Below are 141,277 nucleotides of genomic sequence, written 5' to 3'. Positions count from 1 at the left end.
GAGGATGTTAGGAGGACCCATTCAGGTTGGAAGATGCGAACTGAAAGTAGACTATAGACCAAACATGAAGGCCACTCAATACCTCTATTGCTAACTACAACACCCAAAAGGAGACAAAAAGAAAGGGAATGCCCTGCTGCAGAGGAAGGGTGTGGTGGTGGGGGATGTGGTGGAGGTAGTGAGAGGGATACTGGGATCATTGTTGGAGGTGAATGGGCACTGGTGGAGGGATGGGTAAACGATCACTGTATGAGTGAAATGCAAACACGAAAGCTCTTAAGTTTGTAACTGTACATCACAGTGATTCTCTAATAAAAAATCTAAAAATTACTGCTAATAGATTCTAGGGAGGACATTGGTAGCAACACAATAGTAGTTGGAGATTTCAACACCACCTTATCACCTCTGAATAGATCAACAAGATTAAAACTCAGTAAGAAAACACTGGTTTTGAAGGAAGAAGTTTCTTGTGATGCCAGTATAATGGAATATTATAGAAAGAGGGCTAATAGATCTATACAGGGTTTTACATGCTCCTACACCCCCCCAAAAAAGAACACACATTATTTTCCTGTGCACACATACATTTTTCAAAATAGACCACGTAGGAGGTCACAAAACATACCTCAACAGAATCAGGAAGTTAGAAATTGTATCAGCTGTCTTTTCAGACCACGATGCACTGAGCATAGAAGTTAATCACACACAGACACAGAGAACCAAATCAAACACCTGGAAATTAAACAACTCAATGTTGAAAAACGAGTGGGTCAGGGAAGAAATCAAGGAAGAAATCAAAAGATACCTGGAAACAAATGAGAATGAAAACACGCGCTACCAGAACCCGTGGGATGCAGCTAAAGCTATGTTAAGGGGAAAATTTATAGCTCTGTAAACATTTCTCAAGAAGGAAGAAAGGGCCCACATTCACAGCTCAAGATCTTAGAGCAGAAATTAAAAAAAAAAACTACAAAAGTAAGTGTCACAAATAAAGGATTCTTAAGATGAAATTAAAAACTCAGTGGGTGCCCTCAATAGTAGAATGGCTACAGCCGAAAAAGAATCAGTGAGCTTAAAGATGAGCTTCAGGAAGCTTACAGGTGACAATAAGCAATGAGAGAAGACCTCAAAATATTTCTTAGGTGAATCAGAGACCTAGGAGATGATTTCAAGAGGAACAATATTAGAATCATCTCAGTACCAGAAGGACAGGGAGATAACCCCAATGAAAGAGCCTCAGTTAAAAATATCATTGCTGAAAAGTTCCCAGAGCTGGAAAACTCAGGCATCCAGATTCAAGGAGCCCAAAGAGTCCCAGCTAAAAGAGACCCGAATAAAAAGACTCCAAGACATACCATAATCCTAATGATGGATGCCAAGGATAGAGACACAACACTGCAAGCAGCAAGATCAAAGAAGGAAATAACATACAAAGGAGCACCTCTTAGATTTACAGCAGATCTATCAGAGGAAACCCTCTAAGCCCGAAGACAATGGTGGGATATGCTGAAAAACTCAATGAAATTAATATCTCACCAAGAATACTTTATCTGGCTAAACTCTCACTCAAACACGAAGGAATGATACTCTATTTCATGGAGAGAGAGAGCCCTAATATACCAAATAAGAAATGAAAGGGGAACATCACAAAAGAAACTAAAGAAATTCAAAAGATCATCAGATGAACACCGATGCGAAGATCCTCAACAAAATACTAGCAAATAGGATCCAACAACTCATCAAAAAGATCACACATCACGACCAAGTGGGATTCATCCCAGGGATGCAAGGATGGGTTAACATTCGGAAATCAATCAACATAATCCAGCATATCAACAAAAGTAAAGATAAAAACCATATGATCATATCAATAGATGCAGAGAAAGCATTTGACAAGATCCAACATCCTTTCATGATGAAAACCCTCGCCAAAATGGGGTTTGGAGGAACTTTCCTCAAGATAGTCGAAGCCATCTATCACAAGCCTACGGCAAGCATTATCCTCAACGGGGAAAAACTAAGGGCCTTTCCTCTGAGATCAGGCACAAGACAAGGATGCCCACTCTCACCACTCCTCTTCAATATAGTACTGGAAGTACTTGCGATAGCTATTAGACAAGAAAAAGAGATTAAGGGCATCCAGATAGGAAGGGAAGAAATCAAACTCTCACTATTTGCAGACGACATGATACTATATCTAGAGAAGCCTAAAACCTCTACTAAGAAACTCTTAGAAACAATAGACTTATACAGTAAAGTTGCAGGCTACAAAATCAATACCCAAAAATCCATGGCCTTCATATATGCAAACAATGAGGCAGAGGAAAGGGACATGAAAAAAGCAATCCCATTCACAATCGTGCCCCAGAAAATCAGGTACCTCGGAATCAGCTTAACCAAGGAAGTAAAAGACCTTTACAAAGAAAACTACATAACGCTACTCCATGAAATCAAAGAGGACATGAGGAAATGGAAACATATACCCTGCTCGTGGATAGGGAGAATCAATGTTGTCAAAATGGCAATACTCCCTAAAGCATTATACAGATTCAATGCGATCCCTATAAATATACCCATGACATTCTTCAAAGAAATGGATCAAGCAATCCTAAAATTCATATGGAATAACAAACGTCCAAGGATAGCTAAAACAATTCTTGGGAAAAAGATGATGGGAGGCATCACCATCCCCAACTTCAAACTTTACTACAAAGCAGTAACAAATAAAACAGCATGGTACTGGAACAAAGGCAGAGCCGTAGACCAATGGAACAGGGTGGAATATCCCTACACACAACCCCAAATGTATGACCATCTAATCTTTGATAAGGGAGCAAGAGATGTGAAGTGGAGCAAGGAAAGCCTCTTTAACAAATGGTGCTGGCACAACTGGACAACCACATGCAAAAAAATGGGTTTAGACCTTGACCTGACACCATGCACAAAAGTCAGATCAAAATGGATTAAAGACCTCAACATTAGACCACAAACCATAAGGTACATTGAAGACAAGGTCGGCGAAACCCTCTACGATATTGAAGATAAAGGTATCTTCAAAGGTGACACGGAACTAAGCAATCTAGTAAAAACAGAGATCAACAAATGGGACTACATTAAACTAAAAAGCTTCTGCACCGCAAGAGATACAGTGACCAGAATACAAAGACTATCCACAGAATGGGAAAGGATATTTACACAATACCCATCAGATAAGGGGTTGATATCAATGGTATATAAAGCACTGGTTGAACTCTACAAGAAGAAAACATCCAACCCCATCAAAAAATGGGGCGAAGAAATGAACAGAAACTTTACCAAGGAAGAAATACGAATGGCCAAAAGGCACATGAAAAAGTGCTCTACATCACTAATCATCAGAGAGATGCAGATCAAAACAACCATGAGATACCACCTCACACCACAGAGACTAGCACACATCCAAAAGAACAAAATCAACCGCTGTTGGAGAGGATGTGGGGAGAAAGGGACCCTTCTTCACTGCTGGTGGGAATGCCGACTGGTTCAGCCCTTCTGGAAAACAATTTGGACGACTCTCAAAAAATTAGATATTGAATTCCCATTTGACCCAGCAATACCACTGCTGGGAATATATCCCAGAGAGGCAAAAAAGTACAATCGAAACAACATCTGCACATGTATGTTCATTGCAGCACTGTTTACAATAGCCAGAATCTGGAAAAAACCCGAATGCCCCAGAACGGATGACTGGTTGAGGAAACTTTGGTACATCTATACAATGGAATACTATGCAGCTGTTAGAAAAAAGGAGGTCAAGAATTTTGTAGTTAAGTGGATGGGCATGAAAAGTTTCATGCTGAGTGAAATGAGTCAGAAAGAGAGAGACAGACATAGAAAGATTGCACTCATCTATGGTATATAGAATAACAGAGTGGGAGACTAACACCCAAGAACTGTAGAAATAAGTACCAGGAGGTTGACTCCATGGCTTCGAGGCTGGCCTCACGTTCCGGGGAAAGGTCAACTCAGAGAAGCGATCACCAACTACATTGTAGTCGAAGGCCATGTGGGGGAAGGGAGTTGCGGGCTGAATGAGGGCTAGAGATTGAGCACAGCGGCCACTCAACACCTTTATTGCAAACCACAACAGCTAATTAGAGAGAGAAAACAGAAGGGAATGCCTTGCCACAGTGGCAGGGTGGGGTGGGAGGGAGATGGGATTGGGGAGGGTGGGAGGGACACTGGGTTTACGGGTGGTGGAGAATGGGCACTGGTGAAGGGATGGGTTCCCAAACTTTGTATGAGGGAAGTATAAGCACAAAAGTGTATAAATCTGTAACTGTACCCTCACGGTGATTCTCTAATTAAAAATAAATAAATTTAAAAAAAAAAAGAAAAAAGGGGGAAATGTTGGTATACAACATCCCATAATCTAGATGTAGATAATCTAGATAGGCTTGGATGTAAACGTCGTTTTCTGTTACTGTTACTGTTAAAAAAAAAACAAAAGATCATCAGAGACTACTTTGAAAGTCTGTATGACACAAAACAAGAGAACCTAGAAGAAATGAATAAATTCCGGTGTTCTTATAATCTCCAAGGCTGAATCAAGAAGACTTGAAACACCTGAATAGACCTATTAGTACCAAGAAAATTGAAATTGTTAACAAAAGTTTTCTCCCAAAAAAAGCCCAGGTCCATATGGAATCATGAGCGAATTCTTCCACTTACAGAGTACCTATTTCCAGTTTTTCTCAAGCTTTTTCCAAGAAATTGAAGAAACAGAAACTCTCCCAAACAGTTTCTATGAGGCACATATCTCCCTAATACCAAAAGTAAACAGAGACACCACTCTTTGTAAAAAAAGAAAATTACAAACCGATATCTCTGATGAACATGGATGCGAAGATCCTCAACAAAATAATAGCGAATAGAATCAACAACTCAACAAAAAGATCATATACCATAACCAAGTGGGATTCATCCTAGGGATGCAAGGATGTTTAACATTTGAATATCAATCAACATAATCCATCATATCAACATAACAAGGAATAAAATCGACTGGTTCAGCACATGCATGACTGCACGAGGAATGCTGAGAGTGGGAAAGCCACAAACAGACGCCTGTCTTCAGAAACTGTCGAGCACATTTGCCAACATGGTTGGGCACAAGCCTCAGGAAATCATAAGCTAGTATCCGAACTCACAAAGCTGTGCAGAGAAACAATAAAGGAAGACCTCAAAGAGAGAAGAGCAGCAGTGTTGGCCAGTGTGGCAGAAGCTGGGAAAAGTATTCACAATGCTCGCCTGTCCTTCGCCAACTACAAGACCAAGATGACTGCCCTCCTACATCCTGATGGATCTATCACATCTTCCAGAAGGGCAATGGAGAGGATTATTCTCAAAAACTACTCGGATCTCTTCGACAGCCACCTGCCCACATATCAAATTCTGCAGGATGGATATGTCGTTCCCAACGTTCACCCTTCGAAATCCAACATGCCATTTCATCAATAAAGACGCATACAGTACCTGGTCCAGACAAGGTCAGATCCGAAGACCTGAATAATCTGCCACCAGTAATCATCAATACACTGGCTTGGCTCTTCACATGCTACCTGTCTGTACGTAAGGTTCTGTACCAGTGGAAAAACAGCAGGACCATTCTGTTGTACAAGAAGGGAGACATCCAAGACATCGGCAACTATTGCCCAATCTGCCTGTTATCAAACATCTACAAGTTGTTCACTGGAATCACCCTGAATAAAATAGGCAGAACACTAAATGAAGGAAAACCATGTGAGGAAGCTGGATTCCGAAAAGGATTCAGCACCATCGACCATATCCACACGGTGACCAAGCTCATTGAAGTTTCACAAGAGTTCAAGATGCCACTCTGTGTAACATTCATCGAGTTAAAGAAGGCCTTTATTTTTTTTTCTTTAAAGAAATATTTTATTGAACCACCGTGAAAACAAGAAAAAAAATCCAAAGCTTTCAGGTTTAAGTCACAGTCAAATACTGATTAAACCACCATCCCTTCACCAGTGCACCCGTTCCACCACCAAGAACCCCAATACACCCCCCTCCCACCCCACCCCCCATCTAAGTAGCTAATGATATTCCCATTATTCTCTCTATATATTGAGTACATTCCATATTTCCATACAGAACTCACTATTATTGATTGGAAATTTTCCCCAACAATCAGGCCTGCTGAATAGGCATCATGTAATAATTTCTCTTCATTGCTAAGAGTGAAGACTTTGAGTTTCTAATATTTTAGCTCAGTTCACAGTCAAAATGGATGGCTGCAAGAATCCGCTCTGGTGCCAAAATGGGTTAGGAGACCTCAGGATCACAGTCAATAGGCGCGGAGGGTTTGCTTCTCGTGCCGCGGCTCCCAGTTCATCTCTGGGCGGAAGGCTCGCCGGGAACGCCCCCCCCCTCCCAGGACCACCTACAGGCTACATCACTAAAGAAAGTCCTACCTCCTGGTGGAGGGGTCTTAGAGGGTGGCTCTCACCGCGTGGTTGCTGCCGCTGCCACCATTTTGGCTCAGAAAAATGGGGTGGAGAGGGGAAAAAATCCCTCCCCGGGCTACAGGAGGTTGTAACTCAGTTCACAGTCAAAATGCATGGCTCAAGCATCCGCTCTGGTGCCAAAATGGGTTAGGAGACCTCAGGATCACAGTCAATAGGCGCGGAGGGTTTGCTTCTCGTGCCGCGGCTCCCGGTTCATCTCTGGGCAGAAGGCTAAAAGAAGGCCTTTAATTCTGTTAAGATTGAAGTGTCATCGAAGCCCTAGACAAACAGGGCATTAAAACTCAGTACATCAAGATCCTCCGGGAATTGTATTACAAATTTATCACCAGGATCTCACCATTGTACAAAGAAGTAACAATTGGCATAAAAAGCAGAGTTTAGCAGTGATACCATTTCACTGAAAGTCTTCAGTGCTTCCCTTGAGAAGGTCATGCGATGACTGGAATGGGAAGGAATGGGAGTGAAGATAGACGGTCGGCAACTACACCACCTCTGTTTCGCTGATGACACCATTGTAATAACACCACACATTAGCCAAGCAGCAGAAATGCTGGCCGACTTCGACCATGAGTGTGGAAAGGTCGGATTGTAGCTGAATCTCACCAAGACAATGTTCATGAAAAACGAACTAGTCCCTGACGTTCCATTTGCTCTCAACGGAACTAATATATCTGAATGCAGCAGCTATGTGTACCTAGGTCGAGAATTCAACATGAGGAACGTCTTGGTACCAGAATTGCGCAGGAGGAAGAGAGCAGCATGGAATGCCTCAAGAGAGTCGAATGACTCAAGAGAGTCGAAAAAGTTGTTAATGTGACGAAGAACCCCCAGCTCCAGGCACATCTTTTCGACTCCACCATTCTTCCTCCACTAACGTACGCCTCAGAGACCTGGGCACTATGAAAACAAGATGAGAATGCTGTTCAGGTATCCCAAAGAGGAATCAAAAGAGCTATGCTTGGAATATCACATTTCACAAGTGAGAAAAGGAATCCGGAGTTCTAACCTCCATCGATGATCAAGAATTAGGAACGCTGTCTCATTGGCCAATGTGTCGAAAATCAGATGGACTGGACACGTAATGCGATTTAGAAATGACCACTGGATGAGAGCTGTTACCGACTGGATTCCACAGGATGTCAAAGACCACGAGGCCGTCCAACTACGAGATGGACAGACTTCTTAGTTAATACCCTGAATGAATTATTTGAGGCTCTTCGTGTTCCTGGAGCAAGAAGATACCATTGAGCTACACTAGCACGTGACAGGGACGGATGGAGACGTTACTGGCGCCCGCTCGAGCAAATCAAAGATCAACAGGATGACAAGTGATACAAGTGACAAGTGATCAACAAAAAAGATAAAAACCATACGATCATGTCAATAGATACAGAGAAAGCATTTGACAAGATCCAGCACCCGTTTGTGATGAAAACTCTCACCAAAATGGGTATTGAAGGAACTTCTATCAGTATAGTCAAAGCCATTTACCACATGCCTATGGCAAGTATTATCCTCAATGGGGAAAAACTAAGACCCTTCCTTGTAGGATCAAGGACAAGACAAGGATGCCCACTCTCACCACTTCTGTTCAATATAGTACTGTAAGTACTTGTAATAGCAGTTAGGCAAGAAAAAGATTTTAGGGCATCCAGATAGGAAAGCAAGATATCAATCTCTCACCGTTTGAAGATGATATGATACTATATTTTGAGAACCCTAAAGCCTCTACCAAGAAGCTCCTAGAAACCATAGACTTGTATAGTAAAGTCGCAGGCTATAAAATAATGCCTAAAACTCCATGGCTTTCCTATATGCAAATAATGAGAGAGAAGAAATTAACATAAAAAAGCAATCCTGCTCACAATCTGCCTCTGAAAATCAAATACCTCAGAATCAGCATAATTAAGGAGGTAAAGGAACTAACATTTGGAATTAACATTGTCAAAATGGCAATACTCCCCAAAGCATCATACAGATTCAATGCGATTCCTATAAAGATACCCATGACATTCTTCAAAGAAATGAATTAAACACTCATGAAATTCATGTGGAACAACAAACCCCTACGAACAGCTAAAGGAATTCTTGGGAAAAAGAATATGAGAGGCATAAACTTCCTCAACCTCAAATTCTACTACAAAGCAGTAATAATTAAAACAGAATGGTATTGGAACAAAGGCAGAGCCACAGACCAATGGAACAGGGTGGAATATCCTTATACACACCCTCAAATATATGATCATCTAATCTTTGATAAGGGAGCAAGAAATGTGAAGTGGAGTAAGGAATGCCTCTTTAACAAATGGTGCTGACAAAACTGGACATCTACATGCAAAAATATGGGCTCAGACCTCGACCTAACACCACGCACAAAGTCAGATCAAAATGGATTAAAGACCTCAACATCAAACCAGAATCCATAAGGCACATTGAAGAAAAGGTCGGCAAAACCCTCCACGACATTGAAGCTAAAGGTATCTTTTTTTTTCTTTTTGGGTCACACCCCGCAATGCACAGGGGTCACTCCTGGCTCATTCACTCAGGAATCACCCCTGGCGGTGCTCAGGGGACTATATGGGATGCTGGGATTTGAACCCGGGTCGGCCGTGTGCAAGGCAAACGCCCTACCGCTGTGCTATCACTCCAAACCCGAAGCTAAAGGTATCTTCAAAGATAATACACCACTGACCAACCAAGTGGAAACAGAGATAAACAAATGGGACTATTTTAAATTAAGAAGCTTCTGCACCTCAAAAAATAGTGACCAGAATACAGTCTACAGAATGGGGAATTATATTCACTCAATACCCATCTGATAAGGGATTGATATCAAGGATATACAAGGCACTTGTTGAACTCTACAAGAAGAAAACATCCAATCCCATCAGAAAATAGGGCAATGAAATGAACAGAAATTTTCTCAAAGAAGAAATCGGAATGGCCAAAAGGCACATGAAAAAATGCTGCTCTTCATCACTTATCATCTGGGAGATTCAGATTAAAACAACAATGAGATACCATCTCACATCACAGAGACTGGCACAGATCCAGAAGAACAAAAGCAACCGGTGTTGGCATGGATGTGGGGAGAAAGGGACTCTCCTTCATTGCTAGTGGAAATGCCGACTGGTTCAGCACTTTCAGAAAACAGTATGGACACTTCTCAAAAAATTAGAAACTGAGCTCCCATTTGACCACCAATACTACTTCTGGGAATTTAGAACCGAGATGCAAAAAAGTATAGTAGAAATGACATTTGCACTTGTATATTCATTGCAGCATTGTTTACAATAGCCAGAATCTTGAAAAAACCCAAGTGCCTGAGGACAGATGACTTGTTAAAGAAACTTTGGTAGATCTACATAATGGAATACTAAGCAGCTGTTAGAAAAGATGAAGTCATGAAATTTGCATATAAGTGGATCAACAAGGAGAGTATCAGGATAAGTGGAATGAGTCAGAAAGAGAGGGACAGACATAGAAGAACTGCACTCATTTATGGAATATGAAGTAACAGATCGGGAGACTAACACCCAAGGATTTTCTGGAGCGATAGCACAGCGGGTAGGGTGTTTGCCTTGCATGTGGCCAACCTGGGTTCGATTCCTCTGGCCCTCTCAGAGAGTCCGGTAAGCTATCAAGAGTATGTCGCCCGCATGGCAAAGCCTGGCAAGCTTTCTGTGGGGTATTCGATATGCCAAAAACAGTAATAAGTCTCACAATGTAGACGTTACTGGTACCTGCTCAAGCAAAGAGATGAACAATGGGATGACAGTGATATAGTGATACAGAACACCCAAGGATAGTAGAGATAAGGACCAGGAGAATTGTTCCATTGATGGACGCCAGCCTCACATGCTGGAGGAAATGGAAGCTCAGATTGAGAAGGGACTACCAAGTAAAGGATGCTTGGAGGGCCCACTCAGGATGGGAGATGTTTGCTGAAAGTAGACTATAGACCAAACATGATGGCCACTTAATACATGTATTACAAACCACAACACCCAAAAGAAGAGTTAGTGAAAGGGAATGCACCTGCCACAGAAGTGGGGGGAGCATGGGGGTGGTGGTGGGAGGGATACTGGGAATATTGGTGGTGGAGAATGGGCACTGTTTGAGGGATGGGTACTCAATCATTGTATGACTGAAATGTAAGCACGAAAGTTTGTAAGTCTGTAACTGTACCTCATTGTGATTCATTTAGAAAATCATGACATTCCTATATGTGAAAAATAAAGGAAGAATGAAGGAGCAAGAAGAGCAGGAGGAAGTAAAAGATGAAGGAGGAGGAGGAAGAGTAGGAGGAGGAATAAGAAGAGGAAGAGGAAGAAGAAAGAAGGAGGAGGAGGAGAATGAAGAGGAAGATGAAGAGGAGGAGGAGGAAATGGAGGCGAGGGAGGGGAGGGAGAAGAGAGGAGAAGGAGGACAAGGAGGACAAGGAGGAGGAGGAGAAGGAGAAGGAGAAGGAGAAGAAGAAGAAGAAGAAGAAGAAGAAGAAGAAGAAGAAGAAGAAGAGAAAGAGGAGGAGGAGCAGCAGCAAGAGGAGATGGAGGAAGAGGAGGAGGAGGGGCAAGAGGAGGAGGGACAGGAGGAGGAGGAGAAGAAGGAGAAAAAGGAGAAGGAGAAGAAGGAGACAAAGAAAGAGGAGAATAAGAAGAAGAAGATGAAGAAGAAGAAGAGAAAAGAAGAAGGAGAAGGAAGAGGAAGAAAGAAGAAGGAAGAAGAGGAGGAGGAAGAAGAAGAAAAAGAGAAGAAGAGGAGGAGGATGAAGAAGAGTAGGAGGAGCAAGAGGAGGAGGAGGAAGTGGAGGAGGAGGAGAATGAGAAGAAGGAGAAGAAGCAGGAGGAGAAAAGAAGGAGAATTAGAGGAAGAAGAGGATTAGAGAAGAAGAGGAGGAGCAGGAGGATGAGAAGGAGAAGGAGAAGAAGAAGAAGAAGAAGAAGAAGAGAAGAAGCAGCAGAAGCAGAAGCAGCAGCAGCAGCAGCAGCAGCAGCAGCAGAAGAAGAAGAAGAAGAAGAAGAAGAAGAAGAGAAGCAGCAGAAGCAGAAGCAGAAGCAGCAGCAGCAGCAGCAGCAGCAGCAGAAGAAGAAGAAGAAGAAGAAGAAGAAGAAGAGAAGAAGCAGCAGAAGCAGAAGCAGCAGCAGCAGTAGAAGAAGAAGAAGAAGAAGAAGAAGAAGAAGAAGAAGAAGAAGAAGAAGAAGAAGAAGAGAAGCAGCAGAAGCAGAAGCAGAAGCAGCAGCAGCAGAAGAAGAAGAATAAGGAGAAGAACAATTAGAAGAAAAAAGAAGAAAAAGTAGAAAGAAGAGGAGGAGGAGGAAGAGAAGAAGGAAGAAGAAGACGAATTAGAAGAAAAAAGAAGAAAAAGTTGAAAGAAGAGGAGGAGGAAGAAGAGAAGGAAGAAGAAGAAGAAAGAAGAGGAGGAGGAAGAGAAGAAGGAAGAAGAAGGAGAAGGAAGAAGGAAGAAGAGGAAGAAAGAAGAAGGAAGAGGAAGAGTAAGAAGAAAAGTAGAAGAGAAGAGGAGGAGAAGAGGAGGAGGAGGAGAAAGAGGAGGAGGAGGAGAAGAAGGAGAAGGAGGAGGAGAAGAAGGAGAAGAAGGAGCAGGAGGAGAAAAAGAAGAAGAAGAAGAAGAAGAAGGAGAATTTGAAAAAGAAGAAAAAGGAGAAGAGAAGAAGAAGGAAAAGAGAAGAAGAGGAGCAGGAGGACGAGAAGGAGAAGGAGAAGAAGAAAAAGAAGAAGAGAAGAAGAAGCAGCAGAAGCAGAATCAGAAGAAGAAGAATTAGGAGAAATAGAAGAAGAAAAGTAGAAAGAAGAGGAGGAGGAAGAGAAGAAGGAAGAAGAAGAAGGAAGAAGAGAAGGAGGAGAAGACGAAGTAGAAGACGACGACGACGACGACGAAGAAGAAGAAGAAGAAGAAGAAGAAGAAGAAGAAGAAGAAGAAGAAGAAGAAGAAGAAGAAGAAGAAGAAGAAGAAGAAGAAAAGGAAGAAGAAGAAGGAAGAAGAAGGAAGAAGAGGAAGAAGAGGGAGAAGATGAACAGAAGAAGGAAGAAGAAGAGGAAGAAGTAGAAGAAGAGGAGGAGGAGGAGAAGGAGAAGGAGAAGAAGTAGAAGATGAAGAAGAAGATGGAGAAGGAGAAGAAGAAGAAGAAGAAGAAGAAGAAGAAGAAGAAGAAGAAGAAGAAGAAGAAGATAAGAAGAAAGAGGAAGAAGAAGAAAGAGGAAGAAGAAGAGGAATAAGAAAGAGGAAGAAGAAGAGGAATAAGAAAGAGGAAGAAGAAGAGGAATAAGAAGAAGAAGTACAACAGGTAAGGTGCTTGCCTTGCACTTGGCCAACCCATGTGCAATCTCTGGCACCACAAATGGTTCCCTGATCCTCATTAGGAATGATTCCTGAGTGTATAGTTAACAGCAACCTCTGAGTACTTTCAGGTGTGGCCATCAAAAGAAGCATTAGCCTGGTCCAAATGATCATCCTTCTGAAAGTATTATACATATTAAATGCAATGCCTATCAAATATCCAAAGACCCAATTCAAAGACATTGTATAACTTCTCAAAAATATTTATGAAATTATAAACTGTTCTTTTTTTATAAGAATTTTATTTTATTGAATCACCATGTGGAAAGTTACAATGCTTTCAGGCTTAAGTATCACTTATACAATGCTGAAACAACCATCCCTTCACCAGTGCCCATATCCCACCACCAAAAAAAAAACCAACACAGTACACTTCCCATCCCGCCCCACCCACCACCCCGCATCCCTCCTCCCCCGCCTTGTAACTGATAAGCATAAACTGTTCTTAAGGACCATAATATAATATTCATGATGGTAGAACCACACAAACTGGTGAGAAAAACACAGGAATAGCTGAGAGCTTTCAGATGATGGAGCAGCAGAAAAATATTTAAAAGAAGGAACTCAGTCCAGTCAACAGATGATGACAGAAACATCAGAAATTCATGAACTACTGTTAGGGTCTGGGATCGATCATTTCCCCCTCCAAACCCCACAAAAGAGTCCAGCCAGTAATGCAACACACTAACGGAGTTTACTGAGCCAGCTAACTTGGGCCAAGCTTTTAGACACGCAGGCCAAAGCAAGACCCCAAACAAGGGAGAAGCGCAAGTTTTATAGTCAATGCTTACATCATTGCCAATGCTTATTAATTCAAACAAAAACATAAGTGAAGAATGCAAGTTCCATTTATCATTTCAAACAGTACAAACAAACAATTACAGATGGGTCATTCTGACATACTCCAGGACTTTCTGGCGGTTGCCCACCCTGCCCACGTCCCTTCTGTAGATAGTGAATAGTGGTTATGAATTTATTTGCCAAGGCTGAGTTTTCAGCCCATCTATCCTTCCCTCACAGATGGCCAAAGGGGGGGAGAAGTGGGGTTTAAAAAAATGTTTAAGAAGAAACAAGGAGCAGGAACAGGCAAGAAGGAGTTGCTCCTGCCCTGCTCCAGTCCAATGCTACATGAGACATTTTAAGTCTATCTGAAGAAAACTTTAGAAGAACGATCATATTCATATTAAACTATCTGAAAAATACATTTGAGAATCACTAGAATAGGAAAAATGCAAGAACTTATTCAAATCTAAATTGTATAATGCCAATTGGATTGGCTCTTCAATATCTGTCCAGCGAGGGTTGGTCGCAGAGAATGAGATAAACAAAAATAAAGAGATAAACAGACAAAGAATTTCCAAGCTTTAGGGTCACCTGGGAAGTCATGAGTGGTCTCACAGGAAGGCAATGCAATATCATTCCCCAACCCTGGCTCCCAACATCTGAACTATTGTCTAAGTTTACAGAGACATTAAGGATAGTTAGTAAAGCACATCAAATTTCAACAAGTATAAGAAGAACAGAGGTTGGTGTATTTCACATAGCCAATAAACAGGAATCTAAATTTTTTACACTATAGTGTTTATGCTACTGTTTTTACTATGCTCTTTATACTCTTTTTTTATTATTGAATCACCATGTGGAAAGTTACAAAGCTTTCAGGCTCAAGTCTCAGTTACACAATGCTTAAACACCCATCCCTTCACCAGTGCACATATTCCACCACTAAGAACCACAGTTAACCTCCCCCCCCACCTCCCCACCCCCGTAGCCCCCAACCTGTCTGTGTAGCTGATAAATTTCACTTTACTTTCTCTTTACTTTGATTACATTCAATATTTCAACAAAAAACTCACTATTATTGTTTGGAGTCCCCCCCCCAAATCAGACCTGTTGGAAAGGAAGAATTTGATAATTTGTTTTCCATTGCTAAGAATGAAGAGATATGAGGTCGTGTGGCCACAATAGCGGCCGCGAGGTTATACTGCTTATACTACTTTTTATACTGTAGTGGTCATACTGTTTACACTATACCCTAAACTGTTTATGCTATTCTTTCGTAGGCACATTTTTCTTTTTTTTTAATTATTTTATTGAATCACCAAGTGGAAAGTTACAAAGTTCTCAGGCTTATATCTCAGTTACACAATGCTCAAACACCCATTCCTTCACCAGTGCCCATACTCCACCACCAATAAAAAAAAACAAAAGCAAAAACAAAACAAACAAACAAAAAAAACAGTATACATCCCACCCCTCACCCCCCAACCCACCCCGTACGTGAGTGACACTTTCACTTCCTTTTCTCTTTACCTTGATTACATTCCAGATTTCAACACATAACTCACTATTGTTGTTAGAGTTTCAAAACAGACTCACTATTTTTGTTGGAATTTATCCCCTAAGAATACAGCTCTATTAACAGGGAAATATTTGATAATAAGTTTTCCACTGATGAGAATGAAGAGATAAAATGTCGCGCGGCCGCTACAATTTCTGTATTATAGTAATTAAGTCCGCGAAGATTGAAGTTTGAAAATGAATCATTTCTCTTCCTGGAACAGCATGTAGCCAAAGTTAGTTCACATTCTCCATACATGGGTGCAAGCACTTGCTGGAACCCCAATTCCTAAAGCTGTCTCTGGTTCCCGCTCGTTCCACATCCACCGGCTCTGCAGAGGCATGGGCACCCGGGCCGAAAACCCGGCCGGCCGGAGCCGAGCACCTGCCCCGGCTGGGGCTGGCCCTGTATCCCGCGGCTGTTTCAAGGTCAAAGCACACATTTTTTTTCTCGCGCCAAAAGTTCATACCTTCTCAACGGACCCACAAAATGTCGGACACCACGCCTTCTCCCGGAGGGGAGAGAGACCAAGAAGGAAGGTTATTTCCTCCGTTAGCCAGCGTGGGGCAAAAGCTTAGTTCACAGTCTCCATACATGGGAGGCACATTTTTCTTGTCCTGTTATCTGTTCTATTCTTTCCTAGTTGCACGTTTGCAAACCCTTTGCGTTATTACACTTAAACCTTTCTGTTTTGCTCAAAGGAACATCCCAACCTTGGGGGGGTTGTTGTTGTTAGAGAGACAAAACATAAAGAAGCTAAATAATATAGTTGCAAGTCTCAGCAGCAGAATTGATGAAGAAGCCAAAAATTAAAAGAAGGACCTATAAACTGTAATACATGGATTCATCAATAGAGAAGATAAAGTAGAAAATATAATGAAGAAAATAAAGAGAACAAAGGCAATATTGCGGACAATTCTGGGAGGAACAACCTCAGTGTCATAGGAATCCTAGAGAATAGAGGAAGAGGGGGAGAAGACTAGTTGAATAAATAATAGGTGAAAAATTCCCACTATTAAAAGGGATACTGGAGTCCTGAAATGTAGGGGCAAGTGCCAATAAAAGTAAACTCACACAGAACACCAGACACATTATGATTAAAATGGCAGAAAGTAAAACAATGATAGTCCGTAAGCAACCAGAATGAAACAAATCAGTACATCAAGGGGAAAACATGAGATTTGTAGTAGAATCCTCCAAGGAAATCTTAAAAGCAAAAGGAGAATGGAATGATATATATATATGTATATATATAAAATGAAAAATAATCCAAGCAGAAATTTTCTACCCCTAAATCATCGCTCAGAATTAAAGGAGAAATAAAAACATTTTCAAATAAACCATAGATGTGGACATTTGTAACAACTAACCCAGTTTTGGGGGATACTTAATGCCCTTACACAAAATCCAAGTATCAAATGACATAAACATAAGCAACAATGCTTCTCATAAATACTTGTCCACAATTCCCTTCTTGTCAGTAATCTCTCTGTCAGTGGAATGATTTCACCCATAAAAAGCAGCTAGTTGCTGGATAGATCAGTAATCAAAATTCAACCCTCTATTTCTTACAAGAGACACATTTGAACTCTCGTGATGAGCACAGAATCAGAGTGAAAAGTTTTTAAGCAATAATTTAGGTTATTATTGGTAAAAAATGTTATCGATGGTTAAAAAAAGCAGGAATAGGCACACCTTTATCATATCAAATATAATAAATATAAAGAAAAATCAGAGACAAGAATATAGGGATGGACATATTAATACAAATAAACTGTTAAGGGAACAATAAATCGTGATGAATTACCTCATCAACATATATGAACTTAATAAAGATTCTGCAAAATTTATAAAGAAACTTATGAGGAACCCAAGGAAGTATATTGATACTAACACATTAGTAACTGGAGAATATAATGCCCAATGGTCATTGGGCATATCATCCAGATAGACAATCGCCATGATAATTAGTTCTAGATAAGGAACTGGAAGGACTTGAAATAACAGACATAATAAGTAACTACGATCCACTCCCCAAATCTAAATACACATCATTCTCCGGTGCTCAACGAACATTCTCCACAAGGAGAGATCACATGCTACATATCCATAAACTAATTAAAATATAATTCATACCAAGTATATTCTCAGACCTTAAAGCCATGAAGGTACAAATAAGCTGTAGAAAGGTATATCGAAAAAATATGGGCCTGAGAGATAGTACAGCAGGTAAGGTGCTTGCCTTTCATGGCACTGACCCAGGTTTGAACCCTGGTGCTGCAAATGTTCCCAGAATGATCACCAGGAGGATTCCTGAGCACAGAGACAGAAGTTAGTCCTGAACACAGCTGGTGTATCCCATAAAACCAAATCATAAAAAATTTAAAAAGAAAGTTGGGAAAACTCCAAGATTTGGAAAGAGAGCCACATATTGTTAAAATCAATTTGATTAAAAAAGAAATCAAAAAATGAAAATATTCCTAAATGGATAAGAATGAAGACACGAAGCATCAGGGCCAATAATTAGACAAGGCAAAAGCTGTTGGCCACAAGACTGAGGTCTGAGGAAAGTTCCCAAGACATAGCCTTGCAAACAAGGCTGTGTCAGGCTGCACACATCCCAGGAAATATGTGACTGGTCGGTGGTCAGCAGGGAGGATTGCAGCTGCTTTGTCCTTGGTGCTTTACTTAGATAATGATTCAGTGCCCTGTTGAATGTATGAGAACATCCTGCTTGCACAAGAACGCAGATGATTAAATGTATAATGTTAATGTTTTGATCATATGCTCTTTGATTGCATGAACCGAATGACATATGCCTTTATGTGTTATTTTACAATAAAAGGAGGCTGCATAATCTGAACAGTGCTGAACTGCCTGAGTGAGCTGCAGCCCTCCAAGTTTTACTCATTCCACTTGCTTGACTTTTCCTCTGTGCCTCCGACCATACTTGATCTAGAAACATCATCAACATCTGGCGCCCATATGTAGGACCCAAAGGTAAGTTCTAGGAATGGTAGAACCGGGAAGGTTTTGACTGCAAGGTAGACTGCAGAATTCCCAGCAGCTCAGAGTCATAAAAATAGAGATGGGAAATTCCCCATCAGATACAGACAGCTTTTGAGTTGAAACTGATGCCATGACAGACTGCAGCTAACAATAAGTCTCAGTCAGGCCTCAGTTTCTGTTTCCCCAAAGCAGGACTTGAAGTTTCTGATAGACTCCCAGTTGAGTAATTTGCCGAGATAAGGAATTAGGCAGTTGGGTCTGGCTGGTCATGAAGGGTCACTATACCCTTCTTAGAAACTGTTAACTAACCAATTGCTGACCACCATTGTAATATGGCGAATGCTAAAAATAGACAGGTATATAAATTGCTTTTTAACTATGAACCCTATATAAACTGCTTGTGATTTGGGGTCCTTGTAAAGACTCCATTGCGTTGGATGAGACTTAGACCCTAACTCGAGCTAGCGCTGGTTCGGGTTAATAATAAAGTCTCTTTGTTTTTGTATTATTGTGTGTGGACTTGGTCTCTCTGCAACTGGGGATCTGAAACTCGGGCACAACATCTGGTGCATGAGCCAGGACCCCTAGTGGTTGAGAGCCCTCCACATATGGATATAAGAACTTTATTAAGGTTTTTCCAGTTTAGAAAAACCAGAGCGAGCCAGTATTAAGCCTGGTTGAAACCTGTGAGATATGACTATAAGAAGGGAATAAAAGTGTGTATTTTAGGTAAAAGGGATAATGAATGGAGATATCATTAGTGAAAAAAGCGAAAGGAATCCTGTTAAAGTAAAACTTGTTTTGAGGTATAGGACAGAATGAACATAAAGGAATGTGTAAAAGGCTTGAGTATGTGAAGAAATGTGTGTGTAGGTTTGAGGCTGTGTCTTAAGAATGAAACTGTGATCAAACTATATTGTTATTGTAACATCACATGAGGCTGATACCCAAAGACAGTAGATACAAGGGCCAGGAGGATTATCCCATAGCTGGAAGCCTGCTTCATGAGTGGAGGGGAGAAGGCAGATGGAATAGTGAAGGGATCACTAAGAAAACAGTGGCTGGAAGAATCAGCCGGGATGGGAGATGTGTGCTAAAAGTAGATAATGGACCAAACATAATGACCTCTCAGTGTCTGTGTTGAAAGCCATAATGCCCAAAAGTAGAGAGAGAGTATGGGGAATATTATATGCCATGGAGGCAGGGGGAGGGTGGGAAAGGGGGGGTACAACGGGGATATTGGTGGTGGGGAATGTGCACTGGTGGAGGGATGGGTGTTTGATTATTGTGTGATTGTAACACAAACATGAAAGCTTGTAACTATCTCACGGTGATTCAATAAAAATTTTTTAAAAACTATATTGTTATTGTAAGGGCGAAACTGATGTCATGACAGGCGGCAGAAATGAGAAAATTCAGGTAGGCCTCAGGTTCAGTTCCTGGAATCGAAACACTGTTTCCCAGCAATAAAACATTGTGTAACTAGCCAAACTGAGCCCACCTGGGAAAGTTCCTAGGCTCAGCAATTGGGCTCAATTAATCGATTCTCACAATGCCCCAGAAGTTACTTTTTGCTAACCCTAAAAGAACGAGAAGTCTATGTAATTATAAAATAGGTACTACCTCTGAAAATTATTGTTTAATTGTTGCTTGACCACTGCTACCCTAGACACTTGCCAAAACACCTTTGTTTGGTAACTAAGATTTCTTTTTAAAACAATATGGCATGCACTACTTATGTAATCAATCCCTATATAAACTGCTTGCTACCTGAAGTCAGGGTCACTATCCAGAGACCCCTCTGTGGGTGAGATAGTTGACCCCAATGCACTGGAATAAAACTCCTTCTGCTTTTGCATTATCAAGTAGTATTTCTGTCCATCTTATAGGATATCATTGGTTTGTCCTTTCTCCCTTACCACAGGAGTTTATCTGGTAATAATCTCTAAATATTTTAAGACAACATTGGTATGTCCTGTTCCCCTTGGAACAAGGAGCTTAGGTTTATCGGGTCACACCCATCAAAGTGCTCCCGAGTCACTCCCATTCCTTCGTCTATCTGTAACCACTTCTCTATGCTCTCTTCCCCAACTAGTTAATCAGCTTTTACCCCTAATCAGACTGTTAATTTGTAAGGTCAGATCTTTCTAGGTCACTGAACTTGTATTGTAAGTTAATATTGCTTTTCTCCTCTCCTTGTGTCTTTTGAACAGTTTACTTTAAAGCAATGTCCTTTTTGTGTGGACAAAGAACGACAGTTGTTAATATGCTTTGTAACGTGGGATTTAATTGGCTTCGAATATTATTCACTCCTGGGCATCTGCTTTCTCGACTTAAGCCTCAGCTGCCCTTACTTCCTAGCACCCCCAAAAGCAGGGCCCTCGTGAGGGACGGGACGGACCCAGGGCAAGCAGTGAGTTATGTGATACCCTGGCATCGAGATGGGCCTGGCCAAAGTGCCTAATGCTTAATAAATTAAGAGCTTGGTCATGGACAAATGCTATCATGATCCAAAAGTAACGACGAGACTAGGACCTTGCTAGGGATAGGAAAGACTAATCTGGCCTGAGCACTGTAGTCTGAGATCACGATGACCCCAAGAGAGCAATTCTATAAGCTTATTGCATCTCTTGCTGTGTCCATATAAAATGATTGATATTATGAATACTTATATGTTAGTTGGACAAGGAGAGGAGAAATACACCCATGGGACTCTGCTCTTGGGCGGGTCGTCCTGCTGAAAAAGAATCTGTCCTAGAAGAAGCATCCCCTGAGGGAAAGAACTTTACCCCTATTGACTGTGACCACACCTATGTGTAAGCCCGGACCCCTCATGCTGGGGGATTTAACTATGCTGTAAGAGTGGGTGGGGGAGGGGGAGCGCAGGGGCCAGTGCCAGATCTGGAGAAGCCAGATCGAGATCTAGATCCCTAGCAAGAATGAGAATGAAGTAGCATGAGGGAGGAAGAAGCAGGAGGAGAATCAGAGGAGAATGGAGATGGGAATGGAAGGAACTGCAACTGAGACCAACCAGCCTGGCCCTTGTTCCTTCCATCGCCTGCCTCGTCATCGCCATCAACCTCCCGGGGGTGGGGGAAGTGGCTGGAAACTACCGAACGAACGCGGGCAGCGGGAGAGATAAAGTGCCGCTGCCCTGTGCCCGCTGTGCTGCCCTCTTTTTTTGTGTGTTTACACACATCTCACCGCTTAGGGACCCAGAATCCCGGGGTAATAGTTGGGGTCTCATTCCCCAGGATTCCCGAGTGAAAAGGCTGACTACTTCTCAGTATAGGGGTTTCTATTAAGAAAATCCGAGGTCGCTCAGGGGTGGTCTTGTTGAGACTGAGGGACTTGAACAAAGCGGATGCGTAGATGTGCAACTAAAGGGATGCATAGACGTCCAACAACCAGTAAAAAGGAGATGTGTTGACATCCAAAAGGGGAATAAGACCACCTTGCCAGGTGATCTGGGAGGTTGGCAGCCAAGTGTCATGGGAGACATCCCTGATGATTCTTTTTCATTTCAGTCTCCAGAAAGCAATGGCAGCGCATACAAAGACATTGGAAGAGGTCTCAGAGACATGTGCACACGGTCTGTGTCTGTCTTTGGTGTTTGTTTGTTTTGCTTGTGTCATATTCTTTGGATTGCTTTGTGTGTGTTGAGTCTGACTGTTGTTTTGGTATTCGATCCCTTTATCTGTGAATTTCTCATGAGTCAGAATCAGTTGACCCCACTTTCCCTTGTGACTGACCATTTCAGTGATCTCAGGTCCAGTCATAGCAACCTCTCAGTAGAGGTGAAGAAAGGTAAACTGATAACTCTTGGTTCTGCAGAATGGCCAGCTTTCAACGTTAGTTGAGTAGCAGAAGATACTTTTGATGCGGGGACCATTCTGAAAAGTTAAAGGTAAAATTTTCTTTCCATGACCGGGAAGACACCCAGAATAAACCCCTTACATCCTGGTCTGGCAGGAGCCGGTTAAGAGAACCCCTGCCTCATTAAAAACAAGAGCGTTGTGAAACAGTGCAGAGATAAAATTAGGCTATTTAGTTTAATAATGGAGATATAGAAGCCATCAAAACAAAATTTTCTCATGTTTTCATAAACATTAATGCTGCTTTTAAATCTTTGGTGAGGTACATATGCTGCCCAAGCCCGTGTGCTGCTTGCACCTACATGGCTGAGCACATGTGATGCCTGAGTACATGTGCCGCCCACATCTCCCCTCTTGAGATGTGTACTTTTATGCTTTTCTATCTAATGCTGGAATATGTGTAGGGGCTCTTCCCGCCCTTTGAGAAGCCCGTGTTCTCTCTTGAGCACATTACTCTGTCTCTTTTACTCTCAACTCTCTTCCGCTTTCTCTCTCGCCTTCCCTTCAAAAACCCTCCAAATAAAATCTGTTTTACTTCACTGCTTGTCTACTCCTGAAGTTCTTTTCTGAAAGTGAGACAAGAACCCAGTAACCCTGGGTCCCGGGTGGCAGAGGCGGATCAGGAGAAAGTGACCATCTTTCTCCTCCTGACTCATGGAGTCCACCAACATCAGTAGTTGGTGAGCCAACCAGGAGTTTGCAGTGAAGAAATACACAAGGAAGGAGGTAATAATTGGAAAATCTGCTGTGGAGTTATGTTCCCTTGAAGATCTCTAGAGGGGGAGGTGGAGGAATGTGATAACCTCTGTGTGAATGTGTTCATACATGAGCACCCTGTTAGGTCCTCCTATCAGGTGTGATTTTGAGACTCCACGACCTGGCACTCTTAAAGTCCTTCTAAGTCACGGAGCTCAAATGGGCTGCCTGCCATTCCACGGAGGACGTACAGTCAAGGGTGGCACTGGCATAGAGGCCAGTCGCAAGTCACAATGCTGAACCATTATGGCTGTCTTCCACCAGCCAGGCAAGTACCTGAGTGGTCTCTTCAAATAGGCATCCCTTCTTTGTCTCGCATCACCATTCATTATGGGAGGAAAGTCCACTAGTGAGAAGATTCTGAGGAACTAAGGCAGGTCAATTTCCAGGCAGAAAATCCTTTCCCCACTCAGTCTAATAAGAGGATAAGCTAGAGGTCAATTGGAATACCAATGAAGGCAACCAGCAGATTTAGCTCTAGGCCAAGTGAGGCCGAAAGAAAAAGTGTAAAAGGCAGGTAAGAGGGTTGAGGAAGACAGCCAAGCCAGCAAGAGGCAACAGAATATGTAGCAAGCTAAGAAAGGTAGAACCTTTCTCTTCTTCCCTCAATAGCAAGCAAGGTTTTGCTATTGAGCAAGGTTTCTTAGAAACCCATGGCACTCTAGGTCTGGCTCCACACGCAAGCCATGGCCATGGTGGATGCCCGGGAAGGCCCTGGGATACCTGGGGTAACTGAGAAATCACTGAAGGAGACGTTCTCATTTGTGATTTTCTGATGGGCCGGCATGCGATTATGGTCATGTCCGTGCTGGAACATTCTAGAACCATAAAAGTCTTGGTAGAAGGGGACAAACCCCCTTCTAAAGAGGCTAAGAGAAGAGCTTGCCAAGGGACCATCCTTTTTCATAGGTTATTGCTGACACTCAGGAAAGATGGGAAATTCTACATATATACGCAAAGATTCTTCTTCTCGGGTTGCTTATTGAAACATTGGAAGAGCCACCAGCTAGATAGTTTAAATAAGGAATGTCTCATTGACCTCTATAACACCATGTGACCTGGTATAAGCTAGTGCACAGGGAAAGATGGCCAGTGAATGGCAGTTTGCATTAACAGATCATTTTTGCAGTTAGATCTTTTTTGCAGGAAGCAAAAGAAATGGGATTATCAAAATAGAGAAATGGTAACATCTGACAACTGTAGGTTTCAACAACTTTGTCATAGTTCATTTTGCTGGCTTATATCAACAAAAGTGCTTTCTTGACCCATTTTTAACAAGCAGGAAACAAGCTGGTCAGGCTGGGAAACAGGGGACAATGTTCCCAATCGGTCGACAGGGTTTAACTTTGCCCTGGGGACTGCCCCTTCCTTCTCAATCCATCAGTTTTCTCCCTGCCATTTTTGAAGGGTCACATTGATCGATCAATTGCATATGTGTGCACATACATGTGATGCTTTTAGTCATTCGTTATCTGTCTGTGTGGAACACTCGAGTGTTACAGCCATGAAGATTTCTCATCAGAATATTGAGCCTACAGAGAAATTGAAATTCTCAATCTAAATTCCTCATTGGAAGAACATTAATGGTTTTTAACAGTTGAAATTCTTTTGAACTTCAGAATCTGTACCGAGGAAGAGCTGCAGAACTAGAGCCTGAAACTAAAGTGAAATAAAGTTCAAAGAATGCAAGGCTTTATCTTACAAGCCTCAGCCAATTTAATGAGGAATTTAGCTGTTTTACAAACAACAGAGGTACAGAAGCTATCAAAACAACAAAGTTTTCTTATGTTTCCATAAACATTGACAGTTCAAGTGTTTTCTTATGCTAATATCCAAAGTTTGGTAAAATCCAACAGAATTTTTCTGCATCTGAAAGCATAGTATTGTGGAAATAACTAAGGTGCAAGAACTATTGAAATTAAGTCAAAGAAGGTTTATTCGTGTTTCATAAAAATTGATGGCTTTCAGGGGGATTATCCCATAGCTGGAAGACTGCTTCATGAGCAGAGGGGAGAAGGCAAATGGAATAGAGAAGGGATCACTAAGAAAATGATGGCTGGAGGAACCAGTTGGGATGGGTGATGCATGCCGAAAGTAGATAATGGACCATCAGTCAGACATGATGACTTCTCAGTGTCTGTATTGCAAGCTATAATGCCCAAAAGTAGAGAAAGAACATGGGGAATATTGTCTGCTTTAGAGGCAGGGGGATGGTGGGAAAGGGGGTTATACCTGGGATATTGGTGGTGGGGAATGTGCACTGGTGGATGAATCATTGTGTGATTGTACCCAAACATAAAAGCTTGTAACTATCTCACGGTGATTCAATAAAATTTAAAAATTTTTAAAAAATTGATGGCTTAAAGGTTTTATGCTATTATGTCAATGTACATATGTATCTGCACTGGATTATTAGAATGGGGAGTTGAAATAATTGTGATACATTAAAAATAGGTTCAACGAGTAATGGTTTAGTTTAAAACATGAGTTTCTGGAGTTGGTTGCAAAACTTAGCCTACCAGTATTTTATTTGATCCCTGGTGACTAAAATTTCTAGAGCTACTTAGCAAAGAATTATAATAGGTTAATTTCAGATGTCAGCCTGATAGCCTGAAGCTACAGCATTGTGCCTTCTTAAAAGTTTTACTTAAAAGTTTTAAAGATACCAGGTTTTCCTGCTGGAATTTTGGACCAACTTCATTCAGGTCTTCTTGCTGAAGGAAAAAAGTGAGTCACTTTAAGACCAAGCATCTAAAACAGCCCTTTTGGTTTTAGTAACTAGTTTCTGAGAATGGAGAATTGCATGGAAAATGTGGGAACTTTTTCTGATTATATCGTTAATCAGTCTGTCCAGAATGTGAAAATCCATGTTATTATAACTTTATTTAGATAATGTAATCTATGAGTTTTCATCTTTTTATGTTTGTGTTTTCCTAGAAATCATAATTCTAAAGAATCCTGGTTAAGTACTAATGTGAAGTGAACTTTTGTCCAATGAATATATGTTGTAAGAATTTTAATTGTGAGCATCTTTAAAGCCTTTTGAATATCTATAGAACTGATGTAATGCTTTTGAAATGGTACTGCAAAGTAGTTTTGTCATGTTAAATGAGATGATTTGTAACTTGTGTCCAAACCTAAGATATCATGTTGTACAAAGTTCAGTAAAATAAGTGTTAAAACTTGGGGGATGAATATGAGGAATATAGATGTAAGTCTTAAGTCAGAAGATAATGGATGAAGATATCATCAGTGGGAAAAAGAAGGGAATCCTGTTAAAGTGAAGTTGATTTTGAAATGGGTTGAAGGAAAGTTACAGGACAGAATAAACATAAAGGAATGTGCAGAGGATTTGAGGTTGAGTTTTAAGTAAAGGAACTGATCAAACTGTTATAAGAAACTCTTTAAAATTACATCTGCATACTTGTTCTAAGTACCTTTTTGGAAAGATCTATGGAAAAGATATTGGATGGATATTAGGACTCCTGTCACAGTGCTCTCAGATTATTGAATTCTTTAAAAGTTGCAGGAAGTCAAGGTTTTCAATATGGGATTGAATGAATTAAATATGATGTTAAGTTTCATACTTTATCTCTACAGATTTTAGCCTCTTTTGACTACGATCCACAACAAACGGGTGTATTGAATCTCACTGTGATGAAAGTCAAATATTGTTTTTCTCTTCTTTGTACCTTCAGTATGTTTTTGATGCTTTATGGCAATATGGCTGTTTGCATAAATCCAGAAAAAAGTCTTTCCTCTCCTTTCCTCTCTGTAATAGGGTCTATCCCTCATGCAGACAGGAAAAATCAGCTATGGGACCCCAAAGCCCTCATCCAGGGAAACAGTCAAGGGATTGGTCTAAATGTCAGGAGCAAGTATTTGTTTCAAGCAGATACTGTTTCAACTACCCTACAAACCTCAGGGAGACCCGAGAGCCAGGGCGATTCAAGGAAAAACTGGAAATTATCTCTGCTATGAAAAAAAGAGCATATGTGCATTGAAAGTACAGACAGTCATTTTAGTCTTTCTTTGTTTGGGCAGTCTAGTTCGTCCCTGAGATTTTATCAGCCTCTCCTTGCTCATCCTCCTTAACACTACCATACTGAGGGCTCTTTCGGTATCAAGCAAATGAGGCCTATTGTTACTGTTTTTCACATATCGAATATGCCACGGGTAGCTTGCCAGGCTCTGCCATGTGGCAGGAAACTCTCGGGACCTTGCCAGGCACTCCTTTAGGGAAGCCTCCAATCATGCTTACAGGTGTTCCCATGGTTCACACCATATTTGAAGTCCATCAAATATGGTGCAAAAATTATGGGAAATGGGTGTTAAGTGTTTTATGCTGTGTCACACGGTCCGGAAAGCAGCCTGGAGCGTGGCGGTGGCTGTGTAGTGGAGGTAGTGGAGGTCTGCCGGTGAGGTATTTATCTGGCTCTGGTAGGGTGGGTCATCTGGGTTTGATCCCTGGGGCAGGGCACCTGAGATTGGAGGAGGCAGACAGAGGATCCTGTTTCCTTGTTTCCGGGTCTCCTTGAGCCTGGAGTCCAAGGTCGCAAGGTTCTGCTTTACCTGGTTCTGTTGTGCTTCACTCATGCATGAGGTTTTGCCCGAGTGTCCAGAAAGTGGCCTGGAGATTATTTGTGGCTGGGTAGCATCCATCGAGGACCTGATGGTGCAAGCGCAGAAGATCAAGTACGACATCATTGGTCTGATGGAAACAAGAAGGCATCAATCATGTCACACCATTTTTGACACTAGAGAAGAACTGTTCCTTGGAACACATGACAAAAGAAGCGTCGGTGGCGTCGGTGGCCTTGTCAACACAAACTTGGCCATGAGCATTGATTCATTTGAATGCCTAACAACCCGAATCAGATGATTACGCTTGAATAGATGTGGCTCACTGCCAGCAGTTGCTATCTTTGTCATCTATGCACTAACATCCAATTACCATGAGGAAGAAATTGAGAAGTCCTACATGGAGCTGGAGAAGTTCTATAAAGAAGACCACACCTTCTACAAGATCTTTGTTGGTGAATTTATTGCCAAGATAGGACCGAGAAGGTCACTGAAGAACTCCACATTGGGTCCCATGGCCTAGAATGGAACGAACAAATATATGATAACCTAATCTTTGATAAGGGAGAAAGAAATATGAAGTGGACCATTGAAAGCCTCCTTAACAAGTAGTGCTGGGAAAACTGGACAACTACCTATAAAAAATTGAACTTTGACCTCTACCTAACACCATGCACAAAAATCAGATCAAAATGGATTAAAGGCCTCAACATAAGACATGAATCTATAAGGTTCATGAAAGAAAATATGGGCAAAACTTTCCATGACATTGAAGCTAAAAGTGTCATCAAAGATGAAACACTGCTGAGCAGCCAGTGGAAACAAAGATTAACAAATGAGACTACATTCAACTAAGAAGCTTCTGCACCTCAAAAGAAACAGTGACCAAGATACAAAGACAGACCATGGAATGGGAAAAACACTATTCCCATCAGATAAGGGGTTAATATCAAAGATATACAAGGCACTGGTAGAACTTAACAAGAAAAAAACTCCAACCAATAAAAAAATGAGAAGAAAAAATGAACAGAAATTTTCTCAAAGAAGAAATTTGAATGGCCAAAAGACACATGAAAAAGTGCTCTACATCACTAACCTTGGGGAGATACAAATCAAAACAACAACGAAATATCATTTCATGCAACAGAGACTGGCACACATCCAAATGAACAAGATAAACCAATGCTGGTGTGAATGTGGGGAGAAAGGGACCCTCATTCATTGGTGGTGGGAATGCTGACTGGCCCAGCCTTTTTGGTAAACAATATGGCTATTCCTCAAAAAATAGAAATTGAACTCCCATTACACCCAGCAATATCAATTCTGGGAATAGACTTTGGGGTCCAAAGACACAGCAGAAACACCATCTGCCCTTCTAGTATGTTCATTGCAGCACTAGTCACAATAGCGAGAATCTTGAAACAACCTGGGTCCCTGAGAACAAATGAATTGCTAAAGGAACTCAATGGAATACTACTCAGCAGTTAGAAAAAATTAATTCATGAAATTTGCTTATAAATGGATGAATGAAGGAAAACATTGGTTTTTCCTTTCTCCCTTGCTACAGGGAGCTTAGGTTTATTGGGTTACACCTATGATAGTGCTCCCGAGTCACTCCCATTCCTTTGCTTATCTGTAAACACTTCTCTGTGCTCTCTTACTCAACCAGCCTATCACCTTTTTCCCCTAATTGGACTCTGTTAACTTGTAAGGTCAGATCCTTCTAAGGACACTGAACTTGTATTGTAAGTTAAATATTGCCTTTCTCCTCTCCTTATGTCTTTTGAATAGTTTACTTTAAAGCAATGTCCTTTTTGTATAGACACAGGAAGACAGTTACTATTATGCTTTTGTAACTTTGGAGTTAATTAATTCACTCCTGGACATCTGCTTTCTTTTTTTTATTATTAGTTTATTTTTAATTAGAGAGTCATCGTGAGGGTACAGTTACAGATCCATACATCTTTGTGCTCATGTTTCCCCCATACAAAGTTCCATAACCCATCCCTTCACCAGTGCCCATTCTCCACCACCAGTAAACCCAACATCCCTCCCCCCTCCCCAGTCCCGTCTCCCCCCACCCCACGCTGCCACTATGGCAGGGAATTCCCTTTTGTTCTCTCTCTCTGATTAGGTGTTGTGGTTTGCAATAACGGTGTTGAGTGGCCATTGTGTTCAGTCTCTAGTCTGTATTCGGCCCGCATCACCCTTCCCCCACATAACCTCCAACCACATTTTACTTGGTGGTCCCTTCCCTGAGTTACGCAGAATGAGAGACCAGCCTCCAAGCCATGGGAACAATCTCCTGGTACTTATTTCTACTATTCTTGGGCGTTAGTCTTACAGTCTATTATTCTATATTCCACAGATGAGTGCAATCTTTCTATGTCTGTCTCTCTCTTTCTGACTCATTTCACTTAGCATGATACTTTCCATGTTGATCCCCTTATATGCAAACGTCATGACCTCATTTTTTCTAACAGCTGCATAGTATTCCATTGTATAGATGTACCAGAGTTTCTTCAACCAGTCATCTGTTCTAGGGCACTCAGGATTTTTCCGATTCTGGCTATTGTAAACAGTGCTGCGGTGAACATATAAGTGCATATGTCACTTCGACTATACTTTTTTGCTTTTCTGGGATATATTCCCAGCAGTGGTATTGCTGGGTCAAATGGGAGCTCAACCTCTAGTTTTTTGAGAATCGTCCATACTGTTTTCCAAAAGGGCTGAACTAGCCGGCATTCCCACCAGCAGTGTAGAAGGGTCCCTTTCTCCCCACATCCTCTCCAACAGCGGTTGCTTTTGTTCTTTTGGATGTGTGCTAGTCTCTGTGGTGTGAGGTGGTATCTCATGGTTGTTTTGATCTGCATCTCTCTGATGATTAGTGATGTAGAGCACTTTTTCATGTGCCTTTTGGCCATTCGTATCTCTTCCTTGGTAAAGTTTCTGTTCATTTCTTCGCCCCATTTTTTGATGGGGTTGGATGTTTTCTTCTTGTAGAGTTCAACCAGTGCTTTATATACCATTGATATTAACCCCTTATCTGATGGGTATTGTGTAAATATCCTTTCCCATTCTGTAGATAGTCTTTGTATTCTGGTCACTGTATCTTTTGCGGTGCAGAAGCTTTTTAGTTTAATGTAGTCCCATTTGTTAATTTCTATTTTTACTAGATTGTTTAGTTCCTTGTCATCTTTGAAGATACCTTTATCTTCAATATCGTAGAGGGTTTTGCCAACCTTGTCTTCAATGTACCTTATGGTTTGTGGTCTGATGGACATCTGCTTTCTTGACTTAAGCCTCAGTTGTCCTTAGTTCCTAGCACTCCAAAAGCAGGGTCCTGATGAGAGACTGAATGGACCCAGGGCAAGCTGTGAGCTACCGTGGCATAAAAATGGGCCAGGCCAAAGTGCCACAATACTTAACTACAAGAGCATGATAATGTACAAATTCTGTCATGATCCAAAAAGTAACGATGAGATTAGGGACCTGCTAGGGTTAGGAACGACTAATCTGGCCTGAGCACTCTAGTCTGAGATCTATAGCGAAATGGCCCCAGTAGAGCAATCCTATAACCTTAATGTATCTCTTACTGTGTTCATACAAAATGATTAATATTGTGAACATATATTTATTGGACTAAGGAGAGGAGAAACACCCATAGACGGGATTTCAGTCTTGGGAGGGTCGTCTTACTGAATGAGAATTTATCCTAGAAAAAGGTTCCCCTAAGGGAAGGACTTTACCTCTGTTGATTGTATGACCACACCTACATGTAATTATTTCCCTAACCCCTCATGCTTTCGGATTTAACTAAGTCTTTAAGAGTGGGCTAGGAGAGGCAGAAGCAGGAGGCAGAAACAGGAAGGAGAAGTATGAAGGAGCAGAATCCTAGAGGAGGATGAGGGGATCAGAGAAGGGGGGTCGGGAGGAGAAAGAGAATGAGACCACTGAACGCTTGCAGTGAGAGAAACCACCAAGGCCCTTTGTATTTTATTTTTTGAATACACAGATGGACGTGGAGAGTATCTTGCTGAGTGAAATGAGTCAGAAAGAGAGGGGCAGATAAAAGTAGAGACAGAGTATGTGGAAAATTGTCTGCCATGGAGGCAGGGAGAGGGTGGGAAAGGGGGGTATACTGGGGAGATTGGTGGTAGGGAATGTACACTGGTGGAGGGATGGGTGTTTGAATATTGTATGATTGCAACTCATACAATGAAAGTGTGTAACTGTATCTCATGGTTATTCAATAAAATAAAATTTTTAAAAAGAGAGAGACAGATATATAATGACTGCATTTATTTGTGGGATATAAAAAAGAAGTATGAAACTAATATCTAAGACCAGGGAAAGGGGGCCAGAAGGACTGGTCAATGGTTGGAAATTACCAAAACGGTGTAGGGGATGTAGGGTAGTTTAGGTTGAGGAAGGTCCATTATGACAATACTAGTTGGAAGTGATCACTCTGGACAAGATCTGAGTGTTGAAAGTAGGTAAATGGATAGACATGATAACCTTTCAGCATCTGTATTGCAAACCATAATGCCTAAAATGAGAGAGAAAGAGAAACAGAGAGGGAAGAGAGGTCCCTGCTATAGGGGCAGCAGTTGTTGGGAGTAGCCTGAAGGATTGGGAGGAGAACTGGGGACACTTGGTGATGAGATATTACATGGGTTGAGGGATGGGTGTTGGAACATTGGATAACTGAAACGTAATCATGAACAGCTTTGTAATCCTGTATCTCATGGTAATTTAAAAAAAAATTTAAAAAGAACAAACACCGGAGGCCAGATGAGATCACAAGTCAGTACTTCCAAATCTTCAAGGAAGACTTACTACCCATACTCATCAAACTCTTTCAAAGTATCAAAGAAACAACAGTCCTATATTTTTTAAGTAAAACCAGATTTTATTTGGAGTTTTTTGGGGAAGGAGGGAGAGCAAAGTGCTTAAGGGATAACATGGCTTCTCCAAAGGCAGCGAACCCCAGTACAGCTCTCAAGCATGGAGATGGAATGCATGTGCTCAGCCGCGTGGGCACAAGCAGCACATGGGCTCAGGGAGCTTATGTGTCCACAGAAGTCCTTTCTAACAGCTTATATAAATTCAATATTAATCAGAAATAAGACATATCACTAAAAGGTAAATATCAGATAAATACCCCAGATCTACATCAAATAAAAAGTCAAGAACAAAATCCTAGTAATCCAAATTCAACCATATTTAAAAAAACGTACACAGTGATGAATTGGGATTAACCCCAGGGATGGTAGTGTGGTTCAATATATTGAACTAATTAATGTAGTGCAGCATATGAACAAAAGCAGATATAAAATCATATAATATCAATAGATGCAGAGAAAACATTTGACAATATTCATGATAAAAATTAAAATACTTTTTGAATATTTTAAAAATTATTTATTTATTTATTTGCTTTTTGGGTCACACCTGGCAATGCACAGAGGTTAGTCCTGGCTCTGCACTCAGGAATTACTCCTGGCAGTGCTCAGGGGACCATATGGAATGCTGGTAATGGAACCCAGCAAACACCCTACCCACTGTGCTATCGCTCCAGACCATTTTTTTGAATATTTTAAAATTAATTTTATCATAGTGTTGAAAACATAGTCTTAACCGTGTTAACATTATGGGCTTTATGCATAAAGTTATAGCACATTGCCCACCATCAAAGTTTGCAAGACCTTCTATCATTGTCCTTATGTCACATGCAGTCCATATTTTCCTTCCCTACTTACAAAGCACTTACTTCTCCACAATGCTTTATGACCTCAGTTTTATAGTCAAAGTCCAAGGGTTCTTCATCAGTAGACATTGACTTTTCCCTTCTTTGTTTTCTAATATATATGTCACATATGTGAAATTATCTTATTTTTTTCTCTCTGACATCTTTTATATAACTTTATTGTGATTCCTTGGGCTGGAGTGATAGCACAGCGGGTAGGGTGTTCGCCTTGCACACGGCCAACCCGGGTTCGATTTCTTTGCCCCTCTCAGAGAGCCCGGCAAGCTACCAAGAGTATCTCACCCGCATGACAGGGCCTGGCAAGCTACCCGTGGCATATTCAATATGCCCAAAACACAGTAACAAGTCTCACAATGGAGATGTTGCTGGTGCCCGCTCAAGCAAATTGATGAGCAATGGGATGACAGTAATTCCTCATTATCTCTTTGTTTTCACTGTTGTTATTATAGTGATCTGATATCACACACAAGTTTGGCTTACACATTTATTTGTGTTGTTTACCAGTGCTACATAAAGTTGTAGCACTAACACACATTGCCATGATGCTTGTCAGAGCTACACTTACTTAATACATTGTTAGCATACACTCTGATTATTGTACTTACCTGGGGGTCAACCTTCTCTTATATTACATGCTATAGAGGTTCTAGTAACATCTTTTTGGTGGTCTGTACTGGTGGGCCATACCCCTGTAACTGTTGTTCTCATTTTCACCTATTTGTGGTTTATATGAAAACTTATTGCAGATTCAAGGATCACAGAACTGTCAAAATCAAACGGTACTGCTTGCAGGATCATAATCAGTGCTTGCAGAGGCATCAGGGAGAAAACTTGTCTGTCACTAAACACTTGAAAGGGATTCATCTAAGTCACTGAACCCTAACAACAATTTTGTATTTTGTATCCTTTCAGACTTCATTCACTGCAAAGGTACAGTAGTACAAATCAATTTGATATTACAATAAAGAGAGATAAAATTATAGAATAATAGAATTAGCTCTGAAATATACCATTTGAAGCTATTTACAACAGTCTTTTAACTGTATACCTCACAGTGAATCAATTAAAAAACCTGTATATCACTTGCAAAATAATGAGATTCTTACTCATAATTTGAGTTGTAATCAGAAATTAATTCAAAGAACCTGAAAATAAGATTTAAATCCATTACATTCTTTTTTTTAAAATTTATTTATTTTTAATTAGTGAATCACCATGAGGGTACAGTTACAGATTTATACACTTTTGTGCTTATGCTTCCCTCATACAAAGTTCGGGAACCCATCCCTTCACCAGTGTCCATTCTCCACCACCAGTAAACCCAGCGTCCCTCCCACCCTCCCCAATCCCATCTCCCCCCACCCCACCCTGCCACTGTGGCAGGGCATTCCCTTCTGTTTTCTCTCTCTCTATTTAGCTTCTAAGGCCCGCAATAAAGGTGTTGAGTGGCCACTGTGCTCAGTCTCTAGCCCTCATTCAGCCCGCAACTCCCTTCCCCCACATGGCCTTCGACTACATTACAGTTGGTGATCCGTTCTCTGAGTTACCCTTTCCCCAGAATGTGAGGCCAGCCTCCAAGTCATGGAGTCAACATCCTGGTACTTATTTCTACAATTCTTGGGTGTTAGTCTCCCACTCTGTTATTCTATATACCATAGATGAGTGCAATCTTTCTATGTCTGTCTCTTTCTTTCTGACTCATTTCACTCAGCATGAAACTTTTCATGCCGATCCACTTAAATACAAAATTCATGACCTCCTTTTTTCTAACAGCTGCATAGTATTCCATTGTATAGATGTACCAAAGTTTCCTCAACCAGTCATCCGTTCTAGGGCATTCAGGTTTTTTCCAAATTCTGGCTATTGTAAACAGTGCTGCGATGAACATACATGTGCAGATGTTGTTTCGATGATACTTTTTTGCCTCTCTGGGATATATTCCCATCAGTGGTATTGCTGGGTCAAATGGGAGCTTAATATCTAATTTTTTGAGAATCGTCCATATTGTTTTCCAGAAGGGCTGAACCAGTCGGCATTCCCACCAGCAGTGTAGAAGGGTCCCTTTCTCCCCACATCCTCTCCAACAGTGGTTGCTTTTGTTCTTTTGGTTGTGTGCTAGTCTCTGTGGTGTGAGGTGGTATCTCGTGGTTGTTTTGATCTGCATCTCTATGATGATTAGTGATGTAGAGCACTTTTTCATGTGCCTTTTGGCCATTCATATCTCTTCCTTGGTAAAGTTTCTGTTCATTTCTTCACCCCATTTTTTGATGGGGTTGGATGTTTTCTTCTTGTAGAGTTCAACCAGTGCTTTATATACCATTGATATCAACCCCTTATCTGATGGGTATTGTGTAAATATCCTTTCCCATTCTGTGGATAGTCTTTGTATTCTGGTCATTGTATCTTTTGCGGTGCAGAAGCTTTTTAGTTTAATGTAGTCCCATTTGTTGATCTCTGTTTTTACTAGATTGCTTAGTTCCGTGTCACCTTTGAAGATACGTTTATCTTCAATATCGTGGAGGGTTTTGCCGACCTTGTCTTCAATGTACCTTATGGTTTGTGGTCTAATGTTGAGGTCTTTAATCCATTTTGATCTGACTTTTGTTCATGGTGTCAGGTCGAGGTCTAAGCCCATTCTTTTAAATGTGGTTGTCCAGTTGTGCCAGCACCATTTGTTAAGGAGGCTTTCCTTGCTCCCTTATCAAAGATTATCACATCTCTTGCTCCCTTATCAAATCTCTTGCTCCCTTATCACATCTCTTGCTCCCTTATCACATCTCTTGCTCCCTTATCAAAGATTAGATGATCATACATTTGGGGTTGTGTGTTGGGATATTCCACCCTGTTCTATTGGTCTACGGCTCTGCCTTTGTTCCAGTACCATGCTGTTTTAATTGTTACTGCTTTGTAGTAAAGTTTGAGGTTAGGGAGGGTGATGCCTCCCATCGTCTTTTTCCCAAGAATTGTTTTAGCTATCCTTGGACGTTTGTTGTTCCATATGAATTTTAGGATTGCTCGATCCATTTCTTTGAAGAATGTCATGGTATCCTTATAGGGATCGCGTTGAATCTGTATAATGCTTTGGGGAGTATTGCCATTTTGACAACATTGATTCTCCCTATCCATGAGCAGGGTATATGTTTCCATTTCCTCATGTCCTCTTTCAAATCCATTACATTCTTAAAAGAATATAGTTCAAAACATCGCAGACAACCAAGAGATGGAGACACTTGCAATAACTAAATTAACCTCTCAAGAATTACTTAAAGTCTGCTCATGAAAAGCAAATGAACAATTAAAAAAAACAAACAAACAAATTTCACACCAAAAAAATGGCAACAGAGATCTTTACATAGAGTGGCTGGATGATCACAAACAAAATCCATCTATTTTTTGTTTATAGAAAACACACCTAAATTCATAGGATAAATAAGTTCAAAGAGAAAGGATGAAATGCAATTATACTACTTAATTGTGTACAAAATTTTTAAAAAATCCATCTGGGATAGTCATACTTATATCAGACCAAATAATATTCAATCCAAATAAAGTAATTACAGGTAGGGATAGACAGTTAAGGCAACAGTAAATCAAGAAGTACTGGCTCTTAGGCTATCTTCACCAGGCAACTAAGGAGGGGGTGCAGATTGACTTTCCCTTCCCACCCCAACAGAGCACCAGCAGCCGTAAATCTCCAGAACCCACTCGCCGCCATGCTCACAGCCACTTTACACAGGCCTGAGTGAATGAACCTGAGTGAATCTACAGAAAAACCCAGGTATGTGGGACCCGTGACTGAAATCTCCAAATTCGCTCTGAGTGGGAATGGGCCTATTCCCCCCATCTTCCAAGTCAGAGCCACAAACTGCCTCTGCCACCATATAATCTCATCAATGACCATGATCCAGAGACTCAGAAAAACTTTAGAATTCTTGGAGCATGTGACTGCATTTGCAGCTATGTGACATCTCATACTCTACACCACTGATATACCAAAAGTAGCATGCAACATTTGATTTGGTTTACCAAATATGTTTGTAATATCTTATATAGGGCTTAATGGCTCCAGGATGAAATACAACAATCCTCACACACTTTCATCTAAGTAAACTTTATTGTACCATTTTTAGCAGATTATTCATAAGAGGCAATACAAAATTAATTATTTTGTTTCTGCTTTTGGGGCACAGTTTGGGATTTGGGGTGGAAACATTTAAAATATAGTGGTGGTGGGATGGTGCAATGGTGGCGGTATTGGTGTTTGAGTATTAAATGTAATGAATTATTGTGAGCGATTTATAAAAATTAAATTAAAATTTAAAAAAAGTACTGGCTCTTGTAAACATACATTCACCAGATGAAGTGGCAACAAAGTTGATAAAGCTCACAGATATAAAGAAGCACATTGACAGAAATATGATAGTAGTAGGATACTTCAATATTCCACTTTACCATCGTTAGATTAACCAGACAGAATATCAATAAAGAGCCCTAAATGAACAATTAGAAGGACAGGGATTAAATTACATAAGCATAGGCCTCCATTTTCAAAAGTCAAGCCCATATTCTTCTCTAATACACATGGAACATTTTACAGGATGGATCACATATTAAGGCATAACTTAACTATACATACATTTATTATAGATATTATATAAATCATTTTCTCATACCACAATGAACATAGAAATTAAACATAATAAGATGAGGGGAAATTTCAACATCTGGAAGCTGAAGAAAACACAGCTAAATAATAACTATCAAAACAAAATCAAAGAAGAAATAAAAAGAGTTCTTGAAACTAATGAGAATAAAATCCTATCAGAATCTATGGGAGGCAGAAAAAGCTGTACTATGTGTGAAATTCACAGCAATATAGGCCTACATTAGGACATAGAGAAACTTCAAATCAAAAACTTATGCAAATGTCTTAGAAGCCTGGAGAATTAGGAAAACATGAATCCAAAAACTAGCAAAAGGAAGAAAATTATACAAACTAGAGAAAGGGGGCTTATGTGATAGTATGAAAGGTAGAGCAATCGCTTCACACACATTCTATCCTTGTTTAATACCCAGAACTCCATATGGTACCCTGAATACTACCAGTAGTAATCCCTGAGATTACTCCTGCAGAACCAGGTCCAAACCCTGAGTACTACCATTTGTGACCACAAAAGAAAAAATACTGGAGAAGAAGTCAATTGAATACAAATCAAGAAAGCTATATACAGAGTCAGTGTAACCACGAGTTTGTTCTGCAAAAGAATAAATGGTATAGATGAACCTTTGGGTAAACTCAAAAGGAATCAAGAGAAACTGCCCAAACAAATTGTTTCAGAGATGAAAAGACAGAAATTACAACAAACCCTTCAGCATAATGTAGTTAATAACAACAAACTAAAAAAATTACTCAAAGTGAATGAGAATCAATATACAAACTACCTGACTCTATGGAACAAAATAAAGCACTAAGGAGGGGGCTCATAAAAATGCAGGCTTATATAGGAATATAAGAAATAGCTTAAATGAATAACCTAATCTCACAGCTTGAAAATTAGAGAAAGAATAGCAAAGGACCACCAAAATAAATACAAATAAGGAAATAATAAAAATCAAATTAAAAAGCAATGGCATGGAAATCAAAGAAAAATACAAAGCATCAGTAAAACTGGTAGTTGACATTTTTTAAAAAAAGAATGGAAAAGAATTATCAATCCTTTGCTAGACACATGAGGAACAAAAGATAGAAAAAGTAAATAGATCAAGTCAAAAATGAAAGGGAAAAATGCAACAGACACCTCAGAAATGCAAAATGATCATAAGAGACTACTATGAACAACTTTATGACTTAAGATGGAGAACTAGAGAAATGGAAGAATTCTTAAAATCATACAACTTCCTAAAGATTTAATCTGGAGTAAGCAGAAAACCTGAAAAGACCGATCATAAGTAAGAACATTGAAAGAGTAATTAATATTCTCCCCAAGAACAAAAGCCCTAGTTCAGATGGTTTCTCAAGTGAGTTTTAACAAATCTTCAAATAAAACTTACTATTCTTCTCATGCTCTTCCAAAATATTAAAGGAACAGAATCGCTTCCTAATAACTTCTACAAAGCAAGCATTACCTTATTGTCAAATTCTGACATAGATATTACTTAAAAAAAGAAAATTACAGACCGAAATCCCTGATCAACATCAAACTAAGATCATCATGAAAATGCCAATTAACCAAAACTATCAAAAAGATCATACTTTGTGACCAAATAGGATTTATACAAGGGGTGCATGGATAATTCAACATGTGAAAATCAATACATGTAATTCACCACTATAAACAAAAGGAAAGACAATAATTATACTGTCATATCAATTAATGAAGAGAAGGTTTGTGCCAGGACCCAACATCCATTCCTGATATAAATCCTGAAGAAAATAGGGATAGAGTAACATATCTTAAGATAGTAATGGCCATTTACAGAGAACCTACAGCCAACATCATACTGAATTATTTAAAAAAACCTGAAGGCTTTCTTTCTAAGACATATGGCAGAGAAGCATACAATCTCCACTGTCATTTAATAGAGTTTTGGAAGTCTTAACTACAGCAATTAGGCAAGAAAAATAAGTCAAAGAGACCTATGTTGTAAAGTAGTTAAAATATCATTACTTTCAGTTAACATGATTTTTTACCTAGAATAAGATAAGTAGATCAAAAGCCCAGGGTCATCTGGCCCATACTCCCCTATTAACGTCTAGAAATAATAACCAACTGAGCAAATTAACAAACTATAAAACAGTAAAAAAGAAGTTAGTTTTGTTTTGTTTTTTGGAACACAGTTTACGGCACTCAGGGCTTAATCCTGGCTCTGTGCTCAGGGATCACTCCTGGAGAGTCCAGGAGACCATGTTGAGTGCCAAAGATTGAACTTCGGTTGACTGTGTGCAAGAGAAGCTCCCTTTCCGCTGTATTATCACTCTGGCCCCATGCATTTCTATTTGTAAATGACACATCAGAAGATAATTTTTAAAGCAACTTCACTTAAAATAGTGTGCAAAAACATCATATACCTAGGAATAACTTAACAAAATATGTGCAAGACCTATACAGCAAAAACTATATGTCATCATTGAAATAAATACAAGAGGACAGAAAAACATTTTGTATTCATGGATTGGAAATAAGATTGTAAGGAACCATCCTCAAGAAATCAGTGGTCTCTCATTCAAGTACTAACCAGGCCCAACCCTGCTTAACTTCCGAGATCAGTCGAGATCGGGCGCACTCGGGGTGGAGCAATAGCGCAGCGGGTAGCCAGATAGCTGACCCAGGTTCGATTCCTCTGCCCCTCTCAGAGAGCCCGGCAAGCTACCTAGAGTATATCGCCCGCACGACAGAGCCTGGCAAGCTACCTGTGGCGTATTCGATATGCCAAAAACAGTAACAAGTCTCACAATGGAGACGTTACTGGTGCCCGCTCGAGCAAATCGATGAGCAACGGGATGAAGTGATATAGTGATGTGGATTGGAAATATCAATATAGTCAAAATGACACACCCATGCTCTCCTCAAGAAGTGTCTGTTTATTTTCTTTCCCCATTGTTTTGACAGCATTATTGGCTTCCTTATTGTATGTATCTTGAATGTTAGTCTTTTATCTGATAGATTGTGTTCAAATATTTTCCCCCCTTTCATAAGATATCCTTATTTAATATGAATTTCTTTTCCCATGTGAAAAATTCAACTTGATTAAGTCCCATATGTTTACTTTTATTTTGGGCAATGGAATCAAATCATTGAAAACACCTCTGAGGTCCATATGTTTTAATGGACTGTGACCTAATTTCAAAGTTTTAATCCACTCTGAATCAACGTTTGTGTGTGATGTGATATGGACCCAGTTTCATTTTTATTTTAATTTTTTTAATTGAGTCACCGTGAGTTACAGAGTTGCAAAGCTGTTCATGGTCAGGTTTCAGTCATACCCACCACTCCACCAGTGTCCGTTTTCCAGAACCAATGACCCCAGTTACCTTCCTGCCATCCCCCTCCCGCAGCCTGTTATGGGTCTTTATGGCAGGCACTATTCTTCTCTCTCTCCCTCTCTCCCTCTCTCCCTCCCCCCCTCTCTCTCCTCTCTCTGTCCCCTTCTGGGCACTATGGTCTGCAACACAGATACTGAGAAGTTATCATCATTGTTCCTTTATCTACTTTTGTCATACAATTCCTATCAAGATTGATCATTTCCAGCTGTGTTTGTCATAATGGTCCCTCTCTATCCCAATTGCTTTCTCCTCCAGAACATGAGGCAGACTACCAACCATAGACTACTTGGACTATTTCCAACTCCTTGCCCTTGTTTCTACTTTCCTTGGTATAAGTGTCAAATTATGTTTTTTAATATTCTACAAATGAGTGCAATCAATTCTGTACCTGTCCTTCTTCTTCTGACTCATTTAACTCAGCATGATACTCTCCATGTCCATCCATTTATAAGTGAATTTTATAACTTCATTTTTCCTAACTGCTGCATAATATTCCATTGTGTAGTTGTACCATAATCTCTTTAACCAGTATTGTGTTCCCGAGCACATGGGTTGTTTCCAGATTCTAGCTATTGTGAATAGTGATGCAATAAATATAAAAGAGAAGATGGCATTTCAGCTGTATGTTTTGGGGACCCAGCTTCTTTTTTCTTTGAGTGTGAGCACTCATGAGGCTTTAAATATGAGCTCTCAGTTCTTTTCAATTAGTATTTATTTGTTTGTTTGGGGTGATACCCAGTGATGCTCAGGAGTTAATCCTGCATTCTGTACACAGAAATTACTCCTCCCGGCAGTGTTTGGAGCACCATTTGGGATGCTGGGTATTGAACCCAAGCTGGGCACATATAAGGCAAGTGCTTTACCTGCCATGCTATCTCTTGAGCCCTGAGCTGGAGAGATAGTAGAGAAGGTAAGCAGCTGGGGCTGGATCAATATATTGCACAGCAAGTAGGGCGTTTGCCTTGCATTCAGTCTACCCGGGTTTGATTCCCAGCATTCCATATGGTCCCCTGAGCACCACCAGGAGTGATTCCTGAGGGCAGGGTCAGGAGTAACACCTGTGCATCGCTGGGTGTGACCCAAAAAAAAGCAAAAAAAAAAAACAGAGGTAAGCAGCTTTCCTTGCATGCAGTTCACCTGGGTTTGATCTCCAGCATCATATATGGTCCCCCAATCATGTCCAGGAGTGATCCCTAAAAAGAAGCCAGGATTAAACCCTGAGCACAACTAGGTGTGGCACATCCCTCTCACCCAAAGACTGGAAACAACCAGTGCTGGTGAAGATTTACTGAAAATGGAAAATTAACTGTGAGTGGGAGTGGCATCTGGTTCAGCTTGTTAGAAAACAATATAAAGGGTTCTTGAAACAAGAATAAAACTCCTATAAGACCCAATGAGCACATTTCTTGGAATTCACCCTAAGAACACAAAATCATCAATTTGAAAAGATATACACACCTATGTTCAATTCAGTGCTTATTTCAATAGCTAGGATATAGATGCAACCCAAATGTCCAAAGACAGAGAAATAAAGCAGTTGTAGCATATATATATGTATATATATATATATATATATATATATATATATATACAGTGGCATAGCATGCAGCTGTAAGAGAAGACGAAATCTTTCAGTTTGCTGGAATTAGGATGTAATTGGAGAACATTATATTAAGTAAAATATATCAGAGGATCTAGGACAAATACCAGGTAATCTCATTCATATGTGTTATATACAGAAAAAGAAAAACTGAGGGAATAGACAGTACTAAATAATGACAAACCCTTGGACTTGAATTTCAAATCTGATATTTGCAAGCCAGGGAAAGTATTGGGGAGGAGGTGTGAACTGGGAAGACCATGAAGAGGCAACTGAAATACATTGGTTGAGGACGTTGGGAACTTTTATGGTGTTGAGGTGGTTATTGTACATCAATATTATAAATGTTGGGGACAGAGCAATAGTACAGTGGGTAGGATGTTTGTCTTGCATGCGGCCGATCTGGCTTTGATCCTCAACATCCCATATGGTCTACTGAGCACCACCAGGAGTGCAGAACCAGGAGTAACTCCTGAGCATCGCCATGTGTGACTCAAAAAGCCAAAAATAAAAAATAGCCCAGAGGTTATGAATGTTGCAGGTGTGGAGCGATTGTAGGGCAAGTAGGGCATATTCCTTGCATGCAGCTTAACTGGTTTTTATACCCAGTATCCCATATGTCCTTCAGGCCCACCTGGAGTGATCCCCAAGCTCAAAGTCATGAATAAGCCCTGAGCAAGCCAAATGTGCCTCACAAAAGATTTAGAATGTTAATGTTATTACAAACACGTTACCTTAACTGCAACAATGATTTTTTAATTTTATTTTTGGTTTTGAGGGCTTACTTGGATTTTCTCAGGGTTTACTGCTAGCTTAATTCACTCCTGGTAGACTTGGGGAACCATATGTAGTGTTACGGATCAAAGCTGGGTTGGCTGTGTTCAAGGGAATCACTTTCTGCTTTACTAGCTCTCCTCACTCCTGCAACAAGTTTTAAGAAGGTGGGAATATTTTAATGGATGAAATAAACTTTCACATAAGGTCATTACTAATGTGGCGGTGATTAAAATAGGGAAAGGTACTGTTATGTTATGTTCTATAAATATTTTTCAGGTTTTCATAATCCTGTTCCCTTAGACTGTGAATTTTACCAGTGACTCTCACATTATTATCCTCACTTTAGGTCAGACAGGATCTCTAGAGTGTCTGAGTTTAAGTATATTTCTTTTCCTTTGTGGAAGGCTAAAACATTCCTACCAAGGGAAGTCCTTGTATCAACAAAATATTCTGCTGTTTTACACAGCAGTTACTTACTACCAACTACTAACTTACTACCCTGAGAGGGGGATTTCTTCTGTTATTAACTGTGTTAACTTGGTAGTGTTCTGGAGATGAAATCCCTCAAATATCTGAACAGTTTTTCTATAAACGGTATGCCCTAAAGTTTTCACTTTTATATTTATTGAATCGATGTAAATTACAAAGTTATTCATGATTGAATTTCTTGTGTACAATGTTCCAGCAAAAATCCCTTCAACAGTGTCCACTTCCCTCCAACAATGTTACTGAAGTCTTAATGCACAAACTTCTTCACAATAAGTCTCCAGTAAATTGTCAATTACTGTTGAGTGTTGCTGCACCGATAGCCATTCCTTGGAGAGGGTTCTGTGCACATGTTTTAATTTTGGAGAGATACTGTTATCTGTATCGGCCTATCTCTCCAATTTTAAGGGCAGCAAGCTATCATGGGATAGCAATTTGCTGATGAATATAAGATTTGGTGCTTTTCAGTTTTCTCCACTTTTCTGTTGTTAGTATGCCATGGTGATTGGTGCTTCTCTTCTCCTTACATGTTAGATAGGAAACTGGACTTTCACTAGAGTTTAAGTCTAATAAACTGTAAGGACATTTTCTTATATTCCTAGCACGGGCTTTGGAGTACGGAGAAAATAGCTGCCTTTGGGATGGCTTAGAGGAATTAAATTAGGGTATTTGGGGGCTTAAGAGTGAGCTATGGGAAGAAGCAAAGGCATAGGAGAATGAGGGCAGAGAATTTATGAATTTCATTTGATAATTATAAACCCATTGATATAATTGAGGATAAATGTGATTGATGTCACATTTAGAGAATAAAATGAAATATCCCTTTAATTAGATCTTTGGAGTTTATGTTAGATTTTCTATCTGGTTGAATGGTTGAAAATATATGCAGTGGCAAATGGAATAGAATGGATATATCAGAAATAAACCCTCAGGGGCTGGAGCAATAGTACATCGGGCAAGGCAAACAAAGTTTAGGTAAACCCCACGGTTAACCGAGGTTAGATCTCTGGCATTCCATATGGCCCCCTGAGCAGAGCAGGAGTAATCCCTGAGTATTACTGGGTGTGACACAAAAGCCAAACTGTAGCACTGCAGCACTGTTATCCTGTTGTTCACTGATTTACAGTTCTTGGCATACTGAATACGCCACGGGAAGCTTGCCAGGCTCTGTCATGTGGGCAAAATACTCTCGGTAGCTCGCCAGGCTCTCCGAGAAGGATGGAAGAATTGAACCCAGGTTGGCCACGTGCAAGGCAAATGCCCTACCAGCTGTGCTATCGCTCCAGTCTGAAGAAAAAAGCCAAACACACAAACAAAAAAGAAATAAATCCTCAGATATCTTGGAGAGTTTAATGATGATAAAACAGCCAAGCACATAAAGTAGAAGGATAAAGTTCTTCAACAAATGTTGGGGAAAATGTTTTTGAAAAAAAATTAATTGGACTTCTAACTCACACCATACATAAAAGCACTGTAACACTGTCATCCCGTTGTTCATCGATTTGCTCGAGCGGACACCAGTAATGTCTCCATTGTGAGACTTGTTGTTATTGTTTTGGCATATCGAATATGTCACGGGTAGCTTGCCAGGCTCTGCAGTGCAGCCGGAGTCCAGCTTCTGCTCAGTTACTGGTGCCTCACAGGGGCCAGAAAAAAAAAAGACGTTGGCATTAAACTCTAGAAGCAGTTGAGGGAACCATCTCCTTTAACTTTTCTTCTCCGCCCGCACAGAGAGTATGGCAGACAAATTTCACCTGCTAAATATGTCAGAGGGCACAGATAGAACCCTGGCAAAACTTGACTTAGGTATCACTTTAGCCTCTGCTCCAACAGGAAGCTCTTTGTGGCATATGTGAGCCTGGCAGGCAAACTCCACCTTCCAGACCTGACCGTGGGAACCACAGCACCATGGCCCACCTCAACTAGCATATCCTGCTGGTCTCCAATTTGGTGATGACAGGAAGCTCTTTTTGGTGCACCCTGAGCCTGATTGGCAAACTTCACAGCCCCTGCTGAAATCAAAGCCTTGGGCCTTAAGTCCTGGGAATCCTAGTCAGGAGGTACCAGGTGAAAATGCATGCCTGTGACAAAGGGGGAATCTGTCATTTGACACACCACATGCTGTGTCAAATGTCAAACCATACAGAAAAATTAAATTAAAATTAATTAAAGACCCTTGATATGAGGCATAATGTAGATAAAAGAAAACACTGTCACAACACCCTATGTTACAGATTTTAGAGGAATTGCTGATGATTCCATTCCATTGGTAAAGAAAAAAGCGAACATTAATGGAATACACGAAAGGAAAAAGTTTCTGCACTACAAAAGAATGGTGATGAATGTAAAAAGACACCATACTGAATGGAAAATCCTTATGTTACAGAGGAAATAAGGAGAAAGGGGTGGGAGAAGGAGGAAGTGAGTATGGAAGACTAGACCAACAAGATCTCTGCTTAGTTCATCATTTATATATGTGGCCCTGTTGATTGTTTCCCCAAACCCTACCTACATAGGGCATTTGTGATCTGATTGCATAGTTAATCAGTGGAAACAATTAAGAGGTGGGGACTGAAGTGTGACAGTTATGGCAGTTGGGATTTCTGGTTAGTCCCTCATATACATATACAATCCAGTTGAAAACAATGCATACATGACCTAATTGGTTTGTGACTAATCAGATACTAGAAACAGCTAAGGGGCAGGAATATAGGAACTCAGGGAATTTTGTAGAAGGTGTAGAGGTGAGTTAAAACATAAACAATGTATGTATCAAATAGTATCAAATATTGCTATCTAAAAATATCAACTATTGCTATCTAAAAAAACAAAAAAGAAAGGTGGCATGGGGTGCTGTTTAATTAATAAATGAATAACTTTGCAAAGTTCAGTTAACATTTTCTGACAAGGACACAGAATTAAGATTTAAAACATAATTTGATGAAAATAAAAGACAACAGCATCTCCTATCTATGTAAGAGTCCACAATGGCAATGTAAAATCACATCCCAGGGATATTCAAATAGAAAACAAAATCTTAAAAATATATAAATTCCAATGCATCACGGGTAGCTTGCCAGGCTCTGCCGGGCGGGCGCAATACTCTCGGTAGCTTGCTGGGCTCTCCGAGTGGGGCGGAGGAATCGAAAATGGGTTGGCTGCGTGAAAGGCGAACACCTCACCACTGTGTAACAGTAAGTCTCACAATGAGAGACGTTACTGGTGCCCGCTCAAGCAAATCGATGAGCAAAGGGATGACAGTGACAGTGACAGTGATATAAATTCATGTACCACTTGTCTTATTCAACATTTTTGGATCAAACTTTTTAATTTGGTCACTTACTATATTTCAAATACCTTTCTTCTGCCCCTTCACTAATTGCATTTTTTCTACCTCTTTTCCCCCTCATTCTCTCTTATTCCCTTCCTGCCTCAGCCCCCATTCTTATTACCTTTATGAATCTATTCCTTACGGATATTGAGGGAGAAAGTAAGAGTGTGTAGAGGTTCTTTTAGGCCACATAATGAAGGTTCTTTTATTGAAGAATTTTTCCCTAAAATTGTAGGAACGATGAAAATCAGGAAAAAAATGACCTTTTCTGATTTATGCTTTAAAAATTATCACCCATACTATGCAGCTGTTAGAAAAGATGAAGTCATGATCTTTGCGTATAAGTGGATCAACATGGAAAGTATCATGCTAAGTGAAATGAATCAAAAAGAGAGAGACAGACATAGAAAGATTGCACTCATCTGTGGAATATAAGTAACATAATGGGAGACTAGCACCCAAGAATAGTAGAGATAAGTACCAGTAGGTTTGCTCCATGGCTTGAAAGTCAGCCTCACATGCTAGGGGAGAAGGCAGCTCAGATAGAGAAGGGAACACCAGGTAAAGTGTGGTTGGAGGACCCGATTGGGATGGGATATGCGCGCTGAAAGTAGACTATAGATCAAACATGAGTGGCCACTCAACACCTTTATTGCAAACCACAACAGCTAATTAGAGAGAGAAAACAGAAGGGAATGCCTTGCCACAGTGGCAGGGTGGGGTGGGGGGGAGATGGGATTGGGGAGGGTGGGAGGGACACTGGGTTTACGGGTGGTGGAGAATGGGCACTGGTGAAGGGATGGGTTCCAAACTTTGTATGAGGGAAGTATAAGCACAAAAGTGTATAAATCTGTAACTGTACCCTCACGGTGATTCTCTAATTAAAAATAAATAAATTAAAAAAAAAAGAAAAAAAATTATCACCCAAAGAGCCTATGGAGAATGGATCATTTGGAGGAGGGCAAAAGAGAGACTTGCAACAGAGAAACAATACATTTCTATAATATAGTGGTTTTAGGGAGTGATTTGACATTTTGAACTTAGTGGTAGTGGAGATTTTAGAATACGTTTTAATGGTGTCTTTATATAGTAAGAACATTGCACTTACACTGAATGCTCTTTGTGAATGAAATAACTGAAGATTATTCCACCCACTCCTATTTTAGAGCTTCTACTGTAGGAAAAATCATTTAAGAGGCTATTAAAATTATTCAGGCCAGATAGTATAATATCTGGATTTAAAAAATCAGCAGCAAGAACAGGGAGATAGATTGTAGAAAATGGGCGTGGTGATAATTCCAGAACTCTTAGCACCTTTTTGTCCAAACTATTGCACCAATAGATGTGCCATCCTCTCAGATGATCCCTAGTTCCCTCTTAACCTCACTCCCATTAAAACATCTACCTGAGAAAGTTCAACAGTGCAAAGTTATACCCGACGATAGCATCCTGTAACTTTTCCTAGAGCATTTAAAATTGTGGATATGTAACTTAAATTTTGATATCTTTCTCAAGAACCTGAAAGTTATTCCTTTGAGATGTGTGGCATGTGTGTATGTGTATGTGTGTATGTATGTGTGTGATTTGGGGGCCACACCCTTCAGGTGCTCCTCAGGGACTATTTCTGGCTCTGTGCTCAGGTGATCCCTGGTTCAAGGGATCATATGTGGTGGCAAGAATCAATCAATCAATCAAAGTCAGCAGAAGCAGCTGAGTATAAAGAAACTTTCTTATCTCCTGTATTGTCCTTCTGCTTCTTCCTTTGAAATATCACCAGGAAGAATAGTCTCCCAGTCTGTGGAAGATAGATTTGTTTTTTGTTGTTTCAGTGCCATACCCACCTGTGCTCAGTGCCAGCTCCTGGCTCTGCACTCAGATCACTCCTGGCAGATTTGGAGGATCATATGTGGTTACAGGAATGGAACCTGATTGGCCCTGTGCAAAGCAAGCACTTTATCTGCTCTTTAGTCAAGAAGACAGATTTCTGACTCTGATAACTACCAGCTAGCAAATACACTTGGGGCATTACAGCTAATTATATTTCATTTTCCTATTTTCGCTCACATTGAGAACTAGCTCTTCTCCTTTGCCATGAGATATGTTCTTTTGCCAGGACATACCCACCTGTGTTCAAGGCTTACTCCTGGCTCTGTGCTCATGGGTCATTCCTAGAGATTATTGGGTAAGTGGGGGGATTGGAAGATGGGAACATATGCGGTGTTGGGATCAAATCTGGCGACTGTCATATGCAACTATATACTGTAATGACCAATAAGAAGCTATATGTAATGAGAATTATGAAAGTGCATGGAAAATTAAGAAAATGTAATGGGGACTGAAAAGCTGAAACTGATCCTTCTCGTTAAACAAGAGAAGGGGGGAGCATTCCTTTTTATGACTCCAATCAACTGAGTAATTCCAATAAACTGAGATAAAGGTTGACCAGCTCACCAGATGTATGGGAGTGCAGGGGAAACAGCACCTAAAGGCCGCACCAAATGGGCAAGATATACTGAAACTGGTTGGTTTCTCTTTGAACACCTGAAGGCCATACTAAGTGAAAAAGATGCATTTTTTTTGCCAATTACTTCTGTATCTCCTGTTTCACTGATAAGAATGTACATAGTTTGTGGGGTTCTTGGTGGGGGAGCAGGGGCACTGGTGAAGGGATGGGGTTTGATCATTATATGACTGAGACTTAAACCTTAAAGCTTTGTAACTTTTGTCACGGTGATTCAATAAAATTAAATTAAAAAAAATATATAAGCCCAGAACAAAATTACCTCAGGACACCTTCCAATTAAAAATTAATATCGTCAAAAATAAAAAAGAATGTACATAGTTTGTAGCCCACTTTTAGAGGATAAAAGAGGGACCCTCTCAGCAAACGGGACTCCAAGTCTCTTTCTCCTCTGACTTGGGGTCCTCAGCGCTGAGCTTAGGACTCACTATCCTAATAAACTCACTATCCTATTCTGAGCTGTCTCTCTCTCTCTCTTCACTTCAGGCTCAGGCCAGCACAATACTATTTCTCTGTCCTCTTCCCTGCCTTCATTTCCTTCTTTCAGTTACTTATTACACACATATGTGTGCATATATATGCATATATATACTTTTATATACCCATAATATAGGTTACAGAAAGGGGTTGACATGTATCAATTTAGGTTTTCAACCCCTGAGACATTGAACCCCTTCCTGCAACCTATAGTCTGGATATACCTACTAGTATTCCTTCAGTTATCCATTTTGAACTTAACCTTCAGACTGCTTATTATGTTTGAGAGACTATATTTCAGTTTCTTTTAGTTTTAAACAAGGAAGTGGGTCCCAAAATCCTGGATGTGTCCCCCAAATCCTGGATGAATCCTTGATTCCGACAACAACGACTTTGATTGTTAAATTACTAAGTGACTTGAAAAAAAACTTGTAATAACGTTCATGTATCAATTTAGCGAATCACAAACTCACAGAGATGAATAAAATAAAATAAAATCAAAGAGAAAGACAGAACGAAGCTCGGTTTCCCTTACAAGAAAGCTGTTCAGGGTGAAATGGAAGTAAAAGACTTTCCTTGAAGCACTGAAATCATAACCGTCTTGATTCTCCAAGGCGGGCTTTGGAGGGCGGCCCGCCTTCAATGCAAAAGTTTCCTCCGGGTGGGACTTGCACATTTGTGGGCGTGAACCACGTCATGACTCTAGGCGGTCTTTCTCAGCTCAGTCTCTCTGGTTCACCGTCCCCGTCCGCCCGCCCCTCGGGTAGCTGCAGTCACATGACAGATTTTACCGCTGGTGCCCACGTGATCGTGGCCTGCAGCAGAGTGGCCGTGGTTAGTTAGGCACCTTGCTTTGGGAGGGCGTGTGGACACACCCTATCCGCCACAGCGTGGGCTCATTGGGGTGTGCAGGCTCGGGCACAAGGAGTAGTGAGGCACTCGTCACCCCGTGCTTCCCGCGTGGGTCAGCTCTGGCAGCTCCGCCGCTCCTGCGTTTTTCTCGCGAGTGAAGTGCCCTTTGGGGTTCGAAACCTGGGAGGGCCACTGCCGAGACGAATTCCCTCCTCCCCGCTTTCGCTCTCAGCCTCCATCTTCCCTTTGCACCACAGAGTCACTCAGCCTTTGAGTGCGCCAGCTCATTCGTGCCTTGAGGCCGAGTTCCCGGGAGGTAAAGGTAACTGTGGGCAGAGCAGCGCCCCCCAGTGGCCAGAGCGGAGGCGAGGCAAGATAGAAACGGATAGGCGTCCGAGTGGGTGAGCAGGGGGAGGCGGGGGGGGGGGGGGAGCAGGAAGAGTACTGCGGATTTAGGAGGGGCCGAAAGAACTTGTTGCACAATGGAAGAATCTGATTCTGAGAAAAAGATGGAGAAAGAGAATATGGGGCCAAGAATGGATCCTCTCGTAGGGGAGCCGGAAGGATCGCTTGGGTGGGTGAAGGGTATTATGTTAAGCCTGGAGGGGGAGGGGGAGCTTTCCACATAGAATATTGTGAATTAGAACACCCCACCCGTAGAAATTGCTCCAGTTTCCCAGTGAGGTTCAAGGGTATTATGATTTGGGCGGTAGGATAAGCAGGGACGCGGACCAGCTGGCAGAAACAATCCTTGGTAGGAGATTTGTGATGAGGGGTGTTCTAATTGAGGAGGCAGTTGTGAGTTGCCTTGAATGGACAGTAAAGGAGATTTGACACTATCATGCTGAGTATTGGTGAGGAAGAGGGCTGGATTTGAAGTGAAAATAAGTCATTTGCGAGTACTTTCTGTGCCAGTGTGTACCCGAATTTAAGATTTTTTTTTTTTTTTGCTTTTTGGGTGACACCCGGCGATGCACAGGGATCACTCCTGGCTCTACATTCAGGAATCACCCCTGGTGGTGGTGTTCAGGGAACCATATAGGATGCTGGGAATCGAACCAGGGTCGGCTGCATGCAAGGCAAAGGCCCTACCCGCTGTGCTACTGCTCCAGCGCACTCCACACCACCCCACCCCGAATTTAAGATTTTTAAATATACTTTGTGCCTGTGATGAGTGAAATGACTTGAAAGGACAATTGGAAGACTGAAGCTATTTTTAAAATAGGCTGATATAAAGTACATTTTAAATGACAGTATTTGATTTATTAAAATACTTCTCTTTTACTCATAAATTTTTAAAATAATGAAAATTGAATTTTGTAATTGAATGGGTCTTTTATGTTCCTAAATAAATTTTTGTAGGGCTTTCACATAATTAAAAAATAGGCAACTGCAACCCAATTGTATAATTTAGGAAAATGTAGACTAATCTGGGTACAACACAGCTGTATTTGGCTTTTATGTTAAATATGCTTTTTTGCACTTCTATATATCTTCATATATATGTGGATTTTTTTTCTTTATTTCAATTTCTAAAACAGTCCAATCATGAAAACTGTCTTCTGATTTATATCTGCAGATGGGTGCTACCAAACACAGCTATGAAGAAAAAGGTAAGAATTGTTAGTCCAAACAAAAACATAAAGGTAAAGGTATGTATTTACTTTCAATATGTTTATTGTTTTCATATGTATCATCTTCCCAGGACAGAAAACTAAATGTTCTGTCTGACTCTTTGTATCCTTAGTTTCTATTAGATTTATTTTTCTGGAATATAAGCCTAACCAGATATTTCACATGTTTAAAAATATTCACAACGTGGACCAGAGTGATACTGCATTAGGTAGAACACTTTCCTTTCATGTGACCACCTTGGAATAGGTCCTCGGCACCCAATGTGGGTCCCAAATCTCACCAGGAGTAAACCTTGAGTACCAACAGTAACACAGACACACAGACACACACGAAATCCCTATTCACAACCTCCCAAATAATAGAATCCAAACGACTTCATTCCATAGTATGCCCTTTAAAAATCTATTCTTAACTAAAACATCCGCCATACCTGTGCATCCTAAGGTAGCTGTGAAAATGCTTATTTTCAGATTTACAAATTAATTTTATTTTATGCAAGCTATATACACATATAGCTATATACACAGTTTTATACAAGCTATATACACATATAGCTATATACACACATATATGATTCTCTTCTTACATATTTATGTTGAACACAAAACTCAATTCTTCCTTCAATGTGTGTTTTATGAGTTAAAACTTTTAGTAGGTGTGTGCTCTTATGGGATTACTCTCCGCTATGGGAGGCTACATCAATAAGAAACAGCTCTGGAGAGAATTTCAGGAATCTTTAGGACTTCAGTTTCTTCATTTGTAAAATAGTGATATTACTTATCTAAGAAAGTTTTTGGGGGCCGGAGCGATAGCACAGAGGGTAGGGCGTTTGCCTTGCACGCGGCTGACCCGGGTTCGATCCCCGGCATCCCATATGGTCACCCAAGCACTGCCAGGGGTAATTCCTGAGTGCAAAGCCAGGAGTAACCCCTGAGCATTGCTGGGTGTGACCCAAAAAGAAAAAAAAAGAAAGTTTTTGGAGTTTGTATGAACAAATGCATGTAGAATAAGAACACTTATATTAGGATATGATAAAGTTGGCTTTAATAAGCCCTTTATAATTAATTGAGGTAAGATTTTGTAAAAAAAAGTCCAATGTTACCTAACAACCTAGTTCACTAAAGAAATTCTCTTGATGAGCCCTCTAAAGTTGCAATCAATAAGGATGCCTTAAATTATTGAAAAATCCCTAATGAGGGACAGGAGCAATGGCACAGTGGGTAGGGCTTTTGCTTGCATGCAGCCGACCCGAGTTCGATTCCCAGCATCCCTGAGCCCGTTAGGAGTAATTCCTGAGTGCATGAGCAGGAGTAACTCCTGTGCATCACCGGGTGTGACCCAAAAAAAGCCCCCCTCCCTAAAAAAAGAAAAATTCCTAATGATTTAGACTGGTCCACCAGTAACATTTTCCTAACAAGATAAAGTTATATAGCCAGATAGCAAGATTAAATTTTGCCTGAGTGTAATGCATTTCCATTAATAACCCCTTATATATGAAACTAAATTTTTTTTTTAGGCAGGAGCGATAGCACAGTGGGTAGGGCATTTGCCTTGCACACAGCTGACCTCGGTTTAATTCCTCTGTCCTGCTCAAGCTGCGGCATGGCAAAGCCTGGCAAGCTACCGTGGTGTATTCAATATGCCAAAAAAACAGTAACAAGTCTCACAATGGAGATGTTACTGGTGCCCGCTCGAGCAAATCGATGAGCAACGGGATGACAGTGACAGTGAAATTTTTTTATAAAATATCTTAGGATTTTGATAGAATACATAACCATTTATTTGAAAAAATGTGGCAATTAGAATTACAGTTCATGTCTTCCAGCTTTCTTCCTACTGCAAGAATCAAATCATCTTTTATTTTTTCTCTCTATTATATGCTAATATTGAGAGCTAGAGAAGATAGTACAGCGAGTTAGGCATTTGCCTCGCATGTGACTGACCCAGGTTTGAAACATGGCACCACATATGGAACCCTGAGCGCTGCCAGGAGTGATTCCTGACCATAGAGTAAGCCTTGAGTACTAGAGGGTGTGGCCCCAAAAAAACCAAAAAAAATGTTGACATTGACAAGAAAGCTGTTCTTTGTAAAACTACTCTTCACTGGACAATTTTCTCTGTTAAAATGCTTATCTTTCAATATCTGTTTAGGCAGTTTGTTGATTTTTTGTGGACATATTTTGAGTATCTGTTATATGCTAGGCACTTGAGCTACAAAGGCAACTCTCCCTGCTGTTGATGAGTTCAGAATCCTGTGAAAGACAGGTTAAAGATAGTTGGATAATTATAGTGGTCTTTGCAGTAGAATAAAAGTGCCACAGAGGATAACATCTATGATAATCTAGGGCCATGGAGCCAGAGAAGTTTCTTAAAATGATTACTGAACCAAGTTTTGAAGGATTAGAGGAGCTTAGCTGAAGAGAAAAAAGGAAATGAAATGTTAACTGGCAAAATGTACAGCATGAAACAAACACATAGTGGAGGATTTCCTGTAGATATGAGAGCTATCACTTATACTATAAGAAATTCAGTTTAATATGGCTAAGCTCTTAAGAGGTTTCAATCCAATATTTAGTTTTTGAATCTCCATGCTGTTTTCCATAGTGACTGAACCTGACAGCATTCCCACCACCAGTGAATGATGAGTTTCTTTTTTTACTATAACCTGCCAAGCACTGTTTCCAGTTTTTTTGATATATGTCATTTCCATTACTGTGAGGTGGTAACTAATTGTGATTTGCATTTCCATGATAATAAGTGATGATGAATACTTTTTCCTCTCCTTTTTAGCCATCTTCCTGGAAATGCATGTTCATTTTCTGTTCCCATTTTTTATGGAGTTTCTTTGCTGCTTAGTTTTGTGAGTGCTTTATCTATTTTGGTAATTAGTCCTTTATCTGAGGTATTGTGTGCAAATATCTTCTCCCACTTGGCAGGGTTTCCTTTTATTTTAGCGAAGGTCTCTTTTGATGTGTAGAAACTCTTTAATTTCAGGTAGGCCCATTTATTTTTAATTTTATTTTGTTTGCCAATGGAATGGAATGAAGATGCCTTGAGTTCCAGGACCTGGAGAACTTTCTGTATTTTCCACAATGTATTTTAAGGATTCTAGTCTAATCTTGAGGCCTTTAATCCACTTTGAACTAACTTTTATGTATGGTACAATGCTTGAATCCAGTTACATTTTTTTACTTGTGGTTATCAACTGTACTTCTTGGAACCTACCCCCAAAACACAAAATTACTTATCACAAAGCATATATTCACAATTATGTGAATCATGGTGTTTCGATAGTCAGGATCTAAAAACAACCTAAATGTCCAATAACTGATTAATGGATAAAGAAGAAATGATGTATATACACAATGGAATACTTTATAGCCAAGAGAAAAATAAAATGGAGTTTGCTGCAACTTGGATGTCAGTGGAGGTATCATGCTGAGTGAATAAGCCAAGGGAGGACAGAAGTGGATGATTTCAGTCACCATTAGCATTTAGGAAAACATACAAGGATCTAGAAAATATCAACTGATAGCAAACATTGGTTACTAGAGTACACACTCTTTGTCCCAGATTAGGGGGCCTTGGTAGAGGTGACTCTAAAGCATGTCAGGGTGGGGATCTTGGTCACTTTGATGGTGGTGAGGTAACAGACCAAGATCATAAATGTCAATACTATTATCAACACATAACCTGAACTGTAATAAAAGTTTTCAAAGTTTCATGTCTGGAAAATCAAAAGATGAGGATAGAGCAGTAGGTAAGTCAGATTAGGTAGTACTTATGTATAATTTTAGGGCTTCTTCCTGAAGATCATGAATGCTTTTGAAAAGGAAAAGGAGAGATAGGGTAATTAATGGAACAAAGTCTTGGAGGTAAGTAGAAGGGAGAACAAGGACAGATCTGGGAATATTGACCTTGAGTAGGAGGAAGAAAGTTCAGTTATACTGAAATGTGCTGGATAGTTTAATGCATAAAACATTGGATTATGAGATTAAGGTTTCATTTTCCTCTCAAATTGCTATTTCTCTAACACAGTTCTGAACTATGAATATATTAGGTAGTATATAGTAAAAACATAACAAATTTGCTGCATTACTATTGCCAAAAACTGAGTGATCCATATCAGATAACTACCTCACCCCTGGGTACCCCTCCTAAGTATCTCTGCAATTGCTGTTAGTTGGGGAACCAGGTTACAAGTATCCACACCAGGTTGGTGGTCCTATTATTGAGTAAAACATCAAGTACAGGAAAAAATAGATTCTTTTAGACTTGATTTGCTAACTCCTTTCCTTTCTTTTCCCCATTTTATCTGTAGGTACTACTGATGGGCAAAAGTGGATCTGGTAAGACCAGCATGAGGTCTATTATCTTTGCAAACTATATTGCCAGAGACACACATCGACTTGGTGCTACAAGTAAGATGTTTTACCTTATTGTAATCAGGTGATCTTAACCGTTATAATTTGCATAATATACTTAATTGCAGTAAATTAGTAATTCTGATGTTAAAATTTTATTCTGAAGCTTGTTTCCCTCCTTTTCAATTTTAACCAAGGGTGTAACTAATCGTTATTGCTATCTATCCTTCACTTGGAGAGGTTCTTTCCTTTCTTGGTTACTTACCAAATGGAATGCATTTATCTAGCCTTATGTTCTTCATGGTCTTTCACAAGAAAGCACTTTTATATTATTTTATATTTATTTTTGGTATTATACAAAGGACATTTATGTTGATATTATATAAAGGAAAACTAATTGATGTGCATTAACAAGCATGACAAGTAAAATCACCTAAGAGTTTTTAAAAAACAGTCCTAGTCTTCATTAAAAATAAATTGATGGCTCTATGGAAGGGAGATGAACCTGATTCATACTCTGTTGTTTCTATTTTTAAATCCAAATAGATGTTTTCACTGGGGTTCAGCTCTGACTACTTGAGAAATGTTTCTCCTCTCTTTATGGTTTGAATGATAAATTTGGCTTCTTGGTATAGGGTAACTGGGCTGCCATGGCTGCCTGTTTATTGGGTCTTTGCTCCTAAGAGACATATTTAGCTTTTCAAGAACAACAAATGCTTTTAAAAAAACATTTTATGTTTCAGACCCTAAGATGAAAAGGAGAAGAAAGGTGGATGAAGTGTAAAATAGATTCAGATAACTGTGAAAAAAGTAATGGTTTTCTATGTATCTAACAAAGCCGTTAGAATAATTAATCCATTTCCCTTTATTTCTTTTGACTTGTTTCTTTTCTTAAGCCTTTATAGATATTTGACAAATATTAAAGCCTCAACCTATCCTAAAATCCCCACCTCCCAAATCTTACCTTTCCCAAGTTAACCATTTTCCTCTATCTAGTCCTCATTTAATATCATCATGAAGCATTTTAAGGACTTAGATTGTGCATATCTATATTTTTCTTAAAGTGCCTGATCAGGATGGAGCAACATTATTGCATCTTTTACTTTGGGCATCCAATTGCTGTTAGCAAAGTCTCACCCTACTTTCATGAATTATACAGTCATACTAAAAATTCCCACTTTTTCCATGTATATTATTTAAGCACATACAGTCTGGAGCTGAGGATATTGCTCAAAGACCCAATTTTGATTTTTATTAACCCAAACTCTGACATATGTAGCTCTGATGGCTCTTAGAACATCATCAGGTATGACCCTGGTGGTCACTGATCCTTGGCCCTGGAGGTCCCCATCATAAGGTCCTGAGCACTGCAGCTTCAAGCCAAATACTGAACCATAATTCCTGTACCACTAGGATGAGTATCACAGGGGATATCTTAATTTTTAAAAATCTTGTGTAGCTAATATTTTGAAGAAAATAATAAATGTTTAGCTCTAATAAATTATTTAACTTCGTTTTAGCTCTCATTTGTTCCTATACCCAGTGTGTGATAACTGTGAAGTCCAGGATTAAGTCAACATCTTGGGAACCTCAGTTTTCTTCTCTGACAAACAGGATTAAATTCTGTTTTCATTTTAGCTACTTATTATCTCATCTGGACTGGAGCGATAACACAGCGGGTAGGGCATTTGCCTTGCACATGGCTGACCTGGATTCGATTCCTCTGTCCCTCTCGGAGAGCCTGGAAAGCTACCAAGAGTATCCTGCCCACACGGCAGAGCCTGGCAAGCTCCCCGTGGCGTATTTGATATGCCAAAAACAGTAACAGCAAGTCTCAAAATGGAGACGTTACTGGTGCCTGCTTGAGTAAATTGATGAACAATGGGACAACAGTGCTACAGTGCTATCTCATCTGAGAGTGTAGCTCACCTTCCCCACTTTATGCAGTTTGTGTATTTGATAAGTTTTCATCTAGATTTTATCTAAGCCATTGATCAAAAATCTTGGTCCAGACAGGGCCCTATAGACTACCATGCTTCCTTCATAGAAAGCACCTGCCAAATTTTTCCCTTCTTGATTTGCTAGATTTCACTTCTTTCAGTTGTTTTAAGTATATTTCTGGACCTAAATTATCATGTTTTCAGTAGATTAAAGGAAGCCAATATTTTTAAAGTTACCTATTTAGTCCTCATTCTACTGTAATTTTAATAATAGATGAAGAAAATATGACCTATTAAATTTAGCCTTTTCGAGTACTAAGTATTTGAATGGGCATGTCAATCCATGCTCCTACTCTATTCAATATGCTATATGCTATAGCCATAGTTCTTGGAAGAGTTTTGCTCTTTGTGTTTTTTCTTTTGAATATTTTATTAAAGCAGTTTCAATAAAATGTCCAGTAAGCACTTCTGTTTTTAGATAATCAACAGAGTCAAGATACCTAAATATGGTAAATAGCTTTGCAATCCAAATTTCAGATCTGTTCAAACTTATCTGTCACTGTCACTGTCATCCTGTTGCTCATTGATTTGTTCAAGCGGGCAGCAGTAACATCTCTCATTGTGAGATTTATTGTTACTGTTTTTGGCATATCCAATACGCATGGGTAGCTTGCCAGGCTCTGCCGTGCGGGCGCGATACTCTCGGTAGCTTACCAGGCTCTCCGAGAGGGGCGCAGGAATCAAACTTGGGTTGGCCGCGTGAAAGGCAAACGCCCTACAGCTGTGCTATTGCTCCAGCCCAAGCTTATCAGTACAAATAGTTTTGATTGGTATGTCCTAGCAGCATCATTTAAAATTTTCAGGAAAACAGAGTGAAGCAAATTGTATGAACCCTATATATTAAAGCAGTATAATTATTCAATCAGTGATTATCTGGAGGTTTTTATGTGCCTGGCACTATGAATGAGTCAGGACTCTTGCCATTAAGGATAACTCAAATAGGCTCTTATGTGTTAGCAATCACTGTATTTCTTTAAAGGTAGTAAAAGTATACCAAAAAATATTGTGCTGGTCTCAATGCTTTTGTGCATTAATAGCTAGGTTGATATTGCTGAAGGAATGTATGGGTTCTATTGCTAAAATTGTAGACTGAAGATACATATAGTGCATTCATTTTTTACTTGCTATTCTTTTGAATGCAGTTACTGATTTTCCTAAAAATAGTAAAGGTATGGTTTAATTATTATATTATCTTTGTTTTTATAATTTTTCAGTACTGAAAAAATATAGTTTTATTTTATTAAACTTAGAGCCTATTGTGTTTTGAAATTTAGAGTAAGGATTCAAATTGATGGTATTAATAAGTTAATAGAGGACTGCTAAGCAAATTTGTCGACAAAATACATATTTAGTCATAACCACTGTTGATGGCTCTAAGATTTCCCACTTTCTAAAAATTCTCTGTTCTCTTGGATTTTATTTAATGCTCTATTATCTGTTTTTCTTCTTTTGTTTTTAACTACTTTTCCTCTTTTCTTTTAAAGAAAGAATAATGTATGTGAATCCCCAAAGTTCTTGCTTGTTTTCAGTTACTAATATGACAGCAGGTCAGGAAGACTAATTGAAGGAGGTAGAAAGTGGGAGTTGGATCATAAGGTTTGTTATAAGTCAAGTCAGCTAGTTTGAATTGAGGGTAGAGGGCAGCCCTTAAAGAAAATAAGTAACATGAATAGACTTTATTGTTTTCAATTTCCAGTTTCAATTTATAAAAACAATGTTTTTATTTAATGTTTATGCAAAATCCAAACACGTATGGAAAGTCTCCTTCTTTCCTCAGTCTCAGACTTACTTCTTGGAATAAGTTGATTGCCATTAGTATTTTTAGGTTATCCTCCTAACCATTTTTCTGGGATAAGCAAACATACAGGCACAGAGACATATGTTTCTTCTTAACAAAGAATGGAATATATATCTACATTTTGGAGAAATCACTGTATCTCTAATATGGAAGGTAGACTGGAAAGCAAAGAATGAAAACGGGTTGACAAATTTTGGAGAAGTCAAAACATAAATTACAAATTTGCTAATTTTATCAAATGAGTATTAGACAAAGTGTGGAGATTGCTTTAGCAGAGCAGGCAAAATGTAATGGGGGCTTAACTTGGGATTGGTCATAGTAGGTATAGTGAGAAGTAAATGAATTTGGGATATATTTAAAAGATAAAGATAGCTGATAGATTTGGGAAGAGTGGTGGGAACAAATTTGGATAAAGGATAAAAGTAAAAGTTTGGCTTAGACAATTGGTTAAATTTACAGAAAGAGAAATTTGGAAGATGATTAGATTTTGTGGCAAGAATGGGGTGATAACAAATTATATTTAGATATATTAAGTTTGGGATATTTGTAGTTTATTTAAGTGAAGATGCCCACATGTAATTAAAAAAGGAGTTGATTCTGTTTTGAGTAAATAATTATGGAATATCAGTGTCTAACAAATAAATAAAAGAATATGAATATAGGGCCGGAGCGATAATACAGCGGGTAGGGCATTTGCCTTGCACGCGGCCGACCCAGGTTCGATCCCCGGCACCCCATATGGTCCCCCAAGCACTGCCAGGAGCAATTCCTGAGTGCAAAGCCAGGAGTAACCCTTGAGCATCGCTGGGTGTGACCCAAAAAGCAAAAAAAAAGAATATGAATATATTAAATTGCCTGGGAGAATAATGCATAGAGAAAAGAGTAGATTGTCAGTGATAGTATCCTGAAGAACTCTCAACAATGAAGGGACAGAAATAAGAATAAGAGACTAAAGATAAATTAACTAGGTATGTCAGCAGAGGGCAAGAGAAGAGAATTTTGGGGGAAGAGAGTACTCAACAGTGTGGTTTTGCAGAAAGGTCACTTGATAACAATTCTTACGATATGGAAATAGAGATCAGATTTCTATTCCATGTACTCCATATCTAAGCAGTCACTGAATCCTGTCACTTCTTTTATGATTGTCTTTCCCTTTCTCAGTAGCACTTCTTTTCATTTTTTTTTAGTACTAGACCGTTTACATAGTCTTCAAATTAATAGCTGTTTGAGCACCTACTCTCTCGTAGACTCTGTTGGAAATACAAAGACATGTAAGATATGATTCCTTTTCCAAGGAGGGGGAATTAAAGGGGTGAAGGGAAGTAGTTTGAGCACCTACTATGTGCCAGGCACTTATGAGTGATACGTCATTTAATACTTATTAGTACCGTGTCCCCTGCATATCTATTTTTAGCATAAAAGGAAACTAATTCAAATGCTGTATGTCTTACCCAAGGTCACACAGAAATACAAAACTGACATTTGAACTAAAAATTGTTTGGCTCCAGTATCTATATTTTTACAAGGTTTTGCTTCTGATTAACTAGTTTATGAACAGATTAAGATTGCACATATGTTATATAATAAATGGCTTTAGAAACAGTTTTGAGACACTCATAGCAGAAACACAACTGTGTAACTGATAACCATAAAAATGATAAAGACGGCAATTGCTAAGCTTTGAGAAATTTCCAGGATAAGAATTTCCATTACACACCTTATGATTTCTAATGCCTGGCAGACAGTAGATGCTTAATAAATGTTTGAATGGATTCAGAGCGTATGATGATTGTAAGTGGGGGGGGGGGTGGCTACATAGGGCTTTTAGAAGAGGTGGGGTTTAAGCTGGGCTTTAAAAGATGAATCTAACTTTGGACAAAATGGGGTAATTTCTCAGTAGGCAAAATATAGGGTAAGAAGGAATGTGAGGCAGAGGTCGCAAACAGGCGTCTTTATTCTGTATAAGGACGATGTTGTTTTGTTTGGCCTATACAGTGCTTTAGAAAAATTATACCTATTTATCAATACATAAATGAGAACTCTGGATTTTCAACTATTCATTAACAAATTAAGGATCTAGATGTCTTAGTCAATGTTCTTAAATGGCAAATGAGCTAGAGCTGAGTAATTGCTACTCACCCCGTTGTCCCCTTGGGGGATGACTCTTCATTCATGATCAGTTTTGCTCATATACATTTACTAGCCTGGCTCCTCTTAGCAAGTTTGCGACCCCTGGTGTAAGAAGTTATGTTGGGAGGATAGTAGGGTTTGGGAGGACAATGAATAAACTTAGGATGCAGTATGACGTCGTTTCCAAGTTTTATTAACGTGGCATATTGGGGGGTTGTGAACACAGTTTGGAAGCTAAATTGTGAAGGACCTTGAATGTTACCTTTTAGGCATAGAGAAGTTTTTGAAAGTTTTTCAAATGGGGAGTGATATGTTCAAAGTAGTGTTAAGAAGATGAAACCAGCAGTAGTCTATGGAATGAAATAAAGTGTGTAATGTTTCCTGGTAGAGAAAATTATGAAACTATTGTAGTTGTGTAGACTTTAGAAGATGAAGACCTTTTTTAATGTTAGTGGCAGACTGTAAGTAGTGGAATTCAGAGTTATTATAAAATAATAGCAATGAATTGAATACAGACCGAGGAGTTAAATGACCCCTCTCCCAACAAATGGTAAAATTGATAGGATAATTAATTGAAATAATGAAATCACTGCAGGGAGTGAGTTTGGTTATATTTTGTTTTTGTCTTAAATTCATCTTAATGTGTGTGAAGGGTGTTGACAGAGAAATGTGGGTCAGGAAATGATGTTAAGTAGTGTGTCTTTTGTAGGATGAAATTTGAACATTTTATGATCGGAGATTCTTTCTGCTTAACGTACTAAATAACTAGAGGATGGAGCAATAGTACAGAGGGTAGGGCATTTGCTTTGCACATGGCCAACCGAGGGTAGGTCCTCGGCATCCCATATGGTGCCCTGAGTGCCGCCAGGAAGTACTCAGCCTTAGTGTAGAGCCAGGAGTATCCTCTGAACATCGCTGGGTGTTGACCCAAAAAGCAAAAATAGCACTAAATAACTAAAAAGTGAAATGACCTTTTGATTAGTTACAAACCAATTCTGTACTTCAGGATAGTTTAGGTATATTCCATGCCACTAAGCCACACTACTTAACTGAAAAATCACCTTCTTCCTGTGGCTTTGAGCATTTCACTCCACTTTGGTCCTTCTGAGTTCAACGGGTTAATGTTTGCTGATTCTGAATTTCATCTTACATGCTACAACTATTAGATTTGTCATATTTGCCTTCCAGTTGACGTAGAACATTCTCATGTTCGATTTCTGGGTAATCTGGTATTGAACCTGTGGGACTGTGGTGGGTAAGTACTATCAGCTACCTTGTTTGTGAGGCCAGTGGCAATAATTCTTGCACCTAGAGAATCAGTATTAATAATAAATCTACAGTAATTACTATTTTAATAGATATATTGGACACAAGTTACTTAAAAATTGGCACTTGATTAAATAAAGACCTGTGACTTTTTGTAATTGTGAAGTACCCATTATATATTAAACAGCACTAACACAATTTGTATTTAGGCATCTATAATATAGGATATGAATCCCTTTTTTGCAGGTGAAGAAATTGGTTTTCGATTTCAGAAGACTTAATATCAGTGCTGATCTCTTAGCTACCACACCCTATTACTTCACTCTTCATCATTTCAATGATTATTTCCAGGCAACTGAACACTGTAGATCAAATATGATCACTTATTTTGTTGCTGAATTATCCACTGTTGCCAGAGTAGGAGACAGTTTTTCCTTTCATGGCCAAAACAATTCCATCTGCAATTTATGTATGATTACAAATGCATACACTGTGCTTCTTTTCAGTTAATCTTTCTACCCTATTTGCAGCTCTGAGAAGCAGAAGTGTGTAAGATAGTGTGATTAAGAGAGTAGATTCTGGAGACTGGGGTTTGTATATCAGCTTTCTTAGCTGTGTTGTCTTTATAGATCATTAACTTCTCTGAGCTACTGTTTCTTCATCTGCAAAATAGAAATGATGATACCAATTTACAGGTTTGTTTTGATAAATTAAGATAATACGTACAAAGAGCATAGCAGAGTCCCTCACAAACATCATTATTAGGATAGTGTTTCCTAGCTCTTAGTATAGAACTAGCAATAGAGTAGAGGTATCCAATGGGTATTTTCTGAAAGAATAACCAAATAGCCAAATGTTATGTAAGAAAATGACTTCTAACAGATGAATCTCTTAGCACTCCAGCAGTTCTTTCTATAGAAATTCTTGCTTATTTATTGTTGCCTCCAATTCTGTTATCTGTATCTAGACTATAGTTCTAGTCCCTTGTACTTAGTTACTAAGATCTCATTTTCTTTTCAAATAAAATTTTTAGATAGGCACCATTATTTGCAGTTGTGTCCACAAATAGCTGAGTTGTAGTGAGATTTTAACTATCCCAATACTACACAACTAATTAATAGCAAAGACTGAACTGGAAGCTGGGTTTGTGTTGTCTTTGCCAACAACAAAATTATGCAGCACACTGCATAAGGGCAAAGAGCAGCAAGAGTCATTTCATATAGAACATTTCATTGGTTTTCATTCAACAAAATGCTTAACTGTATGCTCAGCTGTATGTATCCTTGTGATAAAAGCTGTGAAACTGGTCAATAGTAACAGACATAGTTCTTATTTTCTATGGAGCTTGTTGTCTAGGGAAGTAAATTCCATCAATTAAAAACTTACATAAGGGGCTGGAGCAATAGCACAGCGGGTAAGGTGTTTGCCTTGCACACAGCCAACACGGGTTCAAATCCCAGCATCTCATATAGTCCCCTGAGCACCACCAGGAGTAATTCCTGAGTGCAGAGCCAGGAGTAACCCCTGTGCATTGCTGGGGTTAGTAAGTAAGCAGTGTAATGGTATAAAAGCTTATGTTGACTGGATTTACATAAGTCAGAGGGGTCAAGGGTGATTTCTGTGGGATGTGTGAATTATACTGAAATATGAAAAGACAAGTAGGAGTTAATTTGATGTAGATATCGGAAAATAGCTTATGAAAAAGACCAAATAAAGGAAACATAAAGGCCTCCGAGTGCATAGATAACAAGTGACCAACCATTGGGAAATGTGTTTGAAACGCTAAGGAGAGGGGCAAGTTATGGCTCAAAAAGTAAGTTGAGATCAGATCCATTTGATATTTGCCTTTTAATTTATAACTATATTTACACTAAGGTAAATGATAGCTTCATATTTTAAGGCTAAGTACTATACTTGCATAATGAATACTGATATTTCTTTTGTTTATGATAAAAATGACTTGAATTACTTAGTATGTTAGGAACAACAAATTAATTTTGTATTGAGGAATTTTATTATCTTCAGCAATTAAAAGAAGGCATGCAGAAATGCAAAGCTTGATTTCCTAACAAATTAAAACTCCAGTAAATAATTTTCTCATGCTGAAATGTAAGTTGAATGTTGTCGGACCTGAAGGTAATTATACTTCTAATGTGAGTTAAATATGTTAAATTACTTTAATAATATGGAAAGGTTTTAACACTACATTAGGAGAGAGAAAAGCTTACAGGAAACATGTTTTGGGTGAGGCAAATGATCTGTTACTGGTTCAAGTGTAGCAATGAGCACAAATTTTAAAAATTGTACATGTCACTTAAAATCTCTTGATATATCTGTTGAGAAAAACATGCACAATTAAAAGATTATATGAAGGTAAATAAAAACTCTTGACTATGTGTATGATAGTTAAAAATTTAAGATTTGAATGATCATGTACAAATAATAAGGCCTTGAGATTATCCTATTAACCCAACATAAATAGATCTTAACTAGGTGTGACTAATTTGAGGACTGACTGCCTAGATTTTTTCTATTAGACAGGACACCTTCATGGAAAATTATTTTACTAGCCAGCGAGACAACATCTTTCGAAATGTGGAAGTTCTGATTTATGTCTTTGATGTGGAGAGCCATGAACTGGAAAAAGACATGCACTATTACCAGTCATGCCTGGAAGCCATTCTGCAAAACTCTCCAGATGCCAAAATCTTTTGCTTGGTGCACAAAATGGATCTAGTACAGGAGGATCAAAGGGACCTGGTAAGACAGAAAGGGAGTTACACAAAATGTTGATGTGCTTTGTAAACTTTTAGAGGCAGAGGTAAATTTGTACCTTTTTTAAAGGAATAAAAACCTTTCAGCACATATTTTCAAGCAAAGTTCTGTTACTTTTGATTATAAAACTTAATTTTGTCTGTCATAAAATTTGTTGACATATATCCTGAGGTTTTCCTTAAAGCCTTTACTTGAAATGTGACATTTCAATGAAAAATCATGATATTTTATTAAATAATAAATGTCCATTTGCATTATTTTTTACATATTATATGTGATTTTATTTTTATTTTTTATTAATTTATTATTTTATTGAATCACCATGTGGAAAGTTACAAAGCTTTCAGGTTTAAGTCTCAGTTATACAATGCTCGAACACCTATCCCTTCACCAGTGCACATATTCCACCACCAAGAATCACAGTATACCTCCCCCCCTCCCCCCACTTCCCCAGCCCCCCACCCCCATGTGTAACTGGTAAATTTCACTTTACTTTCACTTTACTTTGATTACATTCAATATTTCAACAAAAAACTCAATATTATTAATTTGGAGTTTCTCCTCCCTAAAGTCGATCTGCTGAAAAGAAAGCATTTGATAATTTGTTTTCCATTGCCGAGAATGAAGAGATATGAAGTTGAGAGGCTGCACTAGCAGCCGCACGGTTTTGGATTTCTGTATTTTAGTATTTTAGTAACTAATTCCAGAGAAATATCTGTCAGAAATTGCAACATTGTAAGCTTGCACCTCTCAGCTACTTTATATTCCACATATGAGTGCAATCTTTCTATGTCTCTCTCTTTCTTTCTGACTCATTTCACTCAGCATGATACTTTCCATGTTGATCCACTTATATGCAAATTTCATGACTTCATGTTTCCTGACAGCTACGTAGTATTCCATTGTGTAGATATACCAGACTTTCTTTATTTTTTTTTTAATTTTATCACCATGTGGAAAGTTACAAAGTTCTCAGGTTTATGTCTCAGTTATTCCGTATTCAAACACCATCCCTTCACCAGTGCCCATATTCCACCACCAAAATCCCCGGTATACCCCTCGCCCCCCACCCCACTGTATAACTGATGAATTTCACTTCATTTTCTCTTCACCTTGATTACGTTTCATATTTCAACACAAAACTCACTATTGTTGTGGGAGTTATACCCCCAAACAAGATAGCCCTACTAAGGAAGCATTTGATAATAGTTTTCCATTAAAAGATTGTATGTTTTCAGGTTTTAGAAAAGGTCGAGCGGCCGCGTTAGCGGCAGCGCTGTTCGGATATATCCCAGTCCCGAATCCCGGAGCCGTGTTAGTTGCTGCTCACTGTCGCCAGGGCTCCATCTGGAGAAGGTGTGCTGGCTGCACCTCCTCCGTCCGGCTCCCCGGTGTTGTTGGCCCCAATTCGGGTCTGGAGCATTTTCCGGGCCTCATTGCTCACCAGAATGCCTGGCCACTTCTCTGTTGAATGTGGCAAGATCTATACCAGACTTTCTTTAGCCAGTTATCTGTTTTTGGGCACTCTGGTTTTTTCCAGATTGTGGCTATTGTAAACAGTGCGGCATTTGCCATCATTTTGCTTGTAAACATTTTTATGGTTATGTTTGCTAAACTTTTGAAATATATATTTAATAATTCAACTTTACTTGTATGAGAAATCAGTAGTAAATTGTAAATTTTCCTTCCCAAAGGTAGATTTTATCCCTTCTGAAGTCTGTTCTTGTGCTAATATCTGTGAGAGATAGTATAAACCATTTTAATTAAAAAAATGGAAATAAGGATAAGGAGAAATCTTAAGGGATACTTCTATCATTAAAAAGAATGAAGACCAGCCTTCCTTGGAAACTTTTATTTTGATGGGGGCATACCTAGTGGTTTCTCCTGGCTCTGTACTTAGGGATCACTTTTGGCTATGGTAAGGGCATTTGTTGTGCTTGGGATCAAACTCAGATCAGTTTTATGCTAAGCAAGAATCTTATCATTCACCATGGTTACAATTTTATTTCTTGTACTTTAAGAAATACAGTCAATTTGCTGTATATTAAACACCAGATGATGACTATAATCATTGTTATTTTTCAGTTTGTTTCTAGTTTTTGTGGGATGTTTGTTGGGGCCTCATCTAGCTGTGCTCAGGAATTATTCATTTATTCCTAACTCTCTGTTCAGAGATATTCCTGGTGTGCTCAGGGACCATATGTAGTACTGGTGATCAAACCGGTGTTGGCTGTGTTCACTGCAAACACCTTAACAGCTGAATTATCTCTTCATCCCTGTTGTTTCTTTTTGTTTACTTTTTTTTCTTTTAGATTCCATATACAAATTGGATCATACAGAATTTATCTTCTCAATTTATTTCATGTAACATGGTGCCTGCAAATTCTATGTTGTTACAAATGACAAAATTTCATTCTTTTTATGAGTGAATAAAATATTCTGTTGCATTTGTACATGGATAGCATGATGACCAGAATGTATTTTGGGGGGTTGAGGGCCAAACTCTGTGTGAGTGGGCTCAGAAAACACATGGGTTCCAGGGATTAAATCCAGGTCAGCCACATGTAAGTCAAGTGCCCTACTTGTCGTACTTTCACTCTGATCCATGACTAGAATACATTCTGAAAAACACATCATTAGATGATTTTACTATTCTGTGAACAGTGGAGGGTAATCACACAAATCTCAATGAATGGCTATGTTGTATAATCTGTTGAGTTCAGTCATATATGTGGTCCATTATTATCCTAAGCATTTTTTAATGTCGGAGTACTGCTTTTTATTCGGCCATTGATTAGACTGATTGAATTGGGCATGAACTCCACATTATTTTTTTATTTGAATCCCTGTGAGATACAGTTACAAAGATTTCATGTTCAAGATTCAGCCGTCCAATGATCGAACACCCATCCCTCCACCAGTGCACACTTTAAACCACCAGTATGCCCAGTATATCCCCCCTCATCCCAGTCCTCATCTTGCCTCTATTGCAGGCAATTTCCTCAATATTCTCTCTACTTTTGGGCATTATGTTTTGCTTGAATTTTCCCACTGCCATTCAAGCCTGCCTGCCAGGGGCACATGCTAGATCATTTATTGTCCGTTGCTCATTTTGAATATCTTGGTGCCGTGACTGTGTGCTTCTAGAACCCTAGTGTAAATGGTTGGGTTCCAGAGACATTTCTGTAGGGCACTAATCCATTTTGGGATTCAATTGGGGATCTCTGGACCAGGGCTGTTGGTGTGCTAAGGTGGCGTCTGGAGGCATATTGTGGGGGTGACATTCAGGCCAAAGAACGGGCCAAGAGCTGGGGAGGAACAACCCAGAGCCTCTGCCGCCATGCAGCTTGGAGATTTAATCCTGAAACCTGCCTTGCTTGTGAAAGCTCTTGATCTGGAGTAGGCGAGGAGACTGTACTTGCTCTATCTGGGGTGCCCCGGTTGAAATTGGCTTAATATAGGGCCCGGAGAGATCGCTGGTTCTGTGGTGTCTTGTGGGGCTCACTGCTGTGTCTCTGGCTTTTGACCTCTTTCAAGGTTTATTTATGGGTCTCTGAAGCAAGGCCAGTGATAGAGTTTACAGGGTGGTGCTGGAGTTGTTTTATGGGAGTGACTGCAAGTGCTTCCATGTGTATTTGGAAGTGGTAGCCCACCCCAACTCCATGAAAGCCTGGAGATTTCAGTCATAAAACCCGCATACACAAATTCTCAGCAGATTATATCTTAGTGTGATCCATCCTGAGATGGTGGAGTCAGGCCTGAGGTATGGTGGCAATTTTGGATTGTGGAAGCAAGCAGTTGCTGGGGGCTCTGCTTGGGCAGTCACAGGCCAAACTGCCCCCCTCCAATTTACTCCAGTCTGTTTAGCGATTTGCAAGATTAACTGTGGCTTTTGGTCTCTTTAGAGATATATCTATAGGCCTCTGAAACAAGGCCAATAAATGATCTTGTATAGCTGAACCGGAGGTGGTTTGTGGGCATGGCTCCCACATATCTAACTTTTGACTGTATACATTTCTTGGTAAACTTGGTCCCAAGTTGTTGGTGTCCAGCCAAAGGCACAGCGACAATTTTGGGGGGTCAGGAAACCTGAAGGCACCATCAGGCTGCTGATGCACTCGCCCTGCAGGTACAGGTTGACCTGTTGGCGGCATCATACCACCTATCCTAAACATTTTTAAGCTACCCATGACTATACCAGCACAATTTTTATCCTTTCATTCATTGATAGATACTAAGGTTATTTTCATATCTTAGCTAGCTATGGTAAATAATGCCACAATGGAGATAAGTAGTTTAACAAATGAGTGTTTTTATTTTCTTTGGATAAATATCCGGATGTAGAATTTCTGGATCATATAGTAATTATGTTATTAATTTTTTAAGAACATTCATACTTTATCCTTTAAAAATTAATGTTGGGGTAAGAAAAAGAGAGAGAAGAAAAGTGTCTGCCATAGAGGCAAGCTGGGTGGGGGTAGACTAGGGACACTGATAGTGGGAAATAGACTCTGGTGAAGGGATGGGTGTTGGAACATTATATGACTGAACAACTTTGAAACTATTGTGAAAATGTATCTCATGGTGATTCAGTAATAAAGGCACAGCTATTATTGGTGTGACATTGTTTATAGTAGTGTTAATATTTGTGCTTTAGGTGTGCAATGTTACTGTGCCATACATACCACCAAAATGGTAGTATTACACCACCACCATTACTTCATTCCTTCTTATCTATGTACTCCATCCCCTCTCCCTCATCCTACCTCCCAGTTAGAAGCATTGGGTTTGTTTTCAGAGTTAAAGGGATTGCTTTCATAGGCCATTACATATTCTGTTTTTTGTTTCTTTATATGGCATATTTGACTAAGATCATCTGGTCTTTGTCTTTTTCTGCCTGACTTATTTCACTTAACATGACACCACACCATTATACTCATATCGTGGCAAAATGTGATTTCATCTTACAAAACAGTAGTATTCTACAGTGTATTGTATATATAACACAATTTCTCTGTCCACACACTTGTTGGGTTCTTATTTTGTTTTATTTTAATCTTAGCCATTGTAAATAGTGCTGCAGTGAACATAGATGTACATATCTTTTTGAATAACATTTTTGTGTTCTTGGGATTTGTACCAAGGAGTGATATCATATGTTAGTTTTAGTCTTGATTTTTTTAGAAGTTTAGAAGTTGAACCACTTTACAATCTTACAAACAGTGGATGAGAGTGGACACTCCATGCTATATCCTATTTCCAATTTACACTTTAATCAACAGCATTCAAGGGTTCCCTTTTCTCTACTTTCTCACCAACTCATAGTTTTTTTTCTCTTTTTCTTTATAACCATTCTAGCACTTACATCTTATTGCAGTGTTTATTCAATTTTAGGTTGATTGATAACTTTTCATATAACTTTTGGTCATCTGCATATCTTCTTTTTCTCCTTAGGTTCTCTGTACATTTTTCGATCATAGTTTCCTGGGGCTGGAGCAATAGTACAGTGGGTAGGGCATTTGCCTTGCACGCGGCTGCCCCGGGTTCAATCCCCGGCGTCCATTATGGTTCCCCAAGCACAGTCAGGAATAATTCTTGAGTGTAGAGCCAGGAGTAACCCCTGAGCATCTCCTGAGCATCTCTGGGTGTGAATAAAAAGGAAAACAATCATTGTTTCCAGTTTCTTAGGTTGTACAATCCAGTTATTTATGTGAACCCTTCCTTCCTGATGAATGCTTACATAGCTATGAACTTTTCTTTTAGTACTGCTTTTGCTGTATTCCACAAGCAAAAGACAGTTCTTATAGGTGTGAGGTAATATCCCATTGTCATTTTGACTTGCATTTCCCTGATATTCAGTGATCTGGACATATTTTCGTGATCTGGACATATTTGCCTGTTGGTTATCTGTATGTGTTTGGAGAAATGTCTGTCCAACTTCTCTCCCATTTTGTGGTGAACTTGTTTTCCTTATAGTTGTTGACTTTTTATGATTCCTTTGTATATCTTAGTAATATTAGTAGATGCAGAATAATATTTTAGGAGGGGAGGATGAGTTTTTTCCTCACCTGTATTCAGTGCTTTCTCTGGGCTCTAGACTCAGGGATATACCTGGAGGTGTTCACGTTATCATATGGAGTATAGGGACCGAATCTGGGTTGGTCATGTGCAAGGTGACCCAGTACTATCTCTCTGGCCTACAGAACATGTTTTTTGGGAGAACCCACATTCATCAATTTATGTTAAAACTTTTTAAACTGTTGATATACAGAACCATATATTGGGGGCCATATGCACAAAATCCACAACTAATATTATATCAGTGGTGAAAACTAGAAATCTTTTTCCTCTAAGATCAGATATAGGACAAAATGTCCATTCCCACAACTTGTGTTTAACTATCATTATTTGCATATGACATGGCAGTGTATATAGAACATTGTAAAGTCTCCATCAAAAGTATTGGAAACATACTAATGCAGTTAAATGATTGACTATGAAATCAATAAACAAAATTATGCTGTTTTGGCCAGACAGACAGTATGACAAGTAGAGCACTTGTCTTGCACGTGCCCAACCTGGGTTGTTTCCCTAGCATCCCATGTTGCCCCTGTATATTCCTTATTACACCAGGAATAAGCCCTGAGCTGAGACACAAAAACCAAAAAACAAAATGTTGGTTTGTTAACAAAGGAGGTAAATAACTTATATGTCAAAAATTGTGCCACCTTTAGAATAAATAGAAGATAATACAGTGTATAGAAAAATAATCCAGGTTCGTGATTGGAAGACAATGTACTCATAGCTATAAAAATTCACATATTTGTCTTCTCGTACAGGAGTTTGTACATATCAAATCAAAGAAGACTTAAATCAAAGAAGACACAGCAGTGAGGACAAACTCAGCTAGTTTTTGAGATCCAGTATATCATGAACAAGTGTAGCTTTGGTTTACTCAATGTAAAATAAGATAATTTGATATTAAAGGCTAAGGTGATTGGTATAATCCCCTGTTTCCAAGGGTAAAATTAAGGAAAGTAATTTTAGAATATATGATGGCAATGTAGAAGAATATAGTTCCTATTTGGATTAAAACCTAGCAATTTAAGAATACCCTCTAATTGACTGAAGGATGTTTTAAAATAGCTGTTGTAAGAAATTCTTTCTATTCCATAACTAATTGCAGGATTACCTCCAGTGTTCCATTGTTTAGGTATGTTTAGATTTTTCTAGGATAGGGTTCCATATTTGAATCTGACAAACTTTGAATAGTTATTCTTTTTAGTTATTTTTCTTTTCTTTCACAAAACATTAGTTGTTTTAGTTTATCAGAAAATCCTATAGGTTGCTTGCTTGGACTCTGGAATTCTAACAACTGTGTTATTTTTATTGTTGATCTTGTCTTGCCTTCTGTTTTGTTCCCTTTATAAACCATTCAACATGCAGCAGAAAAATCTAGTTTTCCAACAAATGAGCTCCTTATGGAAATTTTTAGTTCTAATTTTTTACTGATCATCTTATTTTGTAAATGCTTACATAAATATCCCCAATGGATGTTAATGTTAATTGTGGTATGAAATATATTCTCTTTTATTGAAGATTAAGTTATTGAGCTCAATATTCTTTTATTGCATTAGAAATTTTGAAGTATGCATTAGAAATTTTTAGAGTATGTCCCCAAGTATGGTTCAAACAAAATAGATAGTTCTTTCTACATGTGTGTGTATATCAGGATTCCATAAAGAAACTAAACCAGTAAGAAGTGTGTATATGTGTGTGCCTGTGTATGTGTCCATTATATCTGTAGCTGTGTGGTTATAGCTGTTGAGGGATTTAATTTAAGAATAGATATTAAATTAATTAATAATTGTGGAAGCTTGCAAGTCCAGAGTCTGAGGCCTGGAGACCTAGGGAAGATTTGATGTTACAGTTCAAGTCAAAGGAATCTGGAAGTACAATTTCTTCTTGTGGAAGATTTCTTTTGCTTTTTTAGTTCTTTCTTAATTTTTTTATTATTTAAAAGGAATTTTTACTGACTGAGATTATGTGGTTTATAATGCTGTTAATATTGGTTATATATACGCAGTGGAATTATATGCAGCTTTAAGAAAGAACAAACTGCAGCAACATGATGGAACTAAAGAATATGCTGAAGGAAGTCAGAAAGAAAGGGATAGAAGCAGTCTTTTTCTTAACATATTCCCCTGATTTTATAGAGTCCATCCCACTGTTGCAGGGAATCTACTGAATCTTAATCTCATCTAAAATATTAACCTCACCTGAAAATAGGTTCTAAGAAGCTGTTGCTTGACAAATACCTGGGAACCAGGACTAGTTGAGACCTGGAATTTACAATCATAATGTATACAAACACTTCAAACCCACTGGTTATGGAAAATATTATATGTCTTTGTATAAATATTTTACATGTTAATATAAGTGTTGTGCAGTTATATATCAATTTTTAATTATTCGCTTGCTATAAAATATTGTATAATATGGTATGAATCTTTTTTAAAAATTTTATTGACTCACCATGAGGTACAGAGTTACAAAGTTGTTCATAATTGAGTTTCAGTAATACAGTGTTCCAACATCCATCCCTTCACCAGTGCACATTTTCCACCACGAATGTCCCGAATTTTCCTCCGTCCCTCCCCCCTCATCTCACCCCTGCAGTACATGATGTGAACCTTGACAGCATAGCTATCTTTAATCAACTAGACTGGGTAATTTGGAATGTATGTTATATATTGGTGGGGATATTTTGGGTATGTGTGTGTTTGGGGACCACACCAGCTATGCTTAAGGGTTGCTTCTGTCTGGCTCTGTACTCAGGAATCATTCCTGGTGGAAATCAAGGGACCATATGGGATGCCAGAGATCGAACCTGGTCAGCGACGTGCAATGCAAGCACCCCATCTACTGTACTATCACTCCAGAGTCTCTTCAGTATTTTTATATTTAAGACTACTCTATATGTTAAACTTATTTTTCTAAATTATTGATTTCAGTGAATACTCAGAACAAGCATTATTGGCCTCAAGAATTCTGAGAGTTGTTTCACTTTTAGACTTCACCCCAAATCATTTCTGTAATCCTAGTTTTTGAATTAATATACATACAGAAAGATTTCCCCAAGGCTCCTATTTTTACAAATATTTGGGTTAGATATTGGATAAGGGAAAAGCTCCTTTTTAAATACCTTTTAAAGATGTTTAAAATATCTTGGAATAATTACATCTCAAATTTGTCTATGAAAGAGGAGAGATGCTGATCAGTGCTGAACTTTTTCAGATTTTTAGAGAGCGAGAAGAAGATCTTAGGCGTTTGTCTCGCCCATTGGAATGTTCTTGTTTCCGAACATCTATCTGGGATGAAACTCTCTATAAGGTTTGTATGTTTTCCTGAATTTTCCTATTTTTAGAGCATGGTAAAAAAGCTATAAGGATATTATGAAAACTAAAAGATTTAAAATTCTTCTGTAGCCATGTATGTGGACTAAATAGTAATCTATGATATTGTTTAAAAATATATTTGAGACAAAAGATTTGGGGTTTGATCAGCATATCTAACAGATTAAGATGAATTTGACAAATTGTCCATGATCAACTTGGTACTGATCTTTATGTCAGTAAATATTTCATTGGTAGCCCTTCATTTTGACCTGTTGTATTCTTAATACTTATTCAAACCATTTCTATAATATTCAGGTACCTCAATGGGATAGACTATTAGTGTTTAGTAGAAAACTATTTAGGGTAAATATTGGAGAAGGGAAACTGAATGAGATGGCTTGTGCCTAGAGTATGGTAACTTCGAGTTTTGTGTTAAATTGAAGACTAGCATTCTTTGACTCAGAAAAATTACACCCATGGCTTTCAGTAATTGTAGTGGTAACAGTAGCTATATTATGGATAAAACTGAAGTTACCTTTTTGGCACATGCCAATGTCTTTATCTTTATTTCTTTATCATGCTTCCTCCCTTCTTATTCCCTATCTAATGATTTGTCCTCCTCTGGACACAAAAGAATATGAAAAGCTTTTCTTCATACTGCTTCTGGTATTTATTGAGAAGTTTGTGTAGGGGGTGAGAGGGCATCCTTCTCTGTAACTGGTATCTACAACCTCAGTATCAGCTTCATCTGAGAAGTACTTATAACCAGAAGCATAGAAACCTGATTTACCAAGGAGAAAAAACATTGCAATTTAGAAATAATTGATGATTTTTAAAACCTAATTCATTTCCACCCGATATTATGATTACCCAGCCTCACTCTTAACAGTCATTTTAAGATACCTGTCTAGAAAATTTTATTTTTAAATTAATTCATTTCAATCAATATTATGGTTAGTCAACCTCACTCTAACAACAGTCATTTTGAGATACCTGTCTAGAAAATACTATTCTAGATTAATTTGGGCCGAATTTCTCTCAAAGCCTTATTCCCATAGAACAGGTTACCGTGAATAAGGATGGACATGATGCACAGATCCAACTGCGTTGTGAAGGATGGCAATACATAACACGACCAAAGACAATTGGCTAATCACCACACTGCTGTGAGTGACAATGTCTCTGCTGTGGTTAGCTTTGGTGCCTTCTCCAAGGTAAATTCAGCAGTGACATTAACACCAACCTGGGAACATGGAACCAGAACCCCAATGCCTATGTAATAAAATTAATTGAAACAGAGACTGGCACTACTATCTTCTTTCAATGTTAAATAGAGCTAACTTAAATATTTATATTAAGTTTTATTCTACAAACACTCAGTACATATTTATTTGATGATGTTAGACACATAAATGACTAACCAGGTTCCTGCTTCTAGTAGGGAGAGAACAACATTGTGTACCTTGTCAGACAAGTTGGAGTGAGATTGAAGGAAGTATTATAATGAAAATTCAAATAAAAAAGTTAAGAAAATAAAAATAGGGCATAGTAAACTTTTAACTTTTTTCATTACTTATACTCATTTGGATAGAGACAGTTTTAGAAAAACACACAGTGGACCAATTTTATTTCCATTGGATAAATATACAGCTGACTAGAAACTTTTGGGAATCATAATATCACTAAATTCTCTTGTCTATAGTGGATTGAAAGTGGTGGCCATTTCTCCATGTTACTGGTAATTCCACAAAACTGATTCTTGGATGCATGTTAAATATTAGGTTTTGGTGTGAAGAAAAGTCTACACTATTGAACTTAAATATTTGTTGAATGGTTGGATTAGAAGCATTTTTCACCTCATTAGATAAGAGCTTTAAACTTTCTTTCTAGCAATGTGATGGAATTATATGATTTGTTTATTTTTAATTATCAATGTAAATAATTTTCTCCAGAATTTTATGTAAGTAGAACTTAAAAATCAATTAAAGGATAAAAATCAAATATTAGCTTATTTTTGATTTTATTTGTATTATGTTCATTAACAGTATTTGTTTGGGACTGAATTGCTGAGGGTGGGGTTTTTTGGGGGGTGTTTTGTTGTCCATATACTAATGCATATTTGTAAAAGTTCGAACTGGCTCCTTGTCAGTAATATTACACTGTGCTTCTGTTCTGTTAGGCTTGGTCCAACATTGTTTATCAACTGATTCCCAATGTTCAGCAGCTGGAAATGAAGCTAAGGAATTTTGCTGAAATTATTGAGGCTGATGAAGTGCTTCTATTTGAAAGAGCTACATTTCTGGTAAGAATTTTCTTCTTGCAAATGTACTTATCTTCATCTGTTCAGCAATAAAAAGCAAAATATTACCAATTTCAGGAAGATCCTTTTCCTTTCAAGCATTTTTTCAGCATGCATAACATTTTTATAAAGTGTATAGTAATATGTCACTTAAAAATGGGGATACTATGTGAGAAATGCATCATTAATGATTTTGTTGTTGTGTGGCCATCACAGAGTAGATATAACCAAACACCATATAGAGAGATCACTATCATATATGTTGCCTGTCACTGGCCAAAATCTCATTACATAACACATGAGTATATTTATAGCAAGTAAACCAAAAGAAATTCTTTGATGTGTCCCTATTTAGAAGTTAGCAAAACATGTATATAGAGATTCAGATTATTTCTGCTAATAATTTTTGCTAATAATTTGTGTTAATGTACTCCTGTTTAATTCTGTTAGAAAATGAGCCATCTTTTTATGATGAAACTTGTATCTCACCCAATTCTCCAAAAGATAGTTAAAAACTTTTAAAAAGGGGTTGGAGTGATAACACTACAGGTAGGGCGTTTGCCTTGCACACAGCCGACCCGGGTTTGAATCCCAGCATCCTATATGGTCCCCTGATCACCGCCAGTAGTAATTCCTGAGTGAAGAGCCAGGAATAACCCCTGTGCATCGCCGGGTGTGACCCAAAAAGCAAAAAAAAAAAAAAAAAAAACTTTAAAAAAATTTATACAATTTTTAAGTGGGGAAACATAATTTTAATATCAATTATTACAGGTTTGTAAATATAATAAGATCTTTCCTACATATTTGAGCATGTAACATTTGCTTATAACATTATATTCAGGTGCTCAACATTATTTGATCATTATGATTTGCATCATGATTACACCAGAAGGCTTCATGCTGGGATGTGGATCTACAATAAAGTGCAATCTCTGTCTCAAAAAGGAAAACAAAACACCACCAGGGTTCCTGGGAACAGAATCAGAAATAGCCCCTGACCACTGCTGGGTGTGGTCCAACCCCCTCACCTCAATAAATAAATTTTAATGGAAAAAGTATTTCTATTCTATGTAAAATACATATTGGCAACTAATTCAGTGATATAGTTACATTCAGGTAACTATAAGAGGAAGAGGCATGTAACTATAAGAGGAAGGGGCATGTTGATATCTTTTAATTCAGATAACAAGTGTTTTATAGCATTCTACACGTATGACCATATAAAATAATAGATATAAATAAAAATTTTAAATATCAGTAAAAGCAACTAATTTAAGATGTGACAAAGCACTGGATAAGTGTCCAAGTGTGGCTCATGGTAAAATTTTTTTTTTCTAAGCTCTACCAATGCTTTGTAGTTTTAAACGCATTGATCAGTCTATTAGTTTGATTCCTTTTCTACAAAATGAAAATGACAATAGGGTTTTTGTGTTGATTGAAATGGAAAAAGTTAACATAGCATAAAGCTCAGCATAAAATTTGCAAGCTATTATTAAATGTTGGTTTCTTTGGGCTGTAATAGAAATAGAGGGCAGAGATTACAGAGTGCAGTTTTTTTTTCCTTTGTGGAAACATTTGTTATAGTAGTTATATTTGCAAAACATTCTTTCTGCTAGCTGGTGTAAGTGATGCAAAAAGTCCTAATTACACTGTTTTTGTGCCTCAGTTCACTGGCAGAGGTAATGCTAAATGAGTGCTACCTGAATGCTGTATTTTTTTCCTGCTAGGTCTTAATAGCAACAGCAAGTGAACTCTTCAGTGTGAATCCTGCTTGAGCAGTATTTTCGTACCCCATCCACAAAACCTGATCGTAGAGGTTAATCTGATAATAGGCCCATGTTCTTCTCACACATGGGTTTGGTTATTTTGAAGACCAGCAGGTGGTTTTGGTTAACTGTTGTCATTTTGGACCTCACAAGTGGTGCTCAGGCCTAGCTGTCATTCCTAATTGAATTCTAAGGCCCCGGGCTGTGGTGCTGGTGATCAAAAGGGAAATCCAAGCAGAATCCAGGGGCCATAAAGGGTCACATCCAACCATTCCTGGGACCTCCATGCTTATATCCACTGATATTGGAGGACCATATAGTTCTAGTAATCAATCCAGGGCCCCACACATGCAAGGAATGTACACTACCCCCAGTACTATTTCCCTGGCCCAGTGACTGTGGTTTTTTGGAGACCAAGTTTAGGTGTGTGATTAACCATTTACACTGGAAGAGGATTGTTTTTTGTGTGTACCAAACTCAATGGTACTCAGGGCTTACTCCTGTCTATGTGTGCAGGGATCATTTCTGATGAGGTTCAGGGAACAGGATGGGATGCCAGGTATTAAACCTGGGTAAACTGCATGTCCAGTCCAGCAAGCTACCCATGGCATATTCGATATGCCAAAAACAGTAAAAACAAGTCTCACAGTGGAGACGTTACTGGTGCCCCCTTGAGCAAATCGATGAACAACGGGGAACAGTGCTACAGTGCAAGATGCATGTAAGGCAAGTGCCCTAACCCACTGTAGTACTTCTCAGCTCGTCACTCTGAGTAACAATCTTGTTACTAGAATTTTGCTTCATACTATAAATTTTAGATCCGGATATTCAATCTACAAGGAATACTTGTGTACAATAGCCAGAATCTGGAAAAAACCCGAGTGCCCTAGAACAGATGACTGGTTGAAGAAACTCTGGTACATCTATACAATGGAATACTATGCAGCTGTTAGAAAAAATGAGGTCATGACGTTTGCATATAAGTGGATCAACATGGAAAGTATCATGCTAAGTGAAGAGTCAGAAAGAGAGAGACAGACATAGAAAGATTGCACTCATTTGTGGAATATAGAATAATAGACTATAAGACTAACGCCCAAGAATAGCAGAAATAAGTACCAGGAGATTGTCTCCATGGCTTGGGCTGGTCTCTCATTCTGGGTAACTCAGGGAAGGGACCACCAAGTAAAATGTGGTTGGAGGTCATGTGGGGGAAGGGTGATGCGGGCCGAATACAGACTAGAGACTGAACACAATGGCCACTCAACACCTTTATTGCAAACCACAACACCTAATCAGAGAGAGAGAACAAAAGGGAATTCCCTGCCATAGTGGCAGGGCAGGGTGGGGTGGGGGGAGACGGGACTGGGGAGGGGGGGAGGGATGTTGGGTTTACTGGTGGTGGAGAATGGGCACTGGTGAAGGGATGGGTTACCGAACTTTGTATGGGGGAAACATGAGCACAAAGATGTATGGATCTGTAACTGTACCCTCACAATGACTCTCTAATTAAAAATAAACTAATAAAAAAAACAAAAAAAAGAAATACTTGTGTGGTTTTATTTAAAATATGAAAGTATTAGACAAAGTAATTTTCAGCTGATGTGCATGTTTATCATTAATTTGTTCCTTTATAAATAGTAAATCCCTGGATGTTAGAATCATTTAGTTAAGATTTTTTAATATAATACCCAAACCAACTTGGGTACAGCCTTCATTAAAATTCAGTGCATGAAGTATAAGAATAGTTAGTAATTTTTAATTTTCTGTGGCCAGAGAGTGTGAGAGTACAGGAGATAAGATGGTGCCTTACAGCTGACCACTTTTTTAGCCATGGAAAAGCATATGGTCCCTTGAGCACTTCCAACCATTACTTCTAAATAATTTGCCAGGTATAACTCCTGAGCACTACTGGTGTTGCCCATATGCTAAAACAAAAAAGTATAATTTTTCTTTTTTTGTACTTTGTAAATCAAAGACCATCTGTAAAATACTTAAATAATATGAACATTTAATGATTAAAGAGATTTAATAGTGATTAAATGAGAAATATATTAGTGGACCCAAAATAATCCTTACATGTTCTAATAAAATGATAACCAAATGATACTGGATGGATAATCTGCAGGGATGTTGAAATTATGCAAAATGTTAGATGTACATGGAACAGGAAAAAACCCTGGTGCTAAGTCTACCCTGAAAGTCACTGTGACTAAAAAATTGACAGAGTCTGCCTTCTGGAGTAGCAAAGGATGTTATGACTATATTGTATGTACTTAAAAGGTATTGATCTTTTTCATAGGTGATTTCTCATTATCATTGTAAAGAACAGCGTGATGCCCACAGATTTGAGAAAATCAGCAACATTATTAAGCAATTTAAACTGAGCTGCAGGTAAGATATCTCATTTAATTTATTTATCTCTGTGATTTTTCAGATGTTCACATAACTATAGTTCTCTATATTATGATTACAGATGTGCCACTTAACACTAGGTAAAAGGTTTGAGCAATATCATAGAATGTCCTAGAGTGCACAAATGTTTTTTTGCTTTTGGGGTCACACCTGACGATGCACAGAGGTTACTCCTGACTCATGCACTCAGGAATCACTCCTGGTGGTGCTCGGGGGACCGTATAGGATGCTGGGAGTCGAACCCAGGTTGGCTGCAAGCAAAGCAAACACCCTACCTGCTGTGCTATTACTCCAGCTCCATAGATGGTATAGCCTTATGCACTCATACTCTAGTAGCTTGTTGGCACTACTATTGTATATGGGATTGAAAGAAACATATTAAGCTGTACATATATTCAGAATAGTTTCTTTGTTCAAAAAATCCCCTAAACTTTAAGGGACCCTACAATTGACTAAAAGTTATGTCCTCTAATATAAACTGAACTGATATAAAAAAAAGTATATAAAAGCTAAGTAGAGCTTCAACATGCTTGATATTATCTTGGAAGAAATAAATAGAAAATATGTCTTTAAAATGAAGAAAGGCTAATTTACCCTAAACAATACCAAAATTTCTTATAAAGCTAAAGTAATCCAAATATTGACATCCTACTTCAGGTATGCATATAGAGAAAGTCTAGAAATATTATTCTTTGATCAAGTAGAGTTTGAGAATTATGAATATAAAATTGTGAATATAAAAGGAATAGCTCAAAATCAGTAAATAATAAAAATTCTTACTCTAAAAAAACTTATGAACAAAGTATAATGTTCTTTAGCACACTTTAAAACTTCCTGATGTTTGTTTTTTAAATTAAAATCTATGTTTATAAAAATTTTTCAAAATTTATTGTTGAGGGTCAGAGAAATAGTTCAATCCTGGCACCACATATGTCTCCTGAGCTCCATTAGGGGTGATGCATGAGCACAAAACCATGAATAAGCCCAGGAGACCTGGTGTGAACCAAGCAAAAATATTGATTTTTTGAGAGATAAATTATTCTTGCAAGTGTTCAATAATATCAGTAACTATTATAAATGCTAATAATTTGTTAAACTATATAAAATTATAATCATTTTGAGATATTTTGAACTTCAATGTATTTTGCCATTTGTAGAAAATTTATAGAAAACATCAAAAATGAGCTTGAAACATTTTCTTAGATGGGTCAGTTGAATATCCAGATTTTACATAATAAAGCAACATGATTATTTTTTCAGGTTGTGTAAAAGTATGATCTTTTACAGAGCATACTTTTTGAGGGGAAAATATAGCCCCTCAAAACGCTACTCAAGTATTGACATATATGCTCTCTAGAGTTGAAGAATCTTTCTCCTGCCAAAGGCTCTTTGGATATTTATAACATCTCTGTTGGGTGACACAATATAGGCAGACAGGTCATAAGCAGTTAACAAGCACATATATATGTTCCATCATTTAATACATGATTTTGAGAAACTTATAAGGGCTTAACATTCCCCACCATACTTTCCTTCTTCTAGGAAAAAAATCAGGCAGTTGACAGATATTTATAAATTCTGACTATCTCATACTCATTAAAATTAAGATTTCAAAAATATGGAAGCAAATTTGAGCCAAGAATCAAGTTGAAAGGCCAACTACTATGACCTATATACTTGTGTTCAAATTTTGGTTTCAATTTTCAGGTGCAAATGATTTCATTAAAATTTTTGAAAAGACAGAGAAATATAAATGTCCTTGGTTATGAGTGGATAGGAACTTGTCCTGTATTTCCTAACAAAGATTGGTGTCATATAATAGGTTATTGATGTTATTTTTAAAAATGGTTGCAATATTATAATATTTTATCTGTGTAGTTTTATACTGTTATATCTGAATAGTTCTCACCACTCCCACCAATAAAATTCCAGTGCCATCCCAATACTAAAAGACCCCTCTGCTCCCACTCCATCTTTGTCTTTCCCTCTGGTAAACCACCATAGTTTCAATTGAGTTGGATTTGTTTTTTTTTGTTCATTTGCTTTATTTTTTTTTGTTTTTTAGGTAATAGTTTTATCATTTTTTATCAGTGAATCACCGTGAGGTACAGTTACAGACTTACAAACTTTTGTGCTTGTGTTTCAGTCATACAATTCTCGAGTACCCATCCCTCCACCAGTGCCCATTCTTCACCACCGATGATCCCAGTATCAATCCCACATCCCCACCCATCCCCCACACCCTACCCTGACTCTGTGGCAGGGCATTCCCTTTTGACAATGTTAATTCTTCCTATCCATGAGCAGGGGATATGTTTCCATTTCCTTGTGCCCTCCTTTATTTCTTGGAGTAGCGTTTTGTAGTTTCCTTTGTAGAGGTCCTTTACCTCCTTAGTTAGGCTGCTTCTGAGGTACTTGATTTTCTGGGGCACGATTGTGAATGGGATTGCTTTTTTCATGTCACTTTACTCTGTCTCGTTATTTGCATATAGGAAGGCCATGGATTTTTGGGTATTGATTTTATAGCCTGCGACTTACTGTGCAAGTCTGTTGTTTCTATGAATTTCTTGGTAGAGGCTTTAGGATTCTCTAGATATAGTATCATATCATCTGCGAATAGTGAGAGCTTGATTTCTTCCTTTCCTATCTGGATGCCCTTAATGTCCTTTTCTTGCCTAACTGCTATTGCAAGTACTTCCAGTACTATATTGAACAGAAGTGGTGAGAGTGGGCATCTTTGTCTTGTCCCTGATCTTAGAGGGAAAGCCCTTAGTTTTTCCTCATTGAGGATAATGCTTGCCATAGGTTTGTGGTAGATGGTTTTGACTATCTTGAGGAAAGTTTATTCTAAACCCATTTTGGTGAGAGTTTTCATCTTTTCATCATAAATGGGTGTTGAATCTTGTCAAGTGCTTTCTCTGTATCTATTGATATGATCATAGGATTTTTATCTTTACTTTTGTTGATATGATGGCTTATGTTGATTGACTTCCGAATGTTAAACCATTCTTGCATCCCCAGGATGAATCCCACTTGGTCGTGGTGTATGATCTTTTTGATGAGTTGTTGGATTCTATTTGCTAATATTTTGTTGAGTATTTTCACATCCGTGTTCATCAGGGATATTGGCCTATAGTTTTTTTGTCAGTGTTGTCTTTGTTTGCTTTTAGAATATGGAGATATGTACCTCATAGAAACTGTTCAGGAGAGTTTCTGTTCCTTCAATTTCCTGGAAAAGCTTGAGGAGAACTGGCAACAGGTCTTCTTTAAGTGTTTGGAAGAATTTGCTAGTGAATCCATCTGGGCCTGTGCTTTTGTTTTGGGGAAGACTTTAGATTACAGTTTCGATTTCCTTGATATTAAAGGGTCTGTTAAGGTATTCAAGTCTTGGTTCAGTCTTGGGAGATTATATATAGGAATCCGGGAATTCGTCCATTTCTTCTAGGTTCTCTTGTTTCGTGGCATACAGACTCTCAAAGTAGTCTCTGATGATCTTTTGAATTTCATTGGTTTCCATTGTGAAGTCCCCTTTTTCATTTCTGATTCAGTTTATTAGAGTTCTCTCTTTCTTTGTGACACTTGTTAGTGGTTTATCAATCTTACTTATTTTCATAAAGAATCAGCTCTTGGTTTCACTGACCTTTTGCATTATTTTTGGGGTTTCTATGTCGTGAATTTGTGCTCTGTTTTATTATTTCTTTCTTTCGGCTGGGTTTGGGATCCTTTTGTTGGTCTTTTTCTAAGATCTTGAGCTGTGAAGTCAAGTTATCTATGTAGGTCCTTTCTTCCTTCCTGAGGAATGCTTGCAAAGCTATAAATTTTCCTCTTAACATGGCTGCGTCCCATAGGTTCTGGTAGCTCGTGTCTTCATTCTCACTTGTTTCCAGGTATCTTTTGATTTCTTCCTGACTTCCTTACTGATCTACTCATTGTTCGACATTGAGTTGTTTAATTTCCAGGTTTTGATTTGGTTCTCCACATCTGTGTGTGATTCACTACTATCTTCAGCACATCATGGTCTGAAAAGATAGTTGATACAATTCCTATCTTCCTGATTCTGTTGAGGTATGTTTTGTGACCCAGCACATTGTCTATTTTAGAAATGTTCCATGTGCTTAGAAAATAATGTGTATTCTTTCTTTTGGGGGTGTAAAGCCCTGTTAGCCTCTCTCTATTTCTTCCATCAGAGCCAGTGTTTACTTGCTGTGTTTTGTTCTTGTTGATCTATCCAGAGGCAACAAGGAGGTGTTGAAGTGTCCGACTACTATTGTATTGCTAGCAATGTCCTCCTTAAAATCTGTTAGCAGTTTTTTAAATATTTAGCTGGTCCCTCATTAGGTGTGTATACTTTTAAGAGTGTGATTTCTTCCTGCCGTACATATCCCTTGATAAATAGAAAATGGCCTTCATTGTCCCTTCTAATCTTTTTCAATCTGAAATCAATGTTGTCAAATACTAGTATGGCCACCCCAGCTTTTTTGAGGAAGTTGTTTGGTTGCAAGATTGTTTTCTATCCTTTAACTTTGAGTGTGTGTTTGCTCTGATTGTTCAGATGTGTTTCTTGTAGGCAGCAGAATGTTGGTTTTAGTTTCTGGACCATTTTGCTAGTCTATGTCTCTGTTTTGGTGTATTTAGAGCATTTACATTGAGAGAGATTATTGTCATAGGGTTTTGTGCCATCTTTCTTTAATGGTTTGTTGTGCTTATAGGTGTTTTCCTTCTTGTCTTATAGGAGCCATTTTCTTCCTCCTTTTAGGTTTGGTTCTGAGTCTATGAAGTTCTTGAGCTGTTGTTTATCTATAAAATAGTGTATCATTCCGTTGAGTTTAAGTGAGAATTTTGCTGGATATTCTTGGTGATGAGTTTATTTCATTGATTTTTTTTTCACTATATTCCACCATTGTTTTCAGGCTTGGAGGGTTTCCTCTGATAGGTCTGCTGTAAATCTAAGGGTGCTCCTTTGTATATGATTTCCTTCTTTGACCTTGCTGCTTACAGTATTGTGTCTCTATCCACAGCATCCATCATTCTATTATATACATTAAATGTTTTCTTTTAGCTGGCACCCTCCTGGCTCCTTAGTCTGGATGCCTGCATTATCTAACTCTGGGAACTTTTCAGCAATGATTTCTTTAACTGTGGCTTTCTCATTGGGGTTGCTTCCCTGTCCTTCTGGTACTTAGATAATTCTAATGTTGTTCATCTTGGAGTCATCCCCTAGGTCTCCGCTTCGCCTTAGAGCTATTTTGAGGTCTTTTCCCATTGTTTGTTGTTGCCTGTACGATTTCTGCTGCTCATCTTCAAGCTCACTGATTCTGTCTTCGGCTGTAGTCATTCTACTGTTGAGGGCATCCACTGAGTTTTTAATTTTATCTACCGAATCTTTTATTTGTCACACTTCGTTTTGTAGCTTTCTTATTTCTGCTCTCATTTCTTCCTGTATTTTCTCTGTTTCTTTCAATTCTTCCTTTAATTTTCTGGATGTCTGTTCTATTCATTCTTTGAGTTCCTTGAACATCTTCAGTATTTCATCTTGGAATTCTTTATCGGAGAGATTGTATTTCTTCTTATTCTTCTCCTCATAGTTAAGATTTGCACTGTTTTTTCATACTCTTGGGGTTATATAAAGGTAAAACCTTCACATTCACTAGCACTGTTCCCTCTTATTGCGAGAAAGGATTCTGAATAAGCTTGGTCAATGGTGTTCACACTTCTCTCCTTCTAGGATACGTCCTTCCTCTCAGACTTTAGTCTGTGACTTATGATAGGCATCTAGTGAAGCACTGGAGGAGGTGCTCTTTTGTATTGTGCTTGTACAGCTTCTTGCGTACACTGATCTTTTGTTGGAATTGGACTAGGCCAGTGGATTATTGTTGTACTATGTTTGAGGTGGCTAGGACGTTTTCCACAGAATTAAGTGATTACGATGTGAGTTGAGAGTTCTGGGAATGGGAAATATAACTGTGCTCGGCCACACAGAAGGACACCCCCACTTTTGAGGAGGCCACACCCCTCAAAGTGGAGGCCACACCCCCAGCCTTTCTGAATGCTAGTCCCCGGACCCACAGACCTGTTGAGAAGAGCTGTGGCTAGTTGGGCGAGCCCTGGCAGCCTCGTTTGTTTGCTTTAGTAATTTATATTCCATGTATGAGTGAGTGAAACCATCCAACAATGGTTGTTTTTTGTTTCTTTACCTATTTCACTTAGCAGGATCACCTTAGATTTCATCCATTTTGTCCCAAATGGCACAATTTTTTCGTTTTAATGGCATAGTAGTGTTCAACTGATTATATGTACCAAAGCTTCTGTATACAGTCATCTGTTAAAGAGATGTGTAGGTTGATTCTGTGTTTTGAAAATCGTGAACACAAAGGTGCAAATATCATTCTGAATTAGAAATTTTATATCCTTCAGGTAAATGCAGGAGCAATATTTAGAGCAGTATTGCCAGGGCATATAGAATTTTCATTTTAATTTTTTAAGGAGTCTCCATAGCAGGTGTACCAGTTTATATTCCCTAAAACAGTATATCAGTTCATTTTCCTCCACATCCTCGCCAACCTATCTTGCTTATCTTTTGAATATAGGCCATTTGCATCTATGTGAGATTAGGACTAATTGTGATTTTGATTTTCATTTCCCTGATAATAAGTGATCCAAGCAGGCTTGGAGGTCTCATCCCCGGGTCCCACACACCTGGGTTCCTTTGCCGGTACCTTTATGCGTAGCTCGTCCGAACGTGTGGAGAGGGGCCTTAAGCATGGCTGTGGCTAGGCTCCAGAGGTCTTCGGCGCCGGGAGTTCTGCTTGGGGTGGGGAAGGAAGCTGGACCCATCCCTTCCAAAAGGCCCCAGGGAAGACAGCCAGGCTCGAGGGCAAGAGACTCTGTGTCGCTCTCACTTTTTTTTAAATTAGTGAATCATCGTGAGTGTACAGTTACAGATTTATACATTTTTGTGCTCATGTTTCCCCCATACAAAGTTCGAGAACCCATCCCTTTACCAGTGCCCATTCTCCACCACCTGTAAACCCAGCGTCCCTCCCACCCTCCCCAGTCCTGTCTCCCCCCCCACCCCAAACTGCCACTATGGCAGGGTATTCCCTTTCGTTCTCTCTCTCTAATTAGGTGTTGTGGTTTGCAATAAAGGTGTTGAGCGGCCATTGTGTTCAGTCTCTAGTCTACATTCGGCACGCGTCACCCCTCCCCCGCATGACCTCCGACCACATTTTACTTGGTGTTCCCTTCTCTGAGTTGCCCAGAATGAGAGACCAGCCTCCAAGCCATGGAGTCAACCTCCTAGTACTTATTTCTACTAGTCTTGGGTGTTAGACTCCTAGTCTATTATTCTATATTCCACAGATGAGTGCAATCTTTCTATGTCTGTCTCTCTCTTTCTGACTCATTTCACTTAGCATGATACTTTCCATGCTAATCCACTTATATGCAAACTTCATGACCTCCTTTTTTCTAACAGCTGCATAGTATTCCATTGTATAGATATACCAAAGTTTCTTCAACCAGTCATCTGTTCTAGGGCACTCGGGTTTTTTCCAGATTCTGGCTATTGTAAACAGTGCTGCAATGAACATATAAGTGCAGATGTCATTTCGACTATGCTTTTTTGTTCCTCTGGGATATATTCCCAGCAGTGGTATTGCTGGATCAAATGGGAGCTCAACCTCTAGTTTTTTGAGAATCGTTCGTCCATATTGTTTTCCAAAAGGGCTGAACTAATCGGCATTCCCACCAGCAGTGTAGAAGGGTCCCTTTCTCCCCACATCCTCTCTAGCAGCGGTTGCTTTTGTTCTTTTGGATGTGTGCTAGTCTCTGTGGTGTGAGGTGGTATCTCATGGTTGTTTTGATCTGCATCTCTCTGATGATTAGTGATGCAGAGCACTTTTTCATGTGCCTTTTGGCCATTCGTATCTCTTCCTTGGAAAAGTTTCTGTTCATTTCTTCGCCCCATTTTTAGTTTAATGTAGTCCCATTTGTTGATCTCTGTTTCTACTAGATTGCTTAGTTCCGTGTCATCTTTGAACATACCCTTATCTTCAATATCGTGGAGGGTTTTGCCGTCTGTGTCGCTCTCTTCCGGGAGCTTTGTTTTAAGTCTCTGGATGCTGGCCATTGCTGGGATTACACGGCACTGGGGGCAGTCCCTGGGTGTGACCCCCTAGCTACTGGGAAATGGGAAATCTGGGCCTCCTCCAATATCTTATAGCCTACTTCTCCCTCTGGGAGAACCTGGCAAACTACCGGGAGTTTTCTGCCTACATGAGAGAGTCTTGCAAGATCCCCATGGTATATTAATATGCCAAAACCTGGGTCTCATTCCCCTGACCCTGAAAGAGCCTCCAATGTGGCATCGTTGGGAAGGACGAGTAGCGAGAGTCTTCTAAAATCTCAGGGCTAGGACGAATGGAGACGTTACTGAGACCGCTTGAGAAATTCGACGATCAACGGGATGATGATGATGATGATGATGATGATGATGATGATGATGATAAGTGATACATTTATTTTCAAAACACTTTTACCATCTTATGTTGTTTTCCAAAGGTTCTGTGCCTCATCTTGGAGCTCTTTGATCTTTTTCTCAGCTGCTGTTATTCTGCTGCCTCCACTGCATTTTTCATGTCACCAAACATATTCTTCATTTCTGAAACTATTTAATGTAGAATTCTCATTTCTGCTATTATATTTTTATTTTAGTTTGCTGATAATCTATGCCATTGTTTCTGTGAGCTCAATAACCACCCTTAAAATAGTGTTATTAATTCATTCTCTGAGGGTTTACAGTGATGATTTGTGCTGGTGGATTTAAAAACATGCTATTTTAGTTACCGTTATCTATAGTTCTGTTAATGATACAATATTCCAGGCCCACTTTCTCCACCAAACTGTCTGTTTTCCTTCATCATTCTCTTAATGTTCCCCCTCTCAATTTCTCTACCCTAGTAAGCTCAATTCTCTTCACCATGATAAACTCAGTACTATAGATCAGTTATCAGATTTTGTTGCCTATGCCCATTTTTCATTCCCTAAGTATGCTTCTTTATATACCATGGGGTGTTTTTAGTTTACTTTATGCATTTCAGTGCTACTATCCGGTGCATATATTGATAATTGTTATATCTTTTTTATTAATCCCTTTATTGTTATTATGTAGTAATATCTTTGACTGTAGGTACCTGTTTTGGTTGGAAGCCTATTTAATATTATGAAACTACAGCAATTCCTGAATTTATACATGCCCGGTTGGCTTGGACTACTAGTTATCATCTTGCCACTTGAAGTATATTTTCTTTATACTTTAATGGCATTTTATTTTCAGTCTCTTAAGCCTGTTCCCCATGATTGAGGAGTTTAGTATATTTACATAAGGATCACAACAGACATATAGGGGCTTACTACTGCCATTTTGTCATTTTTCCATGTTTCTATTAATTTATTTCCTCCAGTTTTCTGTGCACTTTTTAAAAAATTCAGATACAAGTGCTTCTTTAACTTTTCCTGTGATGAATGTCTAGCATTGGGAAATTCCTATAACCTTTGTTATATCTAAAAGTTTTTTGTAGATTATAGTATTCTCTGTCCGTTTTTATAATTGCTTATTTTGAACATTTAATTTCATTTTGCCCTAGTCTACACAGTTTTCATTGTGAAGTCTGATAAGTCCTAAAGGACTACTCTTACACATTACCTTATTTTTCTCACTAGCTTCCTTCAATTTTGTTTTCTAATTGAACTCTTTTTAGTGCTTTTTTATTGAATCACTGAGTGATATACAGTTACGAAGTTGTTCATGAGTAAGTTTCAGTCATTCAGTGTTCCAACACCCATCCCTTCACCAGTGTGTATTTCCTACCACCAGTGTCCGCAGATTCCCTTCCCACCAAACACAGCCTGTCTCTATGGCAAGTACCTCTCTCTCTCTCTCACTCTCTCTCTCTCTCTCTCTCTCTCTCTCTCTCTCTCTCTCTTTCTCTCTCTCTCTCGGCATGGCAGTTTGCGTTTGCAGTACTATTACTGTATGGGTACCACTTTACCTCCTTTCAGCAATCAATTCTAGTTCAGAATAATCATTTCCAACTATGACTGTCATGGGTCCCTTCTCTGTTCTAATGTACTTCTCCCCACCCCGCTCCTTGTGTCAAGTTTGTAATCATGGACCGAGTCTTCCTGGCCTTTGCTTCTACTGTACTTGGGTATTATTTTCACACCATGTTTTTTTTTAATCCTGCAAATGAGTTTGATCATTCTATGTCTATCCCTTTGACTCATTTCACTCACCATGATACTCTCCATGTCCATCCATTTATAAGCAAATGTCATGACTTTCTTTTTCCTGACAGCTGCATATTGTTCTATTCTGTAGACATACCATGTTTCCTTATCCACTCATCTTTTCTCAGGAACTTGGGTTGTTTCCAGATTCTAGCTGCTGTGAATAGTGCTGCAATGAACATATGAATGCATATAGCTTTTCTGCATTGTGTTTTTGTGCCACTAGGGTATATTCTTGGGAGTGATATAGCTGGGTATATGGAAGCTCAAGTTTTAGGTTTTTGAGGAATGTCCATAATATATTCCAGAAAGGCTGGGCTAATTGGCATTTCCACCAGCAATGAATGAGAGTCCCTTTTTCTCTGCATCCACACTATCACTGGTTGTACTTTTGGATGTTTTCCAGTCTCTGTGGCTTGAGATCATGTCTTATTGTTGTTTTGATTTACATCTCTTTGATAATTCATGATATAAAGCACTTTTTCATGTGCCTTTTGGCATTTGTATTTCTCTTTTGAGGAAATATCTGCTCATCTGTTCTCCCCATATTTTGATAGAGTTGGATGTCTTTTCTTTTAAAGTTTGACTTTTTTATATTTTGGATGTTAAACCCTTATCTTCAAAGTGTGCTTCCTTACTGCTTCCCTGCCCTCTCCCCCCATCTTTCTTAGTAAGTTTAAATAAAAACTATTATCTTGCTGCACTGGGAGGGAAAAAAGGAACTCTTAAGCAACTCTGGTGTTTCTAAACTATAAGTTTTGAAGCCATAGAAATAGTACAGTGAGTGAAGCGCTTGCCTCACACATAGCTGACCTGGGTTCAATCCCCAGTACCCCATAAGGTCCCCAGAGCACTGCCGGGTGTGATTCCCTAAGTGGAGAGCCCTGGGCATCACCATGTGCACCCCCACTCCCCTCCCAAAAAAACCTATCATTTTCAGCTACATCTGAGAATATTAAGATGTTGTCAAATATATTTACACTTTTTTTTAACTTTTACGAACTGGAGTGATAGCACAGTGGCCGACCCGGGTTCGATTCCTCCGTCCCTCTTGGAGAGCCCAGCAAGCTACCAAGAGTATCCTGCCCGCATGGCAGAGCCTGGCAAGCTACTCGTGGCGTATTCAATATGCCAAAAACAGTCACAATAAGTCTCACGATAGAGACGTTACTGGTGCCCGCTCAAGCAAATCAATAAACAACGGGATGACAGTGCTAACAGTGCTAACCCCTTATCAGAAAAGTGTTAGGTAAAAACAAAAATTCCCGTCCCATGGTTGTCCTGGTATTCTGGTTATTCCTTTGAAGTATGGAAGTTTCTTAGTTTCATGTTTGTTTACTATGTTTACTTTACTTCCACTTGCTTGGTCAGTGGTGTTTCATATTTTAAGATGCCTTTAGCTTCGTTGTCATGGAGAGTTCTACCGACATTTTACTCTTGTACCTTATGGATTCACATCTGATATCAAGGACTTCAGTCCATTTTGATTTGAATTTTGTGCACGGCTTTAGAAAGAGGTCTGAGTTAATTATTTTGCATTTTTACACGTAGCTGACCAGTTTTCCCAGCACCGCCTTTTGATGAGGTTTTCCTTGCTCAACTTCATTTTTTTTTGCTTCTTTATTGAAAAGTATCTGATCTTTATTGAAAAGTAATGGAGGTGCTTTCTCAGGATATTCAAGTCTTTTCCATTGATCTTAGTGTCTGTCATTTTTTCCCAATACTTTGCAGTTTTAATTACTATTGCTTTGTAGTACAGTTTGAAGTTGTGGAAATACATGCTACCCATCTTCTTTTTCCAAGGCTGCTTAACTACTGTCACTGTCACTGTCATTCCATTGCTCATCGATTTGTTCAAGTGGGCACCAGTAACATCTCTCATTGTGAGACTTATTGTTCTGATTTTTGGCATATCCAATATGTCACGGGTAGCTTGCCAGGCTCTGCCATGCGGGCGCGATATTCTTGTTAGCTTGCCAGGCTCTCCGAGAGGGGCAGAGGAATCAAACACGGGTCGGCCGCGTGAAAGAGGAATGCCCTACCGCTGGACTATGGCTCCAGCCCACTTAACTACTATATTTAGAAACTTAGAAATATTCAGAGTGACAGAGTGTTTTATTCCATACGAATTTCATGAGTGATTTATTTTTTACTTTTTATAATGGCATGGGTTTCCTTACGGGGACTGCATTGAGTTTGTACAATGTTTGGGGGAGTATTGCCATATCAATGATATTAATCCACCCAAGTCACAAACAGAGAATCTGTTTCCTATTTTTCATATTTTCTTTTAATTCTTGAAGTATTTTGTAACTTTTATAGGTCCTTCACCTCTTTAATTATGGTGATTCTGAAGTACTTGATTTTCTGAGCCACATTTGTGAACAGGATTGTTTTCTTAATATACTTTCTTCTATTTCATTATTTGTATATAGGATAGAGATGGATTTTTGCATGTTAATTTTGTATGCTGTCACTTTACTATAAAGTCTATTGTTTCTAAAAGCTTTTTTGTAGTCTTGAGGATTTTCTTATATAGTATCGTGTCATCTGCAGACAGTGAGAGCTTAACTTCTTCCTTTCTTATCTTGATGTCTAGTTGCTATGGCAAGTACATTCAGTAACACATTGAATAGAAGTGGCAAAGTGAGCAATCTTGGATTGTTCCTAGTCTTAGGGGGAAGGCTTTTAATTTTTCCCCATTGGGAATAATGCTTGCTTATGGTAAATGGCTTTGACTTTACTGTGAAAAGTTCCTACAACACCCATTTTGCTGAGAGTTTTTTTTCCCATGAATGGGTGTTAGATCTTGTCAAATGCTTTTTTTGCATCTACTGACACGATCATAAGGTTTTTAATTTTTTTATTGATATGGTGAATTACTTTGATTTACTTAAATATGTTAAACCATCCTTAAATTCCCAGGATAAGCCACACTTGGTTATGGTATATGATATTTTTGAATAGTTGTTCAATTCTATTTGCTCATATTTTGTTGAGGGTCTTTGCATCTGTGTTTATCAAGGATATTGGTCTGTAATTCTCTTCTCTATGATGTCTCTTCTGCTTTTGGGAACAAGGTTATATTTGCTTCATAGAAACACTTTGGGCGTGTTTTATTTCTTGATTTACTGGAAGAGCCTGAAAAGGATTGCTGTAGGTCCTCTTTAAAGGTTTGAAAGAATTCACTAGTAAATCCATCTGGGCCTAAGGTTTTGTTTTGGGGAGAGTTTTGATTATTATTTCTATTTTCTTGATAGTGATAGGTTTTTTCAGGTTTTAAAAATCATCCTAGTGGAGTTCATGCCCAATTCAATTAGCTTAATCAATGGCCGAATAAATAGCAGTACTCCTACATTTTAAAAAATACAGTAACCCAGGTAATCAGGCGACTCCCAGCCACGCCTCCCGGGTGCGCCCCCGGTTCCCACGCAGCCGCCGGGACATCGGACCCTTGCCGCCGCCACTTCCCGCGTCCCACCACCCCAGCTTTCCTGTCCGGCTGGCTCCCTCCAACCCGGGTGACCCACGTCCCAGGAGCCCCTGCAAGGAAGAAACGGGGGCGTGGCCTGTATCTTGGGGGCGTGGCTTGAAATGGGGCGTGTCCTAAAAGGACCGTGGCCTCCTGCCAGAGCGGCGGCCGCTAACGTGGACACAGTTATTATTTCCTACCTTAGCACATTAGGTATAGTCTTCTTGGTTTGAAAATCGCTTTAACACATCTCAATCACTTATGCGAACTAGCCTATTAGCTCTAAGTTTAGAAAAATTATCAGTGAATAAGAGAAGCTTAGCAAAGCCTTTGTAAAGAGAACTTAGCCTTACGTCTTCATTAAAGCCCCCACATCAATCAGGAAGAAAAAGCTGAGTGTAAAGAAGAACTCTAGAATAGGAATAAAGCTGCCATCAGCAATAGCAGAAACAGAGCCCCTCCTTCTCTCAGCAAGAGGTAGTAGTAATAAACACCTACAACTTTCCAATCCTATACTTCCATAACAATATGAAGAAGCAGCGAAAATCCCCTCCGCGAAGAGAGGGGGAAGAAAAGATACCAGAAACCTCAACAGGGGCTACTCACATCTACGATCTCTCAGATAAACAATTCAGAGAGGAAATATGGAGGAGAGTCGACCTACTCCAAGCAAATATGGAACAGACATCCAATAAATTAAGGGAGGAGATGAATGAAGCACTGCAACGGTCTACCAAGAAAATCCAGGAAGAAATGAGAGCCGAAATTTCAAACCTTCGAACGGAAGTCTCACAAATAAAGGAATCGGTAGATGAAATAAAAATCTCACTAGATGCCCTCGACAGTAGAATGACTACAGCCGAAGACAGAATCAGCGAGCTTGAGGATGAGCTGCAGAAAGCTTACAGACAGCAACAAATCATGGCCAAAGACCTCAAAATGGCTATAGAGTGAATCAGAGCCCTGGGGGATGACTTCAAGAGGAACAACATAAGAATCATTGGAGTACCAGAACCACAGGGAAGTAACCCCAATGAAAAAAACACAGTCAAAGACATCATTGTTAAGAAATTCCCAGAGCTGGAGAAGGCAGGCATCCAGATACAAGGAGTCTGAAGAGTACCAGCAAAAAGAGACCCGAATAAAAAGACCCCAAGGCATATCATAGTCAGAATGACGGATACCATGGATAGAGACACAATTCTGCAAGCAGCAAGGTCAAAGAAGGAAATCACATACAAAGGAGCACCCCTCAGATTTACAGCCGATCTGTCAGAAGAAACCCTCTGAGCCCGAAGACAATGGTGGGACATAGTGAAAAAACTCAACGAAATGAATGCCTCACCAAGAATACTTTATCCGGCTAAACTCTCACTCAAACTCGAAGGAACCATACACTATTTCTCGGATAAACAACAGCTCAGGAACTTCATAGACTCAAAACCAATCTTGAAAGAAGGTCTAAAGGGGCTACTGTAAGCTAAGGAGGAACCCCATAAGAACAACTAACCCCACAGAAATATGACACAAAACCCCATCACAATAATCACTCTCAATGTCAATGGCCTAAATGCACCTATCAAGAGACACAGAGTGGAAAAATGGATCCGGAAATTAAACCCAACATTCTGCTGTTTACAAGAAACACACCTGAACAAACAGAGTAAACACAGACTCAAAGTCAAAGGATGGAAAACAATCCTGCAAGCAAACAACTCCCTTAAAAAAGCTGGAGTGGCCATCCTAGTATTCGACAATATAGATTTCAGGTTGAAAAAGATTAGAAGGGACAGCGAAGGCCACTTTCTATTCATCAAGGGATATGTACAACAGGAGGAAATCACACTCTTAAACATATACGCACCCAAAGAACGATCGGCTAAATACTTAAAACAACTCCTTACACACCTCAAAAGGGACATCACTAACAGCACAATAGTAGTTGGAGACTTCAATATCCCCCTATCACCTCTGGATAGATCAACAAGAACAAAACTCAGCAAGGAAACACTGACTCTGAAAGAAGAAATGGAAGAGAGAGGCCTAATAGACCTATACAGGGCTTTACACCCCTAAAAGAAAGAATACACATTCTTTTCCAGTGCACACGGAACATTTTCCAAAATAGACCATGTACTGGGTCCCAGAACATACCTCAATAGAATCAGAAAAACAGAAATTGTATCAACCATCTTTTCAGACCACGAAGCGCTGAAGATAGAAGCCAACCACACACCGACACGGAGAACCAAATAAAACACCTGGAAACTAAACAACTCAATGCTGAACAATGAGTGGGTCAGAAAGGAAATCAAAGAAGAAATCAAGAAATACTTAGAAACAAATGAAAATAAGGACACGAGTTATCAAAACCTATGGGACGCAGCTAAAGCCGTGTTAAGGGGAAAATTTATAGCTCTCCAAGCATTCCTCAGGAGGGAAGAAAGGGGCCACATAGAGAATTTGACTTCACAGCTCAAGACCTTAGAAAAGGACCAGAAAAAGGAACCCAAACCAGACCGAAGGAAAAAATAATAAAAATTAGAGCCGAAATTAATGACATCGAAACCAAAAAGACAATCCGAAAGATCAGTGAAACAAAGAGCTGGTTCTTCGAGAAAATAAATAACTGCTAGCAAGACTCACAAAGAAAGAGAGAGAGAGAACCCTAATAAATCTAATCAGAAATGAAAACGGGGACATCATAACAGAAACCAGTGAGATTCAAAAGATCATTAGAGACTACTTTGAAGGTCTATACGCCACAAAACAAGAGAACCTAAAAGAAATTGATGAATTCCTTGACTCCTACAATCTCCCAAGTCTGAACAAAGAAGACTTGGAATACTTGAATAGACCCATTAATGTTAAGGAAATTGAAACTGTAATAAAAAATCTCCCCAAAAACAAAAGCCCAGGCCCAGATGGATTCACTGGTGAATTCTTTCAAACATTCCAAGAAGACCTGTTGCCAATTTTCCTCAAGCTTTTCCAGGATATTGAAAAAAACAGGAACTCTCCCAAACAGTTTCTATGAAGCACACATCGCCCTAATACCAAAAGCAAACACAGACACCACTAAGAAAGAAAATTATAGACCAATATCCCTGATGAACACCGATGTAAAGATCCTCAACAAAATACTAGCAAATAGGATCCAACAACTCATCAAGAAGATCATACACCATGACCAAGTGGGATTCATCCCGGGGATGCAGGGATGGTTTAACATCCGGAAATCAATCAACATAATCCATCATATCAACAAAAGTAAAGATAAAAACCATACGATCATATCAATACATGCAGAGAAAGCATTTGACAAGATTCAACATCCGTTCATGATGAAAACTCTCACCAAAATGGGTTTTGGAGGAACTTTCCTCAAGATAGTCGAAGCCATCTACCACAAGCCTATGACAAGCATTATCCACAATGGAGAAAAACTAAGGGCCTTTCCTCTAACATCAGGCACAAGAGAAAGATGCCCACTCTCACCACTTCTCTTCAATATAGTACTGGAAGTACTTGCGATAGCTGTTAGACAAGAAAAAGAGATTAAGGGCATCCACATAGGAAAGGAAGAAATCAAACTCTCACTATTTGCAGATGATATGATACTATATCTAGAGGAGCCCAAAGCCTCTACTAAGAAACTCTTAGAAACAATAGACTCATATAGTAAACTTGCAGGCTACAAAATCAATACCCAAAAATCCATGGCCTTCATATATGCAAACAATGAGGCAGAGGAAAGGGACATGAAAAAAGCAATCCCATTCACAATCGTGCCCCAGAAAATCAAGTACCTCGGAATCAGCTTAACCAAGGAAGTAAAAGACCTTTACAAAGAAAACTATAAAACGTTACTCCATGAAATCAAAGAGGACATGAGGAAATGGAAACATATACCCTGCTCGTGGATATGGAGAATCAATGTTGTCAAAATGGCAATACTCCCTAAAGCATTATACAGATTCAATGCGATCCCTATAAATATACCCATGACACTCTTCAAAGAAATGGATCAAGCAATCCTAAAATTCATATGGAATAACAAACGTCCAAGGATAGCTAAAACAATTCTTGGGAAAAAGATGATGGGAGGCATCACCATCCCCAACCTCAAACTTTACTACAAAGCAGTAACAATTAAAACAGCATGGTACTGGAACAAAGGCAGAGCCGTAGACCAATGGAACAGGGTGGAATATCCCTACACACAACCCCAAATGTATGACCATCTAATCTTCGATAAGGGAGCAAGAGATGTGAAGTGGAGCAAGGAAAGCCTCTTTAACAAATGGTGCTGGCACAACTGGACAACCACATGTAAAAAAATGGGCTTAGTCCTTGACCTGACACCATGCACAAAAGTCAGATCAAAATGGATTAAAGACCTCAATATTAGACCACAAACCATAAGGTACATTGAAGACAAGTTCGGCAAAACCCTCCAGGATATTGAAGATAAAGGTATCTTCAAAGGTGACACAGAACTAAGCAATCTAGTAAAAACAGAGATCAACAAATGGGACTACATTAAACTAAAAAGCTTCTGTACCGCAAAAGATACAGTGACCAGAATCCAAAGACTATCCACAGAATGGGAAAGGATATTTACACAATATCCATCAGATAAGGGGTTGATATCAATGGTATATAAAGCACTGGTTGAACTCTACAAGAAGAAAACATCCAACCCCATCAGAAAATGGGGCGAAGAAATGAACAGAAACTTTACCAAGGAAGAAATACGAATGGCCAAAAGGCACATGAAAAAGTGCTGTACATCACTAATCATCAGAGAGATGCAGATCAAAACAACCACGAGATACCACCTCACACCACAGAGACTAGCACACATCCAAAAGAACAAAAGCAACCGCTGTTGGAGAGGATGTGGGGAGAAAGGGATCCTTCTACACTGCTGGTGGGAATGCCGACTGGTTCAGCCCTTCTGGAAAACAATATGGACGATTCTCAAAAAATTAGATATTGAGCTCCCATTTGACCCAGCAATACCACTGCTGGGAATATATCCCAGAGAGGCAAAAAAGTATAATCGAAACAACATCTGCACATGTATGTTCATCGCAGCACTGTTTACAATAGCCAGAATCTAGAAAAAACCCGAATGCCCTAGAACGGATGACTGGTTGAGGAAACTTTGGTACATCTATACAATGGAATACTATGCAGCTGTCAGAAAAAAGGAGGTCATGAATTTTGTATTTAAGTGGATCGGCATGAAAAGTTTCATGCTGAGTGAAATGAGTCAGAAAGAGAGTGACAGACATAGAAAGATTGCACTCATCTATGGTATATAGAATAACAGAGTGGGAGACTAACACCCAAGAATTGTAGAAATAAGTACCAGGAGGTTGACTCCATGGTTGGAGGCTGGCCTCACATTCTGGGGAAAGGGCAACTCAGAGAAGGGATCACCAACTATAATGTAGTCGAAGGCAATGTGGGGGAAGGGAGTTGCGGGCTGAATGAGGGCTAGAGACTGAGCACAGTGGCCACTCAACACCTTTATTGCAAACCACAACAGCTAATTAGAGAGAGAACAGAAGGGAATGCCCTGCCACAGTGGCAGGGTGGGGTGGGGTGAGATGGGATTGGGGAGGGTGGGAGGGATGCTGGGTTTACTGGTGGTGGAGAATGGGCACTGGTGAAGGGATGGGTTCCCGAACTTTGTGTGAGGGAAGCATAAGCACAAAAGTGTATAAATCTGTAAATGTGCCCTCACAGTGATTCACTAATTAAAGATAAATAAATTTAAAAAATAAATAAAATAAAAAATACAGTAAAAAAATAAAAATCATCCTAGTTCAGTCTGAGGAGGTCATAAAAATTCAGGAATTCATACATTTCTTCTAGATTCTCTCATTTCATGGCATAAAGATTCTCAAAGTAATCTATGATGATCCTTTGAATTGCTGTGTTGTTTGTTGTGGTAATAGAATCCATGGTACATCTACGCAATGGAATACTATGCAGCTTTTAGAAAAGTTGAAGTCATGAAATTTGCTTTTTAGTTGGTTGACATGGAGACTATCATGCTAAGTAAAAGGAGTCAGAAAAAGAGGGATAGATATAGAACGACTGCACTCATTTATGGAATATAAAATAACATCAGACTAATTCCCGAGGACAATAGAGACAAGGGCCAAGAGAATTGCTCCACGGTTTGGAAGTCTGCCTCATGTGCTGGGGGAGAAGGCATTTGGGATAGAGAAGGGACCACTAAATCAATAATGATTGAAGGGATCACTCGGTATGGGAGATGTGAGCTGAAAGTAGACCAAACATGATGGCCTCTTAGTATCTATATTGTAAACCATGATGCCCCAAGTAGAGAGAGAGTAAGAATGAAGGTGTCTGACATGGAGGCAGAGGGTAGGGTGGGGTCAGGTGGGGATGGCGAAAGGGATGATGGGGACATTGGTGGTGGAAAATGCGCATTGGTGGAGAGATGAGTGTTTCATCATTGTATGACTGAAACTCAATTATGAAAGCTTTTTAACAGTGATTTCAATTAAAAATTGCTGAACAATAATGTCCCAAAGGAGAGAGAGAAAGATAGAGAGGGAGAGAGAGACAAAAAGTGCTAGCCATAGAGGACATTGGTGGTGTGTACATTGGTGAAGGGATGGTTGTTGGAACATTGTATGACCAAAATCTAATCATGAACAACTTTATAACTATCTATCTCATGGTGATTTAATTTAAAACATTTTTAAAATTTAATCAAAATGTTTACTTGTCCCTCATTAAATTCATAGACTTAGGAGTGTGACTTCTTCCTGATGGACATATTCTTGGATCATTAACAAATGACTTTTACTGTCTCTTATAACCTTTTTCAGCCTAAAATCTACGTCATCTGATACTAGTATGTCCACTCCGGCTTTTTTGCGGAGATAATTTGCTTGAAGAATTGTCCTTAAACCTTTGACTTTGAGTCTGTCTGCTCGGACTGTTCTAATGTGTTTCCTCCAGGGTTCAATTATCTAATCCCCACTATCACTCTGTGTCTTTTAAATGATGCATCTAGCGCACTGACATTAAGAGAAACTATGTTCTGGAGGGGATTTTTGCCATCTTTCTTCAAGAATTTGGCATGTTTGTGGGACCTGCCTTCCTGTAAAGTAACCTGTTTAGTTCTTGTAATGATAATTTTGAGACTATAAAGTGCCTGAGTTGTTTATCTGCAAAGTTGTGTACCATTCCTTAATTTTTATTTATTTATTTATTTATTTATTTTGCTTTTTGGGTCACACCTGGTGATGCATAGGCGTTAATCCTGGCTCATGCACTCAGGAATTACTCCTGGCAGTGCTCACAGGACGATATGGGATGCTGGGAATCGAACCCGGGTCAGCCACGTGCAAGGCAAACGCCCTAACCACTGTGCTATCTTTCCAGCCCCTGTACCATTCCGTTAAATGTGAATGAGAATCTGGCTGGGTTAAGTATTCATGAGGAGGCATGCATTTCATTGAATTTTTTTTTACTATTTCCCTTCACTGTCTTTGGGTCTGAGGATTTCAACTGATAAGTCTGCTGTAAATCTTAAGAATGCACCTTTGTGGAGCAAGAAATGCAAAGTGGAAGAAGAAAAGCCTCTTCAACAAGTGGTGCTGGGAAAACTGGATAGCTACCTGCAAAAAAATGAACTCTGACCTCTGTCTAATGCCAGGCACAAAAGTCAGATCAAAGTGGATTAAAGACCTCAATATCAGACATGAATATTTAAGATAGATAGAGGAAAATGTAGGCAGAACTCTCCGTGACATTGAAGCTAAAATCATCTTTAAGGATGAAATAGCACTGACCATGAAAGTGGAAGCAAACATAAACCAATGGGATTACATCAAATTAAGAAGCTTCTGCACTTCAAAAGAAACAGTGACCAAAATATAGAAAAAGTCCACAGAATGGGAAAGAATATTTACCCAATACCCATCTGATAAGGGATTAATATCAAGGACATATAAGACACTAGTAGAATTGTATAAGAAAAAAAACCTCTAACCCCATCAAAAAATGGGGAGAAGAAATGAACAGAAGTTTCCTCAAAAAAGAAATACAAATGGCCAAAAGGCACACGAAAAAATGCTCCACATCGCTAGTCATCAGGGAGATGCAAATCAAGACAACAATGAGATATCATCTCACACCACAGAAACTTGCACACATTCAACAGAACACAAGCAACCAGTGCTGGCGTGGATGTGGGGGAAAAGGGACGGTCCTTCACTGTTGGTGGGAATGCTGACTGGTCCAGCCTTTCTGGAAAACAATATGGACAGTCCTTCAAAAATAGAAATTGAGCTTCTATATGACCCCGCAATACCACTTCTGGGAATATGTCCCGAAGATGCAAAAAAGCACAGTATAAATGACATCTGTACATATATACATCTGTATATATTCATTGCAGCACTGTTCACAATAGCCACAATCTGGAAACAACCCAAGTGCCCTAAAACAGATGACTGGTTAAAGAAACTTTGGAACATAGGCAGAGTGGAATACTATGCAGCTGTTAGGAGAGATGAAGTCATGAAATTTGCTTATAAATGGGTAGACATGGAGAGTATCATGCTAAGTGAAATGAGTCAGAAAGAGAGGAACAGACACAGAGGGACTGCACTCATTTGTGGAGTATAAAATAACATCACATGAGGCTGACACCCAAGGACAGTAGATACAAGGGCCAGGGGGGATTGCCCCATAGCTGGAAGACTGCTTCATGAACAGAGGGGAGAAGGCAGATGGAATAGAGAAGGGATCACTTAGAAAATGATGGCTAGAGGAATCAGTTGGGATGGGAGATGCATGCCGAAAGTAGATAATGGACCAAACATGATGACCTCTCAGTGTCTGTGTTGCAAACTATAATTCCCAAAAGTAGAGAGAGAGTATGGGGAATATTGTCTGCCATAGAGGCAGGGGGAGGGTGGGAAAGGGGGGTATACTTGGGAAATTGGTGGTGGGGAATGTACACTGGTGGAGGGATGGGTGTTTGATCATTGTGTGATTGTAACCCAAACACAAAACTTGTTACTATCTCATGGTGTTTCAGTAACATTTACAAAATTGAAAAAAAAAGAATGCACCTTTGTTTCATCTTGTGCCTTTATTTGATCTGTATACTTCTTTGATATTACTACTTTAAGTATGCTACTTCTATATATGGTTTTAATCATTCTGATTAGGATATGTCTTGTATTATTTTTATTTGAATTTCTTTTCCCTGTTACCCTTCAAGTTTCATGGGTCTGGGTACATGTACTTTTCAGTTCTGGGAACTTCTCAACAATGTCTTTGACTGTTGCTTCTTCATCAGTGTTTTCTTCCAACCCCTCTGGGACCCCAATGATTTTCATGTTGTTTCTCTTCAATTCTTCCCAAAGTTATCTTGTCGACTGTTGGTTTATTTTGAGCCTTTTTTTACATTTTCTGCTGTTTTCTGGTTTTTTGCACCTGATCTTGGCACTCATTGACTCTGTTCTCAGCAGCTGTTCCTTTGGTGCTGAGGCCTTCCAGTGTTTTTTTCATTTCACCTACGAAGTTTTTCACATCTGTCATTTGTGTCAATAGTTTCCTCATTTCTGCTCTCATACCTCTTGTATTTTATTGTGCATTCCTTTGTTTCTTTGAGCTCCATATACATTCTTAACAATTCTTCTCTACATTCCTTATCAGAGATATTGTTTAGCTCGTTATTATTGGTTTAGTCTTCCTCCCTGCTCACCCCTTATCTCCTCATCATTATGCCTGGAAGGGTTTTGTCTTGCTTTCCCATTGTGACCTTTGCCATCTGGAGTTGTTTTTGTGCATTGTTCTGTGGTTAGTTGCCTACAGTTAGGATGTCTTTGTATGCTTACGGTTAGTTATGGAGAGGTGAAGAAATGTGCATGTGCATGTATGGCTTTGGACTATTTGCAGCCGTGGGGGTGGTGAAAATGGAGGACTGGGTGGTAGGATTCTTACCTGAGAGGCAAAATTGTGAATCTAAATAAAAAGCAGGGCTCCCCTCTGACCCACCGCTGAGCTTCATCAGACATCTGGTACCACTGCAAGACAAAGCCAAGCAGCAGTGGTTAAGCAACTCTCCTCTACTTACCCACTTAAGCTTGTTGGTGGGGATGGAGATCCTCACCTGGGGGGTGAATGGCAATCTTGAGTTAGAACCTTCTTTGTTCTTCAATTGATATTGTGTATTATGTGGACTGATTGTGTATGTTAAACCATTCTTGCATCCCTAGGATAAATCCTACTTTGTCATCTTTTTGATGAATTGGTGGATTCTATCTGCAATTATTTTGTTGAGGATATTTGCATCTGTGTTCATCTGTAATTCTCTTTTATTGTGGTATCTCTGTCTGCTTTTGGTATCAGAGTAATATTTGCTTCATAGAAACTGGGAGTGTTAAAAATATGAGTTGCTTCCAGGATTTGTGTCTTCTTTGCACAATGGCCATACCAATCTTCTCTGTATTGTTCCAACTTTAATATATATGCTGTCAAACCTAGCACTCCTTATTCAACTCTTGACAATTTCACTACTGTGTGTTAAAGATAGGTTCCTTTCTTTCTTTCTTTCTCTTTTTCTTCCCTTCTGGAAACTCATTATCTTTATGTTGCTTTTCCTAATAAAATCTGATAGTTCTCATAGTTACTTCTTCATTTTTTACCACCTTATTATGTCTCTACTTTCAATTGAATCATTTGTACATTACTATTTGCAAGCTCCCTGATTTGTTCTTCCATTTGGTTCATTCTGTTTCATAGCTTTCTCTAGCACTCTAACTTTGTTAATTCGTGTCTGTATAATTTTCTTTTCTTATGCAAAGTTCGTGTCTTTCTGTTTTCTCATTTTATTTAGGAGCTGATTGTTTCTCTGATTTTTGTTGTCTCTGTTTGATTAGTTTTTCTGCATCCTCTTTATATCCCTTTGGCTTACTTTTCCAAGTACTTTTCTATTGCTTTTTTACTAGCAATTTTGAACTCTATACAGGAATAAAATCTTCTATGTCCTTGAGGTTGGATTTGGGAGTTGTTCTCTCTCTCGCTCTGTGATATCATACGTCCTTAGGAATCTCAAGTTATTTTACTTTTTATTTTTGTAGTTTCTCTAATTCTGCTTTTAAAAATCTGGATCAGCAATTTAGAGAACTGGACTATTATTTTTCCACAAGATGGCTCTTTGACTTCATTTAATTTGTTTTGTTGTTGTTTATTTGGTTTTCATATATGTTAGCTTCTGTAGCTAATTAGATCTTCATTTACAGTTACTCTTCATTTGCACTTGCTCTGTGTCAGCAGAGTTAAGTGCGGAGTCTTTTTCATTAAGATTCTGGGCATGTAGACTTAGTTCATAGGTCTACATATCAGTGAGCATCTTTGATATCTCTCTTCGTGGCATTCCACATCTGAGACCTAGTGAAACTGTTGGTACACTTCAGGAGGTCAGTATCAGTCCTATAGTGTGAAGGAAGGATATTATAGTCTAGGATGTCATCTCTGTTCTTATCAAGATCCCAGCCTTCCAGAGTACTTCAGTTCCTCTGTATGGACTGTAGCTGAGAAGAGTTTGTCTTCACATGTTTTGTCTCTTGCCGCCTTAGAACTGCTGACCAGGTTGATAACTCTGCCATCTTGAGTCCCTATAGCTTGTACTTCAGCCTAACAGGGTTTTTATCCCCACCCTCACCCCCATCCCACCAGTAATGGAATGTGAATCTCCCTTGTGTACCTACTCTGGAAGCACAAGGGGTGCTTTAATTTGATCACAATTTGTGAAACTTGCTCAGTGTTGGATCTGATTGTTAATTATTTCTTTTGGAATGAAAATAAGGAACCTCCTATAGTCCTTTCTTGATGCTGTTTCTTCTGCCATATTTTTGTTAATATATTTTAATGGCAAATATTAAATACTATACGATAAAACTATTTTTAAATGAGATAATTTCTTGAGTTTTAGTGTAACATTTAAAAGGTATTTTTAAATTTCAGTAATAGAATTTCAACTTAAGCTTTTGAAATATTAGGGAACTATTTTTAACATGATTTTTAACATTAATCTACATATAAGCATGCTTTCCTTTTACAATTATTAGCTAGTCCTAACCTGAAAATCAAGTGGGTTTAGTGATTAATTATCATAATAGAGTTATGAGGTGAGATGCAATGCTCTGAAAATGTTTTACCATAAAAGGCAAGAGTTTCATGTTCTTTACTCATTTTTCTCATTCCTTCTATAGCAAATTGGCTGCTTCCTTCCAGAGCATGGAAGTCAGGAACTCTAATTTTGCTGCTTTCATTGACATCTTTACATCCAACACTTATGTAATGGTTGTGATGTCTGATCCGTCCATTCGTAAGTTTTAACTCAACTGACATGTATTCAGACCTATATATTCTTAAAACCAGAGGTACTTCATTATTAGATAAGGAAAATCTATTTTGTGCTGAAGATGATTGTATAATAGTACAAATGTACTTAATGCTACTTACCTGTACACTTAAAAATAATTAATATAAATAGCCAGAGAGGTTGTTATAGAGGTTAAGATGCTTGTTTCACTTTTGGCCAATCCTGGTGCAATTTCTAAGATATGGTCCACTGAGCACAGAGCCAGGAGTAAGCTCCTGAGCTCCACCAAATATAAGAATGCACTGTAACACTGTAGCACTGTCATCCTGTTGTTCATCGATTTGCTCGAGTGGGCACCAGTAACGTCTCCATTGGAGACTTGTTGTTACTATTTTTGACATACTGAATATACCACTGGGAGCTTGCTAGGCTCTGCCCTGTGGGCAGGATACTCTGGGTAGCTTGCTGGGCTCTCCGAGACGGATGGAGGAATAGAACCTGGTCAGCCACGTGCAATGCAAATGCTCTAACTGCTGTGCTATTTAAAGAATCAATTATTATATTTACCAAATTTTAAAAAGCTGTTTTAGTACTAATGGTAAATAGCTGTTTTTTCAGTAAACTTTTATTTGTAGCTTAAAAAAATACTTTGGATTCTTGGGTATTGCACCTGTCTTCATGGGAACTTAAAAAAATAAGCAAAGGGAGCCAGGGTGTTTGCCTTGCACGTGGCTGACCCGGATTCGATTCCCAGCAACCCATATTGTCCCCCGAGCACTGCCAGAAGAAGTGTCTGAGTGCAAAGCCAGGAGTAATCCCTGAGCATCGCCGGGTGTGACCCAAAAAGAAGAAAAAAGCAAAAAGGGTTTTTGCACCATGCTTTGCAGTGAATGATCCAGGTTCTATCTCCAGCATTGTATGGTCTCCCAAGCATTTCTGGGAGTAACCCGTGAGCAATAAGCAAGGAGTAGCCCATGATCACTGCCAGGTGTGACTCCAACACCCACCCTCAAAATAACAGTTTAGTAAATCCAAGGATCTTAAATAAAGGGGCTGCAAAATACATGATTTTTGCTTCACGTGATATAGATTTTTTAAAAAACTCATCTAAAATCTGAACTATGTGAGCCATTTCATTTTATAGTGTCTATTTCTTAGTAAAATATCCCTACATTTGTTTTATGGACATAAATTGATGTATTTGATGCTTTCAGGATCTAATAGTCATGTCTTTCACGGCCATTGAATTAAAGGTATTAGCATTATTTCAAAGATATTCCCGGGGCTGGAGCGATAGCACAGCGGGTAGGGTGTTTGCCTTGCACGCGGCCAACCCAGGTTCGATTCCCAGCATCCCATATGGTCCCCCGAGCACCGCCAGAGGTAATTCCTGAGTGCAGAGCCAGGAGTCACCCCTGTGCATTGCCGGGTGTGACCCCCCCCCAAAAAAAAAGATATTCCCAGGAGTTTAAATTATATTTGATCCTGGCTTTTCCTATTTAAGTTATAATACAATACAAAATAGTGGACTCTGTATAAAATAATAAACAATAATATAACAAAATCAATTATTTTATTTTATATTATTAATAAAAATAGATATTGTTGCTAATAAAATATTGCTAAAATGATAAAATATTATTAGTCCTAACCCAAAAGATTTACTAAATTTTAATAGGAATTTCAAGTTTGTAATTTAATAGATCCACTTAATCAGAAAAATACATTCATTCAGAAAAAAATCTTAATTAAGCTGGGATATCCTTATTCATGTACGTTCTCTATGTTTATACATTAAGAGATTTTGTTCTTTTAATTGTTTTTAATAATTAGGTATACCTTTGACTGACCACACTTAATTTTTCTGATAATTTATCCACCCCTACCTCTCAGCTTCTGCAGCTACTCTGATCAATATCCGCAATGCCAGGAAACACTTTGAAAAGCTGGAAAGAGTGGATGGACCAAAGCAGTGTCTTCTCATGCGTTAAACAGTGTCAAATGTTTCTGAAAAAATTGAAGTACTGTTTCCTAATCTAAACCTATTTATATGTGTAGGTTCTGAAATACTGTGATGTTTAATGCTTCTGCATTACTTTCCTATTTCCCAGTCTTAATCCATAACCTTGAATGCTATTACTCAAAGTTGGTGTTGCATAAAGTAGTGACATGTACATGTTCTGATAACAAGGTTCTGTTAAAGTTAAGTGTTCTGATGATCTGGTTCTAATAATTGTATATGCCAAAGCTTTTCCCATTATCATCTTATATTCTGTATCATATAGAAACCTATCTGATTGGAATATTACTGTTTTCTTAGCATGCATTAAAAATATTACTTAACATCAATTGTAAATAAACCTTTGCTCTTAGGGATTTCAATGTCCTTTTTCTTTTCCTTTTGTTCTTCAGCTTTTCTCTAAGAAAGAACAAATGAATTAGTTATCCTAAAAGAGGGACCTGCTGATTCAAAAATAGTACAAAATGAAATTGGATGGAAAGAATATTGTAGCCTTAAAGCTAGGCAGAAGAGTTTAGGTATAAAATGATAGCAAATAAAAAGTAAGAAAAAGTCTTTAAGAAGGAAATTAGGTGAAAATAATTTGAAAGAAAATTGATCGGGATTACATAGACTAACTGATTCAGTAGAGGACACTGTGCTAGTAGTCAAGACTTGGGTTCATGAAAGGTCTATAAGAAGATGCAACTAAAGAAGAAATGAATAAAAAGTTGAGGAACAATAGAAAGATTTATTAGATGTCTTCTGTTGCTGAGGTTCAGCATTGATTTATATATTCCAAAATACCTTATGGGTTGGGTTCACTAAGGTACTGCAGTATTAAATTCTTTTTTAGGTTTGGAGTCATAGCTTACTAATCCTCTAAATAAAAATAAAGCATTGTGAATAAAGATAAATGGACCTTGACAATTCTAGAATTATTCAAATCATCAGCTCTAATTTCCACAGCTAAGCTAACAAAATACAATAGTTTTTGGGGAATATACACGACTGTAGACACATTCATTTTGTATTGTTTCTATGTTATGAAGAAACTTTTTCACACCACCAGAACCTCATTATCCTCAGATTAAAGATTTTCTGTTTATTCTTGTAAATTTGAGCCTGTTTATTTCTCATTGCCACAACTGGAGGTAAGAAAAGAACAGGATTTAGTATAGTAGAGTAAGAATTTTCACAAACACAGGCCTGAGAAATTGTACAACGCACAAGGCTGACTTACGTTCTCTCCATGGTATTACATATGAACCTTCAAACTCTGCTAGGAGCAATGCCTCAGTATAAATCCAGTGCCCCACCTCCCCCACCACTGAAAGCTTCATATTCAGTATGTCTCTGGTTAGGTCTTTGGAATCTTCAAATATGGTCTCAAGAGCTTTTGATACTGTTTCTGTTAATCCAAGGTTTACACTTTGGAAACAACTACAAAAGAAAATGTAAATGGAAAGGAAGAGTGTGAAAATATACTAAAACATGAAGAACTAGGTTACCACAAATAAGCATTATGCCAAATCAGAGATACATAGTGTAAGCCCACTGTTTCCTTCTCTCTCTCTCTATCTGTCTGTCTGTCTGTCTCACTCTCTCAATTTTGATTTTGGTTGATATCAAAACTCAGAGCTTATTCTTGACTCTGCTCAGAGATCATCCTAGCATTGCTAGGGATCAAACCAGAGTTGGCCCTGTGCAAGCTTTCAGTCCCTGTGGTCCCTTTTAGTCCCTCCATCCCAAGGCCCATTACTTCCAAACAGATCTAAAAGTTTATGTAGCTTTGTCAGATATAATAAAACACAGTATAAGACTAATGTCCAAAGAAAAATAGGGCCAGGATGACTGGTCCATGGTTTAAAGCTATTCACATGTGGAGTGGGGCAGTTATACAGAGAAGAGACCACCATGACAATGTAATTTGGAAATGATCACTCTGGACAAGATCTGAGGCACTGCAAGGAGGTAAAGGAATATACATCACAACCTTTCAGTAACTGTACTGCAAACCATAATACCCAAAAGAAAATAGAGAAGGAGGAGGGAGGGAGGGAGGGAAGGTGGGAAGGAAAAGAAAAGTGTCTCCATAGAGACAGAGGCAGGCTGGAGCCAGGGCAGGGGGTGGGGGTAGAATCAGGAGGGAAACTGGGACATTGGTGGCAGGAAGTGTACACTGGTGAAGGGAGGGGTGTTGGAACATTACATGAATGAAATCCACGAACAACTTTGTAACTGTGTATCTCTCAGTGACTCAAATTTTTAAAAAATAATGAAGCACCAAAGACTTTACAGCTTCTATTTAATAGTATGTTGAAAATGGGAACCAGTATGGCATGCAAAATGGAATGGATAGTGATTTGTCTCAGAACTTAGCTTTTTTTCCTGGGGGTATGGTGCCACCAGCAGGTCAAGCTATACCTGTGGGGTGAGTGCATCAGAAGCCTGATGGGGCCTTCAAACTTCGAGATATCCCCAAATTGCTGCCGTGCTTTTGGCCAGACCTCAACAATTTTGAGCCAACTTTACCAAGAAATTAAACGGCCAAAAGTTAGGTATGTGGGAGACACACCCACAACCCACCTCCAGCTCAACTATGTAAGCTCATTTATTGGCCTTATTTCTGTAGCACTGTAGCACTGTTGTCCTGTTGTTCATCGATTTGCTCGAGCGGGCACCAGTAATGTCTCCATTGTGAGACTTGTTACTGTTTTTGGCATATTGAATACGTCACGGGTAGCTTGCCAGGCTCTGCCATGCGGGCGGTATACTCTCAGTAGCTTGCCAGGCTCACCAAGAGGGACTGAGGAATCGAACTCTAGTGGGCCACGTGCAAGGAAGATGCCTTAACCACTGTGCTATTGCTCCAAGGCCTAATTTCAGAGACTCATAAATCTCAAAAGAGATCAAAAGACGTAGTTAGGGCCGCAGAGGTAGGTGGGAACCCATGACTGAGAGCTCCAGGCCCGCTTGGATCGGGACTGGGCCTCCTCCTCCTAGGTCCCCAGTTTTCCAGTAGCTTGTCAGTCACAACTAACTCCCTCTGGTGCCATGTAATCTCATCAATGGCCAAGACCTCGGGACTATAAACTAAAACACCTGAAAGAGAGCACCGCAGAATATCCTAACCCTGCACCAGGCTGTCTTCACCAGGACACCCTGGAGGGGGATGGATGAGAACGCTCCCCGCCCAAAGGACCCAGCTCTAGCAGCCAAAAACCCCCACAACCTAACTGCCACCACGCTCTAGGCAGCTCCCTACAAGCTCGGGCGAAACATCACATATGAGTATACATACTCCTGGACTGCACAGCTGCTTTTGCGGCCGCACAACACATCATAAAACACTCCCTACCCATTCCCCATAATTACCACACCACATTTGGTGGGGTTCAGATAGTAGGCAACAAATCATAGTGGGAAATATATGTATGCATATATACATATTTTCAGATAAATATACCAAAGCTCACATCACCCAAACTATTTTTTTAAATAAAAATTGTATTTTATTAAATCACCGTGTAGAAGATTACAATGCTTTCAGGCTTAGGTCTCAGTTATACAATGCTGAAACAACCATCCCTTCACCAGTGCCCATATACCACCACCACCAAAAAAAAAAAAAACCACAGTACACCTCCCATCCCGTCCCCCCACCCCCTACCTTGTAACTGATAAGTTTCATTTTACATTCTGTTTACTTTGGTTACATTCAATATTTCAACACAAACCTCACTATTGTTGTTAGTAGTACCCCACTAGATTCAGACCTACTGTGAAGACAAATAAGGTCGCGCGGCCGCAGTAGCCGCAGTAGGTTTTGAATTTATGTACTTTGACACAAAGTCCAGGGAGATTTCTTCCAGATATTGGATCATTGCAGGCTTGAAAACCCAATCTGTGGTCATCTTAATATTGCGGACACCGCGCCCTTCATACCCGGAGAGAAAGAGGCAAGAGAGAGAAATACCTTTCCCCTCCTGGGCGGGCACGGGGCCGAGACTTAGTTCTCAGGCTGGAGACATTCTGCGAGGAGTTGCCCATGCCTAAAGAGGTTTTGCTGGGTCTGGATTCACGCTTGTGCAGCTGCGGAGAGGCCGCACATGCGTGCGGCCCCCGGGATCACATCTCGGTGGTGGGAGGGGCTGGTGCCTCCCACCTTCTCAAGAGCACCCTCGTGTCCTTTTGCTGCAGTTTTTGTTGTAAATCCCATCTGTGGTCGTCTTAATATGGCGGACACCGTGCCCTTCATCCCCGGAGAGAAAGAGGCAAGAGAAATACCTTTCCCCTCCTGGGCGGGCACGGGGCCGAGGCTTAGTTCTCATGCTGGAGACATCCTGCCACATCACCCAAACTTTAACAACATGTTAGTGATAGCCTATAGAATGTCTTAATGGCTCCTGCCAAATTAGAACAATCTTCACAGTGTTTTCTATATGAACACTTTTTTTTCTTTATTTATTTTTAATTAGTGAATCACTGTGAGGGTACAGTTACAGATCCATACATCTTTGTGCTCATGTTTCCCCCATACAAAGTTCGAGAACCCTTCCCTTCACCAGTGCCCATTCTCCACCACCAGTAAACCCAGCATCCCTCCTACCCTCCCCAATCCCAGCTCCCCCCACCCCACCCCGCTACTGTGGCAGGGTATTCCCTTTTGTTCTCTCTATCTAATTAGGTGTTGTGGTTCTCAATAGAGGTGTTGAGTGGCCACTGTGTTCAGTCTCTAGTCTACATTCAGCCCGCATCACCCTTCCCCCGCATGGCCTCCGACCGCATTATACTTGGTGATCCCTTCTCTGAGTTGCCCTCTCCCCAGAATGTGAGGCCAGCTTCCAAGCCATGGCGTCAGCCTCCTGGTACTTATTTCTACTAGTCTTGGGTGTTAGTCTCCTAATCTGTCATTCTACATTCCACAGATGAGTGCAATCTTTCTATGTCTGTCTCTCTCTTTCTGACTCATTTCACTTAGCATGATACTTTCCACGCCAATCCACTTATATGCAAAGTTCATGACCTTCTTTTTTTCCAGCAGCTGCATAGTATTCCATTGTATAGATGTACCAAAGTTTCCTCAACCAGTCATCTGTTCTAGGGCACTCGGGTTTTTTCCAGATTCTGGCTATTGTAAACAGTCCTGTGATGAACATATAAGTGCAGATGTTATTTTGACTTTACTTTTTTGCTTCTCTGGGATATATTCCCAGCAGTGGTATTGCTGGGTCAAATGGGAGCTCAATTTCTAATTCTTTGAGAGTCATCAATATTGTTTTCCAAAAGGGCTGAACCAGTTGCCATTCCCACCAGCAATGTAGAAGGGTCCCTTTCTCCCCACATCCTCTCCAACAGCGGTTGCTTTTGTTCTTTTGGATGTGTGCTAGTCTCTTTGGTGTGAGGTGGTATCTCATGGTTGTTTTGATCTGCATCTCTCTGATGATTAGTGATGTAGAGCACTTTTTCATGTGCCTTTTGGCCATTCGTATTTCTTCCTTGGGAAAGTTCCTGTTCATTTCTTCGCCCCATTTTCTGATGGGGTTGGATGTTTTCTTCTTGTAGAGTTCAACCATATATGAACATTTTTTTGTAAGTATGTTCAGCAGTTCTTCATAACAGATAATATGAAATATGTTATTTCGGTTGTGTTTTGAGACAGAGATTGGGTTTGGGATGGAAACATGCTGAATTTGGTGGTGGGAAGGTGTAATGGTGGTGGTATTGGTGTTTGAATATTGAATGTAATCAAACATTGTGAACTAACTTATTAAATTAAAAAAATTAAAAAGTAATGTGAAGTTCATGCCCAATTCAATCAGCTTAATCAATGGCTGAATAAATAGCAGTGCTCCTACATTATAAAAAAAAAACTTAGCTTTTTTTCCTACTTCATATGGCATAATTTGCTAATTTAATTGCCTATAAGGAAAACTTAAGTGAGGACCATGGGTTTAATCCCTGAAAACATAAAAAAAAGAAAACTTGAGTGGATTGTTAAATGAACACGGTGATATTTTGATTGGGATAGTGATTGGTTTGGACCACACACACAACTGTGCTCAAGGCTTTCTCCTGAATCTGTGCTCAAAAATCACTTCTGCAGGGCTCCAGGGATGATATGTGATGTGGGGAATGGAACCCACGTCGGACACGTTCGGAAAAGTGCAGAAAAAGTGCCTATCACATTGTAGTATTTCCTTAGCCCAACAATAATATGAATAGATTATTAACTGTTAGCCTATAAATGTTTTGTGTTATCTCATTTATTTGTACCAAGACTTCAATGTGATAAAAAAAAAATCACTCAGCAAAAGAGGTGATAGATCTATACCAAGAAAACTTCGGGGGGGGCTAGGGGCATGGGGGGGTTTGGGGTGTGAGGGGGCGGGGTGGAGCTATACTGGGATTCTTGGTGGTGGAATATGAGCACTGGTGAAGGGACGGGTATTCGAGCATTGTATAACTGAGATTTAAACCTGAAAACTTTGTAACTTTCCACATGGTGACTCAATAAAAAATTAAAAAAAAATTATAAATCAATGTTGAATCTTGTCAAAAGCTTTTCCAGAATCAAGGATATGGTCATGTGATTTTTTAAAAAAATATTTCATTTTGTTGATGTGGTATAGTACATTCATCTGTTTGTATATGTTGAATCTTCCTGTAACCCTGAAATAAATACCTCTTGATCATGAAAAAAAAAGAAAACTTCAAACACTTGAATAAGAAATAGAAGAATACCTTAGAAAATGGGAAAATATTCCATGCTCTTGGATTGGAAAGATCAATATCATCAAAATGACTATTCTACCTTAATTACTATATACATTCAATGAAATTCCCTATCCAAATTTGGATAAAATTCTTCAAGAACTTAGGACAGTCCATTGTAAAGTGTGTATGAAATCATAAAAGCCACAAATAGCCAAAACCATACTGAAAAATATGAAGCTTGAGGGCATCTCATTACCTAAATTAAAACTACTATAAAGCCATAGAGATCAAAACAGCAGAGTATTGGAATAGGACATTCTCTGACCAATGGGTCAGAATAGAATACCCAAGAACAAACCCCCACATATACGGTAAGCTAATTTTTGACGGAAGTGCTGAAAGCATGAAATGGAGTAAAGACTGCCTATTCAAAAAAATGGTGTTGGGCTGGAGCAATAGCACAGTGGGTAGGGCGTTTGCCTTGCATGCAGCCGACCTGGGTTCGACTCCCAGCATCCCATATGGTCCCCTGAGCACTGCCAGGAGTAACTCCTGAGTGCAGAGCCAGGAGTAACCCATGTGCATCGCCATGTGTGACCCAAAAAGAAAAAAAGTGGTGTTGGCATAACTGCGTAATCATGTATAAAGAAATAAAACAATCTATCACATACCTTACACGAAAGTCAGGTCAAAGTGCATCAAATACCTTTAGATCAGACCAGAATTTATAAAATACATTGAGAAAAATATTGGCATAACACTCCAAGATCTGGACCTCAAATGTGTCTTTAATGATACAATATCACTGGCAAAGGCAACAGAATCAAAAATAAACAAGTGGGACTATATCAAATAAAAGAGTTTCTGCATGGCAGAAGAAATGGGTAAAACTGAAAGACAACACACTTAATGGGAGAGGATATTTGTGATAAGCACATAAGATAAAGGTAATGAAAAACCAGTGGAGAAATGAAAAATCAGTGGAGAGTAAATCATTCTAGCCTAAAGGAGTATTTTGACAGTATTTAGAATTTTCACTTTAGAACTGTGCTACTATGAACAGTTGTAATATGTCTATCTCTCTGAGGCCTTTTAAAAACAGAAGTCATGAAATTTGCATATAAGTGGGTTAACATGAAGAGTATCATGCTGAGTGAAATGAGTCAGAAAGAGAGGGACAGACATAGGAAGACTGCACTCATTTGTGGACTATAAAGTAACAAAATGGAAGACTAACACCCAAGAATAGTAGAAATAAGGACCAAGAGGTTTACTTCATGGCTTGGAAGCCGGCCTCACATACTGGGGCAAAAGGCAGTTCAGATAGAGAAGAGATCACAAAGTAAAGGATGCTTAGAGGACCCACTAGGGATGGGAGATGTGTACCAAAAGTAGACTATAGACCGAACATGATGGCCACTTAATACCTGCATTGCAGCACCCTAAAGGAGAGAGAGAGTAAAAGAGGCATGGTGGGGGGACGGGATGGGGATGGTGGGAGGGATACTGAGAACACAGGTGGTGGAGAATGGGCACTGGTGGAAGGATGGGTACTTGATCATTGTACAACTAAAACATAAGCACAAAAGTTTTTAATTCTGTAACTGTATCTATAGCACAGCAGGTAGGGCGTTTGCCTTGCACGCAGCCGACCCAGGTTCGATTCCTCCGTCCCTCTCAGAGAGCAAGCTACCGAGAGTATCCCACCCGCATGGCAGAGCCTGGCAAGCTTCCCATGGTGTATTCGATATGCCAAAAACAGTAACAGCAATCTCACAATGGAAACATTACTGGTGCCCGCTCGAGCAAATTGATGAGCAATGGGATGACAGTGACAATTAAAAAAATTAAAAATAAATAAATTTAAAAAACAAAACAGGAGATTGTTTATAGCTTTTAGGTCTTCCAAAGTAGTGCTTTGCAAAGGTCATATTATTATTTCTCAACTGAATTCTTTGTAAATCAGGAACCTACTACATCCAGTAATACGTGGTAATGGGGATTGAAACAGGGTGACCACATGGTGCAAGGGCCTTAACTCCTATACTTTCTGGCACCTTGAAGTAATTATCTTTAACTTCCTCACTTAATTTGCTCAGCATCATCACCTCCAGTTCCATCCATACTATTTCTAGAGACACACCAATTTCCTTTCTTATTAACTGAGTGGTATTCTTCTATTGAATATATATTTCAATGTCTCTGCTTCAGACTTCTAACACCATTTCCTCAGTGAGATTTAATCAATCTACTTGTTACATTTTCTTTCTTCTCTTCATACACAGCTTCTCTGTTTGAAATTTTTAAATATTACTGCCCTGCCAGCAGTGATTCCTGAACACAGAGCCAGGAATAATTCCTGAACACAGCTGTGTGGGTCCCCAAACCAAAGGCATACAAAATTCCAGCTCCACACCTACCACCAATGTCAGGATCACTCCACCAAAGGCCCTTTCCTTCACTACCCCCACCCATGGTAAACTTTTTATTTTATAATTATTACTGTTTGGGTTTCATGTTTCTGTTGTGTTTCCAGTGCTTATGGTTCTGATGTACAATTACTTCACCTCTTCACCACCAGTGTCCAACACTTTAAGTCCATCTCATCATTCCTCTCCCAGTCAACCCACCCCAACTGACTACTCCCTCACTTGGCCTTATCAGTTCAGTAATCTAGGGCCAAAGATTTCAGAATCTTTGTTTAAATGGGTTTGGTGAGAGGGAAATGTAATGAAGAAACTAAAGCCCATCGTGATCAATTACAATATTTCTAGTGGAGTTGGGAAAGGACAGCTCAGAGGCAGAGTTCCATGCTGCCTCTGTGGCCACAGCAAACCCATTTGGCACAAATTTTATTTTCTCCCTCTTCAACTTTGGACTGCAGTCATATCTATGGTCAATTAAATTCCCTGAAGAGTGAAGTAGAAAACTCATCTGTTCCAGCTGCAGCTAGCCTAAAACACTAGAATTAAAACAATCTTGGTTCTCAGATTCTGCCAGAAGCTGTCTTTCACCCACATCAGGAATTTTATTGATATTAGGAACTCTAATGTCTACAGTCTCAGTCGTCCATCAGAAGAGTTAACTGGGCCTATAGAAATGATGAGTTCTGTGAATATAACCCTTGTCTGATCTTTACTTCCCTGTACATCATAGTAACTAACCTTTAGATACACCTTTAGATACACAGATCTCAGGCAAACCACACTGAGCTGGTGAAGCTTTTCCTGTGACGTATAACTGATTTTGGTTGCTCTCTAAGCAGAGCACTGCTTGCTGGAATTTGTTCCAGAACACCTCCAATTGGCTAACTTTTTGTGCTGTTACTGTCTACCATTGTTGAGTACCAAATTTATGTCATGCATTGTTAGGGAACTTATATTCATTATCTCATCTGATATCTCATACAGCTAAAACTAGTGCTGTTACCATTTTATTAATGAGGAAATTCATAGAGAGAAAAGTTGATAATTGTCTAGCATAATCTGCCTAAAATGTACAAACCTGGTATGTCTGAATTTATTGTTCATCCCTTAGCTTCTATACTAAGTACTAGAGAAAAATCACTTACATACTTGTAACGTAAGTAGTTGTTGGCAACTTGGGTCACTGAAACTTGTATCCTACATAGTCCACTGAGTAGAAGGAATACCAGTTGTCTGTCTTTGGGAATTTCAAACCCCAAGACCTGAATATTCTAAGAAATCATGGCTGGACATAGAAAACAGGTCTAGAATAGAAAATCATGAAGTGATTTTAAAACACAATCAATCAAAGAACAGCTTCAAAGAACATTTATATACCTCAGATTATGTTGTCAAATGTTAAATGAATGGATCTTTTCTTCATACACTCACAAGTTCAGAATGTCATTGTCTAAGAATGTTGGGAGGTGTTTTCACAATGTTGGTTTAGAACATCAAGCAACTGCCTTAGAATACTGACCTCCTGCCTTTAACTGACTACATGTTTTGTAAAAAATCACAAGAGTGGCGCGCATGGGAGGGGGAGACGCTGATGTTGTGTGTCGTGTTGTTCCCTGATGTTGTGTGTCGTGTTGTTCCGTTGCCTGTGGGCACTTCAGGCAGCTCTCTCTCACACGCACCGCTCACATTCCAATGCTCCACCGCATTCCACCGCTCCACCGCTCGCGTTCGGTGTTCTTGAGCCACTGTGTAAGGACCGGATTGAGATGGCTCCTCCTTGTGCTCTGCTTCTGTGTGTGCTGCTGTGCTCTCTTCTGCCTGTCTGTCTGTCTGTCTCTCTCTCTCTATGCCTCTGTAGTCTCTCCTCTGGTCTCTTCCGACCTCTCTCTGTCTTTGCTTCTGTGTCTTGTGTCTGTGTTGTTGTCTCCTTCGCTTCTGTGTCTTCCCGTGTGTCTTCTTCTGTCTCCTCTGTCTTCTTCTGTCTCCTGTCTCCCTTCTTCTGTCTCCTGTCTCTCCCCCAGTGCCCTCACAGTTTTAGTTTATATAGCAAATTACATAGGGTGGTGACACAAAGGTGGGTTGAACATTAACAAATCAACAAAGAAGGGTAAGACCATTTCTCAAGGAGATTAACAAAATCTCATCTAAGACTTTTGATGAGATTACTAGGCGATCCACTCAAGGGTGGGGTCCAAACAAGGGCGTGTCAGGGTATGTCTCTTTCTTCTTTCCTCAGCTAGTAATCCACTTAAATAGTTGTAGTTGATCTAATCTACTTCTAATATTTCTAGCAATGTCATTCTGTATGAGCACAGTAAGAGATATATCAGACTTAAAGTTTGGTTCTTCTCGAAGACATTCTCACTATACATTCCAGACCACAGTCCTCAGGCCAGGTTAGTCTTCCTAACCCCAGCAGGGTCCTAGTCTTGCCGTTACTTTTGGATCATGACAGCATTTGTCTATGACCATGCTCTCAACATATAGTTGAGTATTGTGGTGCTTTGGCCTGGCCCATTTTGATGCCAGGGTAGCTCACAGCTTGCCCTGGGTCCATTCCATCCCTTGTTGGGACCCTACTTTTGGGGTGCTAGGAACTTAGGGCAACTGAGTTGAGAAAGCAGATGCCTGGGAGTAAATATTATTGGAGTCAATCAGCTCCCAAGTTACAAAGCATAATATTAACTGTCTTCCTGTGTCCATACCGAAAGGCCATTGCTTTAAGGTAAACTAAGTTCCCTGTGGCAAGGCTAAAAGGACAAACCCCATGTTATCCTACAATGTTTCATCATCATCATCATCCTGTTGATTGTCGAATTTCTCGAGTAGTCTCAGTAACGTCTCCATTCGTCCTAGCCCTGAGATTTTATAAGCCTCTCTTGTGCTTTCCAATGGTGCCACATTGGAGGCTCTTTCAGGGTCAGGGGAATGAGACCGATCATTGTTACTGGATTTCGCATATGAATACACCATGGGGAGTTTGAGAGGCTCTCCCATGTGGGCAGGAAACTCTCGGTAGCTTGCCAGGTTCTCCCAGAGAGAGAACTAGGCTATAAGATGCCTATAAGTTTCCTGGAGTTTGGTTTTATAGCCTCTGGATGTTGGCCATTGGTGGGATTACACGGCGCTGGGGTCAGTCCCTAGGTATGACTTCCTAGCTATTGGAAAATGGGGAATCTGGGCAGAAGAGGCCCAGTCCTGATCCTAGCAGGCTTGGAGGTCTCAGTCCCGGGTCCCACACACCTGGGTTCCTCTGCCGTGAGGCTTGTCCGAATGTGTGGAGAGGGGCCTTGAGCATGGCTGTGGCTAGGCTCTGGAGGTCTTCGGCTGCGGGAGCTCTGCTCTGGGCAGGGAGGGAAAATGAAGCGCGCCCCCTCCGAGGGGCCCCAGGGAAGATAGCCAGGCATGGGGGCAAGAAACTCTCTGTGACTACATGTTTATGGAAGAAAATATCCCAACCAGAGTGCAGCAGGAAAAGCTCACTGTACTGAGCCCAGGGAAAGGAGCTAGGATGTGGGAGGGAGTGTAAACAATGGATAGACGGAATTAGATAGAATAGGGCAGTTGTAAAACCCAGACTAGCTGCAAGCCACCTGAAAGATAGGAAATGCAATTAAGTAACAATATGTAAGTGGCTGGGAGAGTTTGGAGGCAAGGATTCATAGTAAGGACATCTGCCTCCACCTCCACTACCCCCTACTCCCAGTACAAAACATGTGATTGACTTAGAGAAGGGTCCAAGGATCCATAGGTGAGTGCAGACTTACCTCTGACAGTGTGAGTGGCAGCCATTAGCTGTTGCTCTCACAAAGCACCAGGGGTATGAAAGACATTTTAATTTTAATTAAGCAGTCTCAGTTACATGGAACAGAAATCCATATAAGTACATCAGATCTTTCAACCTTGCTCATAATTGACTTCAGAGACACAATTCACTAAATGTTCACTGAACTGAGGGAATATGGAAAGAGATAGTCAATAAACATGAATAAAGATTTATGGTAAAATTAAACAATTCACTAAAATATAATTAATGGAGCTATAGAATATACTAGCAAATATCATGAGCAGAATTGAAGAAGCCAAAAATATGGAATCAATCAGTGGCCTCAAAGATAAACAAATAATATCATCAAAAAAAGAGGTATGCTAATGACCACTTAATTGGAGCAGATACCCTAGGTTTGGTAAGTGCCCTACCCCCAACACACCATCCACTGCAGAGCCCTGCCTCCTAAAACCAATGACCTTTCAAGATAGCAGCAGCAGCTTCTACCCTGGGATAGTGAGTGTCCCTGTACCAAATGCACCATGAACCCATTGCAGAGCTACACCCTTCACATAGATGACAGCAACAGCAGTTGTCCCAGAGGTGGAGAGTGCCTCCAGCTTTAGCATTCCCATGTCTGCCATGGAGACCTGCCCATTGTGCTAAAAATTTCCTAGAACAGCAGCAACTGCCTCTTGGTGATGAGTGCCCCAACCAAGTCAAGCACACTCCTCACCCACCACAGATTCCCCAGCATCTTGCCAAGAACTTCCCAGGACATCAGTAGAAGTCTTGGAAGTAAGTGCACCAGGTGCCCCAAACCCAGTGTGCCCCACATACAACACAAAATTCCCTGTTCTGATAACTGTTCAGAATACAGCAATCCCAGAGGTGGGTGTTCCAGGCCCACCTGGCCCCAAACCCCACCCCAAAGCTGAAAACAGCCCTACTCTTTGATGAATACCACCAAGAACAGCAGGAACTAAGTTTAACCAATACTCACTACTGAGTAAAACCCAGGATTTGGGATTAGACGTCTACCTATAAACAATGGAGCACCAGGGAAAAATGCAGAGGAAGAGGAGTTCACCATGTGAACAGAGGGTGAAAAAAGAAGAGAAAAATTCTCAACTACATCAGACCCTTTTAGCCTGTCTAAAGAAAACCTTTTAAATGAAATTAATAAAAATGTAAATTTATAAAGAAAAATTATAAAAATTTATTAAATTTATGTTAATGTTAGAAAAATATTTGAATGGAGGATCAATAAACATGAGAAGAACTTGAGGACAGAAATGAACTAATTCAAATTTTTCCAAAGGACTTAAAGAATACCAAAGTGAGCCAGAGAAAATAATATATTAGGTAAGGCAACTTTCCTTACACACAGCTGAACTGGACTGCATATATTCCCCATGTCCTGTCAGGAGTGATACTTACTGCAGAGCCAGGTATGAGTCCTGAGCAACACTGGGTGTGGCTAATATGAAGAGAGAAATTAGATCACTAATCCAAGAGCTCCAAAGATTACCAATAAATGTAAACCTGTGTGCATTCACAAAATGTGTGTAAGCTCTTGCCACATGTGTTCGGTGGCCATGAGACTGATGCAGGCAGGTAGGTTAGGGAAACCCACCTCCCACATGATGGCAATGAAATATCTGGAAGTAATAAAGCCACCAATCCTAAGTCTGACCCACCTTGTGGACACAGAAAGCAATACCTGATAAGAACTTCTCAAGCAACAGACCCTGAGGAGACTGGACCCCTCCCTACAGAAAGGGCCTGAAGGAAATTACTGAAAACTCTCAATTCCTTCCTTTAATCTGATTAACCTTCAGCTAGCCCAGAACAGAGAAGGCTGGACTCAATCTCCGAAAGAAGATCCAACAGGACCAAAGATCAAGAAAAGGAGTTTCAAAGGTCACACCCAATTCTATCCACTTAGCAAAAACCCTGGCAATGGACTCTTATCTAGGTAGAAGCCCCACATGGAGGTAGGTTGGAAAAACACTATAAAAACCACCTTGAACAAAGAAAGGGCGTACATATGCTGCCCCAGCTCATGTGTTGCTTGTGTTCACGTGTCTGAACACATGTGGCGCCCGTATCTCCCCTCTTGAGATGTGTACTTTCATGCTTTCATGTCTGATGCTGAGATGTGTGTAGGGGCTATCTCTCTGCTCTTGGAGAAGCCTGGGTTCTCTCTTGAGCATGTTATTCTCCACTCTCTCTCACTTTCTCTTCCTCCTTCCCTTCAAAAACCTCCAAATAAAATGTTTTACTTCACTGCTCGTATACTCCTGAAATTCTTTTCTGTGAGGCAAGGCTAGACAAGAACCAGTAACCTTAGGTCCTGGATGGCAGAGGCATATAGGGAGAAAGTGATCATCTTTCTCCTCCCCACTTCACATAAAGCCACATGTGGGGCCCACTGACACCAAGCTGTTTCCCCACCCTTGATGGCTGCCCTTGATGAATGCATGGAGGGAGGGAACAGGGCCACTAAGCTTGTTGGTGATCAGTGGCCATTTATTCCAATCTCGATCCCAAAGTTTATTCCATTCTCCCTGAGTACATATTCCAATCTCATTGAGCACTCCCATTCCAGTCTCACATTGCCCCTCATTCTATCTCCTACTTTCTCCATGCTAGTCTGAATCAGTCCCCTGTTCCCAACTCTCCTGCACCCCATCTCACAGTCTTAATCAAGAGCCCAACCTCCAAGGTTGTAGGTAGCAGTTACACACAGGTCAGATAGCACGATCAATATATGTAAAGCCCTTCCTTCCAAGGGAAGCTCTTCTAAGACAAAGATCTCATCCTTCTAGGATATCTGCCTGAGGACAAAATAACATCTAGGGGTGTATTTCTCCTTTCTATAGTTAATATCTATTTAAACAGTCTTCTTAATTCTACTTATTAATCTTTCTAGTCATTTTGTATGGACACAGCAAGAGATACATTAAGCTTATAGGATGGCTCTCCTAGGAACACCTCACTATAGATCTCAGACTACAGTCCTCAGGTCAGACTAGTCCCTCCTAACCCCAGCAGGGTACAGTCACTTCTCTTTGGGTCATGACAGAATTTTCCCATAACTGTGCTCTTTTTTTATTTATTTTATTGAATTAAATAAAAAATAAATAAATAAATAAATATTTTCACCATGTGGAAAGTTACAAAGTTCTCAGGCTTATGTCTCAGTTATACAATACTCAAACACCCGTCCCTTCACCCATGCCCATATTCCACCACCAAAGACCCCAGTCTACCTCCCAACACCCACCCCCTACCCCCATCCCCGCCTGCGTAATTGATAAATTTCACTTCATTTTCTCTTTACCTTGATTACTTTCCATAATTCAACACAAAACTCACTATTGTTGGAGTTTTCCCCCAAGAAAGACAGCCCTACTGCCAATGAAGCACTTGATAATTAATTTTCCATTGCTGAGACTGGAGAGATATGAAGTCCCACTGTCAAGTACATAGAATTTTTCCCCTCCTTCCTGCGCCACCAAGTTCATGCCTGCTTAATAAATAGTCCTCATATTATGGCTGACACCATGCCGCCCAACGAGAAAAAGAGATATTTCCCATCCTTGACCAGCATGGGGCTATGGCTTAGTTCACAGTCTAGAGACATGGCTGCAAGCAGTTCTGGAACCAAAAGTAGTTCCTCCGGATTCTGGTTGATTTGCAGCAATGCGGCCGTACAAAAGTGTGGCCACCCGGGTCGAATCTCGGTGGAGCATGCGCTGGTATCAGCCCGAGACTCCCCAAGTGTCCTGCTGTTCCAAGTACATAATTTTCCACCTCCCATTCCCGCACCTCTAAGTTCGTGCCTGCTTAATAGACCTTAAAATATGGTGGATGCCACACCGTGTTTCTCCCAGAAAAGGGAAAAGAACTGAGAAAGGAGGATATTTCCTCTCGTCTGCCAGCGTGGGGCTATGGCTTAGTTTACAGTCTAGAGAAATGGCTGTTACTTTGATTACCTTCAATATTTCAACAAAAAACTCAGTATTATTGTTTGGATTTACCCCCCACAGTCAGACCTGCTAAAAAGGAACCCTTTCACATTGCTGACAATGTATGAAGTCCAGGGAAAATTCTGCCAGGAATTGCATCCCTGCAAGCTTTTACTTCCCTTTTGTGGTGCTCATATGGAGAAGCCTGGAGAGAAAAACCCTGCCCCTCTGGCAGCGCATGGGCCAGGGGCTCCCATCCCAGTCTGGAGGCCTCTCCGGGAGCTGCTCGTGTCCCAAGTAGTTCAATTGCCCTGGGGTCAAGCTCGTAGAGCAGCAGAAAGGCTCCATGACTGTGTTCTTAACTTATAAGTTTTATAACACTTAGTCTGTCACTTTTCAATGCCAGTGGAGCTCAGAGCTTGCCCTGGGTCTATCCAAGTCCCTTCGTTGGGACCCTGCTTTTGGGGTGCTAGGTACTAAGAGCAACTGAGGCTTAAGTTGAACAAATATGACAGATTCCCAGGAGTAAATATTATTCGGAGTCAATTAACCCCCAAATTACAAAAGCATAGCATTAACTGTCTTCCTGTGTCTTTACAGAAAGGACATTGCTCTAAAGTAAACTATGCAAAGGACATAGGGAAAGAGAAAAGCAATATTTCACCTACAAATACAAATCTAGAGTCCTTAGAAAGATAACCTTACAAGTAACAGAGATTGATTTGGGGATATAAGTTATTAACATTTAGGGGAAGCAGAACACAAAGGAGAAGTTAAAGATAAACACAGAGAAATGGGAGTGCCTCGGGAGCACAGTAATGGGTATAACTCAATAAACCTAAGCTCCCTTGCTTCGAGGAAAAAGGGTAGAGGAGAAAAAACAAACCTATGTTATAATGCGAAAACCCAAACTGAACAACTCACCCATTGTAATCTAATAGTAAAAACCAAAATTCAGAGATAGATACCTTAAAGCAGCAAGAAAAAAGAAGGCAAAATCTCATATATGTAGGGGAAAATAATATTTGCAATAGACCTCTCTAATACTGTACAAACAAGAAGAGAATGAAATGATATATAAAAAGTACTGAATGGGAAAGAAGTACCTCCAAGAACCCTCTACCTTGAAAGATTATCATGCAGATTTGAAAAATAAAGATATTCTCAATAAAACAGAAGCTGAGGACGTTTGTAGAATTTATATTAGTTCTGTTAGGGATACTGAATGATCTCATAAAAAAAGCAAAGGTCAAACAGCAAAAGTAAACAAAATCATGGGTAAACAGCAATAAATTCCTTCACACCAATACTTTCTCACTATCAATGGACTGACCTCTCCCATAAAAAGGTACAGAGTGGCTGGCCTCAGAAAAAAAATCCCAACAGTATGTTTCTTAAAGAGACACATTTGAACTCTCACAATTAGCATAAGGTCTGAAGAAAGGGTGGAGAATAATCACACAGGCTAAACTTGACTTAGAAAAAAAAGCAATGATGGCCTACTTGCATCAGAACAAATTGAATGCAGTCTAAAAAAAATAAAGAGAGGGGCAGGAATGATAGTACAGTGGGTAGGGAGGACACTTGCCTTTCATATGGTCCCCAGGAGCTTGCTCGGAGTGAATCCAGAGCAAAGAGTCAGGAGTGAGCTCTGAGCGCAGCTGGGTATGACCCTCAAATAAAAACAAAACAAAACAAAACAATAATGAGAGATGGGGATGTGCATTATGTACTCATTAAGGGATCAGTATATCAAGAGGATTAAATCCTTTTATTTTTTTTACTTCTCCCATTTAATTTATTTTTTATTGTATTTTAATTTAAATTTTTTTGGTTTTTTTTGGAGGGTCAAAAATGGTGATGCTTATGGGTTACTCCCGGTTCTAAACTCAGGGGTCACTCCTGTTGGTGCTTAGGAAACCGTATGGAATGCTAGAGATTAAACCCATGTCAGTTGCATGCAAAGCAAGCTCCCTACCCATTGTGCAATCTCTCTGCCCAAGCCCCACCTCCAATTTTTAAACATTTATTTTATTTTGTTTACAATACCATTAATAATGGTTTCTCCCAGGTATTCAGGACCCATGACTGAAATCTCCAAGCTGGCTCAGAGCAGGACAGTGCCTCCTCTCCCCAGCTCCCAAGTTTACCAGTAGTTTGGCAGTCATACTGACAAACTGCCCCTGGCACCATATAATCTCATCAAAGGCTAAGATCCAGAGCCTCAGAAATAAAGCTCCTGGAAGAAAGCAACAGAGGTCTTATGCATGAGTGAATTTGCTCAATAATTGTATTCTAAATTTCAGAATTCCTGGAGCAAATGAGGCCACGTGACCTCTCATACTCTACCCCACTAATGTACCAAGAGTAGCACACATTTGTTCAGGTTTAACATACATATTTGTAAATTTATACGGGGGCTTAATGGCTCAAGAATGAAATACAACAATCTTTACACATTTTTATGCTGGTGGGAAGATGCAATGGTGGTGGGATTGGTGTTTGAATATTAAATGTAGTGAATATTAAATGGCACTGAATCATTGTATGACTAAAATGTAAACATGAAAACCTGTAAGTCTGTAACTTTGTCTCATGGTGATTCACTAATAAAATAAAATGAAATAAAAAGATACTGGGGTTGGGAACAAATTTTCTTATTTTTTATCTGAACTTTTTATGTCAGAGCCTGGCAAGCTACCCATGGCGTATTTGATATGCCAAAAACAGTAACAAGTCTCACAATGGAGACGTTAATGGTGCCCGCTTGAGCAAATAGATGAACAACAGGACGAGTGCTATCTGAACTTTTCAGTGCTGTTTTTTTCATTTTTAATATTTACAATATTAAATGTAAATAAAATAAAATTAAAAATAATGACTTCTCATTTACATGAGATTCCAACACCACACCTATCATCAGTGTTTCCATCTCCATTTCTCACACCCCTCCCTCTCATCTTCCCCACAACTCAACTATGTGGATCAGTTCTCCCATTTTGTTACTTTTGAACCTTTTACAACTGCCAGTTACAACTTCCTGTGTATATTTAAGTCCCATATATGAGAGATACTCTATATCTGCCCGTTCCTGACTGAACTTACTCAGCATGATAAAGAGGATTGAATCCATACCATGTGCACTGAATGAAGGTGTGTAAAAATTTACAAAGCAACTGCTAATAGATCCCAGGAGATAATAAGTGGCATATAATAGTAGTGGAGACTTCAATATCCAAATCTCATCCTTGGACTTACCAACCATACAGAACAAGATCCTGGGGCCAGAGAGATAAAACAAGTGGATTGTCTTCCACATGACCTGTCTGTATTCTATCTCTGGTACCACATATGGTCTCTCAAGCACACTAGGAGTGATTCTGAGTACAGAAAGAAGAGGAAGCTCTGAGGATGGCCTGATGTGACCTTCTCCAAAACAAAAATAAAGAAAGGAAAAGAAGAGAAGAGAAAAGCAAGAAGAAAAGGAAAGAAACATGATCCTTGATGCAAATCAAAACAACAATGAGATATCATCTCACACCACATAGACTGGCTCACAATCAAAAGAACACAAGCAACCAGTGCTGGCGTGGATGTGGGGGAAAAGGGATGCTCCTTCACTATTGGTGGGAATGCTGACTGGTCCAACCTTTCTGGAAAACAATAAGGACCGCCCTTCAAAAAATAGAAAATGAGCTTCCATATGACCCCACAATACCACTTCTGCGAATATATCCCGAGGATGCAAAAGAGCACAGTAGAAATGACATCTGTACCTGTATATTCATTGCAGCATTGTTCACAATAGCCAAAATCTGGAAACAACCTGAGTGCCCTAAAACAGATGACTGGTTAAAGAAACTTTGGAACATCTACACAATGGAATACTATGCAGCTGTTAGGAGAGATGAAGTCATGAAATTTGCTTATAAATGGATAGACATGGAGAGTATCATGCTAAGTTAAATGAGTCAGAAAGAGAGAGACAGACATAGAGGGACTGCACTCATTTGTGGAGTATAAAACAACATCACATTAGGCTGACACCCAAGGACAGTAGATACAAGGGCCAGGGGGGATTGCCCCATAGCTGGAAGACTGATTCATGAGCAGAGGGTAGAAGGCAGATGGAATAGAGAAGGGATCACTAAGAAAATGATGGCTGGAGGAACCAGTTGAGATGGGAGATGCATGCCGAGAGTAGATAATGGACCAAACATGATGACCTCTCAGTGTCTGTGTTGCAAGCTATAATGCCCAAAAGTAGAGAGAGAGTATGAGGAATATTGTCTGCCATGGAGGCAGGGGGAGGGTGGGAAAGGGGGGTATACTTGGGAAATTGATGGTGGGGAATGTGCACTGGTGGAGATATGGGTGTTTGATCATTGTGAGACTGTAACCCAAACCTGAAAGCTTGTAACTATCTCACGGTGATTCAATAAAATTTAAAAAAATTTAAAAAAGAGTCTCTTGCCTGACTGTCTTCCCCAGGGCCCCTCGGAGGGGATGGGCTCCAGCTTCCCTCCCCACCCTGAACAGAGCTTCCGGCGGCCAAAGACCACTGGAACCTAGTTGCAGCCATGCTCGAGGCCCCTCTCCACATGTTAGGACAGGCCTCACGCATGAAGGTACCAGCAGAGAAACCCAGGTCTGTGTAATCCCATCAATGGCCAACATCCAGAGACTTAAAAGCAAGCTCCCAGAAGTGATATCTTGTAGCCTACTTCTCCCTCTGGGAGAAACTGGCAAGCTTCTGAGAGTTTCCTGCACACATGGGACAACCTTGCAAGCTTCCCATGGTGTATTCATATGCTAAATCCAGTAACAAGCTGGATCCCATTCCCCTGACCCTGAAAGAGCCTCCAGTGCGACATCATTAGGAAGGCGAGTCAAGAGAGACTTCTAAGATCTCAGGAAAAGGAAGAATGGAGAGGTTACTGAGCCCGCTTGAGAAATCGATGATTAATGGGATTTTGTGATCGTGATCGTGAAAAAAAAATAACATGACCCATAAATGAGGAGTTCTAAAAACTGGGATTAATATATACAGGATGCATACTCAACATATTCTTCTCTGTTGCATATGGATTATTCTCTAGGGTAGATCACATGCTGGGACATAATTCAAGCTTTCATAAAGTTATGAAAATAGAAATTATATCAACGGTTCTTACCTTTTGGGACCACAAAGTCAAGAAGGTAAAAATTAACTGGCAAAAATAAAAAACAAAAACATTAAATGACTGCAACCAAAATGGACAAAGAGATAAAGAGACACTTCCGCAAAAGAAAGTATACGAATGGCCAACATGTATGTGGAAAAGCCCTTACCATCACTCATTATTACGGAAATGCAAATATTAGTAATGATATATACTTGATACCTATGAAAATGGCACATATAAAAATTTTGGAAACAGCCAGTGTTGGTGGGGTTGTGGTAAGAAAAGAACCCTCATCGAGAGAACAAAAGGGAATATCCTGCCACAGTGGCAGGGTGGGGTGGGGGGAGATGGGATTGGGGAGGGTGGGAGGGATGCTGGGTTTGTTTGTGGTGGAGAATGGGCACTGGTGAAGGGATGAGTTCTCAAACTTTGCATGAGGTAAACATGAACACAATAATGTATAAATCTGTAACTGTACCCTCACAGTGATTCACTAATTAAAAATAAACAAATTATATAAAAAGAGTACCAGCTCATGGCAAAGATATTAAATATAGTCTTACTCTATCAAGCTACCATAAAGAAGGAGTTTTGCCTGTCTGTTGGTGTTAAGCAACAAAGCTTTCTCTGAAGGAGTGCCAGATTTCCTGTCTGTCTTGGGAAGCACATAAAATCTGCACTTGATCACAGTCCCTACATATTGCAGATGTTTGTCCTGGTGAATAGCAGCTGCTTTTGAATGAGCTTATATGCATCCTTTCATAACATGTGCTCAGCCAATTCTAGTGGTCCCAAAACTATCTCATAGTTTTCCCAAGTATGTAACCTCTGCCATTCTTCTCTGTGCCTCTCATTATTTCAAATCAGACATTTCTGGAATTTACATTGTAAAGTTCTTTCCAAAATTTTCTGCCATTTCCCGTTGACCCCCAGCACTCATGCTCCTGAAGTTGACCTGTGTCTGTAACTCTAGTTTTTAATTGTTCCATTAAAGACGGAAAAAACCTTTTTCTCACAAAAAAGAAAAGAAAAGAACCCTCATCCACTATTGGTGCGAATATTATCTGGTTCAACCACTATGGAAAGCAATGTGGAGATCTATCTAAAAATTAGGAATAAAACTCATATAACCTAGTGATACTACCTCTTGGCATGTATCCCTAAAGAACAAAAACATAATTTTAAAGGACATTTGCACACCTACATTTATCATCACACTGAGTACAATAGTGAAGACATGGAAATAACCCAATGCACAAATATGGATGAATGGATCAAGAAGTTGTTATATTCACAATTGAACACTATGCAGCTCTAAGAAAAAAATCATGAATGGAATCATGATATTCATGGTTAGACTGAAGTCAGTCAGAAGAAATGAGATAGATAGATATAGGAAGATCTCTCTCATGTGTGGGACTTAAAGATACATAGCAAGTCAGCAGCAAAGGTCCAAAAGCCTAATGGGAGAACTGATCCCTATAATTGAGTTGGCAGAAGTTGGGAGGAAGAGTGTTAGTGTCCTTGAGAGAGGGGTATCACTGGTGGTAGAAGTTGTATTAGAATTCTGTGCGTGAGAAATCATTATTAATTGCCTTGTAAACTACATAATCTCAATAAAATTAAAATATAAAAATAAATTTGAGGCAGGTGGCGAGAGTGCAAACAGATTCTCAGGTGTGAACAAAGATACTGGGGTTGGCAAGAATAGTAGAGATAAGTACCAAGAGGAGTACTCCACAGCTTGGAAGCTGACCTCACACGCTAGGTGAAGAAGCAGCTCTGATAGAGAAGGGACCATCAAGCAAAGGGTGCTAGGCGGGCCCACTAGGGATGTGAGATACGGGCTGAAAATAGTCTATAGACCGAACAAGATGCCTACTTAATACCTCTGTAGCAAAACAAACACCCAAAAAAGAGAGAGTGAGCAAATGGGAATGCCCTGCCACAGAGGCAGGGTGGGGTTAACGGGACAGGGTGGGGGTGGTGGGAGGGATGCTGGGACCATTGGTGGTGGAAAATGGGCACTGGTGGAGGGATGGGCACTCGATCATTGTATGACTAAAATGTAAACATGAAAACCTGTAAGTCTGTAACTTTGTCTCATGGTGATTCACTAATAAAATAAAATGAAATAAAAAGATATTGGGGTTGGGAACACATTTTCTTATTTTTTATCTGAACTTTTTATGTCAGAGCCTGGCAAGCTACCCGTGGCGTATTTGATATGCCAAAAACAGTAACAAGTCTCACAATGGAGACGTTACTGGTGCCCGCTTGAGCAAATAGATGAACAACAGGACGAGTGCTATCTGAACTTTTCAGTGCTTTTTTTTCCATTTTTTATTAGTGTATCACCGTGAGATAGAGAAACAGACTTACAAACTTTCATGCTTGTGTTTCAGTCATACAGTGGCTGAGTACCAAACCCTCCACCAGTGCCCATTTTCCACCACAAATGTTCCCAGCATCCCTCCTGCCACCCCCACCCCATCCCCTCAACCCCACCCCACCTCTGTGGCAGGGCATTCCCTTTTGCTCTTTCTCTCCTTTTGGGTGTTGTGGTTAGCAATAGAGGTATTAAGTGGCCATCATGTTTGGTCTATAGTCTACTTTCAGCCCGCATCTCACATCCTGAGCAGGCCCTCCAAGTACCCTTTACTTGGTGGTCACTTCACTATCTGAGCTGTCTTTCCCCCCAGCATGTAAGGCAGGCTTCTAAGCTTCTAAGCATAATCCTCCTGGTATTTATCTCTACTATTCTTGTGTGTTAGTCTCCTGTTACTTTATATTCCACAAATGAGTGCAATCTTTCTATGTCTGTCCCTCTTTTTGACTCATTTCACTTAACATGATACATTCCATGTTGATCCACTATATGAAAATTTCATGACTTCACTTTTCTAACAGCTGCATAGTATTCCATTGTGTATATGAGCCAAAGTGTCTTTAAGCAGTCATCTCTTCTCTGTCATTGAGGTGTTTTCCAGATTCTGTCTATTTTAAAGAGTGCTGCAATGAAAATATAAGAGCAGATGTCATTTCTACTATACTTTTTTTTTGTATGTCAGGGATATATTCCCAGCAGTGGTATTGGTGGGTCAAATGGGAGCTCAACTTCTATTTTTTTTTATTAGTGAATCACCGTGAGGATACAATTACACATTTACACATTTCCGTGCTTGTGTTTCAGTCATACAATAATTGAGAACCCATAATCCACCAGTGCCCATTCTCCATCACCAATGATCCCAGTATCCCTCCCACCCCCCAATCCCATCCCCCCACCGCACCCCGCCTCTGTGGCAGGGCATTCCCTTTTGTTCTCTCTCTCCTTTTGGGTGTTGTGCCTTGCAATAGGGGTATTGAGTGGCCATTGTGTTCAATCTATAGTTAACTTTTGGCACGCATCTCCCATCCCAAGCGGGCCCTCCAACCACACTTTATTTGGTGTTCCATTCTCTATCTGAGCTGCCTTTTCCCCCAGCATGTGAGGCCGGCTTCCAAGTCATGGAGCAAACATCCTGGTACTGATTTCTACTCTTCTTGGGTGTTAGTCTCCAATTCTGTTATTTTAAATTCCACAGATGAGTGCAATTTTTCCATGCCTGTCTCTCTATTTCTGACTCATTTCACTTAGCATTATACTTTCCATGTTGATCCACTTATATGCAAAGTTCATGACTCCATCTTTTCTAAAAGCTGCATAGTGTTCCATTGTGTAGATGTACCAAAGTTTCTTTAACCAATCATTTGTTCTCGGGCACTCGGGCTTTTCAGATTCTGGCCATTGTAAACAATGCTGTGATGAAAATATAAGTGCAGATGTCATTTCACTATACTTTTTGGCCTCTCCGGGATATATTCCCAGAAGTGGTATTGCTGGGTCAAATGGGTGCTCAATTTCTAATTTTTTGAGAAGCGTCTACATTGTTTTCCAAAAGGGCTGAACCAGTCGGCATTCCCACCAGCAGTTTAGAAGGGTCCCTTTCTCCCCGCATCCATGCCAACAGCGGTTGCTTTTCTTCTTTTGGATGTGTGCCATTCTCTGTGGTGTGAGGTGGTATTTAGTAGTTGTTTTGATCTGCATCTCTCTGATGATTTGAGATTAAGAGCATTTTTTCATGTGTCTTTTGTCCATTTGGATTTCTTCCATGAGAAATTTTCTGTTCATTTCAACGCCCCATTTTCTGATGGGGTTCGTTGTTTTCTTCTTGTGGAGTTCAACCACTGCCTTGTAAATCCTTGATATTAACTCCTTATCAGATGGGTATTGGGTGACTATCCTTTCTCATTCTGAAGATTGTCTTTGTGTTCTGGTCACTGTATCTTTTGAGGTGCAGAAGCTTCTAGGTTTAAGACAGTCTCATTTGTTTATCTCTGTTTCCACTTGCTTGGCCAATGGTGTGTCACGTTTAAAGATAACTTTAATTTCAATGTTGTGGAGGGTTTTGCCGACCTTGTCTTCAATGTACCTGATGGATCTGGTCTGATGTTGAGGTCTTTAATCCATTTTGATCTGATTTTTGTGCATGGTATTAAGTAGAGGTCTGAGTCTATTTTTTTGCATGTAGCTGTCCAGTTTTGCCAGCACCGTTTGTTAAAGAGGTTTTTTTTTTGCACCACTTCACATTTCTTGCTCCCTTATTAAAGATTAGATGATCATATATTTCAGGATATTCAACTCTGTTCCATTGGTCTGCAGCTCTGCCTTTGTTCCAGTACCATGCTGTTTTAATTATTACCACTTTGTAGTAGAGTTTGAAGTTGGGGAAGGTGATGCCTCCCATCTTCTTTTTCCCAAGAAATGCTTTAGCTATTCGTGGGGGCTTATTGTTCCATATGAATTTCAGGAGCATTTGCTCCATTTATTTGAAGAATGTAATGGGTATCCTTAAAGAGATTGCATTGAATTTGTACAATGCTTTGTGAAGTATTGCCATTTTGACAATGTTAATTCTCCCAATCCTTGAGCAGGAGATATCTTTCCATTTCCTGGTATTCTCTTTTATTTCTTGAAGTAGCGTTTTGTAGTTTTCTTCGTACAGGTCCTTTACGTCCTTGGGTAAGCTGATTCCGAGGTACTTGATTTTCTGAGGCATAATTTTGAAGGGGATTATTTTTTTCATGCTCTTATTATTTGCGTATAGGAAAGCTATCGACTTTTGGGTATTGATTTTATAGCCTGGAACTTTACTATACAAGTCAATAGTTTCTAGGAGTTTCTAGGTAAAGTTTTCGGGGTTTTCTAAAAACCCATTTTCTTACTTCAAACTCATGTTTCTTTATTGATATTCTATCTGCTTGAACTGCCAATGCCAAAGCAGAGAATCAAGATTCCCTACTACTATTGAATACTTATCAATGCATCTCTTCATATCTATTTGCTTTGTTAATTTGCTATCCTTTCATTTGGTACATACGCATTGTTAAGTGTCAAATCCTTTTGGGCTGGAGTGAGTGATAGTACCATGTAGGTATGGTGATTGCCTTATATGTTTCCAACTCTGGTTTGATCCCCAGACACCACCAGGTGTAAACCTTGAGCTTAGAACAAGAAGAAAACATTAAGTACCTAAGTAAACCCTAAGATGTGGCCAAAAACCAAACCAAACCAAACCAAAACTCAACAGAAAGCAAAATGGAGAGTTAGGTCCTTTTCTCCACAGATCCCCTATCCAGGACGTAGTGTCCATTCTTATCTTACTACATTCTTATCATTTTCTTTAGCTTGAATACTACTTAGTACTAATTAGTACAGCCTTTTTGTGCACCTTTTACTCTATAAACTATATGAATGTATTCCATCCCTTCACTCTGAGCCTGTGAGTATTTGGAGCATTGAAATTTGTTTCTTCTAAGGAACAGAATTAACACTAATTGTTTTTTGCTGATCCACATAGCCACTTTGTGCCTTTTCATGAAAGAGTTCAGTCAATTGACATTTATTTATTCATTTATTTATTTTTGACATTTAAATATATTATTCTTTTAAAGTAATTTGCTCTCAGGGACTGGAGCGATAGTACAGTGGATAGGGCATTTGCCTTGAATGTGGCTCATTTGAATTCAATTTCCAGCATCCTATATGGTCCTCTGAGCACCGCCAAGAGTAATTCCTAAGTGCAAAGCCAGGAGCATCGCTGGGTGTGACCCAAAAAGCAAAGAAAAAGTAATTTGCTCTCATGTGTAAGACTTTTTTTCTTTTATTGAAACACAGTGAGAGCAGTTACAGATTTTTTGGTTTAAGTCTTTTGGTCATACAATGATGAAACACTCAACCCTTCACCAGTATGCATTTTCCACCACCGAAAAACCCAGTATCCCCCCATCCCACACCCTTGTGTGGCATACGATTTCCTCGTTTCTCTCTACTTTTATTACACTCAACATTTTGACACCAAACCCACCATTATTATTTGGGATTTTACCCCAACACTCAGATCTGCCGAAAAGGCAACATTTGGAATACTGAGGTTTTAATAATTAAATCTAGAGGGATTTCTGCCAAAAGCTGCTGTGTTCTGAGCTTTGTTTCTGAGTCTCTGGCATCATGGCCGATAAGCAGCTCGATCAGCAGCCAGAGGGTTCATTCGTGGGTGGCAATTTGGGGTCTCATAGGAGTGGGAGAGAAAGAACCGGCTCTGCCCCCATCCCGTGAGGCCCCCTGTTACTCATCACTTCAGGCCCCTCCCTGGTTGTCCCTAGGCCTCTGAAAGACATCAGCGGTGACCGAGATGCCAGGAGAAACAGGCCAAGGCACAAAACCCATTCCCACCTGGGGTGGTCTGGCGCCAGAGACCTAATGCGTATTATAGATGCTTTTCTGCCCAAAGTCACACGGTTGATATTCAGCAATATAATGATCAATCACCCAACCTTTCACCAGTGTAAACTTTCCACCACTAGTATCCCCATTGTCCCTCCTATTTCATTTCAGTCCTTACCTTGTCTCTACGGGCTGGAGTGATAGCACAGCGGATAGGGCATTTGCCTTGCACATGGAGGACTTGGGTTCGATTCCTCTGCCTTTCTCGGAGAGCCTGACAAGCTACCGAGAGTAATCCGCCCAGCCCACACGGAAGAGCCTGGCAAGCTACCCGTGGCATATTTGATATGCCAAAAATAGTAACAAGTCGACTACAGATTGAACACGATAGCCACCCAGTACCTCCATTGCAAACCACAACACCCCAAAGGATAGAGAATTCAAAAATGAATTCCCTGTCACAGGGGCGGGGTGGGGGATGGAGACACGATGGAAGGCACCCTGGGACCATCGGTGGAGGAGAATGGGCCCTTGTGGAGGGATGAGTACTCAAGTAATGTGTGAGTAACACAAGCACAAAACTCTGTAACTGTACCCTCACGGTGACTCATTAATAAATATAAAATAAAATTTAAAAAAACAGTAACTAGTCTCACAGTGGAGATGTTACTGGTGCCCGCTCTAGCAAACCGATAAGCAAAGGGATGATAGTGATACAGTTATAACCTGCTTGTATATTCCCACCACCATTCAAGCCAGTCTTCTAGGGGCAGATGCTAGATCATCTATTTTCCATTGCTCACTTTGCATATCAGGAAAGGTCAGAGAGATAGTCCTAGTCCCCATACACCTGAGCCTTGCTTGTAGAAGCTCATGGTTGCTGGGATTCCATCTGGAGAAGGCAGAGAGACTGTGCCTGCTCCATCTGGGGCACCCCAATGATATCGGCTCGGTTTGGGGCCTGGAGAATTCTCTGGTGTTGCGGCACCCGCCAGCCTCATGTGTAAGACGTTTGGTTGTTTATGTCATTATATTTGTTTTTATATGTGGCTATTCACTATACATATTGCATATGCTCAGTTATTTTTGGTGGAATTGTTTAGGTTTTTATTCTGAAGTTTTGTATGTTATTTATCTTGTATGTTAACTCA

At 39.6% G+C, this 141,277-nt stretch overlaps 1 protein-coding gene and 1 non-coding gene across 6 annotated transcripts; one reads left to right on the top strand and one right to left on the bottom strand.

Moving 5' to 3' along the window:
- Window positions 1-51,213: 51,213 nt before the first annotated feature.
- LOC101546514 (ras-related GTP-binding protein B) lies at window positions 51,214-112,491 on the top strand. Of its 5 annotated transcripts, none has more exons than XM_055121894.1 (11): window positions 51,214-51,287; window positions 52,885-52,918; window positions 57,262-57,361; window positions 62,290-62,373; window positions 64,421-64,487; window positions 67,036-67,258; window positions 76,571-76,666; window positions 78,851-78,973; window positions 83,039-83,130; window positions 109,192-109,307; window positions 111,198-112,490. In XM_055121894.1, the coding sequence occupies exons 2-11, from the start codon at window positions 52,907-52,909 to the stop codon at window positions 111,293-111,295; spliced, it is 1,011 nt and encodes a 336-aa protein (XP_054977869.1). In that variant the 5' UTR covers window positions 51,214-51,287; window positions 52,885-52,906; the 3' UTR covers window positions 111,296-112,490. The 5 variants fall into 5 exon arrangements, with proteins under 5 accessions (XP_054977869.1, XP_054977867.1, XP_054977868.1 ...); XM_055121892.1 differs by having other exon boundaries at window positions 51,262-51,627; XM_055121893.1 differs by having other exon boundaries at window positions 51,262-51,706.
- Window positions 107,360-107,464, bottom strand: LOC129400496 (U6 spliceosomal RNA). The gene has a single exon (XR_008627728.1). It is a non-coding gene; the product is annotated as a U6 spliceosomal RNA (small nuclear RNA).
- Window positions 112,492-141,277: the final 28,786 nt, after the last annotated feature.

This window comes from Sorex araneus, chromosome X (genome assembly GCF_027595985.1).
Source record: "Sorex araneus isolate mSorAra2 chromosome X, mSorAra2.pri, whole genome shotgun sequence".
Taxonomy (NCBI): Eukaryota; Metazoa; Chordata; class Mammalia; order Eulipotyphla; family Soricidae; genus Sorex; species Sorex araneus.
Note: the sequence above shows the minus strand (reverse complement) of the source record. Positions and strands in the feature narration are given on the sequence as shown.

Coding starts and splice junctions, on each gene's coding strand:
- LOC101546514 (XM_055121890.1), top strand. CDS start 51,788: ATGGAAGAATCTGATTCTGAGAAAAAGATGGAGAAAGAGAATATGGGG. Junction 62,374..64,420: donor TGTTGGAAATACAAAGACAT/GTAAGATATGAT, acceptor TTTGCCTTCCAG/TTGACGTAGAACATTCTCAT. Junction 109,308..111,197: donor GATGTCTGATCCGTCCATTC/GTAAGTTTTAAC, acceptor CCTACCTCTCAG/CTTCTGCAGCTACTCTGATC.